This window comes from Schistocerca gregaria, chromosome 9, assembly GCF_023897955.1.
Source record: "Schistocerca gregaria isolate iqSchGreg1 chromosome 9, iqSchGreg1.2, whole genome shotgun sequence".
NCBI lineage: Eukaryota > Metazoa > Arthropoda > Insecta > Orthoptera > Acrididae > Schistocerca > Schistocerca gregaria.
The window spans coordinates 193,114,052-193,258,230 of record NC_064928.1 but is presented as its reverse complement, the minus strand read 5'-3'; positions in this window follow the sequence as shown (position 1 = coordinate 193,258,230).

The window sequence follows — 144,179 nt, the reverse complement described above, 5'->3', positions numbered from 1 at the left end:
ATTATCACTTAAATGATTTAATTCTCGTTCCGTTAACTGCAACTTGGGTACTGAGAAATTTAATCTGTTAATTACCAGAAGACCTTAAGCTCATAATCATGTGATGTGATTTTCTTAAATTATTGTATTTTATGTCATGTTATTGTTTTTCTTTAATTTGCTGATCACTGGTGTACTGTTCCAAGTATTGAAATGTTTCAGGCAGCTATAACTTGGGTGGGACGTGCGGAACCACAACGGAGAGAGTAGTTGCGTGCCTTACGTGCCCGTTCTTGGCGCGGCCTGGTGTCCGTTGTTTGCTTTGGTGCACCTGAGTTAAGTATTGTGTTGCCTCCTCCCTTGCGGACCCGTCCTGTTCTTCCCATAAAAATTTCTTTCAAGGCATTTTAGTTAATTTTATGCTAGCATTTATTTTATTTCTTACATTGGTAAAATTGTTCGCCCTTCATTATGCACACTGTTTGTCATATCAGAGTTTATGTGCCATTGTAATTTATTAAACTCCATTGTGTTCCCTTTGTGATGCATATTGTCTATTGATTGAATATGGCAATTATAATGTCTCATATATCATGTTGTGCGTGTGTAATGGTGCAATAAATGGATGGTTGTTATTTCTGTTTTGACGCCTTCATGCCTCCTTTCTTGTCCCTATTGGTACGCTATCCTTGTACTTGTGTTGGTAGACCACATCAGTGGTAGCAGAGCGTGGTCTGAAAGTTGGTGGAGAGATACCAGTCTGTTCTTCCTCAGGAGCCAAAACAAGAGAAGCTAGTAATGGTGGACGCTGGGGTCTGGAGCACAGTCTACATTCTCATCCCAGAGGTCTTCCCTCGCGTTTTGGCCAGGACTTTGGGCAAACCAGTACACTTCAGGAATTTCGTTGTCCATAAAACATTGCCTCACAAATATCCCTTCACAACACCGTGCATTGTGTGCTGATACAAACAAATCATCTCTGAACTGTTCCTCTTTGTTAAAGTGAGTGATGGCAACCAAGTAAGCTATTGTAAGTGCAATGACGTCAGCTGCACTCACGTGTCTGCCCCCTTGGGTAAGCAAAGATCGTGATGTGCACCTCCCTCTCCAGCCAACTGCTCTAACTCAGGATGCGGTTGCACATGTATCTTCGCTGCTGAGCATTGCATGTGGAGGACCGAGTGTTACAGCGAGCACATATCCATCATGCTGCAAAAGTACGAGGGTGGTTGACAAGTGTGGTAAAAATGCAAAAAAAAAAAATGTTTGTTTCGTAAACATCTCACCTTACTTCTCAACTAAGTGGCTCTGAGCACTATGGGACTTAACATCTGTGGTCGTCAGTCCCCTAGAACTTAGAACTACTTAAACCTAACTAACCTAAGGACATCACACACATCCATGCCCGAGGCAAGATTCGGACCTGCGACCGTAGCAGTCGCGCGGTTCCGGACTGAGCGCCTAGAACCGCTAGACCACCGCGGCCGGCCTCAACTAAGTGTCGAGGGATATACAGTTCAGCGATCCTTCAGGTTTTTCATCCCATTGGAAAAATAGGTTCAGTCAAAGTCTACAAAACACTCGTTGACTGCAGCTATCACTTCCTCATTTGATGGAAGTTTCTCCCCAGCAGGCCAAAGTTTTAACAGGAAGAAGTCACTTGGGGCAAAGTCTGGTGAATAGGATGATGAAGAACCGTTTTGAAGTCAAGCTAATCATTGTTATCATTGATGTGTGGGATGGTGCATTGTCCTAGTGATTTTTTTTTTTTTTTTTTTTTTGTAGTGTGCAATCCCTGGTCTATATACAGCAGTCTCTTTCAGCCAATGCAAGTTTCAAACGATTCAGCAACGAAGCACAATAGGATCCGGTTATGGTTCCACCTTTATCCAAGTAATTTATGAGGATTATTCCTTGGGGAACCCCAAAAACAGTGGCCATCACCTTATCAGCTGACGAAATGATGTTTGGCTTCTTTGGCGCACTTTAAGCAGCCTTTGTCCATTTTTTTGACTGTGGCCTGACTCTTGTGTGTAATGATAGATCCAGGTTACATCAACAGCTTGTGGATTGCGATTAAAGATCGCCAGACAATGAAATGTTGCGGCGGGTGCGCTTTTCGTCCACAGCTTCTTCACTGACAATTAACGGTACATGATTTATTGCACTCGCAAAGTGGAGATGCCTGCAGTTGGTTGGTCGCTCGATTTGCGGGGGGGGGGGGGGGGGGGGGGGACCAAACAGCGAGGACCTCGGCCCCATCGCATTAGGGAACGATGGGTAAGGAAACCGACCGTTCCCTTTCATAGGAACCATCCCGGCAATTCGCCTGAAGCGATTTGGGGAAATCATGGAAAACCTAACTCATGATGGCTGTACGCGGGCTTGAACCTAATGCGAGTCCAGTGTGCTAACCACTGCGTCACCTCGCTCGGTATGCAGGCTCACCAAACTTTTTTCGTGGGTCTTGCATTACCATATCATGGATTTTGTCAATGGTTTCCTTTGGGGTGACCTCAGTAGGTCGGCTGGAGTACGCTTCGTCTTCGGTGCTTGTCCAACCACATTTAAATTGATTAATCCAAGGCCGATGGGCTTCATTGATGGTGCAATGATTCCTGCAATAATGTTTTGCTTTATGCGCAATCCAACTCTTCAAATGAAAATGTTTAATAACAGCACGAAACTCGGTTTTCTCCATTTTCAGTTGCAGTTGACGCACTGACCAATTCGAAGGATGTACATTGTTATAATTCTTTAAACGGTGAAAGGCCTCTGTTGGATTTCTTTCATGGTAATTTCTCCAATCTGTTGTCATTTGCGGCATAAATTCCTCTTCTAAATTTACTGTGTTGTTTCTGACTATCTGGGAGGAGACTGAGCAGTGAAACGTGTTACTTTTACACATAAACAAGAACGATCTGTCACACTACTACACTTTAAAACACAGTTTATATGTAATTCGTGTCACACAGTCTCATACGGAACCTACACCCGCTTTCTTTTATATACTGTATATGATAAGATACTGTCATCCCCCTTCCCTTCTGTGTGAAAGGATGAATGAGCAAATGTATTTCTAGTTGCATGCTTGAGGGTAGCAGACAAGCCTGTCTGCTAGAGAACGGTAGGACCAACGTCGGAACAAGTAGCTAAGCTTTCTAGAAGCAAAGAGGTTTCTATTCTTAGTATGGTCCTGTCTGTCCCTTGTCATATTGGTATAGGGAGCTGCCTCTCTGGTCACTTCCGTTTTGTATACGGAAGCACGCTTGGTAGGAGCACAGGTCAGTTGGTCCGCGGTGAGCGTCTGCAGTGGTAAGATCTCCGGCTAAGCGCGTGTCTGCTAAGTCCGCAGGACAATGGATTTCTTAAGTTCAGCCTAACTGAAAATTTAATCACCTTTATTTCAGGTTTAGCTCTAAAATATCTAATGTTATCTTAAATTGCAAAGCAGTTTATTTCGAGTGTGAACTTCAGAATATTTTCCAGTAGTTGCTTTGTCACTACTTTGTGAGTGAAGTGGAACCACGTGTTGATCAGTAACTCTAACTAAGATCATCAATCTTAAAAGCGAATGTGCGTGAGGTTATAACGTCTCGCCTTAACAATATTTTTCAATATAGTAACTTTTCTTTACGTTCAACCCACGTGGGGTGTACTTTGTGAGACCAGTAACACGTGCTTATACAATGATTTGATCTATCACGTTAATAGTAAGACGATAGCAACAAGTTCGAGGTTTTTCTTTTGTAAGTTGCTTTTCGATCTAATTAATATTAATTATCAAAATTATTGTGGAGTTACACTCTTTGTGTAAACCACGTTGACCACGTGAAGCATATGGTGTAATCATCAAAGTAGCCCTCACCTATTCTTTTCGGGAAGATTTCACAGAGAGTTAGTATGAATTTAGTATACCAGTGTGTGGTAATTACGTGACGGACAGGATTGCGCTACGAACGTAACTTCTTTGGGTGAAAATTGAATCGGTTGGTTGTGGTTAATTTCCTCTCGCATACGTTTAACGTTCGTCGTGTGTTAATTTATGAATGCAGTGTTGTATGCAGTCTCCCAATCTTGGCTCCATATTTTATTTGATCCGTAAGATTACGAACTCACATTTTCACAATCCTAAATAAGGCACCAGCTTATTTATGACTCAAGTTCAATATGCTGAAATTTCAATGATCAATGTTAAAATAAATTTCCAAATATAAACTGATTTATTTCTTTTTATTTAAATTCTCTTTTTTATATATATCACCGGTTTTAGTATGACTATTAAAAGATTATAATTAATGTTAGTCTGGTTGGGAATTTGGTAAACTAGACTGGATACCTGGTGAAACAGTTGCGCAGTAATGCAAGGTTAACTTCCTCAGATGGTTCACAGCTTTTAACCCACTTTTATGCTCCTGAATAGCAGCACCGCTTACACCTCAAATTAATGCAACAATATTACAACGGTCCTTAGACTAATCAAGCTTACCAGCACGAAGATGCAACAAAAATGCTGTATTCTTTCATGAAAACTTACCAGACTTATCAAACACCCCTCAAAAATGGTTCAAATGGCTCTAAGCACTATGGAACTTAACCTAACTATGGAAGTTAATCTAACTAACCTAAAGACATCACACACATCCATGCACGATGCAGGATTTAAATCTGCGACCGTAGGAGCCGCGTGGTTCCGGACTGAAGCGCCTAGAACCGCTCTGCCACCGGGGCGGGACAAACAACCCTCATAGATATACATTATACAGAGTATAATTTATCCAACAAATTTGTAGATTTTTTAATGTGGTTTATGTTCACTGGTGTAAAAGAAACTGTTCCAATTCCTGCTTGATCTTCTTACGGGATATCTTTTGGTTTCTATTCTTACTTTATAAAGCAGCCTATATCTTTCTTCGGGATTCAAGTTATTTCCCTACCAAATTTCATTGAATCCTATTCAGCGATTAGTCGTGAAAACGTAACAGACAGAGTTTCTTTCGTACTTTCTAATATTAGCATGGAAGTATGGGTTAAGCACGCCGAGGAGTGTATAGGCATTGCATTCACTGCGTTGAATTATATTACTTAGAACATTTTAATCAATAAAAGCATTTCATATATATGATAAAGTTCAAAAGAAAAGCAGCAAAAATCGTTTTCAAAAAGTAAATACGTTTCCGTAATTCACGTTATTTTCTTCAGATCATTAAATATCTTGTACTGAATACGTTCTGAAATAGCCTATGCTCTTAATCAGGATTAACGCTATCTCCATACCAAATTTCATCAACATCGGTTCAGCACCGTAGTTGTGAAAAGGTAACATGCAAACACATCTTCACATTTACAATATTAGTATGGATTCTGCAATTGAAGAAAGTCATTTCATGTCTTCAGCTTGAAACACTCGTGAAGAACATGCTCAGTAACTACAGTTTTTAAGTGACTCGTTGGATGGACGTTAATAAGTCATTTATGATCAGGAATGAGCTGCCCCAAAGTTCAATTCTGCAGTCAGTAATATTCTATCTCTACGCTAGCAATACGCCGTACACAGTTAGTAAAAAATTCGGATACGCTTTTGATTTGGCCACATCGGAGCAAAGTCTGACTGATGAACCTGAGACTCCTAACAAATACTACAGAAAAAGGCGAGTCCATCCTATAGGGAAGTTTGTGCTTTTCGCCACAACTATAACGTCGCCAACAAACAGCTGAAGGTGTTACACTCCTGGAAATGGAAAAAAGGACACATTGACACCGGTGTGTCAGACCCACCATACTTGCTCCGGACACTGCGAGAGGGCTGTACAAGCACGGCACAGCGGACACACCAGGAACCGTGGTGTTGGCCGTCGAATGGCGCTAACTGCGCAGCATTTGTGCACCACCGCCGTCAGTGTCAGCCAGTTTGCCGTGGCATACGGAGCTCCATCGCAGTCTTTAACACTGGTAGCATGCCGCGACAGCGTGGACGTGAACCGTACGTGCAGTTGACGGACTTTGAGCGAGGGCGTCTAGTGGGCATGCGGGAGGCCGGGTAGACGTACCGTCGAATTGCTCAACACGTGGGGCGTGAGGTCTCCACAGTACATCGATGTTGTCGCCAGTGGTCGGCGGGAGGTGCACGTGCCCGTCGACCTGGGACCGGACCGCAGCGACTCACGAATGCACGCCAAGACCGTAGGATCCTACGCAGTGCCGTAGGGGACCACACCGCCACTTCCCAGCAAATTAGGGACACTGTTGCTCCTGGGGTATCGGCGAGGACCATTCGCATCCGTCTCCATGAAGCTGGGCTACGGTCCCGCACACCGTTAGGCCGTCTTCCGCTCACGCCCCAACATCGTGCAGCCCACCTGCAGTGGTGTGGCGACAGGCGTGAATGGAGGGACGAATGGAGACGTGTCGTCTTCAGCGATGAGAGTCGCTTCTGCCTTGGTGCCAATGATGGTCGTATGCGTGTTTGGCGCCGTGCAGATGAGCGCCACAATCAGGACTTCATACGACCGAGGCACACAGGGCCAACACCCGGCATCATGGTGTGGGGAGCGATCTCCTACACTGGCCGTACACCTCTGGTGATCGTCGAGGGGACACTGAATAGTGCACGGTACATCAAAACCGTCATCGAACCCATCGTTCTACCATTCCTAGACCGGCAAGGGAACTTGCTGTTCCAACAGGACAATGCACGTCCGCATGTATCCCGTGCCACCCAACGTGCTCTAGAAGGTGTAAGTCAACTACCCTGGCCAGTAAGATCTCCGGATCTGTCCCCCATTGAGTATGTTTGGGACTGGATGAAGCGTCGTCTCACGCGGTCTGCACGTCCAGCACGAACGCTGGTCCAACTGAGGCGCCAGGTGGAAATGGCATGGCAAGCCGTTCCACAGGACTACATCCAGCATCTCTACGATCGTCTCCATGGGAGAATAGCAGCCTGCATTGCTGCAAAAGGTGGATATACACTGTACTAGTGCCGACATTGTGCATGCTCTGTTGCCTGTGTCTATGTGCCTGTGGTTCTGTCAGTGTGATCATGTGATGTATCTGACCCCAGGAATGTGTCAATAAAGTTTCCCCTTCCTGGGACAATGAATTCACGGTGTTCTTATTTCAATTTCCAGGAGTGTATTTAACCACCGAAGAGTGAAACATAACTTCCTCCATAAATATCTGCGTCTTCCTTTGGACTGGTCCTTAGCCTATAATGTACAACTTAAAAATGTTAGTCACAAACCGAAGACACGGAATATTATTATTAAAAATATTCTCGTAGTTTTTGGGGTGCACCTACACTACGAGCAGAAACAGTTGTTTCGTTGAATGGTTCGCTCGCTGACACTTGTTGAATCTCCAGCATTGAAATCTACAGCAATTTGAGGAAGGGTTACACTTCTGTCACGTTGAACGATTCTCTTCAGTCGTAGGTGGTCCCGTTCATGCAGGATCTTTTTCCAGTTGCAGCGATGTCGGAGATTTGATGTTTCACCGAATTCCTGATGTTCACGGTACACTCGTGAAATGGTCGTAGGGGAAAATCCCCACTTCATCGTTACCTCGGAGGTGCTGTGTCCCAAAGCTCGTGTGCCGACAATAACCCACGATGAAACTCACTTAAATCTTGGTAACCTGCCATTGTAGCAGCAGTAACCGATGTGACAACTGCGCCAGACACTTGCTGTCTTATTTAGGCGTTGCCGACCACAGTGCCGTATTCTGCCTGTTTACATATCTCTGTATTTGAATACACATGCCTATTGTAGTGTAACGGCGTAAGTTTTGTATAAATGATTTTCCTTTGACATATGACCATGTGCAGACTTCGTCACCAACGTCAGTTACAAAACACTTCGGAATTATTTAAACTTTTTTTATAAGTGTTCGCTGAATGGTTCTTGAGAGTCGTATGCGCAGAATTACGTCACTCAGTCGAATTGGTCTGCGCAGACTTTTTTCAATTTAGTTGTCGTTTGTTTCTTCTCAGAAATTATATTAATGCAAGTTATCTGCTTTAATAAATATTAGAACCACATTGAATAAACTTTCAAGATTCAAAGTCGCGATGAACGTTGTCAAAAATCAATAATCTTGTAAAATAAATTAGTAATACCTCTTCCTTAACATTATTCTTCATAAATAAATTCTCGGAACACGTATTTAAACTTTTGTAGTATACACTAGTTTATTATCTTCCTATACACTACATATAGACGTGAACCTGAGCCTAGACAAGATAGGACTGAACATTTACAACATGATTAAACTTTCTATGACGTCACTGTTGTAGAAACATTACAAATTCTTATTTTTTCAGGTTTTAGAAGCACGACGCAACAACTCGGTTTCAGGATCTTCTGTTGCCGTTTGGCTGTCGACCCGCGACTTATAGTGGCCAGCAAGTTTCTCTCTGGTCCCGGCAGCGAAGATGCTGTCTCCGTTCGTTGCGCCGCCCTCTCCGTACATGAAACATAAAAATAAATACAAAAACTTTCGATAATTCACAACAATTATAAATATTACAAAACACTAAATCATTCACCTGCAAACTGGGCTGACACTGGTGGATGGGTGACGCTTCAATTTCACGTCCCACCACACTATGTCAGTTTCTTTGTCACTTCAGTGGATGTTTATATTTTTCCCCAAGTTTCCCTTTGCCTTGTATTAGTTTTTTGCCTAGTAACAAAGCGATGGATCTTAATGAACCCTAGCATTATCATAATTACAAATTCCTAAGATCTGACAGAAAGGCGAAGGTGTAGCAGTCCTAAAGCCTTCCCACTAGTTTCTCTTATTTGCCAACTGTGAAAAGTCTTCAAAGAAGATAATTATCACCACATCTGAAACCATGCTGATACAGTCCTTATAAATGATCAGTCAGGTTTCCGCCCAGGAAAGTCAAGCTGTGGTCAATCCTTAATCCAACTCAGTAAGTAGAAGATGGATATGAAACAGTCCAAGTAACAGAAGTGGCATTCACAGATCTGTGAGAAGCATATAGCAACGAGAGCATAGGAAGTTGTTTAGAAAACTTTATCCGGTCACAAAAATTACCGTTTAACATAGTTTAACCTATGTTTGCTGCGAAACAGGAGGCCTTTTCTCACTTTGCGTAGTAAGAGGAGCCGATTAAGCTCTTCGAAGAACTCCCTCAAGTTATTAGTGTACTGGCGCTCGTGTTGCACAACATATACCGAAACGATCAAACAATCAACCCTGGAACAAGAACATTTATTGATGCAACTGACGCAGTAAATGCAACTCATGGCAAAACCTTTGAAGAAGTGGAGATAAAGCTGACATCAGCCCTAAAAGATTTCGGCGAGTATTATGATGACAACCAACAAAAACCAAAGCCTGAAATACGGGTGTCTGCGCCTTTCATCTGAGAAACCGGAAATGCTGGAGGAAGTTACATATTACCTGGAGACGGAAACAACTGTGTCTCTACGATAGTCCAAAGTACCTGCGTGTAACGACGCTGGAACGTATTTTCACATTCAAAGATCATTTCCAAGAAAGAAAGCTAAAAGTATCTTCCCGGAACAACGTCATTCGTAAATTTACTGGCTTCTGCTGGAGCTCACAGCCAAACCTGCTCCGCACATCTGCTCTGGCACTACGCTCCTCTGTAGGAGAATACGCGTACCAGTTTCGCGAAATTCCACATATGCCAAACACGTGGATGTACTCATTGTGACTCGCTACCTACGACCAGCTCCTGTCACCAAAATTTGTCAAATCATGGTTATAGCGCCACAAGATCAGTTGCAGAAATGGAAAAAAAGAAGCAGGAAATCGATCCGGTACAATTCTTCTTCGTATAAGAACCACGAAGGTTGACGTAAAGGTGGTGCTTCATGCGCAAAACATGAGCAATTGCGTCAGCACCTCGAACCCGCTGAACAGAGCTGGGGCGAAATTCATTAACCTAAAGGGTTGGGGAGAATATCAAGGAGGAACCTGCTGTGGACTCTCATATGGCGTATTTGACATGGAAGGCAGTACACCGACTAATGACAGGGATGGAACGATGCCAGGAGAAAGTCAGGAAGTGCAGCTTTAAAGGTTTCTTGAAATTACTGCAACCAGTCGGCTTCTGCTTTGTTCTTCTGTTTTTCTTTTTTTAAAATTCCGTTACCGGTTTCGAACCGATTACCGATTCATCATCAGGTGGTACATATACAAATTGTCTGCAGCTCTGTGGAAGTCGTGTAGTTGTGGAAAAATGTATAAACGAAACAAGTAAGCACTGAGTGTGGCGAGGATTATTGACATTATGAGATAGAATTTGGTGCTTTAGTTACAGTGATTAGTATCTGTTGGTTGGATGTTGGTGTATACAGTATTCTGGAAGACATACTGAATGTTTCCAGTGACGTTAATAGTACCGCACCTTACACATTTAGCCACAGTTAAGATTAATTATTCATTCCAGTTAGATTAATTATTCATTCCATAGACACATAAAAGAAGGAATACTCCTGGGTGTGAAACATGTCAGATACACACTTCAGCAAAAAGGTAATTAGAAAAATTTGAGTTTCATTAATTTTAATGATCCTCAGTCAATAAACAGTGAAATTATGTACAATAATTGAATTTAAACTTCTAATATTTACAGGTTTAATACTTACATCTGCTTTCATTAAATCCATCATTGAGACATTTGCTAGTTTCTTGGCTATTACAACCAAGTAATGTCAAAAATTCAAGTAACTTATTCATTTCTGTGGTCCTCACTTAAGAACAGTCAGATTATGTACAAGATTTAAAAATAAACTTCTACTATTTACAGATTTAAGACTTACATCTGCTTTCCATACATCCATCATTCACACAGTAGGTGGTTATTTGGCTGTTACAACCAAGTATTGTCAAAAATTAAAGTTGGAGCAAGGCGATGATGGAACCACATGGCGAAACCTGGTGTTGTGCTATGTGAGGGAAAGGAACAGACTTTTGAGTGCATTCACAGACAGTTGCCAGTGCTTTGACCATGCTATCCAATTCCTTTTGTACCTTCCTTAATTGTGGTACTAAGAGATGCCAATTTGAATTAAATGTTTCATAATGTAAACTTTCAATTGCTTCATATGATCTGTATATTGATTTTCACATTTACTCTTATTCTTGTTGTTAAATTTAAGGGAACCAAATTTTACTTGTTGTACAATTCCTACTAAAACCCTTTCTATTTACATATTCTCTTTATTAGAGATAGACAAATCATTTCGTATGAGAGCATTTGTGTATACACTTTGTTCAAACTATTTTCTATAATCAAATTTTATACTTATGTTGAGTCCATATGACTGAACAACGTAGTAAAATTTTAAGAAAGCCGAGTAGCGGCATATGTAATTATGTAATAGGCGTATTTAAACTGTTTTAGCATGTAATTATCTGAACTGTTTCTTATTTAAATTGTTTTGTTAATTAAATTGCATTGTGTATTATTGAGAAAGAGCGGGAAACCGCGCATAGATACATTTTGAGAAAGAGCGGGAAACAGCGCGCAGTAAAACATCTGTAATGGTAGCAGGGATTGTCTGCACCAAAAACCATTGTTGGCGGCGAGACCGCACTTTTGTAGCATTGAGCGTTGGAAGCGAGCAGTTGCGAGTAAGATGTGAGACGAGGCAGTCGTAGCTAGCGAGACATGAGAGGAGGTCGCTGTAAGCGAGGTATGAATTAACACTTTGAAAGAAGCGGTGTGCTCGCCAGCCACTCGCTATATGTAGCGCAATGCTAGTTTTTAAGAATTTTTGTAAAGAACTATGCCCCTTGTAATTGTTTGTCAAGATCGTTCTCAGAATATAGTTATGTAATTTTGATGGAAAATTAGGTATGTAGCGCAACGCTACTTTTTAAGAATTTTTGTAAAGAACTATACCCCTTGTAATTGTTTGTCAAGATCGTTCTCAGAATATAGTTAACTTCTACCAGATTAAATGCATTAAGAATTTTCTATCCCAAAATCATTCACGTAAATGCTTTACGGAATTTATTGTTATCTTAAAAGAAAAGTCTAAACTGAGCTTCAGCTTTTATCAAATCTAAATTAACTTCAACCTAAAGAATTCCAGTCACAAAGTATTATGAAACTCCACCAGCAGCTTATAATTATGTCAAAGAGAAGTAAGTATATTCATTCCACAGTTTGCTGTAGCAGTCAGATGGCGATCCAGTATAAATAATTAAAGGTAAGAATCAGTCTTAATAATTTCAGGTAATGACTGAGGGCCACGGCGACAACACATTTTATGTTTCGTCGTAATAATCAGCAGGTAGTCTTGACAGAGCAGCAGTTAAAAGATTTTAAGAGACGCAGCGTTCAGTCAGCAAGCAAACGTTCATCCAATATTAGACGGGAAGGTTTCAAAGTATAATAAATTTTTCATTAAAATGGTCTACTGCGCTTGTTGAGAAACTCATGGATGCAATAGAAGGAGTTGGCCACAAAAAGTTCTTTTAAATTATGTTTAAATTGTGCCTTGTCTGAAACTAAACTCTTAACTCTTAACGTTGTACATGCTTTACAAAACGTAAATAAGCCAAAAACTACGTCAAAAATTCGGTGTTAGGACAGCATGTCTCTTTCTTCAGCTCTTTTAATACACACTGGCGTCAGTAAGTGTGTATCTATTGCTCTATTGTAAAATAACATGTAGTAATATGGCGAAATTGACATGTGCTATTTATAAAATCTACTAAACAATCAGTTTAGAAGATAATACAACTGCAATTTTATCATTGCAACTTCGATTTACATTTCATTTGCCTTTTGTTTAACTAGCATTGGTCATCACTTATGAAATTAATAGTGAACATCACAGCATATATATACTCACCATCTGTATGATCGTCTGGATGGCTGCACTGCCGCTGCAGAAGCTACACAACATACTAACAAGGGTGTTTAAGGGTGTTTTAGCATGAGTCACTATCTGGTACCTTAGAACCGTTGTGCTACTCATCTCTAAATGTAATCATTTGATGTACTCGCTATGCTCTGTTGCAATAATACATCTTGAGTGAATTGGAAGTCTCTAACAGGGTGTAGTTTTTTTTTTTCAGGCAGTGTGTTAGAGACTCACAAAAACTAACCTCAGTCTAGAATAAATGATGAGACACTTTACACTTCAACTCACTGTAGTCTTAAATTGCGTAACAATTACATTTATTTTATTTCTCTGAGAAAATAGACAGGGCTGTGGAAGTAATAATGGACTAGTTGCTGTTGAGCTGTGGCCGACTCTCGTTAATGCCTTTTTTTTTTACTTTTGGGCGTTTTGTCACAATCGAGTGGCGTCTCATTCCTCCCTCAGTTACTATCCGAACGAGTCACTCACTTGCCACCGTCAGTGGCAGCAACAGCGTTTATCGATACTGGTACTGCTGTAACTTCTTTGGTGTGGCAGCGATATTTCCGTGTCATGGTGTGTGTGGGGCAGCTGGTCGGTTGCGGCGGAGCAACGAGGAAGTCTCTGAGGTGTGTGATCAGTCTGGGGCCGCTGGCGGCGTGCACACGCGGTCGGAGTTGTGTGGCACCGGCTGCGAGAGGTGCTGAGTTCGTCGCCCACCGCACCTGCATACTGGAGTTGAGTAACCAGTGCACCTGTCATCAAAGCTCGACCGTCGTGGCATCTCTTCATTGATTGCCGGTTGTTGCATCCTGGGCTGTCCCTGCAAGCAGCAGCGTGATGCTGTGTTGCCAAAATTTTGCCGCCATCTCCCTGTAAGGGGTTTAACCTTTGAAATGATTATAATTTATTAGTGAAGTGCGCCACCTTCTGCTTACCTGCCCTGGTCGCTAGCGTAATTTCGCGGTAGAGTGGGGAGATTAGAGGAGGAGATTAGTGTTTATCGTCCCGTCGACAACGAAGTCATTAGAGACGGAGCGCAAGCTCGGGTGAGGGAAGTATGGGGAAGGAAATCGGCCGTGCCCTTTCAAAGGAACCGTCCCGGCATTTGCCTGAAGCGATTTAGGGAAATCACGGAAAACCTAATTCAGGATGGCAGGAGACGGGATTGAACCGTCGTCCTCCCGAATGCCAGTCTAGTATGCTAACCACTGCGCCACCTCGCTCGGTTTCGCGGCAGAGTGCTTTCCTCCCCGTGTTGATGCTGTCTGGCGCGTGTGTCGTTTGTGAGCTTGATGTTCTCTTTCTCTCTTTGTTTATTCTGATTTGACTGTGTTCATACGCCAATTATTAAGACATAATCGTGATGCGTCTTTGCGGGTACCTTTGGTTGTCGTGCTGTTGGTCGGGTGGAAGGGAACTGACGAAGCAATTGGTTGGTTCGTCAGACGTCTGTAGGCCGTGTTGCAACACGATTGTTTAGTGTTACGGTTGGCTGCCTGTCTCACCTAAGCTGTGGTTACAGTTCCCTCTCCAGGACTACCCTTGGAACACTTCGGAACACCACTGTTTGTTGTTTGTGATGGTCATTTTATTTGGTCGCAGGTACTGTGTCAGGCCTTCAGCCATATGTTAATATTGTCTGTTTTATGTCTAGTATGTGGCCTTCAGCCGAATTTTATAACAGTTTTAAGATTAGGCCTTCAGCCGTGTTTCATTTACAATTCTTGTTGCTCTGTATTTAGGCCTCCAGACGTATTGTTTCGTGATCTGTGGCTTTAATATGTAAATCCTTGTCTGTAAGGTTTCTCTTTATTTTGAATACTTGAAATGGCCTTCAGCTATGTTCCGTAAATGTTTACCTTAAGGTTGTCTTTAGTTATTCTTGAGTAACTGCGTGGGCCTTCAGCTGACAAGATACTTCAAGTTTTCTTAAGATGTTTTTCTGTTGTACTGTAAAAAGGCACATTCTTAACGTCTCTCTTTTATTATGTAAAGAAAACTTTTTAAATTTTTCCTTAAAATGGCCTTTAGCCGGAAGTTATTGTAATTTTACTTAAGTAATGCCTTCAGCCGTTACTCTAAATCCTGGTGTTTTAAAAGAAATCATTTAAACTTATTCTGAAGAAGTTACATGGGCCCCAAGCCGTGAATTGATCTTTGTTGTTTTAAAGAGAAAACTGTGCATTGGTTTAAGGAATAAAGTTGTGTGTGTTCTTGAATAACTAACAGTAACTGACCTTGGCCCCATTCCACAACATGATCCTGCGAAACCAGATTTCAGCTATCACATTAATATATCATCAAACAAATTTTATATGCAGAAGAAAAACTCTTTTAAGCCAATACAAACTTAAATTCAGATGCGCTAGTCATCAGGCAGCATAATTCTATTTTTAAGTTCATGTTTATAGTTCGTTATGCTGACATAATATCCCTTAAATTGATGGGGTAACGGATGTCTAGAAACAGATGTTAGGGAGACGCCAAACAGGAGTTCAGAGTCATGTGATGTGGTGGCAGGTCGTGTACACCTGCAGTGCTTTTCGTGGTGTCATCGTGACACACCACTTGTGCACTGGCTGTCAAAAGCCGACCAGCGCGCCCGGCGGTATTTGAGGTGGCGTCAGCGTGGCAGTATACGCCAATCAGGAGCCACGCCTCCCCTCTGCAGGAAGATTACACGACACCAACACCCTCTGCTGCGCTCGCGTAAAGGTCGCCAACGACAGCGCCTGGGAAACAATTCGCCGTCGCAGGCCCTCTTCTCGGTTCAACAGCTCGGCTCCACGGGACAGTGACTGCCGACATCAGGGTTGGTAACGTCTGCAACAACCAGGTCCTAAAATGTTCAGATGTGTGTGAAATCTTATGGGACTTAACTGCTAAAATCATCAGTCCCTAAGCTTACACACTACTTAAGCTAAATTATTCTAAGAACACACCTATGGACGAGGGAGGACTCGAACCTCTGCCGGGACCAGATGCACAGTCCACGACTGCAGCGCCTTAGACTGCTCGGTAAATCCCGCGCGGCAACCAGGTTGAGATAGACAGTTTACTGTTGACAAAAGACTTTATTCAGAGATTGGAACTGCTTCTTATGTTGCACATGACTGCTTCTCAGACGTAAGTAAGTGTGTTTCATTATTTTATTACGGCACTTTCATATTCTGCATTTTTCTGCCCATTTCGTGCAGTCACTAGCAGTGGCCACTTCACGTCCAGTCACTTTTCTCCTTCCCAAGCTGCGACATCGTCGCGAAAAAACACAGTGACCCGTATATGTAATAAGTTTCCTTTAACTTACGTCTATGGTCACAATCTTTCCCGTTTAACAGATTACCGGTTTCAATCTTTAATGACCATCATCAGATCTGTCTCATAAAAACAAACTCCTAATGTACTGCAGACATAGTGGCATCGTCAAGTGTTAAATGCGAAATCCACACCAGCATCGTCAAATACATATAAATCACATCACATGCAAGAGTCAAGTTGTCAGTTGAGTAGTATTAGGAGTTTGTTTTTATGAGACAGATGTGACGATGGTCATTAAAGATCGAAACCGGTAATCTGTTAAACAGGAAAGATTGTGACCATAGATGTAAGTTAAAGAAACTTTTCTCCTTGACCATACAGTTGGCGTATTACTGCACCCCCCGTCTGTCCTTCTACCGTCGGAGAGTGGCACGGAACTTAAAGTTCCACCGCCACTCCTTCAAACTTCGGCTGTTATTCAGCCGTTGCTCTTGTTGTTGTTGTTGTTGTTGTTGTGGTCTTCAGTCCTGAGACTGGTTTGATGCAGCTCTCCATGCTACTCGATCCTGTGCACGCTTCTTCATCTCCCAGTACCTACTGCAACCTACATCCTTCTAAATCTGCTTGGTGTAGTCATCTCTTTGTCTCCCTCTACGATTTTTACCCTCCACGCTGCCCTCAAATACGAAATTGGTGAACCTTTGATGACTCAGAACATGTCCTAGCAACCGATCCCTTCTTCTGGTCACGTTGTGCCACAAACTTCTCTTCTCCCCAATCCGATTCATTACTTACTCATTAGTTATGTGATATACCCATCTAATCTTCAGCATTCTTCTGTAGCACCACATTTCGAAAGCTTCTATTCTCTTCTTGACCAAACTATTTATCGTCCATGATTCACTTCCATACATGGCTACACTCCATATAAATACTTTCAGAAATGACTGCCTGACACTTAAATCTACACTCGATGTTAACAAACTTCTCTTCTTCAGAAACGCTTTCCTTGCCATTGCCAGTCTACATTTTATATCCTTTCTACTTCGACCATTATCAGTTTTTTTCCCCAAATAGCAAAACTAGTTTACTACTTTAAGTGTCTCACTTCCTAATCTAATTCCCTCAGCATCACCCGACTTAATTCGACTACATTCCATTATCCTCGTTTTGCTTTTGTTGATGATCATCTTATATCGTCCTTTCAAGACACTATCCATTCCGTTCAACTGCTCTTCCAAGTCCTTTGCTGTCTCTGACAGAATTACAATGTCATCGGCGAACCTCAAAGTTTTTATTTCTTCTCCATCGACTTTAATACCAACTCCGAATTTTTCTTTTGTTTCCTTCACTGCTTGCTCAATATACGGATTGAATAACATCGAGGAGAGACTACAGCCCTGTCTCACTCCCTTCCCAACCACTGCTTCCCTTTCATGTCCCTCGACTCTTATAACTGCCATCTGGTTTCTGTACAAATTGTACATAGCCTTTCGCTCCCTGTATTTTACCCCTGCCACCTTCAGAATTTGAAAGAGAGTATTTCAGTCAACATTGTCAAAAGCTTTCTCTAAGTCTACAAATGCTAGAAACGTAGGTTTGCCCTTCCTTAATCTAGCTTCTAAGATAAGTCTTAGGGTCAGTATTGCCTCACGTGTTCCAACATTTCTACGGAACCCAAACTGATCTTCCCCGAGGTCGGCTTCTACTAGTTTTTCCATTCGTCTGTAAAGAATTCGGGTTAGTATTTTGCAGCTGTGACTGATTAAACTGATAGTTCGGTAATTTTCACATCTTTCAACACCTGCTTTCTTTGGGATTGGAATTATTGTATTCTTCTTGAAGTCTGAGGGAATTTCACCTGTCTCATACATCTTGCTCACCAGATGGTAGAGTATTGTCAGGACTGGCTCTCCCAAGGCCGTCAGTAGTTCCAATGGAATGTTGTCTACTCCGGGGGCCTTGTTTCGACTCAGGTCTTTCAGTGCTCTGTCAAACTCTTCACGCAGTATCGTATCTCCCATTACATCTTCATCTACATCCACTTCCATTTCCATAATATTGTCCTCAAATACATCGCCCTTGTATAGACCCTCTATATACGCCTTCCACCTTTCTGCTTTCCCTTCTTTGCTTAGAACTGGGTTTCCATCTGAGCTCTTAATATTCATACAAGTGGTCCTCTTTTCTCCAAAGGTCTCTTTCATTTTCCTGTAGGCAGTATCTATCTTACCCCTAGTGAGATAAGCCTCTACATCCTTACATTTGTCCTCTAGCCATCCCTGCTTAGCCATTTTGCACTTCCTGTCGATGTTATTTTTGAGACGTTTGTATTCCTTTTTGCCTGCTTCATTTACTGCATTTTTATATATTGTCCTTTCATCAATTAAATTCAATATTTCTTCCGTTACCCAAGGATTTCTACTAGCCCTCGTCTTTTTACCTACTTGATCCTCTGCTGCCTTCACTACTTCATCCCTCAAAGCTACCCATTCTTCTTCTACCGTATTTCTTTCCCCTATTCCTGTCAATTGTTCCCTTATGCTCTCTCTGAAACTCTGTACAACCTCTGGTTCTTTTAGTTTATCCAGGTCCCATCTTCTTAAATTCGCACCTTTTTGCAATTTCTTTAGTTTTAATCTACAGGTCATAACCAATAGATTGTGGTCAAAGTCCACATCTCCCCCTGCTATGGGTAATATATATAGCGCTATGAAGACATGTTTCGCGTGGCTCATAGAAAAAGCTGATAAAATAAAGAAATGAGGACCAGAAGGCTGGAATGTCTGCGCAGCCACTGCAATTTATCACACTCATGAAATCCACAAGTTGAATATGTGGCACGGCTGATGGATGCTAGGAAATTTTTTTTATAGACCCCTAGCATATAAAACACCGCAGACAGGACGTTGAATTTTTCGTAAAGTCACACATACAGACAGATCGGTATTTACGTAAGAATGCTGGCCATAATCTGCGGCTAAACAGGGGTGTCTTTGAAAGTCTTACCGCCAGAACGGAAAGAATTTGCACAGCGGAATACCTGCAAGACGAAATCAAACAACTGAAGCAGAAAAATACCTATTCAGTACGTTTTTGCAACCAAATAGCATTATCCCGGAGGACACGAAAGAAAAACAACAATGGAACAATACAGTTATTCCACCTTTTATTAAAACTGTATCTCATCAAGATGATAAAAATTTTACATGTACATAATTTCAGGACGGTTCTTGGACCAACAAAGACTATGCTACTCCTCCGATCTCTAAAACATAAACGCCCTTCTGCGTGGTCATGCGGGTATTCACTGATCGGCCAGAACATCATGACCGCCAACCTGATAACCAGTGTGTCAACCTTTGCCAAAGATGACAGCGGCGACTCGTCGTAGCATGGAGGCAGTGAGGCATTGGCAGGACGCTTGAGGGAGTTGGTGCCTCATCTGCACACACAAGTCACAAAATTCCGGCTAATACCGGGGATGGGGGCGATGAGCTCTGACGTCACGTTGAATCACAGCCCAGATGTGTCCGACCCGGTTCAGATCTGGCGAGCTGGTGGGCCAGCACATAAATTGGAACTCGCCATTCCTTAAACTACTCCGTCAAACTCCTGCCCTTGTGATATGGCAAAAAATGGCTCTGAGCACTATGGGACTCAACTGCTGTGGTCATCAGTCCCCTAGAACTTAGAACTACTTAAACCCAACTAACCTAAGGACATCACACACATCCATGCCCGCGGCAGGATTCGAACCTGCGACCGTAGCAGTCGCGCGGTTCCGGACTGCGCGCCTAGAACCGCGAGACCACCGCGGCCGGCCCATGTGATATGGCACATTAACTTGTTGGAAATGCCACTGCCGTCGGGAAACATGATGGGCTGTCCGTAGTCTGCAGCCAGTGTGCGATACACCTTGGCCGTCATGGCGTCTTGCACGACCTCCACTCGACCCATGGATGCCCACGTGAATGTTCCCCAAAACATAATGGAGCCATGGCCAGCTTGTCTCCATCCCGCAGTACAACGGTCAAGGAGCTGTTCCCCTTGGAAGACGATGGAGTTGCGCCCTCCCATCGACATGATGAAGAAGGTATCGGGATTCATCAGACCATGCAATGCTCTGCCACTGCGTCAACGTTCAGTGCCGATGGTCACGTGCCCATTTCAATCGTAGTTGACGATGTGGTGGTGTGAACATTGGAACACTCATAGGTCGTCGGCTGTGGGCAAAAATTGTTAAAAGTGTTCCGTGCTCTGTATGTTCAGACACACTTACAATCTGCCCAGCATTAAAGTCAGATGTTAGTTCCGCCACAGTTTCTGCGCCTGTCCTGCCCATCCTACGACGTCCGACGGCAGGAATGAGAGGTGGCTGCCCTATCCCACGGCGTCTGCTTTCACTTAAGCCGTCGGCACACGGACCGTGTATCCGAACGTTGAGCGTTAAGCGTGTCCAGTTTCTGACGTCATAGCGTGGAACGTGCAGAGCAATATTTGGCATGACAGATATTCTGAGCGTGCGTCTGAGCGTTGACCAATGAGATGGCGCAACGCCACCTACGTCACACGCACGCCGTCTCCCTTCAGCACAGATTTGTGAAGCGCCATACTGGCATTCATTTCGAGCCTATACGTATATATGCCGCTTCTGAGCAGCAGCAAGTTGAGAATCACTGGAAACCCCGTTGTTAACTGTGTGATTCGTTCCAATGAACATCATATTCGTGGCAAAAGAATTATTGTAACTTGCGTATTATGAGAGTATGTCATTTGAAAGCAGCGACAAACTGAAGATCCGCTCAAAACGCATTGTTCTTGGTAAAATTTGTTATAATTAAATTTCAATTAATAACGTCTACCTTTAATGTTTTCAGCAAGTGGTAACATGCTATCATTGGACAGAACGACTGTGTTGCTGGTTTAGCGTTGCCGGCACGGTATATCAGCATGTTCGGTCAGAGAGCTGGTTGGCCTCTGTAATAAAAAAAACCGGGTGGAAGGATCAACAAACAAACGAACTTTAACGGATGTCATGTGACGTCCACACCGATCAACAACGAAAAAAAAAAAAAGCGCAATGGGTTGTGTGCCTGATGTGTATTAAGTTGAATGTTAGGGTGGTGGTTCGCGACTCGGCACTTCCAAATTTTTCTTTTCTAACCTTTGCGTTTTTATTAGGTTCTGATGCTTTATTATTAGTTTAATATAAGTGTATACTATACTATTTGACGTTATGTAAATATACACTCCTGGAAATAGAAATAAGAACACAGTGAATTCATTGTCCCAGGAAGGGGAAACTTTATAGACACATTCCTGGGGTCAGATACATCACATGATCACACTGACAGAACCACAGGCACATAGACACAGGCAACAGAGCATGCACAATGTCGGCACTAGTACAGTGTATATCCACCTTTCGCAGCAATGCAGGCTGCTATTCTCCCATGGAGACGATCGTAGAGATGCTGGATGTAGTCCTGTGGAACGGCTTGCCATGCCATTTCCACCTGGTGCCTCAGTTGGACCAGCGTTCGTGCTGGACGTGCAGACCGCGTGAGACGACGCTTCATCCAGTCCCAAACATGCTCAATGGGGGACAGATCCGGAGATCTTGCTGGCCTTGGTAGTTGACTTACACCTTCTAGAGCACGTTGGGTGGCACGGGATACATGCGGACGTGCATTGTCCTGTTGGAACAGCAAGTTCCCTTGCCGGTCTAGGAATGGTAGAACGATGGGTTCGATGACGGTTTGGATGTACCGTGCACTATTCAGTGTCCCCTCGACGATCACCAGAGGTGTACGGCCAGTGTAGGAGATCGCTCCCCACACCATGATGCCGGGTGTTGGCCCTGTGTGCCTCGGTCGTATGCAGTCCTGATTGTGGCGCTCACCTGCACGGCGCCAAACACGCATACGACCATCATTGGCACCAAGGCAGAAGCGACTCTCATCGCTGAAGACGACACGTCTCCATTCGTCCCTCCATTCACGCCTGTCGCGACACCACTGGAGGCGGGCTGTACGATGTTGGGGCGTGAGCGGAAGACGGCCTGACGGTGTGCGGGACTGTAGCCCAGCTTCATGGAGACGGTTGAGAATGGTCCTCGCCGATACCCCAGGAGCAACAGTGTCCCTAATTTGCTGGGAAGTGGCGGTGCGGTCCCCTACGGCACTGCGTAGGATCCTACGGTCTTGGCGTGCATCCGTGCGTCGCTGCGGTCCGGTCCCAGGTCGACGGGCACGTGCACCTTCCGCCGACCACTGGCGACAGCATCGATGTACTGTGGAGACCTCACGCCCCACGTGTTGAGCAATTCGGCGGTACGTCCACCCGGCCTCCCGCGTGCCCACTATACGCCCTCGCTCAAAGTCCGTCAACTGCACATACGGTTCACGTCCACGCTGTCGCGGCATGCTACCAGTGTTAAAGACTGCGATGGAGCTCCGTATGCCACGGCAAACTGGCTGACACTGACGGCGGCGGTGCACAAATGCTGCGCAGCTAACGCCATTCGACGGCCAACACCGCGGTTCCTGGTGTGTCCGCTGTGCCGTGCGTGTGATCATTGCTTGTACAGCCCTCTCGCAGTGTCCGGAGCAAGTATGGTGGGTCTGACACACCGGTGTCAATGTGTTCTTTTTTCCATTTCCAGGAGTGTAAGTTCATCTTCTTTGAGGGGTGACTGTTTGATTGGCTTAATCTACAGGACAGCTTGCGCTACTTGTATGAAGATATTTGGCTCTTTTTTCTTTTAAGTTTCGTAATTCACATGTTACAGAGATTCTGCCACTGGATAGGAACAGTGATCAAGTAAGACTGACCTTGGGGTTTTACTAAAATGTGGGAATGATGAAATAATGTTTATCTTATGTGGATAACTTTTGCAAATTTGTATCGCACTGTTTGTAATGGAACTTTTATAAGCCTGTGTCCTTACTGATTGGACATGGTACTTTGCTTTTCGTGGACGATGGAGGAAACGTGCGTTTTAGCAGACCTAACGTGCGAATTTTACGCTCGCCCATTTAGTAAACAGTGTGATTTACGAACTAGAAACATCCCGTAATTGCCGCTGAAGTGCGTTGCGATCGCGTACACCACGTTGGGGCCCACGTACCGTCTGCACGAGTCGCATCATTTCTGAGCGTTCACCAGCACCTTGAACTTAGCACGCTCAAGGTTGATGTTCGACAGCAAGGCCTGTGTGCCGACGGCTTTAGGTTTCGCCATGTGTTGAAGTCACCCACCACAGCGCTCCTGGAACACCCAACAAGTCGTGCAGTTTCCGAAATGCTCGTACTTAGCCTCCGGGCCATCACAATCTGCCCTCGGTGAAACACAGACAGATCGCGCGCCTTCCCCATCCTACACACGGACAGCACCCTCTCTCATACTAAACGCACAGTGCGTGAGTCTGACTAACAGTCATTCCTCGCCAGGTGACGCTGCTATTTCCTGGACGGGCTGATACTCCTTGGCTGATCAGTGTACAAGATCTCATGTACCTGTGGCAAGGCCTACATTGGAACTTCAAAGAGAAGACGTGACTGAAAAAACAAAAGTCTTTGGCGATTAGGGAAAGCAGAAGATATGAGCTGCAGCAGGGCATGCTCCACAATCAACTAAATATGATGGATAGGCCCAATAATATTTGTGAACCAGGCTACTTACAAGAAAAACTAAATCATTTACGAATGGCTTTTGCGAAAAATGGTTATACGAAAAACGAGGTTAACCGAGCACTTCATCCAAGTAGAAAAATGCCTAAAAATAGGAGACAGCAACAACCATCAGCTGGAAAAGTATTTCTTCCCTTCATCCATAACATCACGGATCGCATTGGGAAAGCACTAGCCAAGTTTCAGGTGGAGACTATTTTCAGACCTACTAAGAAAATTAGTGAATGCCTAAGATCAACAAAAGATGCTCTTCACCCCCTAGCCACCCAAGGGGGTATATAAAATTCCGTGTAGTTGTGGCAGGGTTTACATGGGAACTACAAAAAGAAGCATCAATACACGTTTGACGGAGCACAAAAGAAACTGTCGCTTGGAACGTATCGACAAATCGGCAGTAGCGGAACATGTTTTTAAGGATGGAGATCACGAAATAAAATTCGGTGAGACAAGCGTGCTAGCGAGGACGTCACATTATTATACACATTTGTATAGAGAGGCCAAGAGAACTCTACTAATATCAAATACCGGCCTTAATTTGAGGAAGAAATTTCTGAGGATGTACGTCTGGAGTACAGCATTGTATGGTAATGAAACATGGACTGTGGGAATACCGGAACAGAAGAGAATCGAAGCATTTGAGATGTGGTGCTATAGACGAATGTTGAAAATTAGGTGGACTGATAAGGTAAGGAATGAGGAGGTTCTACGCAGAATCGGAGAGGAAAGGAATATGTGGAAAACACTGATAAGGAGAAGGGACAGGATGATAGGACATCTGCTAAGACATGAGGGAATGACTTCCATGGTACTAGAGGGAGCTGTAGAGGGCAAAAACTGTAGAGGAAGACAGAGATTGGAATACATCCAGCAAATAATTGAGGACGTAGGTTGCAAGTGCTACTCTGAGGTGAAGAGGTTAGCACAGGAAGGAATTCGTGGCGGGCCGCCTCAAACCAGTCAGTAGAATGATGACAAAAAAAAAAGAAGAGGCAATTGAAATCCACAAACATCAATACAATTTTAACGGTAAAGAAGAAGGATTAAAATTGGACAAAATATGCGGTCGACGTTGCATCAATCACGTGACAATCGATTGCCTGCAATCGAGAGAACAGACGATAGCCAGAGATAGCTACACATCGACGCCACGTGACGTGCGGTGGCGCCCTCTACGATCTCCATATAAGCGGCGGCCCCAGCTCCTAGCAGGCAGTCGTCGACTCACCTCGGAAGATGTTCTCCGTAGTTGAGAACGAAACGGCAGGGAGAAGAAGTTCTACAGATCGACCACGGCAATTTAGCCCGGAAGTGTTTACTAATGATAAATATGAAGTATTTTATTTGATACAAGTAGCCTTCTTCTTTCTAGGAATGCCCTTTTTGCCAGTATAGTCAGCTTCTTAAGCCCACCTTGCTTCGTGCATCATAGATTATTTGGCTTCCGAGGCAGCAGATTTCCTTTACTTCGTCTGCTTCGTTATCACAAATTTTGATGCTATTCATTACCGCTACTTCTTATTACGCTTGATTTTCTCCGATTTACTCTCAATCAGTACTCTGTACTCAGTAGACTATTAATTCCTTTTAACAGATCCTGTAATTCTTAATCGCTTTCACCGAGGATGGCTACGTCATCAGCGAATCTGATCATTGATATTCTTTCACAGTGAATTTTAATCCCACTCGTGAACGTTTCTTTTATTTCCGTCATAGCTTCCTCGATGTACAGATTGAACAGTAGGGGCGGAAAACTACATCCCTTTCTCACATGATTTCTAATCCGGGCACTACGTCCTCCGGTCTTATTATTTCCTGTCGGCCCACATACGTATTGTTTATTATCCGTCGTTCCCTACAGCTTGCTAAACTTTTTCGCAGAATTTCTGACATCTTGCAACATTTTAATTGCCGAACGCTTTTTTCAGGTCGACAAATCCTATGAACGTGTGTTGATTTTCCTTCAGTCTTGCTCCAGTTACCAACGTCAGGACTGCGTCTCTGATGCCTACCTTTCCTGAAGCCACACTGATCGTGATATAACATTTCTTTGATTTTCTTTTGTATTTTTCTGTATGTGCTCGTAATTTCGTCTGCAACTTGGATGCTTGAGCTTTTAAGCTGATTTTGTGATAGGTCTTGCACTTATAAGCTCTTGTCGTCTTCCGAATTGTGTGGATGACGTTTTTCCGGAAGTCTGATGGTACTTTGCCAGTGTCGTAGATTCCACACATCAATTTCAATAATCGTTTGGTTGCCCCTTTCCCAATTGATCTTAGAATATCCCATAGAACTTTGTCCATCCTTTCTGTCTCTTGAGTCATCCGAAGCTCTTTTAAATTCTGACTCCAGTTTCTTCCTCTTAATTCCTCCTCATAAAGGCCTTGAATGTTCTGGTTCCACCTACCCGCTGTCTCCTCTCCGTTTAACAGTAATATTTTCATTGCATTCTTAATATTTAATTTCGCCGAAGTCTGTTTCGACTTTTCCATATGCTGAGTCAGCCCTTCCTACAGTCATTTCTCTTTCGATTTTTTCATATTTTTCCTGAGCCATTTCACCATAGTTTCCCTGGGTTCCCTAATGTTTCATTCTTAAGTGATTTACATTGCGGTACTGCTGCCTTTCTGTGCCGATCAGTCGAAGTATTTATTCTATTACCCAAGGTTTCTTCGCAGTTATATTTCTAGTAACTATCTTGTCTTTCAAAGATCGTTTTTAGAGAAATCCATGTCTTTCCACCTCAACTGCCCACTGTGGTATTCATTATCGCAGCACTCACATCATTAGCGAACATCAAACGCGTCTCATCCATCCTCAGTACTCAGGTATGCCACTTTCTTCCATTCTACATATTCTGCACCATTATCTTAAGTCCCAGTCTACTCTTCATCGTTTTAAATTGTCGCCCTAGCTAATCCTTATAATTTCGGAATCTCTGCCTGACAATGACGTAACCCAGCTGGAATCTTCTCCGGTCTCTGGGCTGTCTCCATGTAATATTCTCTCCTCTTCTGATTCCTAAACAGATTCAAAGTTGTTAATAGCTGACATGTATTACACAACTCAGTTAGTCTTCTTACTAACAAGCCGATATTCTCTTGCAAACTATTGTTCTACTTCTTTTCCAACAACCGCATTTTAATCCCCCATGACTATTAGATTCCCATCTCATTTTACATACTGAATTACCTTTTCAGTATCGTCACATACTTTCTGTCTTTGCTTTTGCTTGCTACGTCGGCCTGTATACCTCAACTATTTTTGTCGGCGTTGGTTTGCTGCCGGTTTTGATGAGTACCGCCCTGGTCGTTATAGCTCAGTCTGTGTCCTATCTTCCTATTCATAACGAATCCTACTTCCGTTGTGCTAGTTTCTGTTGTTGATGTTACCCTACATTCATACATCCAGATATTGTTATCTTCTTTTCATTTCGCTCCACCGAGCCTCACCGTCTCTAGAGTGGGCCATAGCACTTTAATTTTCCCCACGACATTCAAGGTTCTGACATTCCACACTCCGACTCATAGAACGCTGCTTATTGCATCTTTTTCTTATGGTCAACTCGTCTCGACAATCCCCTTCCGAGATCAGAATGGGAGACTAGTTCGGAACCTTTTGCCAATGCAGACATCAGCATGACAGGTTTCTAACTATAGACTACAACTCCCACGGATACGCGTTATGTGTCTTTAATACAGTGGTTTCCACTGCCTCCTCCCTCCTCTTGCTGTTGATCATTGCTGTTTCCTCTCCCTCACAAGGGCAGTTTCGTACCACAAGAGAAAACCACTGTCTGTTTCCCCGTCCACATTGACAAGGGCTTCAGCAGGACGGGAGTGACTTCTCATGTAGAAAGTCCTTGGCCGGTATTGCTGATGATTCCTAGTAAACATTTAAGCAGTGGCTAGGTTCGAAACTGGGACGCAGCTTGTTTTGATTAATTGTCAAAGACCCTACCGCTTTCTCGTTTCCTTTATGTGTTTTTTGTGGATATTGATTTTCTTTTTTTGGCCTTTTGTACGTGCTACAGCAACATACAGAAACTAGAGGTGCCATTCAACACATTGAAACGTGAAAACAGCTCCTAACGCCTTTTAGATTTAAAGACTTCACTAAAGAAAAAAATAAAAGAAAACGGGACCCTGCAACGGCCCTATCGGAGTGCATCTAGGTCGGCTTCTCGCCAACTTAAAAACGATGTACAGTCCCCAAACTACATCCAGCATGAATGTTAGTTCCCGAGCGTTGAGCTACACAACTGCCCATTAAAATTGCTAGACCAAGAAGAAATGCAGATGATAAACGGGTATTCATTGGACAAATATATTATACTAGAACCGACATGTGATTACATTTTCACGCAACTTGGGCGCATACATCCTGAGAAATCAGTACCCAGAACAACCACCTCTGGCTGTAGTAACGGCCTTCATACGCCTGGGAATTGAGTCAAACAGAGCTTGGATGGCGTGAACAGGTACAGCTGTCCATGCAGCTTCAACACGATACCACAGTTCATCAAGAGTAGTGACTGGGGTATTGTGACGAGCCAGTTGCTCGGCCACCACTGACCAGACGTTTTCATTTGGTGAGAGATCTGGAGAATGTGCTGGCCATTCCAGCAGTCGAACATTTTCTGTATCCAGAGAGAAACGTATAGGCCCTGCAACATGCGGTCGTGCATTATCCTGCCGAACTGTAGGGTTTCGCAGGGATGGAAAGAAGGGTAGAGCCACGGGTTGTAACACATCTGAAATGTAACGTCCACTGTTCAAAGTGCCGTCAATGCGAACAAGAGGTGACCGAGACTTGGCATCCCATATCACCATCACGCCGGGTGATACGTCAGTATGGCGATGACGAATACACGCTTCCAATGTGCGTTCACCGCGGTGTCACCAAACACGGATGCGACCATCATGATGCTGTATGCAGAACCTGGATTCATCCGAATAAATGACGTTTTGCCATTCGTGCATCCAGGTTCGTCGTCGAGTACACCATCGCAGGCGCTCCTGTCTGTGATGCAGCGTCAAGGTTAACCGCAGCCATGGTCTCCGAGCTGATAGTCCTTGCTGCTGCAAACGTCGTCGAACTGTTCGTGCAGATGGTTGTTGTCTTGTAAACGTCCCCGTATGTTGACTCAGGGATCGAGACGTGGCTGCACGATCCATTACATCCATGCGGATAAGATGCCTCTCATCTGGACTGCTAGTGATACGAGGCCATTGGGATCCAGCACGCCGTTCCGTATTACCCTCCTGAAACCACCTATTCCCTATTCTGCTAACATTTATTGGATCTCGACCAACGCGATCAGCAATGTCGCGATACGATAAACGGCAATCGCGATAGGATACAATCCGACCTTTATCAAAGTCGGAAACGTGATGGTGCGCATTTCTCCTGCTTACACGAGGCATCACAACAACGTTTCACCAGGCAACGCCAGTCAACTGCTGTTTGTGTATGAGAAATCGGTTGAAAACTCTCCTCGTGTCAGCACGTTATAGGTGTCGCCTCCGTTGCCAACCTTGTGTGAATGCTCTGAAAAGCTAATCATCTGCGTATCACAGCATCTTCTTCCTGTCGGTTATATTTGGCTTCTGTAGCACGTCATCTTCGTGGTGTAGCAATTTTAATGGCCAGTAGTGTAGATAAAATTCTGTAATAGGATATGACCTAAGAGCCAAGAAACGGTAGTAGTATTTCGAAGTAATAGTTAGTTAAAATTTTACAAAGAGTAGATATTCGAAATAGAGGAACGCAAAGTAGTACGAAGGGAATCGAAGGAAGACATAACAGAGCTGCGTTTTGCTTTGAATGTGATACATAAACCACTGCGCAGCATTGTTAGGTCTCTTGAGTTTTTGTTTTCAGCGGTGGCGAGTGAGTTCGCAGTACTTCCGTGGTAATCGGGATTTTGGGATTAGAAGCCTAATTAAATTGCATTCTTAGAACTGGATTAGACATTGGAGTAGTGGAGAATAGATTATTTTCGGGATAAATTCAGAGACGGAGTCAATTAGAGGTGATTGGGTGTATGAACAGTGACATTAAAGTGAATGGTGACTGTACGTGTTAAACGAAACGCTACGATCTTATACTTACGATTGTGAAAAGGGTTATTGATTCCCTGTATGCGGATTATTAAAGAGTATTGGAACCGAAAATACACTCCTGGAAATTGAAATAAGAACACCGTGAATTCATTGTCCCAGGAAGGGGAAACTTTATTGACACATTCCTGGGGTCAGATACATCACATGATCACACTAACAGAACCACAGGCACATAGACACAGGCAACAGAGCCTGCACAATGTCGGCACTAGTACAGTGTATATCCACCTTTCGCAGCAATGCAGGCTGCTATTCTCCCATGGAGACGATCGTAGAGATGCTGGATGTAGTCCTGTGGAACGGCTTGCCATGCCATTTCCACCTGGTGCCTCAGTTGGACCAGCGTTCGTGCTGGACGTGCAGACCGCGTGAGACGACGCTTCATCCAGTCCCAAACATGCTCAATGGGGGACAGATCCGGAGATCTTGCTGGCCTGGGTAGTTGACTTACACCTTCTAGATCACGTTGGGTGGCACGGGATACATGCGGACGTGCATTGTCCTGTTGGAACAGCAAGTTCCCTTGCCGGTCTAGGAATGGTAGAACGATGGGTTCGATGACGGTTTGGATGTACCGTGCACTATTCAGTCTCCCCTCGACGATCACCAGAGGTGTACGGCCAGTGTAGGAGATCGCTCCCCACACCATGATGCCGGGTGTTGGCCCTGTGTGCCTCGGTCGTATGCAGTCCTGATTGTGGCGCTCACCTGCACGGCGCCAAACACGCATACGACCATCATTGACACCAAGGCAGAAGCGACTCTCATCGCTGAAGACGACACGTCTCCATTCGCCCTTCCATTCACGCCTGTCGCGACACCACTGGAGGCGGGCTGCACGATGTTGGGGCGTGAGCGGAAGACGGCCTAACGGTGTGCGGGACCGTAGCCCAGCTTCATGGAGACGGTTGCGGATGGTCCTAGCCGCTACCCCAGGAGCAACAGTGTCCCTAATTTGCTGGGAAGTGGTGGTGCGGTCCCCTACGGCACTGCATAGGATCCTACGGTCTTGGCGTGCATCCGTACGTCGCTGCGGTCCGGTCCCAGGTGGACGGGCACGTGCACCTTCCGCCGACCACTGGCGACAACATCGATGTACTGTGGAGACCTCACGCCCCACGTGTTGAGCAATTCGGCGGTACGTCCACCCGGCCTCCCGCATGCCCACAATACACCCTCGCTCAAAGTCCGTCAACTGCACATACGGTTCACGTCCACGCTGTCGCGGCATGCTACCAGTGTTAAAGACTGCGATGGAGCTCCGTATGCCACGGCAAACTGGCTGACACTGACGGCGGCGGTGCACAAATGCTGCGCAGCTAGCGCCATTCGACGGCCAACACCGCGGTTCGTGGTGTGTCCGCTGTGCCGTGTGTGTGATCATTGCTTGTACTGCCCTCTCGCAGTGTCCGGAGCAAGTATGGTGGGTCTGGCACACCGGTGTCAATGTGTTCTTTTTTCCATTTCCAGGAGTGTAGTTTGTACCTTATCACACTAGTATCTTTTCCGGTCGTTGTCAATATGATTTCGCTAATAAACGAGAAGTGAAAAATAGTGCCCGTTAAAAGACTAAACTTGTGTTGAACAGACATTGAAACGATTCGAACCCATATTTAATATCATGTCGTGACAAGTGAGAAGCTTAGACACTGTAAGGGCAGAGACATATTTTTAATTTTTCGGACATTGATGGCAAAGGACAGTTTCATGGGAAAGCATATCTTTGGTGATAGGTACACGAAGGAATGTAGTACTGACTGACTGTTATCATACCGAAACAGTGTGCAGTAGCATCATTTCTCCCTTCATTGATCCCCCGGTGCCATTTCTCATTAATTCAAGAACTTAATTGTGTCAATAAAACAGAAATATACAAGACATCCCCAGTGTTTACTAAATTCCGTAATCAGCTTGTACATAGACAATAATATCTGTGAACATTCAAAGGTTAGCTTATAAACCTTTTTGCAAACAGATTTAATAGGATTCAACGAATGCATAGAGACTGCTAAGGTAACTAAATCAAATTACTCAGGGACACAAATTAGTAAAAATAGACTCGAACTCAATTGATATCTTACTCCAAAGTAATAAAAATAACTGTCTTTGGATCCGTCGTGGTTGAAAGTGTATGAAATATCTCTGGAAAAACGCGATCAATATTCAATTGCTAGTTCACACGACTAGATTCACATGATTTAAAGATGTTTTATGCCCGACCCACACGGCAGGGAATGGTTCTTGACTAGCCGAGACAATACATACACAAACTTTTGAGATCAGCTCCGCTGCCGGAGGGGGGGGGGGGGGGGGGGGGAGACGGCGAAGCGATATCTGTATATCTGTGCAGTTGTGCAGTCGCGACGACGGTGGGTGCGCGGGCGTACGTACTATCCCGAAAGACCTCTGAAGATGTTCCACGCAGCTCTGGACGAAACGTCATGAACGAAAAAGTCTCTTGGACGACGACCATACGAACCGGAAGATTCGCCAGCAAGTAAATACCGTGAGTGTTCGTCTTGTAATGCCACGGTCGACTACGTCACCCCACCTTGACAGATTCTAGACGAAGCAACTCTCTGCGCCAGTGTGTGCTGTGCAAGGCTCTCTATCGTTGCGAAACTACTGCTAGCGACGTTAATCTCAAGCTACATGCTGTAGTCAACACTTGTCCCCTCTCAAATATTTCTTCCATTGTTCCCCTATCACGGAATAGGCGATGCTTTGATAGTTGAGGATGTGTCCTACAAACCGGTCACTTCTTGCAGTCAAATCATCCCATAAATTTCTTTTCTCCCAGATTTGGCTGCATATTGGAATGTATTAAAAAATACAGTAAACAAAATCAGGGGAATTTATAAGTCATTGAGCAAAGTAGCAACAAGACACTACTAATCACATTGGTTTGAGACTAGCGACATATCATCAAACTTTCGGAAAAACATCGTCCACACAATTCCGACGATTGCAAGACCTGACAAGTGCGTGAGTCATGGGACAATCAACTCAACAACTCGTACATCCAAGTTGCTGTCAAGGATAATTTACAGAAAATGGAAAAGAAAACTGAGGATCTATTAGATGATGATCACTTTGGCGTTAGGAAAGGTAAAGGCACAAGAGACGCTGATAACGGAAACAAGACAAGAAAAATCAAGGTACAATAATAGGATTTGTCGACCTGGAAAAAGCGTTGGACAATGTAAAATGGTGCAAGGTGTTACAAATTCTGAAAAAAATAGGGTACGCTGTAGGGAAATACAGGTAATATACAAATATTCAGGGACCAAGAGGAACAGTAAGTGTGAAAGACCAAGAAAGAAGCTCTCAGATTAAGAACGGTGAAAGAGAGGGATGTAGTCTTTCGCTCTTATTGTACAATCTATACATCGAAGAAGCAATGACAGAAATAAAAGAAAACTATAAGAGTGGGATTAAAAGTCAAGGAGAAAGGATATCAATAATAAGATTCGCTATCCCCAGTGAAGGTCAAGAAGAAATACATGATCTGTTGATGAACAGTTTAATCAGTACGGAATATGGACTGAGAGTAAATCGAAGAACGACTAAAGCAATGAGAAGCAGCAGAAAAGGGATCAGCGAGAAACTTAACATCAGAATTGGCGATCATGAATTAGACAAAGTTATGGATATCTGCCAACTATGTAGCAAAATAACCTATTACAGAAGGAGCAATAAGGACGTAATAAGCAGACTAGCACTAGCAAAAAGGGCATTCCTGGCCATGATAAGTCTATTGGTACCAAGTATAAGCGTGAGTTTGAGGATGAAATTTCTCAGAGTGTACCTTAGGACCACAGAATTGTATGCTAGCGAAACACCGACTGTGGAAAAACTGGAACAGAAGAAAATCGAATAATTTGTGACGTGGTGCTACAGATAAAAATGGAAAATATGATGGATTGATTAAGTAATAAATGAGAAGGTTTTCCGAAGAATCGGCGAAGAGAGGAATATATGGAAAACAACAACAACAAGGGACAGAACGATGCGACATCTGTTAAGACATCGGTGAATAACTGCAAAGGTAGTAGAGGGAAGTGCGGAGGGTAATAAACTGTAGAGGAAGAAAGAAATTGAATACATCCACGAGATAATTGAGGACGGAGGTTGCAAGTGCTCCTCTGAGATGAAGAGGTTGGTTCAAGAGAAGAATCTGTGGCGGGCCGCATCAAAGAAATAAGGAGACTGACTAAAAATAGAAAGTAAACGAAATCATTGGGTTGATAGGAAATTTACCCATCCTTCAATTAATCCAAATTTATAATTTTTACGAAAATTATTCAGAACATAGGAATCTATATGAAATTTTCAAGAAATAGTCGTATTCCGAAAAGTATCTTTAAAAATATATATTATTTTAATGGTAACTGGTTTCAATTTTAATTATCATCGTCAAGCCATTACATGTGTCCTCGGATGGTGTGCAGGAACGCCAGGTGGAGAATGCACATATATCAAGAGACACAGTCGTCGAAAGTTGCAGAAAACTTGAACGTAGCGCACATATTCTTTTTACTGTAGAAAACGAAATTTAATGCCTCTTAAATTACCTAGATTTAACCCTTAAGGGAAGTCAGAATGCCTTGGCTTCCCTGTATTTCAGGAACCACTGTAGCTATTGACTTGAAACTTTTACAGGACATTAAACTGTATGTTCTGAGTCTACTGAACTACAATAATTGCATTTCACCCACTGCTTTCGAAAATACAATTTTTTTTAATTACACAGTTAAAATTTTTTGTACTTTTTGTGCGTTATCCTAAATAATTTTAATTACAAATAACATTACGTTCATGTTTTAGTTCAGTAGACGCAGGATATGTATGTCATTACTGAATAAAAAATTTAATACTCTACTCGAAGTGGTTTCTGAGATTTAGGGAAAAATGCAACAGAAAACGTAAATTGTCAGGAACGGCTTCTGAAGTGTCAAAAGAGTAACTCACTTAATATAAGTTTATTTTTTTATTTTTAATCACTCAGCAGCACCCTGCGCCTTACTGTATATCGTCCTCTTGATTTTTATCAGGTTTTTCTTTCTTTCCTTCTTTCTGGACTCCTTAGTGGCCAACTATGCTGCATACTCTGCTTTATCAATGCGAACCTTGTCCATCCATTCACGTTCTCTGATGCAGTTTGCTCCAGGATTAATTCCCATATGCTGTAGCACTTTCACCCTACCAATGTCGCCATCATTAAAAGCAATAACAGCATTACTGCCCACCCCCTTCAACTTTAGTGTCTTCATTACAACAAAAACTTTTTTTTGGTAAGCGAGTCCATATAAGATTATTGAATGACTCATTGGGATTTTGAGTCTTACCATGCAGACACTTCTTCAGTCATTCAGGATTTGCCAGGTCTCTGTAAATAGGTTTTATGATATCCACGGCTACTGCTGGGATGGAATGTTTATAGCTGCACGAATGTTTGAGTACTGGGCTTTGCAGTAATTGCACCATGAATCTCGTCCAGGAGGGCAAAGGTGGTGTACTGGTTTTTCATCAGTTGCCAGTTTCTGGAAGAAGTTTGCCCTTATTGCCTGCTTCATTTTCAACAAATCCCCAGTATTATTTCTAATGGCCATCCCATAACTCTGCTGTAGTTCGTCAAGCATTTTGTCTGTCAGCCTGACTCTTATGGTTTCACCATCAGAAAGTTTCTTGTCTCTAAAACTTTTTCAACTTGTGTAGATTACATTTAAAAAATAAAATATTTATCATATGAGTTTATAAGTGATATATATATATATATATATATATATATATATATATATATATATATGTTGTTGTCTTCAGTCCTGAGACTGGTTTGATGCAGCTCTCCATGCTACTCTATCCTGTGCAAGCTTCTTCAACTCCCAGTACCTAATGCAACCTACATCCTTCTGAATCTGCTTAGTGTATTCATCTCTTGGTCTCCCTCTACGATTTTTACCCTCCACGCTGCCCTCCAATGCTAAATTTGTGATCCCTTGATGCCTCAAAACATGTCCTACCAACCGATCCCTTCTTCTAGTCAAGTTGTGCCACAAACTTCTCTTCTCCCCAATCCTATTCAATACCTCCTCATTAGTTATGTGATCTACCCATCTAATCTTCAGCATTCTTCTGTAGCACCACATTTCGAAAGCTTCTATTCTCTTCTTGTCCAAACTAGTTATCATCCATGTTTCACTTCCATACATGGCTACACTCCAAACAAATACTTTCAGAAACGACTTCCTGATACATAAATCTATATTCGATGTTAACAAATTTCTCTTCTTGAGAAACGCATTCCTTGCCATTGCCAGTCTACATTTTATATCCTCTCTACTTCGACCATCATCAGTTATTTTACTTCCTAAATAGCAAAACTCCTTTACGACTTTAAGTGTCTCATTTCCTAATCTAATTCCCTCAGCATCACCCGATTTAATTTGACTACATTCCATTATCCTCGTTTTGCTTTTGTTGATGTTCATCTTATATCCTCTTTTCAAGACACTGTCCATTCCGTTCAACTGCTCTTCCTAGTCCTTTGCCGTCTCTGACAGAATTACAATGTCATCGGCGAACCTCAAAGTTTTTATTTCTTCTCCACGAATTTTAATACCTACTCCAAATTTTTCTTTTGTTTCCTTTACTGCTTGCTCAATATACAGATTGAATAACATCGGGGGGAGGCTACAACCCTGTCTCACTCCTTTCCCAACCACTGCTTCCCTTTCATGCCCCTCGACTCTTATGACTGCCATCTGGTTTCAGTACAAATTGTAAATAGCCTTTCGCTCACTGTATTTTACCCCTGCCACCTTCAGAATTTCAAAGAGAATATTCCAGTCAACATTGTCAAAAGCTTTCTCTAAGTCTACAAATGCTAGAAACGTTGCTTTGCCTTTTCTTAATCTTTCTTCTAAGATAAGTCGTAAGGTCAGTATTACCTCGCCTGTTCCAACATTCCTACGGAATCCAAACTGATCCTCCCCTAGGTCCACATCTACCAGATTTTCCATTCGTCTGTAAAGAATTCGCGTTAGTATTTTGCAGCTGTGACTTATCAAACTGATAGCTCGGTAATTTTCACATCTGTCAGCACCTGCTTTCTTTGGGATTGGAATTATTATATTCTTCTTGAAGTCTGAAGGTATTTCACCTGTCTCATACATCTTGCTCACCAGCTGGTAGAGTTTTGTCATGACTGGCTCTCCCAAGGCCGTCAGTAGTTCTAATGGAATGTTGTCTACTCCGGGGGCCTTGTTTCGACTCAGGTCTTTCAGTGCTCTGTCAAACTCTTCACGCAGTATCTTACCTCCCATTTCGTCTTCATCTACATCCTCTTCCATTTCCATAATATTGTCCACAAGTACATCGCCCTTGTATAAACTTTCTATATACTCCTTCCACCTTTCTGCCTTCCCTTCTTTGCTTAGAACTGGGTTGCCATCTGAGCTCTTTATATTCATACACGTGGTTCTCTTCTCTCCAAAGGTCTCTTTAATTTTCCTGTAAGCAGTATCTATCTTACCCGTAGTGAGATAAGCTTCTACATCCTTACATTTGTCCTCTGGCCATCCCTGCTTAGCCATTTTGCACTTCCTGTCGATCTCATTTTTGAGACGTTTGTATTCCTTTTTGCCTGCTTCATTTACTGCATTTTTATATTTTCTCCTTTCATCAATTAAATTCAATATTTCTTCTGTTACCCAAGGATTTCTAGCAGCCCTCGTCTTTGTACCTACTTTATCCTCTACTGCCTTCACTACTTCACTACTTCTTCAACTGTGTTTCTTTCCCCAATTGCTGCCAATTGTTCCCTTATGCTCTCCTTGAAACTCTGTACAACCTCTGGTTCTTTCAGCTTATCTAGATCCCATCTCCTTAAATTCCCACTTTTTTGCAGTTTCTTCAGTTTTAACCTACAGGTCATAACCAATGGATTGTGGCCCCTGGAAATGTCCTACAATTTAAAACCTGATTCCTAAATCTCTGTCCTACCATTACATAATCCTTCTGATACCTTTTAGTATCTCCAGGATTCTTCCATGTCTACAACCTTCTTTTATGATTCTTGAACCAAGTGTTAGCTATGATTAAGTTATGCTCTGTGCAAAATTCTACCAGGCGGCTTCCTCTTTCATTTCTTAGCCCCAATCCATAATCACCTACTATGTTTCCTTCTCTCCCTTGTCCTACTGACGAATTCCAGTCACCCATGACTATTAAATTTTCGTCTCCCTTCACTACCTGAATAATTTCATTTATCTCATCTTACATTTCATCCATTTCTTCATCATCTGCAGAGCTAGTTGGCATATAAACTTGTACTTCTGTAGTAGGCATGGGCTTTGTGTCTATCTTGGCCACAATAATGCGTTCACTATGCTGTTTGTAGTAGCTTACCCGCATTCCTATTTTCCTATTCATTATTAAACCTACTCCTGCATTACCCCTATTTGATTTTGTATTTATAACCCTGTATTCACCTGACCAAAAGTCTTGTTCCTCCTGCCACCGAACTTCACTAATTCCCACTATATCTAACTTTAACCTATCCATTTCCCTTTTTAAATTTTCTAACCTACCTACCCGATTAAGGGATCTGACATTCCACGCTCCGATCCGTAGAACGCCAGTTTTCTTTCTCCTGATAACGACGTCCTCCTGAGTAGTCCCCGCCCGGAGATCCGAATGGGGGACTATTTTACCTCCGGAATATTTTACCCAAGAGGACGTCATCATCATTTAATCATACAGTAAAGCTGCATGTCCTCGGGATAAATTACGGCTGTAGTTTCCCCTTGCTTTCAGCCGTTCGCAGTACCAGCACAGCAAGGCCGTTTTGGTTAATGTTGCAAGGCCAGATCAATCAATCATCCAGACTGTTGCCCCTGCAACTACTGAAAAGGCTGCTGCCCCTCTTCAGGAACCACATGTTTGTCTGGCCTCTCAACAGATACCCCTCCGTTGTGGTTGCACCTACGGTACGGCCATCTGTATCGCTGAGGCACGCAAGCCTCCCCACCAACGGCAAGGTCCATGGTTCATGGGGATATATATATATATATATATATATATATATATATATATATATATATATATTCGGAAAATTGCAAATTGTTTAATGAGATAAAGATGCGAAAATGTTAAAAAACATTTTTTCCATTCTAAGAGAGCCACATAGAACTTGCCTTTCAGTACATTTATAGAACCCATGTAGACCGATACAATTACTACAGCTGATTCTCTTTAGCCATGGAACCCAAAATGGACCTTCTTTCAGTCATGTTGCACAGGTTAGAAACATTTTTCCCAAGTGTACAACACACAGAAGGTGAACTGAATGTTTTGGAGCAGGTAACTAAATCAAATGGACATAAGGGAAAGAATGTGAGATATTTGTATAAAATACGTAGGTAGAAAGAATTTCAGATACCGGAGAATAGACGGAAGGTAAGTGCTACGCTGACGTATAATGGGTGATTTATTAAGAGGGTGGTGAATCAGTTTAAGGGAGTGGGGATTGAGGTGGGTTACGGTACATGTGGAGCACTCTGATGATGTAAGACAGTGCAATGACTGAGAACATCATAAAGTGGAAGAGATTGGGAGAACGTTCAATGAAAAATCTTTTACACTTTGTGTAAGGCACGTAAAGGATATTTCCAAAATATTCTGGAATATTTTGGTTTAATTGTATTGATGGCAAAGTATTTTTTACAGAATTACCGGTTAAGGCGATAAAGTAGCCACTTTCAGGATCTACAAGAAACTAAAATAAAAACATTGCTACATACTGCAGCAAGAGTTTAAAAACAAATGCAATATGAACACGATATATCTATCATTCCGCTGCACAGCTATAAGTATAACCATGCCAAAAAGAGTATGCTTCTAAACTGCCATGCATACTTCAACCGAATGTATATAGAGGATTCAAAGCTATGCTAAAGATCGTTGAGTCATGCGTAATGTACAGATAATTATACAAAGAAATTAAAAGAAGGTCCATTTAAAGGTTCAGGTCTTTAAGTTAATCTCTTTTTAAATAAGCAAAAACATTTTTTTTTATATTTATCCATTTGAAACATCTGTTTGTCTTCCGACCGTTTACAGCTGGTCAGAATTTAACAAAACGTTCAAAAATAAAAATTGATGAGAGAGATCACTCTAACATTGAATACATCGTAATAAAAATTGATTGCAGAAATGATTCTAAAACTGAAGGAATTGTATTCAATTTTAGAACGATCACTGTAATAAGTTTTTATTTTTGAACGTTTTCCAAAATTCTGGGCAGCATTAAACGGTCAGAAGACAAATAGATTTTATATCACTACATACAAACAAAGTTTTTGTTGATTTAAATAAACTGGGAATACTTTAAATAACCGTACTTTAAAATGAACCTTCCCTTACTTTGTAAAACTATTTGTGCATTAGGCGTCGCATCAGCGACTGCTAGGAGAGCTTTGCTTCCTATACGTATCCAGCTGAAGCATGCATGATAGTTTGATATTATTTTTACTTGTCATAACTTGCTGCTGTGCAGCAGTCTGAGATATATGGTGTTCATATTCCATTTTCTACTCTTTTTTTTTAATCTCTTACTGTTAGTAACGATTCTCTTTTGCTCCTACTGCAGATTCTAGAGGTGGCTATTGTAGTCAAAACCGAGTATTCTGTTCAAAAAAATTTCGCTATCACAGCAATTTTAAAAAAAAAATTACGTTCATCATACACTTTAGGCAAAAAAACTAGTACACCTGACAAGATGATGTCGATTTTAATCCGATGACTTCATGTGATAGAAATTGAGATAACCGATCGCGGAATTGAAAAGTAGATACAATCGCTTAGTAGTGGAAAGGTTTCAGGACCAGATGAGATACCTTTAAGATTGTATAAAGATTATGCGAAAGAACTTGCTCCCTTTCTAGCAGTTATTTATCGTAGATCGCTTGAGCACGAAAGGCACCTAACGACTGGAAAAAAGCACAGGTCATTCCCCTTTTTTAAGAAAGGCCGTAAGACAGATACACACAATTATAGAGCTATATTGTTGACGACAATCTGTTGTAGAATTATGGAACATGTTTTATGGTGAAGAATTATGACGTTTTTGGAATATGAACAGCTCCTATGTAAGAATCAAAATGGATTCCGCAAACAGAGATCCTGCGAAACTCAGGTCGCTCTGTTCCTACGTGAGATCCACAGCGCAGTGGACAACGGCGCTCAGGCTGATGCCGCGTTCCTCGATTTCAGTAAGGCACTTGACACCGTCCCACATTGCCGTTTAATGAAAAAAATACGAGCTTACGGTGTATCGCAGCACATCTACGAATGGATATAAGACTTTCTTACAGATAGAACTCAACACACCGCTCTTAACGGAACTAAATCGACAAAGGTAATAACTGGAGTACCGCAGGGAAGTGAGATAGGACCGTTGCTATTCCCAATATGTAAATGCTTTTGTAGAGAGCGTCGGATGCTCTTTAATTCTATTCGCAGATGATGCAGTTATTTATACCAAAGTAGCAACGCCAGAAGATAGAATTAACAGAACGATCTGCAGAGAATTGGTGAATGGTGCAGACTTTGGAAGTTTACCCTGAACGGAAATAAAAGTAACATACATAGGAAAAGAAATCCACTGCTGCACAGCTACACTCATCATCATCATTTAAGACTGATTATGCCTTTCAGCGTTCAGTCTGGAGCATAGCCCCATTATAAAATTCCTCCATGATCCCCTATTCAGTGCTAACATTGGTGCCTCTTCTGATGTTAAGCCTATTACTTCAAAATCATTCTTAACCGAAACCAGGTACCTTCTCCTTGGTCTTCCCCGACTCCTCCTACCCTCTACTGCTGAACCCATGAGTCTCTTGGGTAACCTTGCTTCTCCCATGCATGTAACATGACCCCACCATCTAAGCCTGTTCGCCCCGACTGCTACATCTATAGAGTTCATTCCCAGTTTTTCTTTTGATTTCCTCATTGTGGACACCCTCCTGCTATTGTTCCCATGTACTAGTACCTGCAATCATCCTAGCTACTTTCATATCTGTAACCTCAACCTTGTTGATAAGGTAACTTGAATCCACCCAGCTTTCGCTCCCATACAACAAAGTTGGTCGAAAGATTGAACGGTGCACAGATAACTTAGTCTTGGTACTGACTTCCTTCTTGCAGAATAGAGTAGATCGTAGCTGAGCGCTCACTGCATTAGCTTTGCTACACCTCGCTTCCAGTTCTTTCACTATGTTGCCATCCTGTGAGAATATGCATCCTAAGTACTTGAAACCGTCCACCTGTTCTAGCTTTGTCCATCCTATTTGGCACTCAATCCGTTTACATCTCTTTCCCACTGACATTTCTTTCGTTTTGGAGATGCTAATCTTCATACCATAGTCCTTACATTTCTGATCTAGCTCTGAAATATTACTGTGCAAACTTTCAATCGAATCTGCCATCACAACTAAGTCATCCGCATATGCAAGAGTGCTCATTTTGTGTTCGCATATCTTAATCTCACCCAGCCAGTCTATTGTTTACAACATATGATCCATAAATAATATGAACAACAGTGGAGACAGGTTGCAGCCTTGTCTTACCCTTGAAACTACTCTGAACCATGAACTCAATATACCGTCAACTCTAACTGCTGCCTGACTATCCATGTAAAGACCTTTAATTGCTTGCAAAAGTTTGCCTCCTATTCCATAATCTCGTAGACAATAACCTCCTCCTAGGAACCCGGTCATATGCCTTTTCTAGATCTATAAATCATAGATACAATTCCCTGTTCCACTCATAACACTTCTCCATTATTTGCCGAAAGCTAAAGATCTGGTCCTGACAACCTCTAAGAGGCCTAAACCCACACTGGTTTTCATCCAATTGGTCCTCAACTAATACTCGCACTTTCCTTTCAACAATACCTGAGAAGATTTTACCCACAACGCTGATTAAAGAGATACCTCTGTAGTTGTTACAAACTTTTCTGTTTCCATGTTTAAAGTTTGGTGTGATTACTGCTATTTTCCAGTCTGATGGAACCTGTCCCGACTCCCAGGCCATTTCAATTATCCTGTTTAGCCATTTAAGACCTGACATTCCACTGTATTTTATGAGTTCCGACTTAATTTCATCCACCCCAGATGCTTTATTGCACTGCAATCTATTGACCATTTTCTCCACTTCCTCAAATGTGATCCTATTTCCATCATCATTCCTATCCCATTCTACCTCGAAATCTGAAACATTACTGATCGTATTTTCACCTACATTGAGCAACTCTTCAAAATATTCCCTCCATCTGCCCAAGGCATCCACAGGATTCACCAGGAGTTTTCCTGACCTGTCCAAAATACTTGTCATTTCCTTCTTACCTCCCTTTCGAAGACTGCTAATTACACTCCAAAATGGTTTTCCAGCAGCTTGACCCATATTCTACAACCTGTTTCCAAAGTCTTCCCAAGATTTCTTCTTGGATGCTGCAGGTATCTGTTTGGCTTTGTTTCTTTCTTCAACATAAATTTCTCTGTCTACCTGAGTTCTAGTATGTAGCCATTTTTGATACCTCTTCTTTTTCCTTTTACAGGCTTCCTTGACTGTGTCATTCCACCAAGCTGTTTGCTTCATCCTACTTTTACACACTACCGTTCCAAGACATTCTTTAGCCACTTCTAGTACTGTGTCCCTGTACCTTGTCCATTCCTTTTCCAATGACTGTAATCTATCTGGGATCTCTATTAGGCAGGCCATAGAGAAGATAGGGAATGGTTCAAATGGCTCTGAGCACCATGGGACTTAAAGCTCCTAGAACTTAGAACTACTTAAACCTAACTAACCTAAGGACAACACACAACACCCAGCCATCACGAGGCAGAGAAAATCCATGTCCCCGCCGGGAATCGAACCCGGCAACGGAGATTGGGATGATCCAACGAAGAGCGGCGCGTTTCGTCACAGGATTGTTTAGCTGGAGAGAGCGTTACGGAGATTCTAAACAGCCCCACTGGCAGACGTTACAAGAGAGGCGTTGTGCATCACGGAGAGATTTACCACTGAAATTTCGGGACAGCACCTTCCGAAGGAGTCGGACAACATATAGCCGGTCGCTGTGGTCGAGCAGTTCTAGGCGCTTCAGTCCGGAAACGCGCTGCTGCTACGGTCACAGGTTCGAATCCTACCTCGGGCATAGATGTGTGTGATGTCCTTAGGTTAGTTAGGTTTAAGTAGTTCCAAGCCTAGGGGACTGATGACCTCAGATGTTGAGTCCCATAGTGCTCAGAGCCATTTGAAGCATTTGATATCATATTACTTTCCCCCACATACATCTCACGTATTGACCACGAGGAGAAAATTGGGCTGTTGGAGGTGAGCCGCCAGCAATGGTGGATGTGAGGAGAGAGATGGCAGAGTTTTGAGAGGTTGCTATAAGCGGACGATCTGGACGTCTACCTGCCAGAAAAAGTTTATCTGTAAAGATGGAGGTCATATATTGAACGTTATTAAGGTAAATACATTGTCTGTTGTCTCTCAAAAATCTTTCATTTGCTAACTATGCCTATCAGTATTTAGTTCCTTCCGTAGTTAGAATCCTTTATTTAGCTGGCAGTATTGGCTCTCGCTGTATTTCAGTAGTTCGAATAACGAAGATTGTTGTGAGGTAAGTGATTCATGGAAGGTATAGGTTATTGTTAGTCAGGGCCCTTCTTTTGCAGGGATTATTGAACGTCAGATTGTTTTGCGCTAAAAATATTGTGTGTCAGTTTAGTGATGATCAGAATAAGTAAAGAGAGAAATGTCTGAGTCAGTTTTGCTCAGCTGTTTGAAAATCAAATAACATAAGAGGTTTTCGAGCATTGTCATTCATAATTTTTTGTAGGGGGACGTTTCAAGGATAGTAGGTGTACTGATAATAATTTCAGCGTTGTCCGGCAAGAGAAACCGTCATGGCATAGCCAGCACAGCGTCATCTATGTCTAACCTTTAATAGAGAATCTTCACAGCCAGAAGGCTCAGTATGGAGCAAACGTGTGGTGTAAGCAGGCGACTATGCCACTGAGACGCACTCATGCTTCCTACACTCAACTGAACGAAGAGGTCAAACTGTGGCGTTTCGACTGGCGGGATAGTCCTTTCAGAGAACTGCCACTCAAGTTGCTCGTGCTGCGTCCGTTGTGCAACGATCCTGGTATTGGTATCACACGCGTGTACGAGGTTCTGAACGTCAACACAGCACGGACGCCCACCACGATCGTCGTATTGTAAGAGCAGTAGTGGCAGATGGTACAGCTACCACACCAAAGATAAGAGGCCTTGTAAGACATCTGTTTAGCAACAGTAATAGGAGGCAGATTTCAGACTACCCAACAGATCAAAACGAAAATTTCTGTTCCGACGCAGACAATGTTCAGTGTTTATGGGAAAAGTTCAAGGCAATCGTAAAATGCGTTTTAGACAGGTACGTGCCGAGTAAAACTGTAAGGGACGGGAAAAACCCACCGTGGTTCAACAACAAAGTTAGGAAACTACTGCGAAAGCAAAGCGAGTTTCACTGCAAGTTTAAATTCAGCCAAAACCTCTCAGACAAAAAGAAACTAAACGGTGTCAAAGTAAGCGCAAGGGGGCTATGCGTGATGCGTTCATTGACTTCGAAAGTAAAATTCTATGTATCGACTTGACAAAAAATCATAGGAAGTTATGGTCCTACGTTAAATCAGTAAGTGGCTCGAAACAGCATATCCAGACACTCTGGGATGATGATGGCATTGAAATAGAGGACGACACGCTTAAAGCTGAAATACTAAACACCTTTTTCCAAAGCTGTTTCACAGAGGAAGAGGGCACTGCAGTTCCTTCTCTAAATCCTCACACAAACTAAAAAATGGCTGACATCGAAATAAGTGTCCAAGGAATAGAAAAGCAACTGAAATCACTCAACAGAGGAAAGTCCACTGGACCTGACGGGATATCAATTCGGTTCTACAGAGAGTACGCGAAAGAATTTGGCCGTGTACCGCAAGTCTCTAGAGGAACGGAAGGTTCCAAATGATTGGATAAGAGCACTGGTAGTCCCAGTCCTCAAGAAGGGTCGTCGAGCAGATACGCAAAACTATAGACCTATACCTCTGACGTCGCTCTGTTGTAGAATTTTAGGACAAGTTTTTTGCTCGCGTATCATGTCGTTTCTGGAAACCCAGAATCTGCTCTGTAGGAATCAACATGGATTCCGGAAACAGCGATCGTGTGAGATCCAACTCGCTTTATTTGTTCATAAGACCCAGAAAATATTAGATACAAGTTCCCAGGCAGATCCTATTTTCCTTGACTTCCGGAAGGCGTTCGATACAGTTCCGCACTGTCGCCTGATTAAGTAAGAGCCTACGCAATATCAGACCAGCTATGTGGCTGGGTTGAAGAGTTTTTAGCAAAAAGAACACAGCATGTTGTTCTCAATGGAGAGACGTCTAGAGACGTTAAAGTAACCTCTGGCGTGCCACAGGGTAGTGCTATGGGACCATTGCTTTTCACAATATATATGAATGACCTAGTAGATAGTGTCGGAAGTTCCATGCGGCTTTTCCCGGATGATGCTGTAGTATACAGAGAAGTTGCAGCATTAGAAAGTTGTAGCGAAATGCAGGAAGATCTGCAGCGGATAGGCACTTAGTGCAGGGAATGGCAACTCACCCTTAACATAGACAAATTTAATGTATTGCGAATACATAGAAAGAAGGATCCTTTATTGTATGATTATATGATAGCGGAACAAACACTGGTAGCAGTTACATCTGTAAAATATCTGTGAGTATGCGTTCGGAACGATTTGAAGTGGAATGATCATATAAAATTAATTGTTGGTAAGGAGGGTACCAGGTTGAGATTCCTTGGGAGAGTCTTTAGAAAATGTAGTCCATCACCAAAGGAGGTAGCTTAGTAAACACTCGTTCGACCTATACTTGAGTATTGCTCATCAGTGTGGGATCCGTACCAGGTCGGGTTGACAGAGGAGATAGAGATGATCCAAACAAGAGTGGTGCGTTTCGTCACAGGGTTATTTGGTAAGGTAATAGTGTTACGGAGACGTTTGTCAGACTCTGCAAGAGAGGCGCTCTGCATCGCAGTGTAGCTTGCTGTCCGAGTTTCGAGAGGGTGCGTTTCTGGATGAGGTAACGAATATATTGCTTCCCCCTACTGATACCTCCCGAGGAGATCACGAATGTAAAATTAGAGAGATTCGAGCGCGCACGGAGGCTTTCCGGCAGTCGCTCTTCCCGCGAACTATACGCGACTGGAACCGAAAAGGGAGATAATGAGAGTGGCACGTAAAGTGCCCTCTGCCACACACCGTTGGGTGGCTTGCGGAGTATAAATGCAGATGTAGACGTGTCAACACGAACTGTTGCGGACTGGTTATTAGCAATGGGAACACGGGCACGCACACATCTAGCCGTGTTCCTCTCACTCCACAGCATCAACGTGAAAGATCCGGTTGGTGCCATCATAGGATCACGGAATAGCGCGCCACGGTATTCAGCGATGGAAGCAGATTCTGCTTGCATGTAAGTGATGGTCGTTCGAGCATACGACGTACACCTGTTTAGCACTGCCTTGTGGAGTGAATTCGTCCAAGTCACACTAACCCCACACCAGGCCTATTCCTTTGCCGTTCTCGCAAGGTGATGTGTTGTTCCAACAGGATAACGCTCGCCCACACACTGCCCGTGAATCTCAATGTGCAAGGCGAGCAGTGTTACAGAACTACGTGAACAGGTTGAGCGGGTGTCGCATAACGTATAGCAGTATTAGCCATCTGTGCTATCGACTGGATGCCCGCATTGCCGCTTTGAAGGCTACACCACTTACTATTACGGGTGTTTCAGCTCGGGTCGACACCCGGTGCCTCAAGATCTGTCAATGTAATCATTTCACATACTCCATATGCACTGTTGCAACAATAAATATTGAGAGAACTGGAAACCTGAGGTACTAATTTTATTGAACGCCAGTGCATGGTCACTCTCCAAACTGCCATTTTATGGCAAATTCTATTCTTCTGAATATTTATCTACATCTACATCCATACTCCACAAGCCACCTGACGATGTGTGGCGGAGGGCACCTTGAGTACCTCTATCGGTTCTCCCTTCTATTCTAGTTTCGTATTGTTCGTGGAAAGAAGAATTGTCAGTAATCCTCTGTGTGGGCTCTAATCTCTCTGATTTTATCCCCATGGGCTCTTCGCGAGATATACGTAGGAGGGAGCAATATACTGCTTGACTCTTCGGCGAAGGTATGTTGTTGTTGTTGTGGTCTTCAGTCCAGAGACTGGTTTGATGCAGCTCTCCATGCTACTCTATCCTGTGCAAGGTTCTTAATCTCCCAGTACCTACTGCAACCTACATCGTTCTGAATGTGTTTAGTGTATTCATCTCTTGGTCTCCCTCTGCGATTTTTACGCTCCACGCTGCCCTCCAATACTAAAATTGGTGAGTCCTTGATGCCTCAGAATATGTGCTACCAACCGATCCCTTCTTCTAGTCAAGTTGTGCCACAAATTTCTCTTCTATCCTATTCAATAGCTCCTCATTAGTTATGTGATCTACGCATCTAATCTTCAGCATTCTTCTGTAGGACCACATTTCGAAAGCTTCTATTCTCTTCTTGTCTAAAATATTTATCGTCCATGTTTCACTTCCATACATCGCTACACTCCATACAAATACTTTCAGAAACGTCTTCCTGACGCTTAAATCTATACTCGCGAATATTTATAACGAGAAGAAAAATTCCATCGCTATGCTGAATGAACAATTAGATTTCAGCAGAAATTGTGTTTTCGATCTCTCCGTTGACCACCTACGAACGTTTGACGTTTAGTTTTCATGGTGTGTATAGGCTGGTGCTACCACTAGAGGGTGGTGTAGTTTGTGACCCACACAAGTTAGTTTTTAACTTGTGTAGAGTGTGGTTCCTTGAGTAAAGGGTTCTAAGCAGTATGGGACCCAACATCTGAGGTCGTCAGTCCCCTAGAACTTAGAACTACTTAAACCTAACTAACCTAAGGACATCACACACATCCATGCCCGAAGCAGGATTCGAACCTGCGACCGTAGCAGCAGCGCGGTTTCGGACTAAAGAGCCTAGGACCGCTCGGTCACGGCGGCCGGCTCCATGAATAATACGTGGCTACATGTCCATCTTCGCGAGGCTTCTACTTGCGGTTTCTGTGTGAACTTCTGGCTTTTAAGGCAGATTCTCGAGATGAGGTCACTGCTCGGTATGTCTGCCGGAAAGACAGCGACCAACTGATGATAAAGAACGAAATCGTTGGGCCGTGCGACCTATTCATAACAATAGCTGGTCTCTGATCCTGTTCTCACCACTCACGTTAAGCTTTAGCATCGTTTCTCAGGCCGCTATTACTGTTATTACCATCACTGTATGCTGCGGTAGTGTTATTTCTCCTTTACGAATAGCCAGTTTCCTGAGCGATTAAAGAACTCATTGGAAATAGAAATGCCGTGTGGCTAGGGCCTCCTGTCGGGTAGACCGTTCGCCTGGTGCAAGTCTTTCGAGATGACGCCACTTCGGTGACTTGCGTGTCGATGGGAATGAAATGATGACGAATAGGACAACACAACACCCAGTTCCTGAGCGGAGAAAAAATCTCCGACACAGCCGGGAATCGAACCCGGACCGTATGACATTCCGCCGCGCTGGCCAGTTTTTTTTAACTCCTTATCTTTTTTTATGTCATTTTGTTCGTTTTCGTTCGTTTCATCTGCTCGGTGCGGACGACGCAAGACATCCGTTTCAGTTCCTTAGGTGATCTATTAACTCAGTTTTTTTTTATTACAGAGGGTAGCTAGCCCTCTGGCCGAACACACTGAGTTACCGTGCCGGCACACCACTCAGCTACAAGGAGTGGCCAAGAACTCAGTAGTATAACTGCTTTATAATAGAGGAGGAAGGGCTAACGTACATACTTCTACGCCATCAGTGTCTGCAGAAGTTAGTGAAAAGGCTTTTTATATATGGGTAATCGATCATTTCAGTTCACATAATTTTCTGTCAAAACATACAGTTTGCTTTCAGAAGGGACCTTACAGCTGAAAATACTATATTCTCTTTTCTCGGTGAGGAACTGGACGGACTGAACAAAATTTTGCGAACACCAGGCATTTTCTTTGCCTTCGTTAAGGCGTTTGATTGTGTTGAAAACAAAATATTGCTGCTGAAGTAGGACCATTATGGTCTAAGAGGAGTAACTAGCAATTATTTCTTCTCGTACTTCAAGGACAAATAGCAGAAGGACATTCTCCACAGTAATGGAAATGGCCATGAGGTAGCATCTGACTAGGGCATGGTTAAGTGGGGTGGTTTGTGAGTGCCTCAGGGCTCAGTGCTAGGACCGCTGCTTGTCCTTATACAGAGTGTAAGTAGGCTGTTTAGGTTTTTTTTAATGGTAACGCCACGTAGGGCTCTGTATGAAAATCACTGGCTCTGCTGTGTGCAGTCAGTGGCTAGTTTGCATTGTTGTCTGCCATTGTAGTGTTTGGCACTTGGCTGTTAACAGCGCATAGCGTTGGTCAGTTGGAGGTGAGCCGCCAGCAGTGATGGATGTGGGGGAAAGAAATGGCGGAGTTTTGAAATTTGTTCGAGTATAATGTCATTTCTGGAGACTAGAAATCTACTCTGTAGGAATCAGCATGGGTTTCGAAAAAGACGGTCGTGTGAAACCCAGCTCACGCTATTCGTCCACGAGACTCAGAGGGCCTTAGACACGGGTTCACAGGTAGATGCCGTGTTTCTTGACTTCCGCAAGGCATTTGACACTGTTCCCCACAGTCGTTTAATGAACAAAGTAAGAGCGTACGGGCTATCAGATCAAATTGTGTGATTGGATTGAGGAGTTCCTAGATAACAGAACGCAGTATGTCATTCTCAATGGAGAGAAGTCTTCCGAAGTAAGAGTGACTTCAGGTGTGCCGCAGGGGAGTGTCATAGGACCGTTGCTATTCACAATATACATAAATGACCTGGTGGATGACATCGGAAGTTCACTGAGGCTTTTTGCAGATGATGCTGTGGTGTATCGAGAGGTTGCAACAATGGAAAATTGTACTGAAATGCAGGAGAATCTGCAGCGAATTGACGCATGGTGCACGGAATGGCAATTGAATCTCAATGTAGACAAGTGTAATGTGATGCAAATACAGAGAAAGATAGGTCTCTTATCATTTAGCTACAAAATAGCAGGTCAGCAACTGGAAGCAGTTAATTCCATAAATTATCTGGGAGCACGCATTAGGAGTGATTTAAAATGGAATGATCATATAAAATTGATCGTCGATAAAGCAGATGCCAGACTGAGATTCATTGGAAGAATCCTAAGGAAATGCAATCCGACAACAAAGGAAGTAGGTTACAGTACGCTTGTTCGCACACTGCTTGAATACTGCTCAGCAGTGTGGGATCCGCACCAGATAGGGTTGATAGAAGAGATAGTGAAGATGCAACGGAGAGTATCGCGCTTCGTTACAGGATCATTTAGTAATCGCGAAAGCGTTACGGAGATGATAGATAAACTCCAGTGGAAGACTCTGCAGGAGAGACGCTCAGTAGCTCGGTACGGGCTTTTGTTAAAGTTTCGAGAACATACCTTCACCGAAGAGTCAAGCAGTATATTGCTCCCTCCTACGTATATCTCGCGAAGAGACAATGAGGATAAAATCAGAGAGATTAGAGCCCACACAGAAGGATACCGACAATCCTTGTTTCCACGTACAATACGAGACTGGAATAGAAGGGAGAACCGATAGAGGTACTCAGGGTACCCTCGGCCACACACCGTCAGGTGGCTTGCGGAGTATGGATGTAGATGTAAGACTGGATGTCATGAACTGTTATATATATTATGACTATTAAGGTAAATCTATTGGTTGTTCTCTATCAGTAGTTAGTGCCTTCAGTAGTTTGAATCTTCTATTTAGCTGGCAGTAGTGGCGCTCGCTGTATTGCAGTAGTTCGAGTAACCAAAATTTTTGGTGAGGTAAGTGATTTGTGGAACGTATAGGTTAATGTTAGTCAGGACCACTCTTTTGTAGGGATTTATGAAAGTCAGATTGCGTTGCGCTAAAAAATATTGTGTGTCAGTTTAAGCACAGTCGTCTATAATTTTTCTAAGGGGACGTTTCATATGGCTATCTTTATGTGTTTAGCTAATAACATTTATGTTGTAGAATTTTTCAAATAGTACTTTATTTTCTTTGTAAAGATGATCAGACATTATTTATTCTGTTCTGTTTTAATGCTCATGCGTGAAGTTGATGTTTCAAAAGTTATTCTGATCTTTTATGTATTTACTTATGTCATAATTCCTGTAACACTGATGTATATGTTTATTTCTATTCTTCTGTAAAGCCTGTTTTACTACAATTGTTATCTGTATTGTTATGTTCTTTAATGATGTATTTTGTACCTTTGTTATTGTATTCTTATGTAATAAAATTGTAATTGACACCAGTTCATCAAATTAAGTAACTTGTAAGTTACATTTCACTGCACACGTTTCTGTTGGTCATAGAATATGGACAATATGTGAGAAGTAGGGACTGATAGTGTTTGTACATGTGTTAACAATTCAGCAAGGGACTGGTCAACAGCATTGCTGGTTCTAAGGATAATTAGAAAAAAACTTCGTGAGTGCACAAGTGGTGGTTCATGGACTTGCTATATTTTCCGCAAGACTCTTCGATGGTGATTGTGCACCTGCACAGTCGCAACAGATGGCTGCTGGCCTCTCTACATGGACTACAGTGGGTCTGCATCTTTGATGGTCCACCAATACCATTATTTCTACAAGGACTACAGTGGGTCTGCATCTTTGATGGCCCACCAGTACCATTATCTCTACAAGGACTGCACTGGGTCTGCACCTCTGGTGGCCCACCAATACCGTAATCTCTACCGGGACTACAGTTGGTCTGCTCTGTGATGACCTACCTACCAATATTCTTCAAAACTTCGACTGACTCTACTGCGGGTTTGCTCTGCTGTGGCCCGTTACCTGTCTGCATGTCAAGAGTAAGCACTGTCTTTCCGTTGGAGGGACAACACTACTTCTTCAAGACTGCATGAAATCCACTACTTCCGTGTGCATTTTCTTTTACTGCTCAGACTTTGAGAAAAACACTGAAATTTTACTGTGATGAACGATCAGGACTGTCTTTATGGACTGTGAGAAAATTTTAGCTTTCGACCAACATTGTATCGATAAGTGTGTGCATTTCATTTATTTGTTATTGATTTTATGAAAATTTTTTTCAAATCTGTGTTGGCCACTGCCCAAAACAATTTGTAAATTTTTTTGTGGGGAGCATGGGAGCTATGTAAGTAGGCTGTTTAGGTTTTTTTATTGGTAACGCGACGTAGTGCTCTGTATGAAAATCACTGGCTCTGCTGTGTGCAGTCAGTGGCTTGTTTGCATTGTTGTCTGCCATTGTAGTGTTTGGCAGTTGGCTGTTAACAGCGCATAGCGTTGCGCAGTTGGAGGTGAGCCACCAGCAGTGGTGGATGTGGGGGAGAGAAATGGCGGAGTTTTGAAACTTGTAAGACTGGATGTGCTATATATATATATATATATATATATATATATATATATATATATATATATATATATATATATATATATTATGACTATTAAGTTAAATCTATTGTTTGTTCTCTATTAAAATACTTCATTTGTTAACTATCCCTATCAGTAGTTAGTGCATTCCGTAGTTTGAATCTTTTATTTAGGTGGCAGTAGTGTTGCTCGCTGTATTGCAGCCAAGTTCGAGTAACCAAGATTTTTGTGAGGTAAGTGATTTGTAGGGATTTTTGGAAGTCAGATTGCGTTGCGCTAAAAAATATTGTGTGTCAGTTTAAGCACAGTCTTGTATAATTTTTCTAAGAGGACGTTTCAAGAGTAACCTCTTTACAACGTTCCTCCATGTCATGTTTTCCTCTATGTTTGCCCGTCTTTCCTGTACTGACCAAAATTCCATATGCACACTGCTAAAGTTTCCTGTTTTTAACATTTCCTTTATGCGACAAGTTTCTCCACGTAACGCTCGTATTTTTGGAATCGTAGCCAATTATTTGCCTCTTTATAGCGCTTAGGCCGCTATTGTAGACTCTTCGTCTTCAGTTCTGTGGATTTCCACTGGCTCAGCGTGATTCACACGTCAGCGTCAGTGGCCGAGTCACGTGATATGTGACGCACATCGTGCCTGTCGCTGTCTCGTTGGCGCTATTCTTTTTTTTCCGCGTGAGCAAATGATGTACACTCTGCTCTAACATTGTATCCCTATTACACGATACACCTGAGGTGCGCTGGGCTTGATATTTTATGTTCGAAGCTTAATATTTTACTATCTATGAATTTGATGGTGTATTCATGAAGGGAAGTGAGTGCTGAAATTATCAGAAAATGTTTCAAGAGCAGGATTCCATGAAACCGAAAGGGTTGCTCCAGTGGAAGAAGTTGCATGTGAATTGCAGGAATTCCATGAATTAGTAGGCAACAACTCTGTTACTTTCGAGGAGTCTGTGGCCATAGATTATAATGTGGGAATCACAGGAGTGCTGAGTGTTGAGGAACTGAGTGCTGAGAGAAGAATGGAAAATGTAAGCGAAAGTGAAAGTGAGTGTGAGGTGGTAAATGAACATGTGCCCCCATATACAAAGACATCTGAAATATCTGAAACATTCAGAAGGTTAAAACAGTCCGTAAACTTGATGACACAACAAGAGCACAACTTTCTCATTTGGAGCAGGAAATGATGCTGATAATATCCAGAAGAAACTGGAAGCAAACATGGTTGCTTGACCACTTCGAAAAATCCTAGGTATATGATGTTCAACTTGTGCCAATTCATAGATTTTTTGTGAAAATTTGCTGAGGTTTTATTTTGCGCCCGGGTTCCCGGGTTCGATTTCCGGCGGGGTCAGAGATTTTCTCTGCCTCGTGATGACTGGATGTTGTGTGGTGTCCTTAGGTTAGTTAGGTTTAAGTAGTTCTAAGTTCTAGGGGATTGATGACCATAGATGTTAAGTCAGCTCAGATCCATTTGAATCACCTTTTTTTTTTATTTTGCAAGTTCATTATTAACGTATGTTCGTAGCTACTTCTTTTTTAATTTTTTCCATCAATTGTGTTGTTCTGTATTGTATCCTTAGTAAAATTTGAGTAGACTTTTGTAATTATCAGTTGGATGTCTTCCTCTTTATAGTATTTTCCTCCATACAGAGTTCATAATTCGTGGACCCTTAAACGTGAAGATTAGATGGGTAGATCACATAACTAATGAGGAGGTATTGAATAAAATTGGGGAGAAGAAGAGTTTGCGGCACAACTTGACAAGAAGAAGGGACCGGTTGGTAGGACATGTTCTGAGGCATCAAGGGATCACCAATTTAGCACTGGAGGGCAGTGTGGAGGGTAAAAATCATAGAGGGAGACAAAGAGATGAATACACTAAGCAGATTCAGAAGGATCTAGGTTGTAGTTGGTACTGCGAGATGAAGCTTGCACAGGGTAGAGTAGCATGGAGAGCTGCATCAAACCAGTCTCTGGACTGAAGACCACAACAACAACATAAACGTTATATATAGTTTTCACTCTATACCTTTTATTATGACAAGCGAATCTAAAATATTTCTGTTTGCTGATGAAACTAGCTTGGGAGTGAAGGATATTGAGTACAACGTAGGCAATTGCAGTTCAACACATAAGGTCATGGCTTGCAGGAAATTAACTGGTGTTAAACTACAGCAAGACTCAGTATTTTACTGCTTCTAACACGCAATCAGCTAAAAATCGACTTTGTGTTTACACAGGTTGGTCGTATAATTAGTGAATCTGAACAATTCAAATTTCTAGGTGTTATTAAGCTAGCAAACTGTGATGAAGAGCCCACGTTCAGAACATTGTTCGAAAACTGAAAGTTCCTACAGTTTTCATTAGGACAGTATCTGCAACTAGTGAGGGTCCAGTATGAAATTAGTCATTCTACTTTGCTTAATTTCATTAGCGTGTGACAAAGGTCATTACTTCCTGGGATAACATTTCCCATGAACAAAGGTTATTTTAGGATCAGATATGGGTAGTTCGACACATATAAGATGGAAGTTCGCGGACATCTTGTCGCCCTCTCTTCAGGAGTCTGGGAATTCTGACATTTGACTCTGATATCTACTCTGTTTGGCGTCATTTGTTGTTAACAATACGAGCTTATCCCCAAGAAATAGCAGCTGTCATTCAGTTAAGACTAGGCAGTAATCCTTTCTACACCTGAATCGCACATCCTGGAACGGTCTGCAGGAAGGTGCTACGTCCATTTTCAGTAAGATACCACAATGATTAAAAAATCTTAGCATTAATTCTCGCACATTCAAGACTATACTGGAGAATTTCCTCATACATCACTCCTATTCTGTCCGGAAGTTCCTGGAAAAATTCAGGTAATTCCTGTGTTATTTGTTGATTACGGAAATATACAGGGTGAGTCAACAGGAAAAATATATGGTTGGGGGGGGGGGGGGGCTTACAATGTTAGTGATTCTGAACAAAGAACGTCATATGAACACACGTCCTGTTCTTAACATTTCCCGGGTAAACTGATGAGAACGGTTGGGAGCAGGGCAGATGCAGGTTATTATACATAAAAGAATTTGATCTAATGTTCCGTTTAATTGTGTACATATCTCCACAAAATATGTTCAAAGAATCTACCGTCAACTGCAATGTCTTTTTGCAGCTGTTGTGTTGGTGATGTAAGCTACTCGTAAGGTGTTCTACCTGAGGACTCGCACTTCAAACAGTAGACAGAAGTTCCTCCTTTGTGGCCGCTCTGCAATTGTAGACTTCTCTCGTAAGCTGACCCCACAAACGGTAATCTAGCGGAGTAAATGTACGGAATGTTCTTGAGCACTTATGACGTCTTGTTGCCAAAGGAATATCTTGCAAGTATTCTGGTAACACATTTCGAAGGAAATCAAGATACCACACTCCATTAACATGGTTATCTAAAACAAATGGACCAATGAGTTTGTCATCAGTAACACTGCCCACACGTTCGCTCAGAACCATCGTTTGTTTTCACTGTTGCTTGCAGGTTTTCATCTGTGCACGCGTGAGAGTTGAAGGTGTTATTGATGCCGTCGCGAGTAAATGTTGACTCATCAGTGAACAAATACGAGGAATGGAGCGTTCATTGGCAATGGTACATTGACGGAATTCCTTTCGTTTGGCATCATTTCCTACATGCAGACGTTGCAAACTCTGCCGATGATGTGCATATAGACCCTGACTATGAACTGCGCAAATCATTCGCGTTTGTGCAGCAATTCTTCTAGAGCTGATGGTTTGGGTGCGTTCTGCCTGTTAGTAGTCACGAACAGCGGCTCTGAAATTCCCACTGCAGAACTCCTACGCAAATATCATGTCACCATATTCCGCGCGTGTGCGAAGACCTGTGGCATTTTCACTAACTAGTAAGAAAGCTTTTGACAATGTTGACTGGAATACTCTCTATCAAATTCTGAAAGTGGCAGGGGTAAAATACACGGAGCGAAAGGCTATTTACAATTTTTACAGAACCCAGATGGCAGCTATAAGAGTCGAGAGACATGAAAGGGAAGCAGTGGTTGGGGAGTGAGTCAGGGTTGTAGCCTATCCCCGATGTTATTCAATCTGTATATTGAGCAAGCAGTAAAGCAAACGAAAGAAAAATTCGGAGTAGGAATTAAAATCCATGGAGAAGCAATAAAAACTTTGAGGTTCGCCGATGACATTGTAATTCTGTCAGAGACACCAAAGGACCTGGAAGAGTAGTTGAACGGAATGGACAGTGTCTTGAAAGGAGGATGTAAGATGAACATTAACAGAAGCAAAAGGAGGATAATGGAATGTAGTCGAATTAAATCAGGTGATTCTGCGGGAATTAGATTAGTAAATGAGACACTTAAAGTATTAAAGGAGTTTTGCTATTTGGGGAGCAAAATAACTTGTGATGGTCGATGTAGAGAGGATATAAAATGTAGACTGGCAATGGCAAGGAAAGCGTTTCTGAAGAAGATAAATTTGTTGACATCGCGTATAGATTTAAGTATCAGGAAGTCGTTTCTGGAAGTATTTGTGTGGAGTGTAGCAGTGTATGGAAGTGAAAAGTCGACGGTAAATAGTTTGGTCAAGAAGACAATAGAAGCTTTCGAAATGTGGTGCTATTGAAGAATGCTCAAGATTAGATGGGTAGATCACATAACTAATGAGGAGGCATTGAATAGGACAGGGGAGAAGAGAGGTTTGTGGAACACCTTGACTAGAAGAAGGGGTCGGTTGGTAAGACATATTCTGAGGCATCAAGGGATCACCAATTTAGTATTGGAGGGCAGCGTGGAGGTTAAAAATCGTAGAGGGAGTCCAAGAGATGAATACACTAAACAGATTCAGAAGGATGTAGGTTGCAGTAGGTACTGGGAGATGAAGAAGCTTGCACAGAATAGAGTAGCATGCAGAGCTGCATCAAACCAGTCTCAGGACTGAAGACCACAATAACAACAAGGAAACAAAAGCATCTTCAGGGCGATTTTATTTTTCCACCGTGTACAAATTCTGGTATTGATCGGCGAGAGAATATGGAACAAGAAAGAATTAATGAACTTTCTTCCGTAAGTGCATGGTTTCATGCTAGAGACTATTAATTCAATCGTACGTTGGTACAGAGACTGCGGGCTAATGAGCGTTCTACCATGCAGCCACAGTTACAGTATACGATGAAAACTGTATCCAAGTGCCTCAAAATGTGCGCATACGTACCGCAGCATGTCCTGTCTCACGCGTTCACATCAGTCAGGCTGTATCCGAATAGTGTCAACGGTACTTCAGCGTCTCCACATCTGAAATGGGCTCTGTGTACACGATACTTTTGAGATGGCCCCAACCGGAAATCTCAGGGGTTGGATCCGGTGAACGAGCAGGCCACGCAACTGGACCCCCCCATCCGATCCATCAACCTGCGAGGACAAGACTGAGATGCGTACGGACGTTAACGGCTAAGTGGGCTGGAGCACCATCACGTAACAGCCTTCGAATCATGAATGGCACTTTTCCTAGCATGGGAGGCAAAGCCATCCGCAAGAAACGCCGATAGTTCCGGCCTGTGGAAGGAAAACTGGTCTCAAAATACCGTCGCCACTTAATCCGGCGCACACATTACGCCTGCACCGATGCTGATGATTCGCTGTCACTGTACCGTGAGGATCCTGCATATTATCCCACAGATGAATGTTATGAAAGTTGACGGTACCAGTCCGCGTAAAGGTCGCCTAATCTGTGAGTAGGTTAGCTGATACAAATCCCGGAATCGTGTCAGCCTGGTGAAGAACCCGGTGACTAAACTGCTCTCAATGCGGAATGTCTGTCGCTGCACACGCTGTTAATGATGAGGGTAGCCCGCATCCCGCGGTCGTGCAGTAGCGTTCTCGCTTCCCGCGCCTGGGTTCCCGGGTTCGATTCCCGGCGGGGTCAGGGATTTTCTCTGCCTCGTGATGGCTAGGTGTTGTGTGGTGTCCTTAGGTTAGTTAGGTTTAAGTAGTCCTAACTTCTAGGGGACTGATGACCATAGATGTTAAGGCCCATAGTGCTCAGAGCGATTTGAACCATTTTTGATGAGGGTGCCAACGACTGTAGTCTGGCTTACCTTGAACTGGAGGGCCAACTGCCTGGTACTGACAAGGCGGTCGCCTTCCTCAGTGTTAACGACATTTTCCTCCAAGTCTGGTGTCGCAACATTTCGGGTGCGTCCTTCATGATTTCCTGATTCTTGAAACGACCCTGCCCGAGAGAAACGGAGAAATTGCAAACACTGAATGCTGTGGTTGTTGTTGGCGGGAATAGGTATCCTGATACAACCTTGCTGCCCGCCGCCTGTTGCCATTTGCCCTTCCGTAAGTAAACACCATGTCGGCAAGTTCTCGATTCGAATACGGAACCATTGTGCACAACGCTGTATCACAAGCAAGAGAAGCGAACTGGACACGACATCAAATGGTTCAAATGGCTCTGAGCACTATGGGACTCAACTGCTGTGGTCATCAGTCCCCTAGAACTTAGAACTACTTAAACCTAACTAACCTAAGGACATCACACACATCCATGCCCGAGGCAGGATTCGAACCTGCGACCGTAGCAGTCGCACGGTTCCGGACTGCGCGCCTAGAATCGCGAGACCACCGCGGCCGGCGACACGACATCACCAATGACTATGGCAGGAGAAGGCGCTAGGGTATGACATATGAGAAACAGTGCCACCTCCTAGGAGAAAACCATGCATACTGTGACTGTGGCTGGACGGTACAGCGCGCATTAGACCGCAGTCTCTGCAACAAAATATGATTAAATAAATGGTCTCTAGCATGGAAACTATGCATTTCAGGACATAACTTCACTAGACCTCTTTGTTTCGTATCCTCTCATGGATCAATCTCTAGCGTTTGTCCACGGTGGAAAAAATCATCCTGCAGGAAGGGAAGCGCAGAACATTCTTTTTTCAAAAGCTTTCTCCTCGCTTAGATGTGTGTTTTAGAAATCGTATTCAGCTGCTGAGCAACACTGATTGTTGCTTGGGACCTGTGCTGCGCATCCGAACACTATAGTGAAACAAAACTTTAAGTGAAATGCCTAATTTGAAATAATGAAGCCAGCCGCGGTGGCCGAGCGGTTCTAGGCGCTTCAGTGCGGAACCGCGAGACTGCTACGGTCGCATGTTTGAATCCTGCCTGGGGCATAGATGTGTGTGATGTCCTTAGGTTAGTTAGGTTTAAGTAGTTCTAAGTTCTAGGGGGCTGGTAACTTCAGATGTAGCCATTTGAACCTTTTTTTGACACAATGAAACTATATGTAATTAAATCCCAAAAGAAACTAATAGTATACTTAGATAAAACCATTTAACTATAATTCAATACTGAAGTACGTTATGAAAGTTGCGTAATATGAAATACCAAGTTTCACTTGAAATATCTATGAAATAAAATACGCCTTACCTCGATATAAAATAACCGTCTAATATTACCTACACAGTTCACTGTAATTTAACCTGCTCAAAAAAAAAGAACAACACCTGAAAATTCTGACTCTGTGCAGTTTGCTGACAAGAACGCAAGGTGAGATGTGACTTGAAATAAAAGTAACTTACCCCATGCTGAGCATGCTGTTTTGCCTGATTTGGACTGACGTTCCCGGAAGCAAACTGAAAGCGGCAAATGCAGCAGCTAAACAAAAATAATCTGCTCTCCACACACAAAAAAATATTCAAAATTTTAGTAAGAATGACGCAGGCGGATTTTACTTTGAAGGAAGTCGTTCTTGAAAATTTAAACTCTGATTGTTGTCAAAAAGACTGTACAACATAAGAAGAACGTAACCATTATGAAATACTCTCAATACAAAAATTACAGAAATTCCAAAGAGTTGTGTTAATTGTTTCATAATGAAACCAAAGAGATCAGTTAGCACTAATCGTGAACGTTATTAGTTATCTGAGTGACAATGATTTCTTTCAATAAATAGTTCTGATAAACAAAGACTTCGTTTCTGTGCATGCACTGGTTACCTTGAAAACTTCCTCCAAAAAAATGTTCTCCGCCAGTAGAATGAGCAACATATGTTTACAAACGAGTTCTCATCTCCATAAAAAAGTATTCCAGATAATTTCTATCATGAAACTTCATGGTAGATTAAAACTATGTGCCCGACCGAGATTCGAACTCGGGCGCATAGTTTTAATCTGCCATGAAGTTTCATAGCAGCGCACACCCCGCTGCAGAGTGAAAATCTCGTTCTGGAATTTCTGTCATATTCATGGGTATCAAATCCCCTTCTCTAAAACATCAACGGGTCGCCACTGCCCCTCAACATACGGGTGTCTCGTCGCTGCACAACGGACAGGCGAAAAAGCGAACCACAGACAAACTTAGCGATTTTGACAGTGACAAGTGCAGTGTTCTTCTTCTACACGCCATTCCAGAGGTGTGCACATGAACAGCTAAGTGAAAAATCCATGCAACACACTTTTATTTACGTATAAAAGCCAACTTCGGAATTTTCCTTTGTGTGAGGCCACGTGTGAAAGATTTGTATGTGCCAATTTGAAGTCCTATACGCGCATATTTTACTGTTCGCGTCGCTTGTGCATAATCTTTCACTGATTGTATCAATACCCGATTCTAGTGTGAGATTCTGTGAAATTTCGAACTTTCACGAGTACCGCGATGAACTATATAAAACCAAAAAAAGTTTTCCATCACCCCGGTTCCCAGAACTCCTGAGGACAGACGTTGACTGTGGATATTGTGTCACAGACACAGTCCCTATGACTGTTCAGAGATGTCACTAAACCCGTCCAAAGATGTAAACAATCATGTATGAGCAGCACCTATTAGACGAAGGGGTCCGACAGCCGATCAGTTGCAGTCATTCCACCAGGAAGGAGGTACACGGCTCGTGTTGTCTGTAGTTCAACCATGCCTAGAGGGCCAATACCGCGGTTCGATCTCGTCCGCATTGTTACTTTGTGCCAGGAAGGGCTCTCAACAAGGGAACTGTCCCGGCGTCTTGGAGTGAAACAAAGCGATGCTGTTCGGACATGGAGGAGGTACAGAGAGACCGGAACTGTAGATGACGTGCCTCGCCGCAGTGCATCACTGCTACCTACGGATTGTGGCTCGGAGAAACCCTGACATCTGCGCCACCATGTTGAATAATACTTTTCGTGCGGCCACAGACGTCGTGTTACGACTCAAACTGTGTGCAATAGCCTGCATGATGCGCAACTTCACTCCCGACATCCATGACGAGATCCATCTTCGCAACCACGACACCATGCAGCTCGATACATGTGGGCCCAACAACATGCAGAATGAACCGCTCAGGATTGGCATCACGTTCTCTTCGCAGATGAGTGTCGCATTTGCCTTCAACCACACATCGTCGGTGTTTGGAGGCAACCCGGTCAAGCTGAGTACTATACTCTCCTGTGCACCCTGTTTCCTCTGCAGGAAGTACAGGATATGAAACTTCCTGGCAGATTAAAACTGTGTGCCGGACCGACTCTCGAACTCGGGACCTTACTCGCGGATTTAAAGCTGTGAGGAGGTATCGTGAGTCGTGCTTGGGTAGCTCAGTCGGTAGAGCACTTGGCCGCGAAAGGTAAAGGTCCCGATTTCGAGTCTCGGTCCGGCACACAGTTTTAATCTGCCAGGAAGTTTCATATCAGCACTCTCTTCGCTACAGAGTGAAAATTTCATTCAGGGGTACAGTATCTGTCATTACTCGTCCACTTGACTGCGAGTAGCGTGTCAATGGTAGATGTAGGTGTGGTGTCACCGCCAGACACCACACTTGCTAGGTGGTAGCCTTTAAATCGGCCGTGGTCCGTTAGTATACGTCGGACCCGCGAGTCGCCACTATCAGTGATTGCAGACCGAGCGCCGCCACACGGCAGGTCTAGTCTAGACTCCCTAGCACTCGCCCTAGTGGTACAGCCGACTTTGCTAGCGATGGTTCACTGACTACAAACGCTCTCATTTACAGAGACGACAGTTTAGCATAGCCTTCAGCTACGTCATTTGCTACGACCTAGCAAGGCACCATATTCGGTTACTATGTCTTCTGAACAGATAATATTGTGAATCATGTACCGTCAAGAGCGACGTTCATCATTAATGGATTAAAGTTAAGTATCAAACTAGCTACATCCGCTTTCTGAATTCTAATTCCATGTCATGTTCCAGACCTCACGTCAGTATAATTCTTCCCTCCTCACGCCAGCCTGCGTGCATTTCGGCCTCCTCTAGTAACACGGTGTTGGCTGTTCTGCCAACACAACAATAGGCGTCCTGCCAGGGTTGACAGGGTCCGGGGAGGAGACAGGATGTTGTACCGATCCCCCAACCAACAAGTTTGGGGTGCTGTCTCTCACTGAAACTGAGTCAGTGGGACTCACTTCACCTGTTTTGGGGAAAACTGTTTTGTTCGGTGTCAGACTCAGTGTGTAGGAGTGTGTGTGTGGGGGGTGGGTGGGTGGGGGGGGTGACCTCATTCGACATGTTGAAGAGGGTGTTCCAGCAGTGCCGGCCGCGGAGGTCTAGCGGTTCTAGGCGCTCAGTCCGGAACCGCGCGACTGCTACGGTCGCAGGTTCGAATCCTGCCTCGGGCATGGATGTGTGTGATGTCCTTAGGTTAGTTAGTTTTATGTAGTTCTAAGTTCTAGGGGACTGATGACCTCAGATGTTAAGTCCCATAGTGCTCAGAGCCATTTGAACCATTTGAACAAGATTCAGTGTCAGGGGTGGGCGAAAAATGATTTTTCGATCCTTCTATCCGCCACCAGGCTCATTTCCTGACCTAACCTAAAACTTTATTGTAAACCACAGTTCACTTGTACGTAAGTTCCCCAATAATACTACAATCATTGGTGGAGACATTAATCATCCAGTTACTAATTGGAAAAATTACTTTGTTAGTGGTGGCCGTGATAAGACATCCTGTGAAACATTACTCGATGCCGTCTCTGGAAACTACCTAGAACAGGTAGTTAGGAAACCCACTCATGATACAAATATGTTGGACCTATTGGCAACGAACATACCTGACCTCTTTGTGGATGTCCACATCGAAACTGGTATCAGTGGCCAGGATCCGGTTGTGGCAACAATAATTATCAAAAGTACAAAGGACAACTGAAACAAGTAGAAAGATATATATATAAATGATGACTAACTGAAACCCTCAGCTGTCGACAGGTGTTGTTGGAGGAGGAGGAGATTAGTGTTTAACGTCCAATCGACAACGAGGTCATTAGAGACGGAGCGCAAACTCGGGTGAGGGAAGTATGGGGAAGGAAATCGGCCGTGCCCTTTCAAAGGAACCATCCCGGCATTTGCCTGAAGCGATTTAGGGAAATCAGGGAAAACCTAAATCAGGATGTCCGGAGACGGGATTGAACCGTCGTCCTCCCGAATGCGAGTCCAGTGTGCTAACCACTGCGCCACCTCGCTCGGTTAGGTGTTGTTGATATACCTCGATGGGGACAGCTGAAAATTTGTGCCCCGACCGGGACTCGAACCCGGGACCTCCTGCTTACATGGCAGAAGCTCTATCCATTTTTTTTTTTTTCCAATCTCATTTTGGTCGTTTTTGTTCGTTGCATCTGCTCGGGGCGGACGTCGTAAGACACACATTCATGTTCGTGGTTGATCGATTGACTCAGTTCTTTTATTACAGAGGGCACGTTACCCTCTGACCGAACACGCTGAGCTACCGTGTCGGCGCCCATCTGACCCACGGAGGACACAGATAAATAGCGCGGCTGCAGAGACTTATCCCTTGCACGCTGCCATAGCAGAATACAGTCAAATGATATTTCACAAAATCCGAAGAAATTGTGATCGTATGGAAAAGCTCTTAATGGCGCCAAATTGATTGTTCATTCAACAGCGAATGAGGGAGAAAATGAAATTGAAGGTAACAAAGCAAAAGCTGAAATGCTTACCGCCCTTTTCAAATGTTCCATAACAAACAAAAACCGAGTAGAATCGCTCCAGTTTAATGCCCGTACCACTGAAAAGATGAATCAAATAAATATTAGTGTCAGTGGTGTTGGGAAACTCTTGAAATCGTGAAAAACAAAGCTCCTGAGCGCGATGCAAACCCTGTCACTGAATTTGCGGCTGAGTTAGTCTCTCTTCTATTATCTACCGTAAATCCCTCGAACAAAAAACCGTCTCCAGTTCTTGGAAAAAGGTAGAGGTCGCACCTGTCTACAAGAAGGATGGCAGGAATGGTCCAGAAAACTACCGTCAAATATCCTTGACATCGATTTATTGTAGAACATATTCGAGTGCTGTCGACAAGGGATCTCAGATCGATTCCATATTCCTAGATTTCCAGAAGGCTTTTGACGCCGTTCCTCACAAGCGACTTCTAATCAAGCTGCGGGCCTATGGGTTATCGTCTCTGTTGTGTGACTGGATTCGTGATTTCCTCTCAGAGAGGTCACAGTTCGTAGTAATAGACGGAAAGTCATCGAGTAGAACAGAAGTGGTATCTGGCCTTCCGCAAGGTAGTGTCATAGATCCTCTTCCTGATTTACATAAATGATCTAGGTGACAATCTGAGCAGTCCCCTTAGATTGTTTGCAGATGACGCTGTGATTTACCGTCTAGTAAAATCATCAGACGATCATTTCCAATTACAAAATGATCTAGAGAGAATTTCTGTATGCTGCGGAAAGTGGCAATTTGCACTAAACAAAGAAAAATGCGAGGTGATCCACATGGTTACTAAAAGGAAACCGATAAATTTTGAGTACACGATAAATCGCACTAATCTAAGGGCTGTCATTTCTACTAAATACCTAGGAATTACAATTATGAGTAACTCCAATTGGAAAGACCACATAGTTAATATTGTGCGGAAGTCGAAACAAAGACGGCGCTTTGTTGGCAGAGCACTTAGAGGATGCGACAAACCCACTAAAGAGACAGCCTACATTACACTTGTTCGTCCTCTGCTGGAATATTGTTGCGCGGTGTGGGATCCTTACCAGGTAGGGTTGATGGAGGACATCGAAAATGTGGAAAGAATGGCAGCCCGTTTCGTGTTATCGCGCAATTGGGATGAGAGTGTCACTGATTTGGTACACCAGTTGAGGTGGCATTCACTGAAACAAAGGCAGTTTACTTTGCGGCGAGATCTATTTACAAAATTTCAATCACCAACTTTATCTTCCGAATACGTAAATATTTCGTTGACATCCACCTACGTAGGGAGAAATGATCGTCATAATAACAGAAATCAGAACTCGAACGGAAAGATTTAGGTGTTCCATTTTCCCACGCGCCATTCGAGAGTGGAATGGTAGAGAAGTAGTATGAAAATGGTTGGATGAACCCTCTGCCAGGCACTTAAGTGTGAATTGCAGAGTAACCATGTAGATGTAGATGCAGATAATGAGGTATCTTGAACAGAATGAGCATCTGAGTACCAACCAGCAGGATTCCAAAAACGTCGATCAGTGTAAACCAGCCCGCATCTCGTGGTCGCGCGGTAGCGTTCTCACTTCCCGCGCCCGGGTTCCCGGGTTCGATTCCCGGCGGGGTCAGGGATTTTCTCTGCCTCGTGATGGCTGGGTGTTGTGTTAGGTTTAAGTAGTTCTAAGTTCTAGGGGACTGATGACCATAGATGTTAAGTCCCATACTGCTCAGAGCCATTTGAACCAAGTGAAAACCAACTTGTATTTTTCTTCCATGACATACTGAACGCTTGGGATCAAGCCAATCAGGTAGTTGCTGTATTTTATGATTTCCGAAAAGCATTCGACTCGGCACCACACCTAAACTTATTGGCAAAAGTACTATAACATGGCGTGCCACGTGAAATTTGTGACTGGACTGAGGAATTTTTGGTAGGGAAGACGCAGCATGGTATCTTCGATGCAGAGTCACCGTCAGATCTAGAAGTAACTTCGGAGGTACCCCAGGCAAGTGTGTTGAGACCCTTGCTGTTTATGCTGAATATTAATGATCCTGTGGACAGTATTAATAATAAGCTCAGGCTTTTTGCAGGTGACGTAGTTATATTCAGTCAGAGCTTGGTAAGATTTGCAAGTGGTGCAAAGATTGGCAACTTGCTATAAATGTTCAGAAATGTAAAATTGTGCACCTCGCAAAACAAAAATCTTAGTATCCTGTGTATAACATGACTGTTGGATTTGGTCAACTCACACAAAAATCTGGATTAACACTTCGTAACGGTATGGAATAACATTATCACTTAGGTTCAGTCGAGGGTAAAGCAAGTGGTGGACTTTCGTTTATTGGGAGAGTACTGGAAAAGTGCAATCAGTCCAAGTAGGAGGCTGCTTACAAATCATTCTTTCGACCCGTCCTAGAATATTGCTCAAGTGTGTGGAACCTGTACCAAATGGGACTAACACGAGATACTGAACGTATGCAGAAAACGCCGGCAGGAATGGTCACAGGTTTGTTTGGTCCGTGGAAGAGTGTCACAGACATACTGAAGGAACTGAACTGGAAGGCTCTGTAAGTAGGCTGTTTAGGTTTTTATGTTGGTAACGTCACGTAGCGCTCTGTATGAAAATCGCTGACTGCGCTGTGTGCAGTCTGTGGCTGGTTGGACTCATTGTTGGAATATTCGCTTGTGTAGTGTTTGGCAGTTGGATGAGAACAGCGCATAGCGTTGGGCAGTTGGAGTTTATATATATATGGGTTGCAGTAAGTACTGGGAGATGAAGAAGCTTGCACAGGATAGAGCAGCATGGAGAGCTGCATCAAACGAGTCTCAGGACTGAAGACCACAACAACAACAACAACACCCGCCACTGCTGGCGGCTCACCTCCAACTGCCCAACGATACGCGCTGATATTCAGTAACTACTACAGAAGAATGGCCCTGACTAACAATAACCTATACCTTTCACGAATCACTTACCTCACAACAATCTTCGTTCCTCAAACTACTGCAATACAGCGAGCGCCAATACAGCCAGCTAAATAAAAGACTAACTACTGAAGTCACTTTTGAACACCATTAAGGTAAATACACTGTTTGTTCTCTATCAAAATCTTTCATTTACTAACTATGCCTATCAGTAGTTAGTGCCTTCTCGCGTTCCATACCCGAATGGAAAATTTGTAAATTTACGGTAATGTCTCATGGGACCAAACTCCTGAGGTCATCGGTCCCTACAGTTACACACTACTTAATGTAACTTAAACTAGTTTACGTTAAGAACAACATACAGACCCATGCACGAGGGAGGACTGGAACTTCCTACGGGTGGAGCCGAGCGAACCGTGATAGGGTGACCTACACCGCGCGGTTACCCCGCGCGGCCCATGAGCGAATGGAATGGGAGGAAACTCTATTAGCTGGTACAATGGGACGTAACCTCTTTCATGCGTCCAACTTCTGTTTGCAGAGTACAGACGTAGATGCAGACGTAGAAACAAAGGGTCAAGGATCTTATTCACTACTTCTATAGCTCGTACATTCATCTTTGTCCCAGTAGAGTACAGCTGTAACCTTATCCACTGACCCCTATTGTTTTAACTGATCACGTAAAAACACTGTAGCACCACTTTAGTACTAAGAAGTTACGTAAACAACGCTTACAGTTGGAGGACTCATCGTCCCTCCATGAGCAAGTGATGTGTGCATCGAAATGGTGAGCAAAGACAATACTGAGTAGCCTAATGTCGCCCTGGTTGTGTTCGCACGTGGGTACTGCTCAAGAAGGACATGCGATTGGCGCTCGTGATTTTCAAACACTTGCACACCGACGAGCCAACGTTATAACTACATACTTAATAGCGTGTTGTTCCACATTTCAGTCACAGTACAGCAGCAATTCTGCTTGTCATCGATTCTACACTCCTGGAAATGGAAAAAAGAACACATTGACACCGGTGTGTCAGACCCACCATACTTGCTCCGGACACTGCGAGAGGGCTGTACAAGCAATGATCACACGCACGGCACAGCGGACACACCAGGAACCGCTGTGTTGGCCGTCGAATGGCGCTAGCTGCGCAGCATTTGTGCACCGCCGCCGTCAGTGTCAGCCAGTTTGCCGTGGCATACGGAGCTCCATCGCAGTCTTTAACACTGGAAGCATGCCGCGACAGCGCGGACGTGAACCGTATGTGCAGTTGACGGACTTTGAGCGAGGGCGTATAGTGGGCATGCGGGAGGCCGGGTGGACGTACCGCCGAATTGCTCAACACGTGGGGCGTGAGGTCTCCACAGTACATCGATGTTGTCGCCAGTGGTCGGCGGAAGGTGCACGTGCCCGTCGACCTGGGACCGGACCGCAGCGGCGCACGGATGCACGCCAAGACCGTAGGATCCTACGCAGTGCCGTAGGGGACCGCACCGCCACTTCACAGCAAATTAGGGACACTGTTGCTCCTGGGGTATCGGCGAGGACCATTCGCAACCGTCTCCATGAAGCTGGGCTACGGTCCCGCACACCGTTAGGCCGTCTTCCGCTCACGCCCCAACATCGTGCAGCCCGCCTCCTGTGGTGTCGCGACAGGCGTGAATGGAGGGACGAATGGAGACGTGTCGTCTTCAGCGATGAGAGTCGCTTCTGCCTTGGTGCCAATGATAGTCGTATGCGTGTTTGGCGCCGTGCAGGTGAGCGCCACAATCAGGACTGCATACAACCGAGGCACACAGGGCCAACACCCGGCATCATGGTGTGGGGAGCGATCTCCTACACTGGCCGTACACCTCTGGTGATCGTCGAAGGGACACTGATTAGTGCACGGTACATCCAAACCGTCATCGAACCCATCGTTCTACCATTCCTAGACCGGCAAGGGAACTTGCTGTTCCAACAGGACAATGCACGTCCGCATGTATCCCGTGCCACCCAACGTGCTCTAGAAGGTGTAAGTCAACTACCCTGGCCAGCAAGATCTCCGGATCTGTCCCCCATTGAGCATGTTTGGGACTGGATGAAGCGTCATCTCACGCGGTCTGCACGTCCAGCACGAACGCTGGTCCAACTGAGGCGCCAGGTGGAAATGGCATGGTAAGCCGTTCCACAGGACTACATCCAGCATAGCTACGATCGTCTCCATGGGATAATAGCAGCCTGCATTGCTGCGAAAGGTGGATATACACTGTACTAGTGCAGACATTGTGCATGCTCTGTTGCCTGTGTCTATGTGCCTGTGGTTCTGTCAGTGTGATCATGTGATGTATCTGACCCCAGGAATGTGTCAATAAAGTTTCCCCTTCCTGGGACAATGAATTCATGGTGTTCTTCTTTCAATTTCCAGGAGTGTATAAATCCTTGACCGGATTCCAGAAGTATCCGGCTCCAGATGTCTACGTACAGGTCCAGCAATTCCCGCAAATATCGATGATGTTTCGTTGAATGATTCGCACGCTCACATTTGTTGATGGCCCAGCATTGAAATCTGCAGCAATTTGCGGAAGGGTTGCACTTGTATCGCACTTAACTCTTCTCTTCAGTCGTCTTTGGTCCCGTTCTCGCAGTAACCTTCTCCGTTCACAGCGATGACGGAAATTCGATGTTTTACCGGATTTCTGATATTCATGGCACACTCGTGAAATGGTCGTACTGCAAAATCATCACTTCATCGCTGCCTCGGAGATGCTGTGTCCCACCGCTTGTGCGCCGACTATAACACCACGTTCAGACTCTCTTAAATCTTGATAACCTGCCATTGTAGCAGCAGTAACCGATCTAACAATTGCGCCAGACACTTTTGTCTTACATAGGCGTCGAAGACCGCAGCGCCGTATTCCGCCTGCTTACACATCTCTGTATTTGAATACGCACGCCTGTACCAGTTTCTGTGGCGCTTCAGTGTACATACAGGGTGTTTCAAAAATGACCGGTATATTTGAAACGGCAATACAAACTAAACGAGCAGCGATAGAAATACACCGATTGTTGCAATATGCTTGGGACAACAGTACATTTTCAGGCGGACAAACTTTCGAAATTACAGTAGTTACAATTGTCAACAACAGGTGGCGCTGCGGTCTGGGAAACTCTATAGTACGATATTTTCCACATATCCACCATGCGTAGCAATAATATGGCGTAGTCTCTGAATGAAATTACCCGAAACCTTTGACAACGTGTCTGGCGGAATGGCTTCACATGCAGATGAGATGTACTGCTTCAGCTGTTCAATTGTTTCTGGATTCTGGCGGTACACCTGGTCTTCCAAGTGTCCCCACAGAAAGAAGTCACAGGGGTTCAATGTCTGGCGAATAGGGAGGCCAATCCACGCCGCCTCCTGTATGTTTCGGATAGCCCAAAGCAATCACATGATCATCGAAATATTCATTCAGGAAATTAAAGACGTCGGCCGTGCGATGTGGCCGGGCACCATCTTGTATAAACCACGAGGTGTTCGCAGTGTCGTCTAAGGCAGTTTGTACCTCCACAAATTCACGAAGAATGTCCAGATAGCGTGATGCAGTAATCGTTTCGGATCTTAAAAATGGGCCAATGATTCCTTTGGAAGAAATGGCGGCCCAGACCAGTACTTTTTGAGGATGCAGGGACGATGGGACTGCAACATGGGGCTTTTCGGTTCCCCATATGCGCCAGTTCTGTTTATTGAAGAAGCCGTCCAGGTAAAAATAAGCTTCGTCAGTGAACCAAATGCTGCCCACATGCATATCGCCGTCATCAATCCTGTGAACTATATCGTTAGCGAATGTCTCTCGTGCAGCAATGGTAGCGGCGCTGAGGGGTTGCAGCGTTTGAATTTTGTATGGATAGAGGTGTAAACTCTGACGCATGAGACGACACGTGGACGTTGGCGTCATTTGGACCGCAGCTGCAACACGGCGAACGGAAACCCGAGGCCGCTGTTGGATCACCTGCTGCACTCACTAGCTGCGCGTTGCCCTCTGTGGTTGCCGTACGCGGTCGCCCTACCTTTCCAGCACGTTCATCCGTCTCGTGCCCAGTCCGTTGAAATTTTTCAAACAGATCCTTTATTGTATCGCTTTTCGGTCCTTTGGTTACATTAAACGTCCGTTGAAAACTTCGTCTTGTTGCAACAACACTGTGTTCTAGGCGGTGGAAATCCAACACCAGAAAAATCCTCTGTTCTAAGGAATAAACCATGTTGTCCACAGCACACTTGCACGTTGTGAACAGCACACGCTTACAGCAGAAAGACGACGTACAGAATGGCGCACCCACAGACTGCGTTGTCTTCTATATCTTTCACATCACTTGCAGCGCTATCTGTTGTTGAAAATTGTAAGTACTGTAATTTCGAAAGTTTGTCCACCTGAAAATGTACTGTTGTCCCAAGCATATTGTAACAAACAGTGTAGTTCTATCGCTGCTCGTTTAGTCTTTATTGCCGTTTCAAATATACCGGTCATTTTTGAAACACCCTGTAGTTACTGCACACATAGTTACTGCACTTCAGTTCCTGAGTGAGACGACAGACAGTGTGTAAATTGATATTATGGTTGGAACAGCGGAGAGATCCATAAACAAAGGTGCAGCAAATGTAGCACTCGCCCAAGCAGCTTTATCTATACCCCAACTTGCGGAAGTTGGATTGCAGTACACCTTTCACCGCTAGATAGTAATAAGGACATAACCATGACCCGGACGACCACGTAAAACAACTAAAAGTGATGAGAAATTCATCGGAATTGTTAGTAAGAGAACTAAGTTCGACGACAACAGTGCGAATTCACGCAGGATTGGTGGAAACGAATAGGAAAATCTTGCTGTTGCAACAGTAAAAAGGAGACTGATGCCAACTTGAAGAGACACGCGACAGCGAGGAATTCGCTTCTAAGGCTCATAAATAAAAAGAAGAGAATTGAATGGAGCAGGGAAAATAGTAAATGCACACCACGATTGTGGAAGACAGTGTTACTCGCGGGTGAATTGGAATTACAGATTTTTTTGGTCTTGGGATGAGAACATTTGTTCCGCGATGTGACGGAGGTAGTATGGCCGAGTAGTTCATTGTACCTACAGTCAAACACGGTGAGGGTTCTGTTGTGGGCTGGGGGGCGGGGGGGGGGGGATGCTTTTCAGATGATAGAGCGGGCAACAATGTGAAAATAGAATGGTATGTGGAGCAGAAGCACTACCACTACCATCGCATACTTCGGTATCATCGATTACATGTGAAGCGCTCTTAATAGGGAAAACATCGGTGTGAGTTCTGTAAAAAGTACATTGCATCAAAGAAAAAAACAGAAACTAATGAAAGATATACTGTGGCAGTCCCAACGTTCTGACGTCCTATCAAAATGGCCTCCGAAGAAGATATCCGGAAATTTGATATAACAAGCAACGAACGTATCTGGAGTGTCGCTAAGGATATATGAAATCATGTAGACACACAATACTCGTAATACCTACACTAACTTGTTGGCCACATCCCTCTAGTTTGTGAAACGCTCACTAAATCTAAGGAAGGATACTTTTATAGAGTAAAATACAATTTTTCTATTTGTACCTATAATCAAATTTTTGGGGAAATAAAGTTTTGTTTGTGTTCACATTTCGTATTTATGTATCAAATGACAAGTAGACGTAGAGATGAGTGGAGAAAACACAAAAGCGACAATTTTGGTACGATGAAGTCTTAGATGTGTTGCAGTGTGTGTGTGTATACATCTACATTTACAATATCGCCTGGTGATCATGTGTGCACAATGTGCTATAAAACGGCGCAGACCAAAAAGCTGACACATCTTTTATTGAAATTTCGATACTAATTATTGGATGCCTGATAACAAGTCCTGTTAATAAATTGTACTGCATGTCAAGCACTGCTCCACAATACACGCGTCGGAAACTAGCCACAAACCCCGAAAGGCGCAGGAAACTGAAGGTAATGAGTTACACCCACTGCATCGACAATCTCCACAGAGCCCTAGGCTAAAGTCGAGGAACAACGTTTTGTAGCAAACATCTACACTAAATACATCAGTCAAGGAAGTCAGAGAAAGACTGTAGGCAGCAAAAGTAGGCCAAACACACGTAGAGACAGAACAATCTTACGAATTGGATCCAACTTCGACTGGACCATACGGAGATCGCTGAACAGGGTAGCAAACGCATGTTGGCAAAACTTAGGACAATCTAACGAAATGGGAGACCTACGAGGGCGAACACTGCGTGAATGAGGAGAAGTACAGGCAACGAAAAACGACCTGTCCGTGTTTGCATTGGTCTGATTCTTGCAACGGGTGGAGGCGTTCTAGGCACAAGAAAATGCTGTAGTGGTTGTTCTTTTGTAGGCAAAGACTGCTTGATTCCAATTTTGTATGTGGGCATAGCTATAAGTACGTCCTGTTTCCTTATCCGAAATTGTAAATTTACAGAATCCTGTACGTATGCACCAGATTCGAGTGAATAAATAAACCAACATACTCCGATCGGCCAGTACATTATGACAACCGATCGACTATCAGTTCGCAGCTCGTGGTCTCGCGGTCGCGTTCTCGATTCCCGAGCACGGGGTCCGGGTTCGATTCTAGGCGGGGTCAGATATTTTCACCTGCCTGGAGATGACTGAGTGTTTGTGTTGTCCTCATCATTTCATCGTCATTCATGAAAGTGGAGAGTTTGGACTGAGCAAAGATTGGGACATTGTACGGGCGCTCATAACCGAGCAGATGAGCGCCCCACAAGCCAAACATCACCATCATCATCACCTACAATCAGTAGGTCCAGAGGATGGCATAGCCACCGGGCGAGGAATTGCTACTAGACAGACACACGCACGGTGCTTGTAGCATCAGTGAGAGTGCTGTCCCTGTGTAGAACGTGGCGGGAGTGAGAATTTGACTGAGGGCTGATTGTGATCGCGCGCAGACTCGGCACAAGTATTTCAGTAACTGTCGTCGGGTGTTTGACGAGTGCTGCGGTGAGTGTGTTCAACGCATTGCGAAACCAAGACGAACCCACGTCCAGACGTCGTGGGGCTGGGTGACCATTCCTCATTACTGATGCCGGACATCAGACGCCGGTCAGACCTGAAAAACGAGACAGGCGGTGAACTGTGGCGGAATTAACATCAGATTTTAATGCTGCGCGCTCCTAACGACGACCCGTGCATTTGCCAATGTTAACACCACGACATCGGCAATACGAATGAATGGCACATTACCTTGCTGAAAAATGCCACTGCCGACGGGAAACATGATCGTTATGAAGGGGTGCAAGTGATCTGCAATCAGCGTACCTCCTTGACCGTCATGGCGCTTTGCACGAGCTCCACTGGATCCATGGATGCCCATGTGAATGTTCCCCAGGGCATAATGGAGCAGCCACCACCTTGTCTCCGTCGCACAGAACAGGGTTCAAGAAGCTGTTCCACAAGAACGTGACGGATTCGCGCCCTACCATCGGCATGATGAAGAAGGTGTGGCGAGTCATCAGACAGCGCAATGCTCTGCCACTGGCTGTGGAACAGCTACTTGAACCCTGTTCTGTGGGGCGGAGACAAGGTGGTGGCTGCTCCATTATGCTCTGAGAACATTCACATGGGCATCCATGGATCCAGTGGAGCTCGTGCAAAGCGCCATGACGGTCAAGGAGGTACGCTGATTGCAGACCACTTGCACCCCTTCATAACGATCATGTTTCCCGTCGGCAGTGGCATTTTTCAGCAAGATAATGCGCCATGTGACAAGGCCAGGAGTGTGATGGAGTGGTTCTAGCAACACAGTGACGAGTTCCAGTTGATGTGCTGATCCCCCAACTCTCCAGATCTGAACCGATGGAACACATGTGGGATATGATTGAATGTGGCATCAGAGCTCATCCCCACGTCTTCCCCCCCCCCCCCCCCTCCGTGCTATGTAGGGGAATCAGGTGACTTGTGTGTGCAGATGTAGCGTCAACTCTCTCCAGCGACCTACCAAGGCCCCACTGACTCCATGCCATGACGCATCGCCAGAGTTGTCCGTACCCATGGTGCAGATACCGGCTTTTAGATGTTGTTGTTGTTGTTGTGGTCTTCAGTCCTGAGACTGCTTTGATGCAGCTCTCCATGCTACACTATCCTGTGCAAGCTTCTTCATCTCCCAGTACCTACTGCAACCTACGTCCTTCTGAATCTTCTTAGTGTAGTCATCTCTTGGTCTCCCTCTACGATTTTTACCCTCCACGCTGCCCTCCAATACTAAATTGGTGATCCCTTGATGCCTCAGAACATGCCCTACCAACCGATCCCTTCTTCTGGTCAAGTTGTGCCACAAACTTCTCTTCTCCCCAATCCCATTCAGTACTTCCTCATTAGATATATGTGATCTATCAATCTAATCTTCATTTGATCATTTGACATTTGATCATACATTTCTTCAATTTCTTCGTCATCTGCAGAGCTAGTTGGCTTTTAGATAGGTGGTCATAATTCTGCGGCCGATCAATGTGTGTACTCCTCAGACCAGTGTACGGTGCATGGTGGAAGGTAGACTCCACCAATGTTACCGATTTTCTTTCCTGTGAAGGCCAAAAAACACGTTAACGACAGGGAGATCAGTGTGCTGAGAGCATTCCCATGCGCCCCACTTCTCATGCGCCGTTAACACGGCGGTCTGTCGGGCCCAACTGCCCCGGAACTTGTTTCTTGTTCGATTTACGAATAGGGAGGGTGTGGTGTAAATATGTGACTTTATGGCTCTGTAACCGCCATCAGTCTGGGAGAAAGTGGCATACTCAATCACTGGAGATCGATGAGAAGCTACTGCGATAGGGAGTACCAGAGTAGGCAGTTCAGATGAAGAAGAGCTGACATCTCTAAAAAGGCCAGTTACAGAAGTCGGACAGACAAACATAACTACAACGAAGGAAACTGCAAATAAGCTTTGGATAACAGACGAAACACTACAACTTATCGACGAAAGAAGGAAGTACAAAAACGTTCAGGGAAACACAGGTATACCGTAGCATAAATCAGCTGTTGTCGTTGTTGTTGTTGTATTTGTTGTTGCGAGCTTCAGTCCGAAGACTAATTTGATGCACCTCTCCTCGCTACTCTATCCTCTGCACGCATCTCCCAATAATTACTGCAACTCTCATCCTTCTGATTCTCCTTGCCGTATTCATCGGCTGGTCTCCCTCTACGATTTTTACCTCCCACTCTTCCCTCCAATAGTAAACTGGTGATCTCTTAATGTCTCAGACTAAGTCCTATCAACAGACCCCCCCCCCCCTCTTTCGATCAAGTTGTGCTACAAATTTCTTGTCTCCTCAGTTCTGTTCAGTACCACCTCATTAGTTACGTGATCGACCAATCCAATCCTCAACATTCTTCTGTACCACCACATTCCAAAAGCTTCTATTATCTTTGTGTCTAAACCGTTTATCGTCCATGTTTCACTTCCATAGAAGGGTACACTCCAGACAAACACCTTCAGAAAAGACTTACTAACATTTAAATCTACATCCGATGCTGGCAAATTTCTCTTCTTCAGAAATGTTTTTCCTGCCACTGCCAGTCTATATTTTATATCATCTCTACTTGGGCTTTCGTCAGTTATTTTGCTGCCAAAATAGCAAAACTCACCTACTGCTTTAAGGGTCTCTTCTTCTAATTTAATTCTCTCAACGTCACCTGGTTTTTTTTTCGATTAATTTCCATTATCCTTGTTTTACTTTTGTTTATGTTCATCTTATATCCTCCTTTCAAGACACTGTCCATTCCGTTCGACTGCTCTTCCAAGTCCTTGCATATCTCTTAGGAATGAAATAAATAGTAACAGCAAGGCAGCCAAGGCGAAATGGATCCTGGGAAGATGTGCAGATTTCGGAAAAGAAATGATCATTGGGAGGGCTGATTCAGCATATAAAAAAAGTCGAAACAACCCTCGGTGAAGTTAAAGGCAATGGTGGTAACATTACGGGTGCTGTGGGAATTCCAGTGTCAAACGAAGAGGAGAGAGCTAAGAGATGAAAACAATACGGAGAACACCTTTATGAGGGGCGAATTTGTCTGATGACGTGAGATACTGAGAAATTGCTGTCGGTATGGTAGAGAAGGTGCATACAGTATTACATACAGAATTTAAATGAGCTCTCTAAGACTTGAATATGGCAGAAGGGGTAGATAACACTGCATCGAAATTTTTGAATCATTGGAGGAGGTGGTTCAAATGGTTCAAATGGCTCTGAGCACTATCGAACTTAACATCTATGGTCATCAGTCCCCTAGAACTTAGAACTACTTAAACCTAACTAACCTAAGGACAGCACACAACACCCAGCCATCACGAGGCAGAGAAAATCCCTGACCCCGCCGGGAATCGATCCCGGGGAGGTGGTAATCAAACAACTATTGAAGTTGGCTGCAGGGTCTACGAGACTGGTGGCGTCGAGACAACTCCGCAGATATCGAAGGAAGGTGAGTGGGAGTATCATAGTACAATCAGCTTAACAGCACATGCATCGAAGATGCTGACAAGAATAATATACAGAAGAATGGGCAAGAAAATTGATGATCATTTTTGCTTTAGGAAAGATAAAGGCACCAGAGAGGAATTTCTGACGCAATGATTGATAATGTAAGCAAGACTGAAGAAAAATGAAGATACGCTTATAGGATTTGCCGATCTAGGAAAAGTATCCGAGAGTGTAAAACGGTGCAAGATGTTAGAAACTCTGAAAAAAATAGGGGTAAGCTATAGTGAGGGACGGGTAATATACAATGTGTACAAGAGGGAATAACAAGAGTGTTTTATGTAAGTCTGCAGGCTTTCGTGGCCGTTGTCACTGAAGTTAAAATATTCTGGGTTATTAGGCCGCGTCATGTTTCTTCTAAAATGTTCGATGTTTCGACCCCTCTGCTGGGATTTTCTTCAGGACCTTTTGGTGTCCACTACTGCTAGAAGTAGTGGACACCAAAAGATCCTGAATAAGATCCACTACTGCTAGAAGTAGTGGACACCAAAAGATCCTGAAGAAGATCCCAGCAGAGGGGTCGAAACGCCAAACACTTTAGAAGAAACATGACGCAGCCTAATAACCCAGAAGATTTTAACTTCAATAACAAGAGTGGTCGAACAAGAACGAAGTGCGCGGATTAAAAATGGTGTAAGACACGGATGTAGCATTTCGCTCCTACTTTTCAATCTGTACATCGAAAAAGCAATGATGGAAATTAAAGAAAGACTTAGGAAGGGAATTAAAATACAGGTTGAAAGGGTATCAATGATACTATTCGCTGATGACATTGGTATACTGAGTGAAAGTGAACAAGAATTACATGATATGCTGGATGGAATGAATAATCTAATGAGTACAGAGTGTGGATTGAGAGTAAATAGAAGAAAGACCAAAGCAATGAGAAATAGCATAAATGAAAACCGCGAGAAACTAAACATCAGAATTGAGGATCACGAAGCAGACGAAGTTAAGGAATACAACTACTTAGGCAGGATAATAACTTATTACAGACAGAGAAAGGGGGACATACAAACCAAACTAGCACTGGAAGAAGAGGAATTCCTGGGCGAGAGAAGTGTGTTAGTATCAAACGTAAGCCTTAATATGCGAAAGAACTTTCTGAGAACGTACCTTTGGATCACGACATTGGATGGTAGTGAAATATGGCTGTAGGAAAAACAGAAGAGAGTGGAGGCATTGGAGATGTTGTGCTATAGAAGAACGTCGAAAATTAGGTGGACTGATTAGGTAAGGAATGAGGAGGTTCTGCGCAAAATCGGTGAGGAAAGGAATGTGTGAGAAACACTGATAAGGAGAAGGGACAGGACGATAGGACATCTGTTCAGACATTATGGAATAATTCCCACGGTAATAGAGGGAGCTGTGGAGGGTAAATATTGTAGAGACACTCAGAGATTAGAATACACCAAGCAAATGACTAAGGACTTGGGTTGCAAATGGTACTCTGAGATGAACAGCGTAGCAGTGGTGAAGAATTGGTGGCGGGCCGCGTTGGAAAAAAAAAAAACCAGAAAGCCTTATTTTGATGCCTCTGATAAGACTGAATCAAAAATTTCAGACACTATTGGATTCTTTCTGTTTGTTGCAGGTATTATTAGCCAACGCTTATCCACATTTCACAAGAGCTGCCACTCACTACAGGTAGCAGAAATTTTGTCCCTGTCGCGCTGCAGTTCCTTTACGATAGTTCAATGACGATACTATCGTTCACACAGCAGCAGCAGCAGCCAGTAGTCTTATATTGCAGCCGATGCTGCCCCTAAATCGTTTAATTGAAAACGTTAGAGGTTACTTTCTTTTCTGTGCAACATACGCTGTCCAGTATACTCACTGAATACGATGTATATAATTTAAATTGGAGACCAGCCGCAAGCATAGTTTTTAACAGTACAAAATACGAGATATTTTTAGTTCGTGGAAACATACTTGAAATGGCGTTCACACTAATAAAGCATGACATGTGGCGATGGCTTCCTACAAAACGCATTGGACTGAATGTCACTCAGTGTACGCCAGGAAATGAGGTTTCAGCATCAAGGTCCACCATCTCAGTTCTCACGTGTGGTAAAGCCGCTTCAAGACGATGTTGTGAAACATGGATAGGATGAGGTGATCCAATAGCGTGGCTTCCGCGATTTAACTTCTGTGGGCTATTTTTGTGGGGTTATATGAAAAGTTTAATTTACGACACTGCTGTAGGGACAGAGGAAGATCTGCTGCAACGTGTTCTGAACTCTGCGCTAGAAACTGAGACACGCGAACCAGGTACGATTGAGAGTGCATACCAGAACATATTTCAAATGTTGAAATGTGTGTGAGTTCCTAAAGCAATCGATCCCTAGACTTACATACTACTTAAACCAACTTAAACTAACTTACACTAAGAACAACACACACACCCATGCCAGAGGGAGGACTCGAACCTCCGGCGGGAGGGGCCGCGCAGTCCGTGACATGACGCCTCAAACCGCGCGTCCTCTCCGCTCGGCGAACATGGCTCTGAGATCTATGGGACTTACCATCTCAGGTCATCAGTCCCATAGAACTTAGAACTACTTAAACCAAACTAAGCTAAAGACACCACACACATCCATGCCTGAAGCAGGATTCGAACCTGCGACCGTAAGCAGTCTTGTGGTCCCAGACCGAGTCACCGTAATGTTCATCAAGCTTCTCTTTAAAAGTCTCCTGAGGCGTTTTGCCTTTCGCAAAGTCACCACACGAAATTATTTTTCGTCCGTTTTTTGACAGTCACTCGATGTCCTTGATTCACACGAATGCCAAAGACACAGAAATAGACCAATGTGGCTGAAACTTGGTGTGCATTCTCTCCAAAGATGCTGCTCACTAGACATGAGCTCGATACGCACCGGTGGTGCCGTCTCGCGGACTTTGCACGGACTTTCCAAACGTCCATCGTAAATAACAGATTCGGTGACAAATGGATAGGTAGAACTGCCTGGCCTCCACACTCTCTGGACCTAATGGACTTTTATTTGGGGGGGGGGGGGGGCGAGGGAGAGGGGGGGCGGCATTTGAAAGCTCTGAACGGGAATCACAGAACGAGGTGTTCAGCACCTTTGTGCCCGTATTATGGAAGGCTGCGAAACCACACGCAACACTCCAGGGATACGTCAGCACACTTGATATTCACGATGACGACAGGTTGATGTGTGTACCAATGCCCACAGAGGGCACAGTCAACATCTCCTGTGAAAATGATCTGCATGTGGTATGCTGGTGTGTTCTGTTCGTCTGTGTTTCCCATAGTTAATGAGTTGGAGAAAATGAGTTGTAACATAGAAACGAAGCGTTTGCGGACCCATGTTCATACAACATAATTCCTTCGTCTACGTGTGACGAATGCGTCGCGCAATTCGTGCTGAACATTTCTTGTTACACCCTTTATGTGCAACACACTCGCATGGCAAAATGGTATAGTAATGGTCTATTTAAATATATTTGACAAAACTATCACAAGCTGTGAATACTGTAAAATAACGAAGACAAGAAACAGGTCAGGGGTGTGCCTAAACTGCAGGGTGTATCAAAAAGAATCATTCGATTTGGCACGTCTATATTTCTGAACTAATAAACAAATACAATGAATTTTTGACGAACGACAAACTCAGAAAGTTTTTTTTTTCGTATATTTTCTGAGGCGTTCGATATGCCACCCTTGAGACGTACGGCCCATGTCTATCCGGTATTCAGATTGTTCCCACACTGCAGCGAGCATGTCGTGAGTTACAGCTGCCGCAGCAGCTGTTATTCGGTGTCTCAGTTCATTCATTTTTGTTGGTAACGGAGACACATGAACAGAGTCTTTTATAAACCCCCACAAGAAATAATCACGTACAGTCAGGTCCGTTGACCTTAGAGGCCAGTAATGTAAGGCTGAATCATTTGGTCCAATACGACCGATCCATCGTTCAGTAACCCTTTGATTTAAAAATTCCCGCACTTGCAGATGCCAGTATGGTGGTGCTCCATCCTGCTGGTAAATGCGTGTTCGAATCAGTCTCCACATGTGGGAAAATAAAGTCTAAAAGAATATTGAGACATGTGCTTCCACTACGGTCGCAGGTTCGAATCCTGCCTCGGGCATGGATGTGTGTGATGTCCTTAGGTTAGTTAAGTTTAATTAGTTCTAGGGGACTGATGATCTCAGAAGTTAAGTCCCATAGCGCTCAGAGCCATTTGAACCATTTGAACTGCTAAGGTCATCAGTCCCTAAGCTTACACACTACTTTACCTAAATTATCCTAAGGACAAACACACACACCCATGCCCGAGGGAGGACTCGAACCTGTGCCGCGACCAGCCGCACAGTCCATGACTGTAGCGCCCAAGACCGCTCGGGTAATCCCGCGCGGCCGTAATGTTTTAGTGTTAATGCAAACAAGTGAGCTTAGGGCGATAGATGGATGTTTCGTTACCTTTCCTTTCGAATTGTTACCTACTGATTCTACTGCATCGCAGCTAGTTCACTTCCTCAAGCAGAAGTCGACGAATTAGACATCTGAACCGAAACCGTCGCAGAAAGGAAACGGTACGTTTCCAGACTTGGGTACCTACACGTAATATTATGTACTCTGCAAGTCGTAGAAGACTATAACTGGAATAACGAACACCCTGAGTATTTTCTTACGTTCTGTGAGGTAACAGACGCTGAAGATGACCATAAGAGCGCTCCTTTTTGAGCGAACACGCCTGGCTGTATGGTGCGGCGTAAGGCGATGTTGGAGCTGTTTACGTACGGCCTTCGGGTAAGCGGCAAGGCGCGAGGGACACCGAACACACGATGGATTTCCCTGTCGACAAAATACGCCACATTCGCAAGGATGGAGCAGGAGCGTCAAGGCGACAAACCGGCTGAAGTAATGTCCACGTGAACAACTTGGATATATAGTTTCAGATGATCCAGTAACGCTACACTGATTCAAAAGCTAGCAACGAGATGGAATCGATGTGACGAGTCCATTGCCGCTTCGAATGTTTTTATAGAGCGAAACTTACGCACGTTACAGCAATATTAATAATCGCTGTTTACCCAAATTTCTAAACACATTACTTGTAGGAGAACGTGTGGTGTTACGTAGTCGCCGGCCAGAGTGGCCGAGCCGTTCTACGCGTTAGTCTGGAGCCGAGCAACCGCTACGGTCGCAGGTTCGAATCCTGACTCGGGCATGGATGTGTGTGATGCCCTTAGGTTAGTTAGGTTTAAGTGGTTCTAAGTTCTAGGGGACTGATGACCTCAGAAGTGCTCAGAGCCATTTGAACCATTTGTTACGTAGTCAAACAACGAGGCAAATGATCTACTCGTTTATGTTGTAAGCTGTGACCTCCATCATTTGATACCCTTACAAGCAATTAATAATTTTCCAGCTAAATAAATTAAAATCAGTATACGCTGCTCTCTATAGCAATATGTATTATATGGTCAACAAAAAAGTTGTATCAAAAAGAATCATCCGATTTTTAAAAAATGGTAACTATTATGTTATTTGAGATATGCGGGAAACAACAAACTGTTGAAAAGAGCAAACTCTCAAGTTTTACATGGTTCCCGCTAGGTAGCAGCAGTGTGTGCCCACTTCAGTGCTAGGAAGAACGGTTCAAATGGCTCTGAGCACTATGGGACTTAACATCTGAGGTCATCAGTCCCCTAGAACTTAGAACTGTACCTAACTAAACTAAAGACATGACACACATAGATGCCCGGGGCAGGATTCGAACCTGCGATCGTAGCAGTCGCGCGGTTCCGGACTGAAGCGCCTAGAACCCCTCGGCCACTCCGGCAGGTGTATAAAAATAGTGTCGAGACAACACAAAAGGTTTTGTGTTCTATGTTTTGAGCAGTTACTTTCGTACTAGGTATGGTGTGGATCCACCTACACCACAGAGCTCGTTTTGTATTATCACGTTATAGGGGAGAGAGTGTGGCAGATATGATACACGAGTTGGGATGGAAGTCATTAGAACATAGACGTTTTTCGTCGCGGCGAGACCTTTTTACGAAATTTCAGTCACCAACTTTCTCTTCCGAATGCGAAAATATTTTGTTGAGCCCAACCTACATAGGTAGGAATGATCATCAAAATAAAATAAGAGAAATCAGAGCTCGAACAGAAAGGTTTAGGTGTTCGTTTTTACCGCTCGCTGTTTGGGAGTGGAATAGTAGAGAGATAGTATGATTGTGGTTCGATGAACCCTCTGCCAAGCACTTAAATGTGAATTGCAGAGTAGTCATGTAGATGTAGATGTAGATGTAGACGGTGGCACAAACATTTGCGAGTAACAGGTTGTTTGTGTAAAGGCAAACCGCCGGGCCGTCGCCGAGTGTCTGACACAGACGTCGAAAGCATCCGCCACCGTTAACAAGAAGCACATGTCTCGATATACTTTTAGACTCACTTTTCCCACATTTGAAGACCGGTTCGAACGTTTTCATTTACCAACGGGATGGGCAGCGCCATCGCCATCTGGAAGTGCGGGAATTTTTAAATCATAGGATTACTGAACCATAAACCGGTCGCAGTGGACCAAATTATTCAACCTCACATTCATTACTGGACTACAGCCGTACCTGACTGATGTGACTACTTCTTGTAGGGGATTATAAAAGACTCTTGTTTATGTGCCTCCGTCACCAACAAGAATGAATGAACTGAGACATCGCATAACAGCAGCTGTGGAAGCTGTGACTCAAAGAAATGCTCGCAGCAGTGTGCGAACAATTTGAATACCGCACTGACATATGCCGTACGTCTCAAGGGTGGCATATAGAAAACCTAAGAAGGATATGAAAAAACCTTTTTGCGTTTCCCGTTCGTCAAAAAATAAAATTCACCGTATATGTTTATTCGTTTCAGAAATATACAGGGTGTTTCAAAAATTACCGGTATATTTGAAACGGCAATACAAACTAAACGAGCAGCGATAGAAATACACCGTTTGTTGCAATATGCTTGGGACAACAGTACATTTTCAGGCAGACAAACTTTCCAAATTACAGTAGTTACAATTGTCCACAACAGATGGCGCTGCGGTCTGGGAAACTCTATAGTACGACATTTTCCACATATCCACCATGCGTAGCAATAATATGGCGTAGTCTCTGAATGAAATTACCCGAAACCTTTGACAACGTGTCTGGCGGAATGGCTTCACATGCAGATGAGATGTACTGCTTCAGCTGTTCAATTGTTTCTGGATTCTGGCGGTACACCTGGTCTTTCAAGTGTCCCCACAGAAAGAAGACACAGTGGTTCATGTCTGGCGAATAGGGAGGCCAATCCACGCCGCATCCTGTATGTTTCGGATAGCCCAAAGCAATCACACGATCATCGAAATATTCATTCAGGAAATTAAAGACGTCGGCCGTGCGATGTGGCCGGCCACCATCTTGCATAAACTACGAGGTGTTCGCAGTGTCGTCTAAGGCAGTTTGTACCGCCACAACTTCACGAAGAATGTCCAGATAGCGTGATGCAGTAATCGTTTCGGATCTGAAAAATGGGCCAATGATTCCTTTGGAAGAAATGGCGGCCCAGACCAGTACTTTTTGAGGATGCAGGGACGATGGGACTGCAACATGGGGCTTTTCGGTTCCCCTATGCGCCAGTTCTGTTTATTGACGAAGCCGTCCAGGTAAAAATAAGCTTCGTCAGTAAACCAAATGCTGCCCACATGCATATCGCCGTCATCAATCCTGTGCACTATATCGTTAGCGAATGTCTCTCGTGCAGCAATGGTAGCGGCGCTGAGGGGTTGCAGCGTTTGAATTTTGTATGGATAGAGGTGTAAACTCTGACGCATGAGACGATACGTGGACGTTGGCGTCATTTGGATCGCAGCTGTAACACGGCGAACGGAAACCCGAGGCCGCTGTTGGATCACCTGCTGCACTAGCTGCGCGTTGCCTTCTGTGGTTGCCGTACGTGGTCGCCCTACCTTTCCAGCACGTTCATCCGTCAGGTTCCCAGTCCGTTGAAATTTTTCAAACAGATCCTTTATTGTATCGCTTTTCGGTCCTTTGGTTACATTAAACGTCCGTTGAAAACTTCGTCTTGTTGCAACAACACTGTGTTCTAGGCGGTGGAATTCCAACACCAGAAAAATCCTCTGTTCTAAGGTATAAACCATGTTGTCCACAGCACACTTGCACGTTGTGAACAGCACACGCTTACAGCAGAAAGACGACGTACAGAATGGCGCACCCACAGACTGCGTTGTCTTCTATATCTTTCACATCACTTGCAGCGCCATCTGTTGTTGAAAATTGTAAGTACTGTAATTTCGAAAGTTTGTCCGCCTGAAAATGTACTGTTGTCCCAAGCATATTGCAACAAACGGTGTATTTCTATCGCTGCTCGTTTGGTTTTTATTGCCGTTTCAAATATACCGGTCATTTTTGAAACACCCTGTACATGTGCCAAGAGCGAATGATTCTTTTTGATACACCCTGTAGTGTAGTCACAACCCCTTACCTGTTTCTTGTGTTAGTTATTTTACAGTATCGCCAGTTTTTGATAGTTTTGTTAAATATATCTAAATCAACCATTAGTAAAGGATTTTGCCATGCGAGTATGGTGCATATACGGGATGTAACAAAAATGTACAGCACGAATTGCGCGGCGCATTCCTCACACGTAGACGAAGAAATTATGTTGTATGAACTTGGGTCCGCAAACGCTTCGTTTCTATGTTACAACTCATTTTCTCCAACTCATTAATTATGGGAAACACAGACGAACAGAACACACCAGCATACCAAATGCAAACCACTCTCACAGGAGATCTTCAGTATGCCCTCCTGGGCATTGGTACAAGCATCAACCTGTCGTCATAGTGAATATCAAGTGTGCTGACGTATCCCTGGAGTACTGCGTGTGGTTTCGCAGCCTTCCATAATACGGGAACGGAGACGGTGAACACCTCGTTTGTGGTTCCCGACCAAGAGCCTTCAAATGCCCCCCCCCCCCCCCCACCACTTCCCTTCACAAATAAAAGTCGTTTGGACTTAGGTCCGGAGAGCGTGGAGGCCGGGCAGTTGGCCGTCTCTACCTATGCATTTGTCACCGTATCTGTTATTTAGAAGCCGACGGACATTAACACTCCATTGTGCATCAACTACGTATTTTGTCGCACAGCTAAAGGCACCTCTGCTAATAGATCAGGTAGAACATTATCTACTAAATTACGATAACTGTGCTCGGCCTGAGTGGCCGTGCGGTTCTAGGCGCTACAGTCTGGAACCGAGCGACCGCTACGGCATCAGGTTCGAATCCTGCCGCAGGCGTGGATGTGTGTAATGTCCTTAGGTTAGTTAGGTTTAATTAGTTCTACGTTCTAGGCGACTGATGACCTCAGAAGTTAAGTCGCGTACTGCTCAGAGCCACTTGAACCATTTTTGAACGATAACTTTGTCCGTTAAGCCTGGGCGGAAAAAGTGATGCTCTGCCAGACAGCCCAAACACTGGCAGAGGATCTTTGTTGATGACTCACTTCAACAGTTGCATGCGGATTGACGTCTGCTGATACGTGCCAATGGTGAAAATTTACAATCTGATCTCATTGAAGCTCGCTGGAGAAAATGAGTTGCAACATGGGAACAAAGCTTTTCCAGATCCATGTGCATGCAACATCATTTCTTCGTCTACGTGTGATGACTGTGCAATTTATGCAGTACATTTTGGTTACAACCTGTATACACCACGTATGCTGTCACGGCATTTCATGTATTAGCCTTAAGATCATTTCTCGTATGTTTCACGAAGTAAAAAAAAAAAAAAAAAAAAAAAAAAGAAAAAAGATGAGAAATGCTGTCGTAAGCTTTACGCGTTTATCCCACAAAACCCGTGACGACTACAAAACCAGACGCAAATAGAAAAGCAAGAAAGTCTGTAACACCATTCTTAAGATGGAATCGTAAGAAATTCGAAACCTCTAACGTCTGATATTAAAAAAAAAAAAAAGAAAGAAAGAATACAGGCAAAAATTAATCATGGTACGCAGAAAAGTTTAAAATCCTCTATGGATGAAGAGAACGTATACTAGCTTTTGTGTCAAGCATTAACAAAATGGGACTGACCTACCAACTGATTAAAGCCATCTAGAAGAGATCGAAATCCTTGACGGCAAAATTAGATAAACACTACTAAACTGTTATTTGACCGGAGCTTACATTGAACAGGAAAGGACTAATGTGAGAAACATGAGCCGAAAGAATGAAAGCTTTTGAGGAAAATCCTGGGTTCCATCAAAGAATACAGCGAGTAGATACAGAAGGCGTCACAACCACGAAATAAGCAAGCCCGTAGAGAAGACAGTGGCACGAATCGGAAAATTATGATTGCCTTCGGTCACCACGTGACACGAATGAGGTCAGGAAATACATCTAAACGGAATGAACCTGCTTTTAGGATAAGAAAACATCTGTATGATTACTCTACATCATACAAGATTACTCCACAGTTCAGTAACGTGCTTGGCAGAGGATACAGCGAACCACCGCTTAGCTATTTCTCTACCGTTCCACCCTTGAACAGCGCCCGCTGAGTCATAATCTTAACGCATCCGTACGAGCTCTGATTTATTTTCTCCCTATGCAGGTGGATGCCAACAAAATATCTTCGCATTCAGAGGATAAATTTGGTGATTAGCGTCCATAATGTCGTTGTGGCTTCTATATCAGTGGAGGTTGTAAAAAAAAAAAAAATAAAAAATAAAAAAACAAAAAAAAAACAAAGAAACAGCGTAGAATTTTCTTGTTTGGGAAAACAGATAAAAGTGTCTTTAATGAATATGTTCATAGTCTGCTGCAGGCATTCGCTGCGGGACACAAAGATACTGAGCATCTTTGGTCGGAATTTAAAGATATTGTCCACCACGTGCTAGAGAAATATGTGTCTAGCAACAATATACGGGAGGCAAAGGATCTACATTGGTTCAATAAACATATTAGGAAGTTGCTGAGAAAGCAGAGAATTTTGCACAGCCGTTTTAAACGTAGTCACTGCCCCTCTGACAAACAGAAATTATGCGAAATGAAAGCAGCTGTCAGAAGGACAATAAGAGATTCTGTTAACGAATTTGATAGCAATGTTTTTTTCTGCAAATTCTAAAATTAACCCCAATAATTTTGGTGGTACGTAAAATCTATGAACACCACAAAAAATTGCTGACAGTAAGGGTAATGTAACGATTGATGACAAATGTTGTTGTTGTTGTGGTCTTCAGTCCAGAGACTGGTTTGATGAAGCTCTCCATGCTACTCTATCCTGTGCAAGCTTCTTCATCACCCAGTACCTACTGCAACCTACATCCTTCTGAATCTGCTTAGTGCATTCATCTCTTGGTCTCCGTCTACGATTTTTACCCTCCACACTGCCCTCCAATACTAATTTGGTGATCCCCTGATGCCTCAGAACATGTCCTACCAACCATCTCTCGATCTCCCTCTACGATTTTTACCCTCCACGCTGCCCTCCAATACTAAATTGGTGATCCCTTGATGCCTCAGAACATGTCCTACCAACCGATCCCTTCTTCTGGTCAACTTGTGCCACAAACTTCTCTTCTCCCCAACCCTATTCAAAACTTCCTCATTAGTTATGTGATCTAACCATCTAATCTTCAGCATTCTTCTGTATCACCACATTTCGAAAGCTTCTATTCTCTTCTTGTCCAAAATATTTATCGTCCACGTTTCACTTCCATACATGGCTACACTCCATACAAATATTTTCAGAAATGACTTCCTGATACTTAAATCTATACTCCATGTTAACAAATTTCTCTTTTTCAGATACGCTTTCCTTGCCATTGCCAGTCTACATTTTATATCCTCTCTACTTCGACCATCATCAGTTATTTTGCTCCCCAAATAGCAAAACTCCTTTACTACTTCAAGAGTCTCATTTCCTAATCTAATTCCCTCAGCATCACCCAACTTAATTCGACTACATTCCATTATCCTCGTTTTGCTTTTGTTGATGTTCATGTTATATCCTTTCAAGACACTGTCCATTCCATTCAACTGCTCTTCCAAGTCCTTTGCTGTCTCTGACAGAATTACAATGTCATCGGCGAACCTCAAAGTTTTTATTTCTTCTCCATGGATTTTAATACCTACTCCGAATTTTTCTTTTGTTTCCTTCACTGCTTGCTCAATATACAGATTGAATAACATCGGGGAGAGGCTACAACCCTGTCTTACTCCCTTACCAACCACTGCTTCTCTTTCATGTCCCTCGACTCGTATAACTGCCATCTGGTTTCTGTACAAAATGTAAATAGCTTTTCGCTCCCTGTATTTTAACCCTACTACCTTTAGAATTTGAAAGAGAGTATTCCAGTCAACATTATCAAAAGCTTTCTCTAAGTCTACAAATGCTAGGAACGTAGGTTTGCCTTTCCTTAATCTTTCCTCTGAGATAAGTCGTAAGGTCAGTATTGCCTCACGTGTTCCAGTATTTCTACGGAATCCAGACAAATAGAAAGCCAAAATTCTAAACCTAACTTTCAAAAACTCGTTTACGATAGAGGACTGCACCACCATACCCCCTTTCAACTATCGAACAAACGAAAGGATGGCTGACAGTGTTTAGTGTATCTGGGATTGTAAAACAGTTAAGATCCTTAGACGCCAGGAAGGCATCTGGCCCAGACACTATCTCCGTAAGATTTTATGGTGACTACGCTACAAATATAGCACCATTCTTATCCATCATCTATCAGAGATCATTGGAACGGCGGATTGTCCCACGGGACTGGAAGAAGACCCAGGTCATAGCAGGCTATAAAAGGGGTAGAAAATCGGATGCACGTAATTACCGGACAATTTCACTGACGTCGATTTGTTGTAGAATCATGGATCATATTTTGTGTTCAGACATAAAGACCTTTCTAGACTCTGAGAATCTCATCTGCAGCAACCAGCACGGTTTTAGGAAACAGCGGTCATGCGAGACACAACTGGCCCTCTTTGTGCACGATATACAACGGGCTCTAGATACCGGCTCCCAGGTTGATGCCGTATTTCTCGACTTTCGAAAGGCGTTCGACTCAGTTCCGCACTGTCGCTTGCTCCACAAAGAGCGCGCTTACGGTCTGTCCGATGACATATGCGGTTGGATAGAAAGTTTTCTAACAGCCAGCGAGCAGTATGCCGTCCTGAACGGGGTGACTTCAACAGAAACAAGCGTGACTTCAGGTGTGCCACAGGGCAGCGTAATAGGTCCGCTGCTCTTTACGATTTACACCGAGCGAGGTGGCGCAGTGGTTAGCACACTGGACTCGCATTCGGGAGGACGACGGTTCAATCCCGTCTCCGGCCATCCTGATTTAGGTTTTCCGTGATTTCCCTAAATCGTTTCAGGCAAATGCCGGGATGGTTCCTTTGAAAGGGCACGGCCGCTTTCCTTCCCAATGCTTCCCTAACCCGAGCTTGCGCTCCGTCTCTAATGACCTCGTTGGCGAAAGAGACGTTAAACACTAACCACCACCACCACTTACGATTCACATAAACAATCTGGTTGATGGTATTCACAGCGGCATTAGACTGTTCGCCGATGATGCTGTAGTCTACAGGAAAGTAGTATCACACGAAAGCTGTGAACAAATCAAAGAGGATTTGCAGAAAATAAATGCGTGGTGTAATGACTGACAGCTATCTCTCAATATTAGTAGGTGTAACCTAATGCGTATAACAAGGGAAAATCCCCATTAATGTACGAGTACAAAATAAATGTCCAGTCTTGGGAAGCGGTAACATCCGTCAAGTATCTGGATGTGACTATTCGAAATGATCTCAAATGGAATGAAAAGATTACAGAAGTAATGGGTAAGGCGAACTCTAGATTGCGATTTATTGGTAGAGTCCTGAAGCGATGCAGTCCTAGACACATGTTTCTCTAGCACATGGTGGACAATATCTTTAAATTCCGCATCTCGTGGTCGCGCGGTAGCGTTCTCGCTTCCCGCTCCCGGGTTCCCGGGTTCGATTCCCGGCGGGGTCAGGGATTTTCTCTGCCTCGTGATGACTGGGTGTTGTGTGATGTCCTTTGGTTTATTTGGTTTAAGTAGTTCTAAGTTCTAGGGGACTGATGACCATAGATGTTAAGTTTCATAGTGCTCAGAGCCATTTGAACCTTCAACTAAGGATATTGCTTACAATACTTCAGTTCGTCCAGTTTTATTGTTCGTCTGCTTGAGACCTTTACCAGTTGGGTCTGATTCAAGAGATTGAGAACGTCCGAAGAAGAGCGGCAAGATTCGTGACTGATACATTTAGCCATCGCGAGAGCTTTACAAATCTCATAGGAAGCTTGAAGTGGGACACACTTGCATATAGATGACGCGCTAAGGGGCTGCTCATTAAATTCCGAAATCTGATCTTCGCCGAGGGACGTAGAGCATATATTATTACCACAAACTTTCAAATCGCGTAATGATCACCATTCAAAGATAACGGAAATTAGAGCTCGTACTGAGGCGTTCAGTCAGTCGTTTTTCCCTCTCGCGATCCGCGAGTGGAACAGACAGGGGGAAATATGACTTTGGCGCGAATAGTGCCCTCCGCCACACACCGCTTGGTGGCTGTAGATTGAAATTTTGCGAGAAGATCCTGCCGCAACCAAAAACTCCTTTGTTTTAACCACTACTACCGCAATTCGTGTATATGTCTGCATTCTCTCCCCTATTTCACAATGATGCAAAACGAACTGCCTTTCTATGAAATGTTTCGATGTCCTCCGTCAATCCTAAGCGGATCCCACAGCAGCAGAAGAGGACGGACAAGCGTAGTCTTTCAGTCTGTTTTAGCATACTACTGCATTTTCCAAGAGTTCTTTTGTTCGCTTTCCCCACAACACTACCTCTGTCGCGTTCCAGTTTAAGTTATTCGTAATTGTAACCCCTAAGTATTTGGTTGAATTCACATCTTTTAAATCCGTGTGATTTATCGTATAAGCGAAATTTAGCGGTTTCCTCTTAGTACTCATGTGCACGACTTCACACTTTTCGTCATTTGGAGTCAACTGCTACTTCTCTTATCCAAATCATTTTGCAATTGGTTTCGATCATTTGATGACTTTACAAGATATTAAATGACACAATTGTATGTAAGCACCAGCTCAGATTGTGTTCTAAATCATTTATAAAGATTAGGTCGAGCAGAGGGCCTATAACATTTCGTTGGGGAACGCTAGATATTACTTCTGTTTTACTGCATTACCTTCCGTCATCGAACTGTGGCCTTTCTGATAGGAAATCACGAATCTAGTCGCACCAATGAGATGATACTCCACTGGCACACAATTTTATTTGTAGTCGCTAGTGAAGAACTGTTTCAGATACCTTCTGGAAATCGAAAAATGTGGAATGCGTTGGACAGCACTCATTACTTCGTGAGAATAAAGAGCTAATTGTGCTACGCAAGAACGATATTTTCTGAATCTGTGGTCGCTATTTCTGAATAAATCGTTTTCTTCGACGTAATTCGTGATGTTCGAACACAGTAAATGTTCCAAAATCCTGCTGTAAATCGTCGTTAGTGATATCGGTCTGTAATTCAGCGGATTACTCCTCTTTCCTTGCTTGGGTACTGGGTCACGTGTGCAGTTTTTCCAGTCTTCAGGTAAGAGTCTTTCGGCGATCAAGCGGTCGTATTATGATTACTAAGGATGTAGCTATTGTATCAGCACGCTCTGAAAGCAGACTGGCAGACCTATACAATATGGCCATGGTTCACAATGGCACGGTTCACAGAAGCTCAAAACAGATTTACGGTAGTCGGAAATTTCTCCAGGAGCGTGATACGCTTAAGGAAAAACTATGAACACACAATGCCGAAGCTGATGACAGGAAAGAACTACGGCGGAAACGAATGTATAAGCATTAGGCGACAGATAAAGTTCGCTAAAGGAGACATTTGAATTTATATGGTCCCTAGCTGGCTGTAACGCAGAATGAGGAAACCTTAACGCTGTTCTCAGATTAAAATTCTAAAACTTACAACTACTCTACAGTCACTGATTTCGTAATGCCTGCGTTCGACAAAATTGCGAGATTGTGGTGGGTTCTGTTAGTCAAATACTCCCGAGACAATCACATATTTGTGCTGCTGACGAAGCACGTTAGTGCCTGTTCCCGCCGCGCCATTCGAGTGGCAGCACCAGTCGGCCCCGCTCCGTTTCGCAAGCTGCGCGCGTGCCTTTCTCGTTTCCTTTCCGCCTCTTGGCTCACGCGGCCGGCGCGGCAAGGTCTACAGGCACGGGCAGGAAAGCGGCGTTGCCGCGCTGCCGCTGCGCCACACGTGGCAATGACGCCGCGGCGCTGGCCTAGACGCGCGCGCATGCGCGGAAGGGCGCGTGCGTGTAGGGGAGGAGAAAGCGCGGCGCGCATGCGCTGCGCGGTGGCGGCGCTGCGAACTACTCGCGGGCGTCTCGGCAGCCATAGCGTGAGGGTGCGCCTGTCGCGTCAGCGCCACGTGAGCCGCTCCGGGCGACCAATCAGAGCGCCGGGTTTGCCTCGTGACGCAGCGCTAACGGCTTCCGTCTTCGCGGCTTTCGAAGCCTTCTCGCAGCATATTGCAAGCGTATCTACAGCCTATTTCAATCACGTCAGTAAAACTGTGCCTGTTTGAGAGCTATATTCCTTTATATTTTGTCAGTTTTAACACAGCTTCGATCATGGTATCTTTAAAATTAAGAATAAGGAAACAGTTTGTAACCAGTAACAGCCGTAGTAAGAACTGATCATACCCGACGAGTTAATAAGCTTATGTTCCCGTACGGGACTCGAACTCAGGATATGTCTCTCTGATCGCTGTTCTATTCTTCTCTTTTTTGTTATGAGTATGCCAAAAATTACTCATGTCAGGACAAAAATAGCTTACTCATGTACAAAATCTCTGCGAACCATGTGAAGTGCATGGCAGAGGGTACGTCCCACTCTACAAACTACTAGAACTTTTTCCCTTTGCATTCACGTATAGAGAACGGAAGGAAACACTGTTTGAATGCTCGGTGTGTGCCGTAATTCAGCTAATCTTGTCCTCACGATCCCTATGGGAGCAAGACGTAGGGTTACTGTATTCCTAAAGTCACCATTTAAAGACGGCTCTTGAAACTTCATAAGCAGCCTATGTCGAGACAGTTTAGGTCTGGCAGTTCAGCTTCTACAGCATCTCCGTCACACTCATCCACTGGTCAAACAAATCTGTGACAGTTCGTGCTGCCCTTCTCTGTATCCGTTCAATATCGCCTGTGAGTCCTGTCTGTTAGGGGTTCCATACAATTGAGCGATATTTTGGACGGCTCGCATTATTGTCTTGCGTATAGTCGGCTGCGTAGATCGATTACACTTTCCAAGTATTTTATCAATGAATAGCACTCTGCCGCACGCTTAACTTACGACCGTGTCAAAATGCCTATCCCTACAAATTGTTGCACTCAGATAATTGCACGAGTGACCATGAGGCTGCTGTGGCAACGATATTTGCAAAAGTACAAAGGGCAACTAAAATAAGTAGAAGGATTTGTGTTTCAACAAACTGGATGAAGAGGCAGTAGTGTCTGAAAAATGCGTTTCTTGGATACTGAGATTTTTCAGTGAATAATTTCTCAGCAAGGGGCTATACAAAATACTGAGAATGATATAAACTTCCGATAAGTAACATGTCAAGGTCTTTTTAAATTACCGCTACCAGAAGCAGTAATTTACAAGAAAACCTTTACATATTTCTTGAGACACTCACGGTTGAAAAATAGTCAAAATGGCTATAAGGATGCACGTTCCAATGATGATGGGCAAAATTATTTTGACGCAAGTACTGTGCAGTGCATCTAGGTTGACAATCCTGCAAAAACATTAACATTTAAATATACCAGCGTCAGAGAAATATAAGTGTGACCGCATCAGGTGAGTGAGTAATGCCGGGTGACGTCATGGTTCAGTGATGCGTGACCTATTAGTTTAGGAGAGTTCTTACGCATAAAAATGCGTCAGCTAAAGTAACCGATCGGCAAGTTAATCTCAAGAGGGTTCCATCTTAAATTAAAGATGAATTAATGATAGAACCCCAACAGCGTTCGGTTGTGCTCTACCACTTGCCCGCGGAAGGCAAAGGTCCCGAGTTCGAATCTCGGTCCGGCACGCAGTTTTAATCTGCCAGAAAGTTTCATATCAGCGCACACTCCGCTGTAGAGTGAAAATCTGATTCTGGAATGAAGATTATGTTCATAACAAGAGAAATGAAGAAGGTAATTGATACCGAAGTAATTGAACACTGTAACAAATAGGTCAATTATTGCCAGCAAACAGGAATCAATATAGTTCCATCTAGTGTCTGTGAACGCATACAGGAGGAATGCGCAAAAGCATTTACAAAATCGTTGAAGTTATATACACTCGTTTGTCATAAACACCACATGGTAGAAACTTGGTTTAGTTAAATTATTAACGCTTCGTGTAGTGTCTTATAGAGGCACTAGAAACATTTAGCTGCAGACAGGAGCACATAGAAGAACTGTGTCTCAGAGTTAGGGCAATTGTTGACCACACACTTTATACTACACGTATCTAATACAACAGTTCATACTTGAAGATAGGACGGACACTCCATGATACACGGTCACTGTAAAGAAACATCTAAAGAAACAAAGACTACTGTATAATAGGAGTAAAACAGGATTGAGCTATGAATACGAAACGCTGAATGCAACGCGTTTGGTTGTCAAGAGGGCAACGACTAACGTAGCAGAATATTGTTGAAGAATCTCTGAGAAAACACAAAGAAATTCTTGGTATCTATAAAGACTGTTAGTGGTATCAGACACTCATGGACGAGTAGATTTCCGAAAAGCACTCTACACGGTAACCCATTGCACGAAGGTACAAGCATACGCAATAAGTTCACAGATATGTGAGTGGCTCGAAAACTTCTTAAGTAATAGAATCCAGTGTGTTGTCCTCGATGGCGAGTGTTCCCTGGAGAGAAGGGAACCATGAGGGGTGACAGGACATGACCGCTGCTATATACGGGGTGGTCCATTGAACGTGACCGGGCCAAATACCTCACGAAATAAGCATCAAACGAAAAAAATATTACTGCCAGTGATGTTGAGAAGAAGCTGGAATACTAAAATTAAAAGAAGCTTCAGAGCCCGCTACAATCCGTCTCGGATTCTGTGCTGAATTTACGGCTAAGTTTGCTCTGCTTGAACACACAATCTACCGTCGACGCTTTTAACGAAAATGTTGCCAAGAGCGAGTAAGACTAGCGCAATTAATGTTCGATTATTTTTTTTTTCGTTATTTTTTGAATCATTAGTCTTCTGGCTGGTTCGATGCGGTTCACTACGAATTTCTGTCCTGTGCCAGCAACCTCTTCATATGACAGTAGCATATACATTCCCTGTTATTTCGTGTATGCAACCCCATTCGCTCTTCACCTACAGTTCTCTCTAGTGCGGTCGAAGTCATTTCCTGATGAATGAGATTTTCACTCTTCAGCGGAGAGTGCGCTGATATGAAACTTCCTGGAAGACTAAAACTGTGTACCGGACCGAGACTCGAACTCGGGACCTTTGCCTTTCGCTGGCATGTGCTCCATTCTTTTAGGACTGCAAGTTCTGCAAGGTTCGCAGGAGAGCTTCTGTAAAGTTTGGAAAGTAGGAGACGAGGTACTGGCAGAAGTAAAGGTGTGAGGACGGGACGTGATTCGTGCTTGGGTAGCTCAGTTGGTAGCGCACTTGCCCGCGAAAGGCAAAGGGCCCGAATTCGAGTCTCGCTCCGCCACACACTTTTAATCTGCCAGGAAGTTTCATTTCCTGATGTCTTAACAGATGTCCTGTCATGGTGTCCCATTTTCTTGTCGGTGTCTTCCACATATTCCTTCCCTTTCCAATTCTGCACAGAACTTCCTCATTCCTTACTTTATCAGTCCAACTAATTTTCAGCATTCTTCTCTAGCACCACACCTCCAGTGCTTCGATTCTCTTCTGTTCCGGTTTTCCCACACTCCATATTCCACCGCCGTTCAATGCTGTGCTAAAAAATGGTTCAAATGGCTCTGAGCAGTATGGGGCTCAATATCTATGGTCATCAGTCCCCTAGAACGTAGAACTACTTAAAGCTAACTAATCTAAGGACGTCACACAACACCTAGTCATCACGAGGCAGAGAAAATCCCTGACCCCGCCGGGAATCGAACCCGGGAACCCGGGCGTGGGAAGCGAGAACGACACCGCTCAATGCTGTACTCCAAACGTTCATTCTCAGAAATTTCTTCCTCAAATTAAGGCCTATGTTTGATACTAGGGTTCTCATGGCCAGGAATGCTCTTTTTGCCAATGCTAGCCTGTTTTTCATGTCTGCCTTGCTCCGTCCATCATGGGTTATTCTACTGCCTAGGTAGCAGAATTCCTTATCTACTTCGTGAGCATCAATCCTGATGTTAAGTTTCTCGCTGTTCTCATTCCTGCTCTTCTCTTTACCTTCGTCTTTCTTCGATTTACTTTCAATCCATGTTCCGTACTCATTAGACTGTTCATTCCATTCAGCATATAATGTAATTCTTCTTGAGAATAGCAATGTCATCAGCGAATCGTATAATTAATATCTTTTCACCTTGAATGTTAATCCCATTCTTGAACCTTTCTCTTACTTCCGACGTTGCTTTTTCAGCATGTAGACTCAAAAGTACGGACGAAAGACTACACCCCTGTCTTACACCCTTTTTAATCCTATCCCTCCGTTTTTGGTCTTCAACTCGTTTTACACTTTCATCTTTCATTCCGTACAAAATTATACATATATGTAGTTCATCACTCCTGGGAATGGAGAATCTCACAGATTTTTGCTTATTATCGAGATCGTTACTGGCAAGATATTGGTCCTGGGAATACCAAGGATGTATCACGCGCGTGTCGCCAAAGAGGCGCCAAATCGAAAGACTTGCACCCGGCGAACGGTCTTCGCGACGGAAGGCCCTAGTCACACGACATTTTTGTTTATCAAAATCTCTACAGCACTTTCTCAGACTAGCTCGGACATAAAAAAGTAGCGAGCAGAAATCTTTAAATATGAAGGGCTTATTTCAATAGTGGTACAAGTCCATTACCTCCACTTTACTGCCTATAGTGCTTCTGAAATTAATGAGCCAAACAAACAGAAAGAAAGTTTCATCTCTAGCAAAAAGCCATATGCTTGAATATTTCTGGTATCTCAACTGCAAATTTTTCAGCGCTCATTTAACTTCAGGAGTCTCTATCTCAGAATGAACACTATTGAAATAAGCCCTCCATTCCTACAGAGAGAGAGAGAGAGAGAGAGAGAGAGAGAGAGAGAGAGAGAGAAAAGATTTAACAAAATTCCTTTTAATTGTATTCCAAAACAATGACCACAACTTACATTTAATGCTTGCATGCTGTAATATTTTTCTCTTATGGTTTTGACGGATGATGAGAGCAATCAAGGTTACAATGGCAAAAAAATATTGTTATGTGATATAATTACAATTTAACAAGTTCCAGATATTTTACTGTACTTGTACTGTGAAACCTTGCTCCTTGCAAAATTTTATGATTCTAAGTCAACGGGAAGCACACTATAAGTTTTAATGCTTGAGTTTTAGAGTATCAAAATATGTGACTTAAATGGTGTTATCTTTCGGTTTTCACGCCGCCAAGAGACCATAGATCTTAGTATGCGACGAAAATTTGAACTTTATACTTCAACCTGTTCCAAAGGAAAAAGTTCTTAGCAGACGGACAGACAAACAGATATGTTGTTGTTGTTGTTGTGGTCTTCAGTCCAGAGACTGGTTTGATACAGCTCTCCATGCCACTCTATCCTGTGCAAGCTTCTTCATCTTCCAGGAACTAATGCAACCTACATCCTTCTGAATCTGCTTAGTGTATTCATCTCTTGGTCTCCCCTCTACGATTTTTACCCCCCACGCTGCCCTCCAATACTAAACTGGTGATCGCTTGATGCCTCAGAACATGTCCTACCAACCGATCCCTTCTTCTGGTCAAGTTGTGCCACAAACTTCTCTTCTCCCCAACCCTATTCAACACTTCCTCATTAGTTATGTGATCAACCCATCTAATCTTCAGCATTCTTCTGTAGCACCACATTTCGAAAGCTTCTATTCTCTTCTTGTCCAAACTATTTATCGTCCATGTTTCACTTCCATACATGGCTACACTCCATACAAATACTTTCAGAAATAACTTCCTGACACTTAAATCTATACTCGATGATAACAAATTTCTCTTCTTCAGAAACTCTTTCCTTGCCATTGCCAGTCTCCATTTTATATCCTCTCTACTTCGACCATCATCAGTTATTTTGCTCCCCAAATAGAAAAACAGATAGACGTATGAAAAATGACAAAAAAAACATATTTTCGTAATATATATTAGAAAAGTAACAATTTTCTGCTATTTTTCTTTACTTGTACTGTCAAATCTTGCTTCTTGCTGAACAGACAGACAAAATAAAACGACAAAAAAGTTTTTCGTGTAATGAAATTCAAATTTAACAATTTTTGGACCTTTTTCTTCTCTTGCTTCTTGTGAAATTTCATGATTCTGCGCCAACAAGGAACAACCTATAGGTTCTGATGAGTCAGTGTTCGGGTATCCACATACAAGACATAAATGGCCGTGTCTTTTGACTGAAGTGACTCAGTAGCTTACAATTGTTACACATGCAAGGGACCATAGACCTTGATATGTGGCATGAATTTGAGCTTGATACGCCTACATTTCCTTGAGAAAAATGGGTCTTAAAGGTGCGACAGACAGCCAGACATAGGGGTGGAATGGCAACGAAACCATCCTGTAAGGATTCCGTTTTGAAGAGTGAGGCACAGAACCCTAGAAACGGTGCCCAGTAGTGGCAAGAATGCACGGCTTACACCGGTCTATAAAGAGGGTACTAGCAGTGATCCGCAAAACTACTGTACAGTATCCTTCACAACAATTTCTTGTATCGTCTTAAAGAATATTCTGAGCTCCAATGTAATGAGGTATCTTGAGCATGCCAGACCGGCGAACATGTGAAATCCAACTCTCAATTTCCTCACATGAGATTCTGAAAGCCATGGATCAAGACGTATCCACACACACACACACACACACACACACACACACACACACACACACATGCAAATATCCACTCATTTAAAGAATAGCACATTCACACATTTAAAAAAAAATAACAAAAAAGTCCATCACGACGAAATACACATTCACACATAACAAAATACACACACACACACACACAGGAACCGTCACTGCATTTGCCTGAAGCGATTCAGGAAAATCACTGAAAACCTAAATCGGGATGACCGGCCGCGGGTTTGAACCGCCTTCCTTCCGAATGGGAGTCCAGTGTGCCTTGTTTTATTATTACGATCATTTCTCCCTGTGTAGGTCGGCGTCAACAAAATATTTTCGCATTCGAAAGAGAAAGCTGTTGATTGACATTTCGTGAGTAGATCCCGCCGAAGCGAGAAACGCCTTTGTTTTAATTATGTCCGCCTCAAATCCTGTATCATGTCAGTCACTCCCCTATTTCGCGATAATACAAAACGTACTGCTCTTTTTTTTTTTTTTGAACATTTTCGATGAACTCCGTCAGTCCTATCTGGTAAGGATCCCACACCGCGCAGCAGTATTCTAAAAGAGGACGGACAAGCGTACTGTAGGCCGTCTCCTTTGTAGGTCTGTTACATTTTCTAAGTGTCCTGCCAACAAAACGCAGTCGTCGGTTAGCCTTCCCCACAACATTGTTCAAGTGTTCTTTCCAAGTTATCCGTAATTGTAATTCCTAGATTTTAGTTGAATTTACGGCCTCTATATTTGACTGATTTACCGTGTAACCGAAGTTTAGCGGATTCCTTTTAGCACTCATGTGGACCACCTCGCACTTTTCGTTATTTAGGGTCAACTGTCAAATTCCGCACCATACAGATATCTTTTCTAAATAGTTTTGCACTTTGTTTTGATCTTCTGATGACTTTACTAGAAGATAAACGACAGCATCATCTGCCAACAACCTGAGACGGCTGCTAAGATTGTCTCCTAAAGTCGGCCGTTGTGGCCGAGCGGTTCTAGGCGCTTCAGTCTGGAACCGCGCGACCGCTGCGGCCGCAGGTTCGATTCCTGCCTCGGGCATGGACGCGTGTGATGTCCTTAGGTTAGATAGGTTTAAGTAGCTCTAAGCTCTAGGTGACTGATGACATCAGATGTTAAGTCCCACTATGCTCAGAGCCATTTGAACCATTTGTCTCCTAAATCGTTTGCATAGATAAGGGACAGCGGAGAGCCTACCTTAGGGAACGCCAAAAGTCACTTCTGATTTACTCGATGACTATTCGTCAATTACTACCAACTGTGACCTCTCTGATGGCTAATCACGAATCCAGTCGACTAACTGAGGCGATATTCCATAAGCGCTCAATTTCGCCACAAGCCGCTTGTGAGGTATTGAGTCAAAAGCCTTCTGGAGGTACGGAATCAAATGGTTCAGATGGCTCTGAGCACTATGGGACTTAACATTTACGGTCATCAGTCCCCTGGAATTTAGAACTACTTAAACCTAACTAACCTAAGGACATCACACAACACCCAGTCATCACGAGGCAGAGATAATCCCTGACCCCGCCGGGAATCGAACCCGGGAACCCGAGCGTGGGAAGCGAGAACACTACCGCACGACCACGTGCTGCGGACGAAGTACGGAATCAATTTGAGATCTCTTGTCAACAGCACTCATGAGGAAAGGGCCAGTTCTGTTTCACAAGAACGATGTTTTTTAAATCCGTATTTAGCGTGAGCCAATAGACCGTTGTCTTCAACGTAACTGATAATGTTCGAACAGAATATATGCTGCAGAATCCTACTGCATATCGACGTTAATGATATGGGCCTATAATTTAGTGGATTACTCCTACAAGTTTTCTTCAATATTGGTGTGATCTGTTCAACTTTCCAGTCTTTGGGTACGGATATTTTGTCGAGCGTGCGGTTGTATATGATTGTTAACTATGGAACTATTGCATTGTCATAGTCTGAAAGGAACCTACTTAGTATACAGTCTAGTCTTAAGTGATTTAAGTTGCTTGACTACTTCGAGGTAATCTACTTCTAAGTTACTTACGTTGGCAGCTGTTCTTGATTCGAATTATGGAATATTTGCTTCGTCCTCTTTGGTGAAAGAATTCCGGAAGACTGTATTTAGTAACTCTGCTTTAGCAGCACTGTCATTGATAGTGTTTCTATTGCCAATGCGCAGAACAGGCATTGATTGTGTCTTGTCGCTAGCGTATTTTACATACGACCACAATCTATTTAGATTTTCTGCCAGGCTTCGAAACAGACGAACAAAGTTCCGTTGTGGAAACTATGACCAGCATCTCGCACTGAAGCCCGCGCCAAATTTCGAGCTTCTGTACAAGATTGCCGATATTGGGAATTTCGCGTTCGTTTAATTTTGGTGTGCTTTTTGCATTGTTTCTGCAACAATGTTCGGCCCCGTTTTGTGTGCCAAGACGTATCAGCTCCGTCGTTTGTTAATTTGTTTGGTATGATTCTCTCAATTGCTGGCGCTACTATTTCTTTGAATTCAAGCCACATCTGGTCTACACGTTGTTAAGGGGAGGTTTACGATCAATTGGTTCAAAAAATGTATTTTTTAAAATTGCATTTTTGGATCTATAAATTGTTTAGAATCCACCCCTCAAACGGTTTTTCCAAATACGGAACGTAAATGTTTGTTATTCGCGGTTGAACAAAGAAATGCACCTGCCTGAAGTCGGCCTTTTTCACGCAGCAGTTTGTTTCTTTCGGGGTGAGTTATTGTACCGGTGCTTGGGAGGAAACACACAAAATGGAGATGAATGTTTGAACGCGTGTGTTTGGAAGTTAGCCCCCAAGCATTCTGGTGCGAGGACCGTGGAGATTGCGACTTTTTTGGCAGTGAGCAGCTTCAACGAAGGGTATTCAGCAATTCTGAAGATCATGACGACGATGGACATTATCCTGGGACTCTATTCGACGCAGTTCGCCAAGCATTCGGACGACCATCGAATTCAAGCGGCCGAAAACCGCTTATCACCGGTCTTACGAGCGGCTCTGGAGCAGCGCAGGATGGCCCATATCGAGCAGAACGCCCTCTGTGAGGAAGATGAAGGACTAGTTTATGGACCCGGAATAGCAGGCTGAACGTACGTCGCATAATATTGCATTTATATGTAGTCAAAACTTCAAACGCGTTTTTTTCCGAAATAACTTTTTTTATCACGCGGTATGGTAACTTCAAATCTACTGAAGCGATTGGCATGATTCTTTGTTTCCGACGAAGCTAACTACATTGCCTAGGAGTTGGACCACTTTTATTCCGATCCATCAAGTATAAATATTCTTACTTGCCCGACGAAGTCGAAAAATCGATAAAAGAAACCGTATTTTTTCCAAATGGCCGCCATTTTGGTCCTATGGTCCAAATAACTTAAGGAAGGTAACACTCCTAAATAATCTTGTATACTTTGCTAACGTTAACTCAATCTTGATTTCAGACGAGCCGGCTGACCTGTGACATATCGCGCGTGGAGGTCTACATCGAAATTTTGTTTCGTTCCGACGGCACTTCCGCTTTTGCTCTTCGACATTTCCGGTAGAAAAAAATCCAGTTTGTATAGGAAACATCAATAAACATGTTGACCAAATTTGACATTGGTATCTATAACACATCCCGATAAAAAGATTCTTAAAGAACATTCTTTTTTCGGGCCATAGATAGTAAACCTCCCCTTAATATGAATGAATTGCAGATTGTCTCTCAGGAAGGCGGTAAGCGAATTTGTATCTGATTTCTTGAATAGGTATATTTTTCGTCAATGTTCGGAGGATTTGGGCACAGCGGCAGTGAATGTGCGTGTTTCAGAGAGCACCAGGATGGGTTCTCCTTACTCCCCCGCTACCAAACTCCTCGGATTTTCACCGCATCGGGAATCTTTGTTTCTCATCTCTGTCAGTACCTTCCAGTACTTCACTCACTCTCTTCCTGCACGTCTCGTACCGGTGCACGGTGCAAAAGGTGGCTTTTCGGGCTTTTGAGAGGTGATCACGCTAATGTGACCATAAAGCGTAATAACTCTTCCGCAAATCAAAGACATCTTTGGTTCATCTTCCCCACAACTTTCTTTGTGGTTCCACACCATACGCACTCAACTGCATATCTTCTTTCAGTACAGACTTGATGGTCTTGAAGTTTCAGATCAGTCTGAAACCCAGGATAAGTTATCGTCTCTTTCCTCGGTGAACAGGACTTGAAATCCGGAGCCATTCAGAATGTAGTAGTCTTGTTGTTGTGATCTTCAGCCCTGAGATTGGTTTGATGCAGCTCTCCGTGCTACTCTATCCTGTGCAAGCTTCTTCATCTCCCAGTACCTACTGCAGCCTACATCCTTCTGAATCTGCTTACTGTATTCATCTCTTGGTCTGCCTCTACGATTTTTACCCTCCACGCTGCCCTCCAATACTAAATTGGTGATCCCTTGATGCCTCAGAACCGATCCCTTCTTCTAGTCAAGTTGTGCCACAAATTTCTCTTCTCCCCAATTCTATTCCGTATCTCCTCATTAGCTACGTGATCTATCCTTCAAATTTTCATCATTCTCTTCTGTAGCACCACATTTCGAAGGCTTCTATTCCCCTCATGTCTAAGCTATTTATCGTCCATGTTCCACTTCCATTCATGGCTACACCCGATACAAATACTTTCAGAAACGACTCCCAGACACTTGAAACTATACTCGATGTTAACTCTACATGTTACATGCTCTCCGAACATCATCAGTTATTTCACTCCCCAAATAGCAAAACTCATATACTATTTTAAGTGTCTCATTTCCTCAGCATCACTCGATTTTATGCGACTACATTTCATTATCTTCGTTTTGCTTTTGTTGATTTTCATCTTATGTCCTCCTTTCAAGACACTGTCCATTCCGTTCAGCTGCTCTTCCAGGTCCTTTGCTGTCACCAGCAATCCTAAAAGTTTTTATTTATTCACCATGGATTTTAATTCCTACTTCGAATTTTTCTTTTGTTTCCTTTACTGCTTGCTCAATATACAGATTGAACAACATCGGAGATAGGCTACAACCCTGTCTCACTCCCTTCCCAACCAGTGCTTCGCTTTCATGCCTCTCGACTCTTACAACTGCCATCTGGTTTCTGTACAAATTGTAAATAGCCTTTTGCTCCCTATATTTTTTCACTGCCACCTTTGCTGTCTAAAAAAAATTTAAATGTTAGGAATTTTTTTCTGAAAGTATGTGGGCTCTGCGGAAAGTAAGGTTCGATCGTTTTATTTGCAAGAGTGATGCACATTCCAGCTACTTCTCCATATAGTCGCCGCTCCGACTTAGACATACCGAACGAGGTGGCGTAGTGGTTACCACACTGGACTCGCATTCGGGAGGACGACGGTTCAAGCCCTCGTCCGGCCATCCTGATATAGGTTTTCCGTGATTTCCCTAAATCGCTTCACGTGATTGCCGGAATGGTTCCTGTGAAAGGCCAGGGCCAGCTTCCTTCCCCATCCTGCACTAATACGATGAGACCGATGACCTCGCTCTTCGGTCCCTCTCCCCCCCCCCCCCCCCCCCCCTCTTCCCCCATGTCAACCAACCAGCAAACCGACTCTTAGACATTTGTCGTAGCATAGCATCAACTTTCCGAAACCCTCGTTATAGAAGGCAGCCGCCCCTACTTTCTACCAAATTCTCTATGCTGCTCTGCAGCTTGTTGTTGTGCCAGAATGTTGTTTTCATAGCTCACGATTCATCAGAGAAGAGATGAAATATAGTGGGAGCCAATTACAGGCTGTATGGTGAGCGATCAAACACTTCCCATCGAAAACGCTGCAGGATTATCTTCATTGCCCTCTCAAGGTGCAGCCGAGAACTGTCATGAAGAAGAAAATGCATAACAGTTACGTTGTGTGGGCTGCGTCAAATCAGACTCTCATACCTGGCGCGAGACACTTTGTTCTTGGTACCTTTACGTGCTCACTGTATTCTCAGAGCTGAAAATAGCATATCACAATTGCGAACAACCTAAATTGGAAGGAACGAATAGAAAATGTTGTGGGGAAGACTAACCAAAGACTGCGTTTTATTGGCAGGACACTTAGAAAATGCAACCGACCTACTAAGGAGATTGCCTACACTACTCTTGTCCGTCCTCTTTTAGAATACTGCTGCGCGGTGTGGGATCCTTACCAGATAGGACTAACGGAGTACATCGAAAAAGTTCAAACAAAGGCACCACGTTTTGTTTTATCGCGAAATATGGGAGAGAAGGTCACAGAAATGATACAGCATTTGCGCTGGACATCATTAAAAGAAAGGCGGTTTCCGTTGCGACGGAATCTTCTCACGAAATTCCAATCACCAACTTTCTCCTTCGAATGCGAAAATGTTTTGTTGTCACCTACATAGGGATGAACGGTCACCACGATAAAATAAGGGAAATCAGAGCTCGTACGGAAAGATATAGGTGTTCGTTTTTTCCGCGCGCTATACGAGATTGAAGTAATAGATAATTGTGAAGGTAGTTCGATGAACCCTCTGCCAGACACTTAAATGTGATTTGCAGAGTATCCATGTAGATGTAGATCGACGGGCATATTGGAGACACTGGCGAACACAGCTGTGCAAAGCTTCACAAGATTTTCACTGTGATTTAGTGGTCCATTGGGCCTTAGTTTACGAATAGCCATTTTATTTTTCTGGAGTGTAGTTTTTTACGGAAATGAAACTTGGCCGATAACCACTTCGGACAAGAAGAGAATACATAAGCTTTTCAAATACAGCGGGGTACAGGAAAATGTAGACAATCTTTGATACTTAATATCTTTGGAACAAAATGTCATATCTTTGCAATTTTGAGCGGTAGCATAGTCCATTGTTTTCTCAACAAATATGGGCGCGCGTTTTCCACCAGACGATAGACCAGCAATGAATGACTTAACATTGTTGTTTGAGTAACTCAAGGCCATACTAAAGTGGTAATGAAAGTACGGAAACGTCACGGATGAACAACGCTGTGGCGTGATGTGTACGGTACTGCGCTACCAACACTAGCAACAATTTATCGTACGGTTCATGGCGTGCATAAGGAAAGTCTGACCGACCAAAAACATTAACGAGTCCAGCTACCAGCGATGCTGTGCTGCAAGCACTTGACTAGGTCACTCCAAAAATCTGTGAGCCAGGTTGCACGTGAAAGTTGGATAATCCGATCAATCATACGACGCATTCTGAAGGCTGCAAAGTGGTAAGCGCACGTGCCAAGATCGCTGCACGCTACGAACGAAGACGACGCGGTTCGAAGGACGAAATACTGCGATGGTTTGAAATCGTACTTGGCGAGAATGAACGGTTTGCAGGGATGGTTATTTGGCCTGACGAGACGCAGTTCAAACAGGACGGTGGTACAAATCGCGCCACAACTTGCAGTGGGCCCTTATAAATCCTCACGTTCACGTGGTCAAACTTAGTTAATCTGCCGGTTGTTGATGTGAGCTGCGGTTAGCCATCGCGCGATTTGATTGGCCCATTCTCCTTTGAAGGAACCGTAACATCTTCATACATTGCGAATATCGATTTTATCTGGCATCCGAGAAGTGTTTGGAAATGAAAGATTTTTACCTATTATGGCTCCGCCTTACTACCACAGAGATGTTGGGTATAAATCTACCTAGACAATAGATAGGACGAAGAGGAGTTGCTGAGTACCCCACCACAGTCTCCAGACCTTACGCCTCTTGCCTTCTACCTATGGTGAGGGGAGTGGTGGCGGGGGGAGGACGATGATGAAAAATGAAGTTTATCAACAGAAGCCAGCTACACTGAACGAGCGATGAGCATGCATCGAGGCGCCCCGAGCGGCTATCACACTGACCGTAGTTCTACATCTACATCCATAATCCGCAAGCTACCTGACGGTGTGTTGCGGAGGGTACCCTGAATACCTCTATCGGTTCTCCCTTCTGTTCCAGTCTCGTATTGTTCGTGGAAAGAAAGATTTTCGGTATGCCTCTGTGTGGGCTCTAATCTCTCTGATTTTATCCTCATGGTCTCTACTATCCTGGGATCCTTACCAGATAGGACTGACGGAGTACTTCGAAAAAGTTGAAAGAAAGGCAGCACGTTTTGTATTATCTCGAAATATGGGAGAGAGTGTCACTGAAATGATACACGATTTAGGCTAGAAATCGTTAAAAGAAAGGCGTTTTCCGTTCCGGCGGAATCTTCTCATGACAGTCCAATCACCAACTTTCTCGTCCGAGTGCGAAAATATTTTGTTGACGCCAGCCTACATAGGGAGGAACGGTCACCACGATAAAATAAGGGAAATCAGAATCGTACGGAAAGATATAGGTGTTCATTCTTTCCGCGCGGTATACGAGATTGGAATAATAGAGAATTGTGAAGGTGGTTCCATGAACCCTCTGCCAGGCACTTAAATGTGATTTTCAGAGTATCCATATAGACGTACATGTAGATGTAGACAGTAGGGGGCAACTTTGACGAGATAAAATAACTTTCCCCCAGTGCAAGAACTGTAACGGTGCGTCATTTTCTTCCTTTAATGTTGGCTATCAAAGAGTGTCCACATTTTTCTGGACCCCTCTGTATGCTGTCACAGAAGAGTGCTGGAGATTAGTTGGGTGGATAGAGCAATTATTGAAGAGCTAGTGAAATAAATTTGGGGAAAAATAAATTTATGGCGCAACCTGTTTAAAAGTAGGGCGAGATTGATAGGACACATCCTGAGACAACACGGAATCAACATCTTTTTCATGGAGGGAACAGTGGGGTGGTAAAAATTGTGTAGGGAACCAAGGTTGGAAGACAATAAGAAGGTTCAAATGCATACAGGCTGCAGCAATTTTTGCAGAGATATGGAGGCTTGCACAACATAGTTTACTGTGGAGAGCTGCGTCAGACTAGTCTTCGAACCGAGACACAACGAGAACAACAGCCGGGAAATAGTCAACAAGATTCTTCTGGTTTTGTGAACGTATTGTCAATATGTAAAATTACCGGCGTTTCGGTCACTGTTGAAAGTGACCTTCTTCTGGATGTTCTCATTTACTGTAAGACTACCAACGTTCCGGTCACTGTCGCAACTAGCCTTCTTCAGTGTGTTTTTGTTTACAGTAAACAAAAGTACACTAAACAATGTCACTTGCAACAATGACCTAAACATCGGTAGTTTTACATATTGACAAAGTGGTCACGAACCGAGAAAAATATATTGGTCGCGGAAACTTACGTTTATATTTAGCCCAAAAGTACTTGAATGCAACAGCTTCCTTTGACCCATCATGACAACGGGAAATATATAGTTGAGATAAGAGTTAGGGAAGGAAATCTCGTGCAACCAAAACTATTTCCAGAATTTCTAGATGAAGTTGTCAGATCCGTAAATTCGGTAAAAGAGAAAGGAGAGTGTGTTCAATAGAACATGTCTTTATCGTATTCTTATTGCTTATCATACTGTACTGTTTGCATACAGGGCAGCCAAATTTCAACAACTTTACACAGATGGGTCTAAACATAAAGACGGAGCAGGAAGTGCGTTTGTAGTCGCCAAGTCTAAGCAAGGGAGCAAATTCAAGCTCTCTGAAGTACGTCCATAGTCTCTGCAGAACTTACAACTATTTTAGAGGGACCCAAATATGCGAAGGGAGTTCAAGAAGAAACAGTCATCATTTTATGAGCTTTTCTCGCCGATGACACTACAATTCTGTCAGAGACAGCAAGGGACTTGGAAGAGCAGTTGAACGGAATGGACAGTGTCTTGAAAGGAGGATATAAGATGAACATCAACAATAGCAAAACGAGGATAATGGAATGTAGTCGAATTAAATCGGTGATGCTGAGGGAATTAGATTAAGAAATGAGACACTTAAAGTAGTAAAGGAGTTTTGCTATTTGGGGAGCAAAATAACTGATAATGGTCGAAGTAGAGAGGATATAAAATGTAGACTGGCAATGGCAGGAACAGCGTTTCTGAGGAAGAGAAATTTGTTAACATCGAGTATAGATGTAAGTGTCAGGAAGCCGTTTCTGAAAGTATATGTATGGAATGTAGCCATGTATGGAAGTGAAATGTGGACGATAAATAGTTTAGACAAGAAGAGAATGTGGTGCTACAGATGAATGCTGAAGATTAGCTGGGTAGATCACATAACTAATGAGGAGGTATTGAATAGAATTGGGGAGAAGAGGAGTTTGTGGCGCATCTCTACTAGAAGAAGGGACCGGTTGGTAGGACATGTTCTGAGGCATCAAGGGATCACCCATTTAGTATTGGAGGGCAGCGTGGAGGGTAAAAATCGTAGAGGGAGACCAAGAGAGGAATACACTAAGCAGATTCAGAAGGATGTAGGTTGCAGTAGGTACTGGGAGATGAAGAAACTTGCACAGGATAGAGTAGCATGGAGAGCTCCATCAAACCAGTCTCTGGACTGAAGACCACAACAACAACGCTTAGCATTTATACTGCTAAAATTTTGCGGTCTCATTAATATCAAAAAATTATGTTATGACTCACACTAAACAAGCACTTCAGGAGCTTTGCCATCTACACTCCTAGAAATGGAAAAAAAGAACACATTGACACCGGTGTGTCAGACCCACCATACTTGCTCCGGACACTGCGAGAGGGCTGTACAAGCAATGATCACACGCACAGCACAGCGGACACACCAGGAACCGCGGTGTTGGCCGTCGAATGGCGCTAGCTGCGCAGCATTTGTGCACCGCCGCCGTCAGTGTCAGCCAGTTTGCCGTGGCATACGGAGCTCCATCGCAGTCTTTAACACTGGTAGCTTGCCGCGTCAGCGTGGACGTGAACGGTATGTGCAGTTGACGGACTTTGAGCGAGGGCGTATAGTGGGAATGCGGGAGGCCGGGTGGACGTACCGCCGAATTGCTCAACACGTGGGGCGTGAGGTCTCCACAGTACATCGATGTTGTCGCCAGAGGTCGGCGGAAGGTGCACGTGCCCGTCGACTTGGGACCGGACAACAGCGACGCACGGATGCACGCCAAGACCGTAGGATCCTACGCAGTGCCATAGGGGACCGCACCGCCACTTCCCAGCAAATTAGGGACACTGTTGCTCCTGGGGTATCGGCGAGGACCATTCGCAACCGTCTCCATGAAGCTGGGCTACGGTCCCGCACACCGTTAGGCCGTCTTGCGCTCACGCCCCAACATCGTGCAGCCCGCCTCCAGTGGTGTGAATGGAGGGACGAATGGAGACGTGTCGTCTTCAGCGATGAGAGTCGCTTCTGCCTTGGTGCCAATGATGGTCGTATGCGTGTTTGGCGCCGTGCAGGTGAGCGCCACAATCAGGACTGCATACGACCGAGGCACACAGGGCCAACACCCGGCATCATGGTGTGGGGAGCGATCTCCTACACTGGCCGTACACCTCTGGTGATCGTCGAGGGGACACTGAATAGTGCACGGTACATCCAAACCGTCATCGAACCCATCGTTCTACCATTCCTAGACCGGCAAGGGAACTTGCTGTTCGAACAGGACAATGCACGTCCGCATGTATCCCGTGCCACCCAACGTTCTCTAGAAGGTGTAAGTCAACTACCGTGGCCAGCTAGATCTCCGGATCTGTCCCCCATTGAGCATGTTTGGGACTGGATGAAGCGTCGTCTCACGCGGTCTGCACGTCCAGCACGAACGCTGGTCCAACTGAGGCGCCAGGTGGAAGTGGCATGGCAAGCCGTTCCACAGGACTACATCCAGCATCTCTACGATCGTCTCCATGGGAGAATAGCAGCCTGCATTGCTGCGAAAGGTGGATATACACTGTACTAGTGCCGACATTGTGCATGCTCTGTTGCCTGTGTCTATGTGCCTGTGGTTCTGTCAGTGTGATCATGTGATGTATCTGACCCCAGGAATGTGTCAATAAAGTTTCCCCTTCCTGGGAAAATGAATTCACGGTGTTCTTATGTCAAAATCCAGGAGTGTGTATAAGACTACCGTTATGGTCTGGAAGTAGGTGCACAGTAGTTGAAATGAGGGAGCAGGCACCTTGGCCAAGCAAGCTGTCTGCACTGGTCTAGCGAAATATCCTTCATACCACAAAACCTCGACGGAACGAAAACCAGCACAAGTCTTACAAATTAAAGGGCGGAATTAAGTAGTAATTGTTCCACTTCAGGGCCCCACTACCAAAATTACAAATACGGCAACAACTTTATACACTCTAGGAGGAAAAAGAATAAAAAAAATAATAAGACGCACCACGAAAGAAACAAACAAATGGGACAGAAGGCGGTAGATGTGATGTACGTGTACAGGCAAACAAATCATTAGTATTTAGAAAAATTGCAGATTTATTGAATAGAAAGAGCTTCACGAAGTGAGCAAGTCAATAGCGCGCTGATCCATCTTTGAGCCTTATGCAAGCAGTTATTCGGCCTGTCACTGATTGACGGAGCTGTTTGATGACCTCCTGATGGATCTCATGCCAAATTCTGTTCTGTCCAACTAGCGCGTTACATCTTCAAAATACCGAGTCGCTAGGAGGGACCAGCCCATAATGCACCAAACGTTCTCAACTGGAGAGAAATCCGGCGACCTTGCTGGTTAAGGTAAGGTGTGGCAAGCACGAAGACTTGCAGTAGTAACTCTCGCCGTGTGCGGATGGCCATTATCTTGCTGAAATGTAATCCCAGGATGGCTTGCCATAAAGGGCAACAAAACTGGTCGTACAATGTCGATGACGAACCGCTCTGCTCTTAGAGTACCGCAGTTGACAACCAAAGGGGTCCTGCTATGGAAAGAATTGGCACCCCAGACCACCACTCTTAATTGCCTGGTGTTATATCCACTACTATATTTGATTCAGGACAATATTCACGACAGCACTGTGTGAGGAATTTGAGCGGCATAATAAATGGTTCAAATGGCTCTGAGCACTATGGGACTCAACTGCTGTGGTCATCAGTCCCCTAGAACTTAGAACTACTTAAACCTAACTAACCTAAGGATGTCACACACATCCATGCCAGTGGCAGGATTCGAACCTGCGACCGTAGCAGTCGCACGGTTCCGGACTGCGCGCCTAGAACCGCGAGACCACCGCGGCCGGCTTGAGCGGCATACTAATAAAAAAGGACTTCATCCATACTAAAATACACTACTGTCCATTAAAATATCTACATTATGAAGATGACGTGCTACAGACGCGAAATTGGACCGACAGGAAGAAGGTGCCGTGATATGCGAATGATGAGCTTTTCAGAGCATTCACACAAGGTTGGCGCCGGTGGCGACACCTGCAACGTGCTGAGGAAAGGTTCCAGCCGATTTCTCATACACAAACAGCAGTTGACCGGCGTTGCCTGGTGAAAAATTGTTGTGATGTCTCGAGTAAGGAGGAGAAATGCGTACCGTCAAGTTTCCGACTTTGGTAAAGGTCGGATTGTAACCTATGGCGATTGCGGTGTATCGTATCGCGACACTGCTGCTCGCGTTGGTCGAGATACAATTACTGTTAACACAATATGGAATCGGTGGGTTCAGGAGGGTAATACGGAACGCCGTGCTGGATCCCAACAGCCTCGTATCACTAGCAGTCGATACGACAGGCATCTTATCCTCATGGCTGTAACGGATCGTGCACCCACGTCTCGATCCCTGAGTCAACAGGTGGGGACGCTTGCAAGACAACAACCATCTGCACGAACAGTTCGACGACGTTTGCAGCTCGGAGACCATGGCTGCGGTTACCCTTGACGCTGCATCACAGACAGGAGCGCATGCGATGGTGTACTCAACGACGAACCTGGGTGCACGAATGGCAAAACGTCATTTTTTCGGATGAATCCTGGTTCTATTTACAGCATCATAATGGTCGCATCCGTGTTTGGCGACATCGCGGTGGACGCACATCGGAAGCGTGTATTCGTCATCGCCATACTGGCGTATCACCTGGCGTGATGGTATGGGGTGCCATTGGTTACATGTCTTGTTCGTATTGACTTCACTTTGAACAGTGGATGTTACATTTTGTATCGTGTTGAAGCTGCATGGGCAGCTGTACCTGTACACGCCATCCAAGCTCTGTTTGACTCAATGCCCAGGCGTATCAAGGACGTTATTACGGCCAGAGGTGGTTGTTCTGGGTACTGATTTCTCAAGATCTTTGGATCCATACTGCGTGAAAATGTAATCACATGTTAGTTGTAGTATAATATATTTGTCCAATGAATGCTCGTTTATCATCTGCATTTCTTCTTGGTGTAGCAATTTTAATGGCCAGTAGTGTAATAATAAAAAATTATTATTAATGACGTAATTTAATTTACTGTGAAAATGATATCTCGGACAATACACATGAAAAAAATGGAAATCTGCATTTTTTGTTATCTGTGATTCTTATAGAATAATCCTTCTCCTTGTTCGAACTGTTGTAAGGATCAGACGTGGCTGATGTCTGGTAACGCTGGGGTCTGTAAAAAAAACTGCATTATGTTGTTAATTAATATTTGAAAAATAGAGCTTCTGTGTGATTGACATGAATCTTCTTTATTTGAACTTTTATTTCATTGTAAATCTCGTAAAATATAAATGTTGTCTGATCAGCTACCAAGGAGCGCAGCCATTAGGGCTACTGTTTTACAGCGCGGTTTATTGGTAAATGCTCAATAATAAGCGATTAATATCGAGAAATATTATCAAATGTTAATGCATATGGTGAAGGTAGAAAAAGATTTAATACATATTATTTGTTAGTAGTAAAACAAGGCCTGAAGCAGAACCGATAAGTGATTGTCTTATGTTAGCCGCCATCTTAATGAAATATTGCAGCGGCAGTTTTAAATTCATTTTCTATACGTTGTCGGTCATAATTGCGATAATAACCGTGTATCGGTGGGCCAAAACCCACTTTGCGGAAGTAAATTCGACTTAGATTGTGAATAATTTTTAAATATAGTGCAAATAGCATCCTGCGTGATATAAATTCTTATATGCTGATGTATGAAGCCTGCTTATTTCGTAACAACTTTTGTGAAATATGCTGACGGGAAAAATACATTAGTGTTGTGCTCGTGTAGTATTGTGTAACAGAATTGTTCATTTTGTATAAAGAAAATGCTGCCACGTCGAATGACAGTAGCGTTAAATTCGATAAACGATCTGCAACTTAGTGCCGTTTACACTGATTGACAGACAATATTGCTACAGAATGAGATTTTCACTCTGCAGCGGAGTGTGCGCTGATATGAAACTTCCTGGCAGATTAAAACTGTGTGCCCGACCGAGACTCGAACTCGGGACCTTTGCCTTTCGCGGGCAAGTGCTCTACCAACTGAGCTACCGAAGCACGACTGACGCCCGGTACTCACAGCTTTACTTCTGCCAGTATCCGTCTCCTACCTTCCAAGGTTCGCAGTAGAGCTTCTGTAAAGTTTGGGAGGTAGGAGACGAGGTACTGACAGAAGTAAAGCTGTGAGTCCCGGGCGTGAGTCGTGCTTCGGTAGCTCAGTTGGAGCCAGTTTGCCGCCGGCAGTGCTGCGAGGCGGTCACGCACCAGAGCGCTACGGGCGAGGCGCGCACGGTGTGTTTGTGTTTACTTCGGCCGCTGTAAGTGCCGTTTTCCCTTCTAGACCACCATGGCGCACAACTATCGGAAGAAGACATTACGTTTCAACTTTTGTTCCGACTTTGCCCGACCCAAGGCCCTGGAGGTAGAACGATTTATTCGCGATGAAGTTAAGATACCACCAACGTATCTAACTGGTATCCACTTGTCGGTAGTTAGCAGTACCGTCTACGTCAAAATGATCAACGATGCGGCGTGCGACAAGGTGCTTCAAGAGGCAAAACGTGGACTGCGCTTCTGTCATTCCGACGGCAACGTCGGACCCGTTACCGTCGATCACGCAGGTCTCGGCACACGGACGATAAGGATCTTCGAACTGCCGTTCGAACTACCTGCAGACGTCGTCATCGAGGCGCTCCGTCCCTATGGCAACGTTCTGGAACATGTTGCCGAACGATGGGTACAATTTCAGACCTATCCCGTTTTAAACGGTGTTAGACAGGTCCGCATCGAGTTGCAGAAACACGTGCCTTCTTATCTACGTATCGGAGGCTGCCGTGCCATTATAATGTACGACGGCCAACCTCGAACCTGTTCCGGTTGCGGGAAAGAAGGTCACCTACGGTCTGAATGCATTCAACGACGTGTCGCGCGGCTCCCGTTGCCGGAAGCGTCCGTCACACCCACAATGTAACGATCGGTGCGCCGGTTGAGACGCCTGTCTCTCTCACCATGACGCAATTCCCACGTACATTGGACGGACCCACGGCACAGGAGCATGGACTGACGAGATTGAGGAAGAGACGGCCCCTCCTCCGGATGAGTTGCCTCCGCCGGACAAGGCTGCCTGTTAACATCAAAAGCGAGGCCCTGCAGCTGATGGGACGGCACTTCCTGTCGGTGCCCTCCTCTTACTTGCCTTGGTGATGGTAGATGCGCGTCCACCACCACTGAAACAAACGTATCGGTTTGCCACGCTGAACATCAACATGATCGGCACTGTACCCAAGCTGCAACTCCTATGTGACATGCTTCGGGCCTCTGACGTCGACCTTCTTCAGGAAGTACGCGTTGCCACACTACCACCAGTCTACGGCTACGACTCATACACGTCCACATGTGATCAATCAGGGCGTGGAGTGGCTTTCTACATACGAGAAGGAATCCCACTCAAGGACACGACAATCCTTCCCTGTGGAAGAGGCATGGCTATTACCATCTTCGACACGCGCGTCATCAACATCTACGCTCCGTCTGGCTCCACGAACCGTCGGCAGCGGTCCACTTTCTTCGGACATGACGTGGCGCCCCTGTTTTCTGGACGCTATGATCGCCTTATCATGGGAGGTGATTTCAACTGTGTCCTCCATCCGCAGGACCAAATGCCTGGTTATTCGCCATGCCCGGCGCTTCTCACCTTAATCGAAGATTTTCACCTAGTGGACGTTTGGGAGAAAATTCATGGCAATACCCCCGGTTTCACCCATTATACAGCACATTCTGCGAGCAGACTGGACCGGTTATATGTCTCTGCCCACCTTGGCAATGACGTCGCCCAAGCTGAACGGTGGCCCCTTGCATTCCCGGACCACTGCGCCGTCATTTGCTCCCTGGCTCTGCCACCTCAGTCAGTGTGGCGCAGCAGTGGTTACTGGAAGCTTAATACCTCCCTCCTTAATGATCCACACTGCCGACAATGTATTGCCACTACGTGGGCGTCTTGCGAAAGACGCCTTCCGCAGTACACATCCACGTTCCATTGGTGGCTCAAATGTGCCAAACCTGCGATCAGAAAGGCCTTCATACAATGTGGCAAGGAAGCAGCAGCATGGCATCGAGACACCACAAATTTTTACTACGCCGTCCTCCGTGAGCTCGATGCACTCCCTCCATCACCTGACACCCATAGGGAACGACAACGTACCAAAGCTCGTCTCCTCTCTCTTCAACGTGCACGACTGCACGGTGTCGTGGTGCGTTCCAGACGACAAGACCTGCTCCACGACGAAACCCCAACCACAATCCATGCTGCAACCGACCATAGTCGTCGACGTCGACTTTTCGTCTCCAACATCACGACCTCCGATGGTGTTCACCACACAACACAGGCGGCGGTGGTGTCTGCCTTTGCTGAACATTATCGCCAATTTTATGATGATGAACAGATGGCGACGCCCATTCCTGATGATCTCCGTCCTTCCTCTGACCGGACCCTCACCGTAGCGGAGTCAACGTCCATGGTGTCTGCAATCACCGCAGAAGAGGTGGTAGATGCGATCAACAAAGGGGCCAAGAACAAATCACCCGGACCAGATGGTCTCCCAGTGGAGTTTTACCGGGCGTTCACCACGTTAATGCTTCCTCGCTGGACGGAAATGATTCAGGAACTCTTTACTCCGTCCTTCCCAATTCCACCTGAATTCGTCACTGGCATTCTTCTACCTGTGCCTAAACCGAAGGGAGGGCCTCATGTCTCCGCATATCGCCCCCTTACACTCCTGAATGCAGACTATAAAATCTATGCACGCCTCTTAGCAGCGCGCATGCGCACCGTCTTACCTACGGTACTTTCACCTGAGCATACTGCACGTGGTTGTGGGGCCACCTTACAAACAGCCCTCGGAGAATGCCGTGACCTCATTGCACTGGCGTCGGTTTGTCGCCTTCGTGCAGCACTGGTATCCGTCGATTTCACGAGTGCCTTTGATCGCGTTCGACACCCATTCCTCCTCATGGTGGCGACACGTATGGGGTTCCCATTACTTTTTGTCGATGCCATTCGCCGGTTACTACTTCCCGCCGTCTCGATGGTACAAGTCAATGAGAGGCTTGTAGGACCGATTCCTATACGCCGCTCTGTGTGTCAAGGATGCCCTATGTCTACTTTACTATATGCCATTGCACTTGAGCCCCTCATCACTGGTCTTACCTCTAGACTGCAGGGCTTCACTTTGCGTGACTACACCTTTCACTGTAGGGCTTATGCGGACGATCTCCTCTTTCTCACCTGCTCCTCCATGGACCTCAATGACGCCATCCAATGGATCCACCAGTATCGACGTCTTTCTGGTAGCATTCTTAATGTCCGTAAATCGACTATGATGCACATTGGGCGCGGCCTCCCAGTCAGTACCACCCTTCGTTACTTGGGTATCGAATTTACGAGCTCCACACACCGCACAGTGGCCCTGGCATACCGGCGGCTTTTGCAGTCGATTCGGCACCATGTCCGCGGTCAAGTGCACCGTAACTTAAACCAACTCCAACGTGTGTCCTATGTCAACATGTATGTAGCCCCTAAACTGGTACACGTCGCCCAGATCCTCCCAATGCCGTTACTCCTTGGCCGCCGCATCCAATCAGCCTTTGGATATTTCGTGTCAGCAGGGGCACTTTTCAAAGTCCGCTACAGCACTTTGACATTGCCTCCTGCAAAAGGTGGCCTCGGACTCGTCAACGTGCGGGCACGATCTTCTGCACTCTTTGTCCACACTCTGTTGCGGCACTGGCAGGGGACGGTTCCGTCCTTAACACGCAGTCTCTTAGATATCCTCCGACCAGCTTCTCTCGATCCACCGATCAATGTGGCACCTATTTCTCCATTATTGTACCACGTCGCCAATTGTTTCATAGAACTCAGCTACGTTCGGGCCGATCTTCCAGTCACCCTCCCCGTACAAAAGATTATTATCGTTTGTTTATGCTGTCCAACCATTGCGACCCCATGGTGCTACGGCATCCTGACATTAACCGGCGCACGGTTTGGGGGTGTGTGCATGCACCCTTTTTACCGTCGTCTGTGTCTGCACTCTGGTATGTTTTAGTTTATGGAAAGTTCCCGACTAACAGTCGATTTCATCGCATAGGACTGGCCACCTCCCCACTCTGCCCTGACTGTCAGCTCGAAGACACCGACGAGCACCGTCTTACGTGCCCCCTGAAACATAACGTATGGCTCCTCATCCAACGAATCGTGGGCTTTTACCTCCGTGCCCCGCCAACGACGGTAACCCAGGATTTCCTGTTGTTGCCCCAGACATTTCACTACCCTCTTGCTAAGCACCATACCCTCATCTGGTTTCGAGGACTGGCTTTAGAATACCTCTTTCAAAATGGTCCGCATACAGTCCTTGACTTCTGGTACAAAGTTGTGACCTCGCATAGCACCCTCACCCGAAAACCATCTTACCGACACACTTTTGCCGGTTATCTCCGCAGCGTCTTCCTTGACCCCCCCTGAAAGCTGGGGTGTACCATGCATACCTGTCACATGATGCAACACCCTTATCCACGTTCCCATGCATCGACAAAAAAATAAAAATAAATAAATAAATAAATAAAATAAAAATGAAAAAAATAAAAAAGCAAGAAGCCAGAATATGTTATATTTTGTTGTATTTAGTGTTTTTCTTTTTAATGTATTTATTTATTTATTTTTTGCTTAACTAACAGTCATTTGTATATGTTTAAATGGAATGGTACCTTGAAGAACTCTTGCATAGTGAATATATATGTACTTTTAGTTTCTTCAATACAAATTATTACAAAAAAAAGTAAAAAAAAAGTTGGTAGAGCACTTACCCGCGAAAGGCAAAGGTCCCGAGTTCGAGTCTCGGTCGGGCACACAGTTCGAATCTGCCAGGAAGTTTCAATTTTGCTACACGTTCCCAGGTGGAAAACGGCTGGCGGGAGAAGCGCTGAAAGGATGCGGAAGCTTCAAAGTAGGAGGACGTCTCATCAACACTATCAAGTATGCTCGCCAAAATTCAGAGACAGCTGCAACACATGATGAACAATTTTGTGGGAACGGGAAGAAAATACGGCGTGGAAATCAACATCGAAAAATCAAAAGTGATGCGTATATCAAAACGTGAAAAACACTTGAAAATAACTGTTGACATTGGGGAACTGGAAAATGTGAATCAGTGCAAGTACCTGGGAAGTTTTACCACAAATGATGCCCACTGCACCAACGAAATAGGAGCAAGAATCGCCATGGGCAAAGCTGCTTTCAACAAGAAGACGACTCTGCTTACCAGCTGGTTGAGTTTGGCACTGAGGAAAAAAACTGATAAAGTGCTACATTTGGGGCATTGCACTGTATGGAGCAGAGACATGGACCGTGAGAGAGAAGGAGAAAAAAATACTTAGAGAGCTTTGAAATGTGGTGCTGGAGGACGATGGAAACGGTCAAGTGGACAGATCGCAATAAAAAATGACGATGTACTGCGAAGAGTAGGAGAGAAGAGAAGCATTCTGCGTACAATTCTTCAGAGAAAGGCCAACTGGATTGGACATGTACACGAGGGACTCATACATAATGTCACGGAAGGGAAACTCAGAGGAAATGCAGGACGAGGAAGAAGAAGAATTCAACATCTAGGTGACATGAAAGATGGAAGAAGGTACAACAGACAGGAGGAAGAAACTGAAGACAGGGAACAGTGGAATCAGAAATTGTCCGTACGAAGACATGGGCCAGCCAGTAGGCAGAATACTACATAACAATAATAATACATTGATACTAAGTAACTAGTCTTATTGTAATCTTGCTGAAGTTGTACAACGCGCAATCAAACCACAATACCTCGCACGCCACATTGGCGCCCAACGTGCGGCCACGACATTTATTACAATATTGTAATTCCTTACAGGTGTAGCGAACCATAACAAAAGATTAATATTTATGTTATTTTCTTTTCACGTATCATTGACAATCCGACACGGGACAAATTACGGTACGTATTTATCTTACGGCTTGTGGCGGACGCAATTAGGTTGGTATCCCACCACTATCTGAGACCTCTCCAGACACGTCTTCCAGCTGGAATCTCATTGAATGGAGTGGAAATGTCGCCTGTGATGAGTCCCAATTGGAACTGACACCTGATGATCGGCGAAGATATCCTTCCATGCAGATAGGACAGATGACCGACCTTGGCACTGATGAAGGAATCATCCTGACATTTGCCTGAAGTAATGTAGACAACGACTGGAAACCCAAATTTGAATGGCCAGATAAAGCAAACACCATGTTCCCGAGTTTGAGATCAGTGTGTTAATAACTGTCTTGCCTTATTTACCTGACCCTTATTGTACTACACGCTTTGTTTTACTCTTCATTTGCTCCACTTAACTTGTAATATAACACAGAGTTTACGCTACACAGCACACACTTAGGAAACACATCGGGTCACTCCTGGGCCCGAAAATGCTGTTATGCTCTTTGCGGTAACTCCAGTGTGTTTGGAAAACTCACTCTTCATGTCAACTTGATAAAGTGAGTGAGCACCCCTTATTCGAAGAGGAGCGAGAAGTTGAGATCAGGTGAATAACAGCACATGACTACCGTGAACTACAGATATTTGCACATGATTTTCTTGTAATAGCGTTGCATTGTGTTGTTTTCTATTAGTGATTGTATAACAATTCATTTTGGCAGGAATCCAAGGAATGTATTTTAATGTGACATGTTGTTGGAATTGTCCCCTTTTACTACTGACCTCTACCCTGAGCCCTCCCTAGCACGAAGTACAAACTGTAGTCCAAAACAGTTTGTTTTGGATAGTAGCAATGCTGGAAAGGTCACTCTAGCATATGTTTTTATTTATATATATTTGACGATGCTGGCGCTGCTTTTGTGTTTAACATTTGATGATACCACTATCGCCCCTGTACATTAGGACATGTTTCTATAAAACAGATCTTAATATGGTCATTATAAACTGATGACAAAAAATTGCGACCATGAATGTAAAGTAAATAACATTTAAACAAGAAAAAATTTTTATTCTACTGCAGAAATGTGTAGATTTTACTCAAAATTCGCTAGTCATGATGCTTCTCTCAAACCTACGAATGGTTAACAAACTGAACGAAAATAAATCGCTATTTTTGCAGTGTAATTCCTTTTAGATACTAACCAAAGCAGAGGTGACAGTAGATCTTTCTAAGTGGTCAGCACGCAAGTGTGGGCGTGGAGGCGCTCCACTTAATATTTGCAACAAATGTAAGCTTCCATTTAGAACAGCACTTCCCCTCCAGCACTCGGCATTTCCCCTACAGCGCCTGTCCGTAACCCCCACCACTACCACTCTTCCCATGCGTACCCTGCCGATTGCGCATCTACTGGCTGTGGTATTTCGTGCACACTCTACAACTGGGACCTGCAGAATAGCGAAAGGCATTGTGCAAATGGTTGACAAATTTATGTACGTAGAAGGCTATATGGCCTGAGAATCAGGAGCGAGAAAGCAGTAATGGACAGGAGGAAACCATCTTCTGTATGGCCGGAGGTAGAGTTTTGGACTGAACTGTGGAAGCACGGCTAGAAACGCACGCTCGAAGGAAAATGCAGGCGCTGCCCAAGCCATCTGATTGCGCTGTTATATTTGACCTGGAACAGCACCTGTGCAAATTCCTCAGTACGCTGCAAATGTCAGCCGCAGTCACAACAGTGTTCTGTGCAGTTCTGAGTGTATTATGTCGGAAATCAGTGAATACGAACGTTTGGGCAGACTGTTGGTGCTTGTATCGTGGTTTCTACTGTAATCATGAGTGCCAAATGTCTGGTATTTCAAGACCCACCATATCGAATATTTATAGGATAAATGGTAATACTTCATTCCTTAAGTCACTGTACGTTCAGTGATCGTGACAGTAGGTTGCTGAAGAGGTCTGTGACGACAAACAAGAGTACGACAGCTGCAAAAGTGACTCTAGAACTGAATGTAGCACTCGCGACCCCTGTCAGCAGCAAATCACCACAAGGATGGCTCGATCAGCTGGAATGGTCTGGAATTCCAAAACCACTCATCAGCGATGCAAATGCCCTTTACAAGATAGCGTCCTACCAAAAGCCATAAAACCTATATCCTGCAGTCATTTGTTCGGATGAGTCTCCTTTCACACTTTTTCCAAATCCATGCTGAGTATGCGTCCCAAGGAGAAAATATGGTGAGGGTTGGGTTGTTTTGGGGAAGGAGACCAGACAGCGAGGTCATCGGTCTCATCGGATTAGGGAAGGACGGGAAGGAAGTCGGCCGTGCCCTTTGAAACGAACCATCCCGGCATTTGCCTGGAACGATTTAGGGAAATCACGGAAAACCTAAATCAGGATGGCCGGACGCGGGTTTGAACCGTTGTCCTCCCGAATGCAAATATGGTGAGCTGGTAATTATTTGGCCAGTCATATTCCACTGGAACCATGATTCCTCTACAGTGTCGCCTTTCTGCTAAAGATTATCTGATCATTTAGGCTGGTCAGGTGCACTCCGCGGTGCCGTGTTTGCTCCCCACTGATGATGCTGTATTCCAAGATGACACGGCGTCTGTTCACACAGCTCGCGTCCTCCAGAACTGGATTAGTGAGCTGGAGGATGAATTTTCGTCTCTCCCTTGGCCATCACTTTCACAAGGTCTCAATATTACTGTTTGTGGTCAGCTTTAGAAAGAAGATTACGTGATCGGTATGCACCTTCATCATCGTGTCCTCAACATGTCACTATTTTGCAGAAAGGATGGCATAACATTCCCTTTAAAATTATACAGAACCGGTTTTTGTGCATTTCGAGACGAGTGAAAGCTGTGTTGCATATATGAAGATGGTATCTGTTCTTTCGGACATGTCCGTAAGAACAGGAAGGGGAAACTTTATTAACACATTCCTGGGGTCAGGTACATCACATGATCACACTGACAGAACCACAGGCACATAGACACAGGCAACAGAGCATGCACAATGTCGGCACTAGTACAGTGTATATCCACCTTTAGCAGCAATGCAGGCTGCTACTCTCCCATGGAGACGATCGTAGAGATGCTGGATGTAGTCCTGTGGAACGGCTTTCCATGCCATTTTCACCTGTCGCCTCAGTTGGACCAGCGTTCGTGCTGGACGTGCAGACCGCGTGAGACGACGCTTCATCCAGTCCCAAACATGCTCAATGGGGGACAGATCCGGAGATCTTGCTGGCCAGGGTAGTTGACTTACACCTTCTAGAGCACGTTGGGTGGCACGGGATACATGCGGACGTGCATTATCCTGTTGGAAGAGCAAGCTGCTTTGCCGGCCTAGGAATGGTAGAACAATGGGTTCGATGACGGTTTGGATGTACCGTGCACTACTCAGTGTCCTCTCGACGATCACCAGAGGTGTACGGCCAGTGTAGGAGATCGCTCCCCACACCATGATGCCGGGTGTTGGCCCTGTGTGCCTCGGTCGTATGCAGTCCTGATTGTGGCGCTCACCTGCACGGCGCCAAACACGCATACAACCATCATTGGCACCAAGGCAGAAGCGACTCTCATCGCTGAAGACTACACGTCTCCATTCGTCCCTCCATTCACGCCTGTCGCGACACCACTGGAGGCGGGCTGCACGATGTTGGGGCGTGAGTGCAAGACGGCCTAACGGTGTGCGGGACCGTAGCCCAGCTTCATGGACACGGTTGCGAAAGGTCCTCGCCGATACCCCAGGAGCAACAATGTCCCAAATTTGCTGGGAATTGGCAGTGCGGTCCCCTACGGCACTGTGTAGGATCCTACGGTCTTGGCGTGCATCCGTGCGTCGCTGCGGTCCGGTCCCAGGTCGACGGGCACGTGCACCTTCCGCCGACCACTGGCGACAACATCGATGTACTGTGGAGACCTCACGCCCCACGTGTTGAGCAATTCGGCGGTACGTCCACCCGGCCTCCCGCATGCCCACTATACGCCCTCGCTCAAAGTCCGTCAACTGCACATACGGTTCACGTCCACGCTGTCGCGGCATGCTACCAGTGTTAAAGACTGCGATGGAGCTCCGTATGCCACGGCAAACTGGCTGACACTGACGGCGGCGGTGCACAAATGCTGCGCAGCTAGCGCCATTCGACGGCCAACACCGCGGTTCCTGGTGTGTCCGCTGTGCCGTGCGTGTGGTCATTGCTTGTACAGCCCTGTCGCAGTGTCCGGAGCAAGTATGGTGGGTCTGACACACCGGTGTTAATGTGTTCTTTTTTCCATTCCAGGAGTGTATATGTATAGTTAAGACTCACCGGCCATTTGACCATCTTCTGTGCGGATGCACAAACAGTGCCCGAACTCTTACTGGAATCGGATCGTAAAGCCGCGAGTAATGCATATGATGGGCAGGGGCACTCTGTATACAGTGCGAGACAATAAGTTGGGAATGTGGGTCTCACGGGAGGCGTGCAAAAGGATAAGTCCCTGCAGTTGCACAATCCTTTGTGTCCTCGGGGGCTCAGATGGACGCCGGCACGATAGCTCAGCGTGTTCGGTCAGATGGTTAGCTGCCCTCTGCTCCGAGCAGATGCAACGAACAAAAGCGAATAAAATGAGATTAAAGAAAAAAATGGATATAGCGTCTGCCATACAGGAGATCCCCGGTTTGAGTCCCGGCCGGGCACACATTTTCAACTGTCCCCGTTGACTTATATCCACGCCTGTATGTAGTTAATGGTATTCAGTGCATAGTACATTCAGTTTTGAATAGCAATGGATTTCTTGTACCTTATTAGACATGATAATGTGATTTTGGTGGTGTGATATTTTTGTTCATCCCCCCCCCCCCTGCACAATCGGTGACAGAAATGGCGACGCCGCTCGCCTTATCGTTATGCTAAACTGCACAGTTTTACTGTTTGTTAGACAGCATTAACAGGCGAGCAGACATTGTCAACCAACATACTGTCATTTCACAAGTGTCGCTAGTGACCTTACAGGAAACAAAAAGACGTGGTGCCAAGTGGACCAAAATAACCAGTTAATATAAAACGAAATTTAAGCAAGGACGCTTTAGTAAAAATCGTCCATTTTCTTCAACCGCAAAACTTGGAAGCAAAATACACTCCTGGAAATGGAAAAAAGAACACATTGACCCGGTGTGTCAGACCCACCATACTTGCTCCGGACACTGCAAGAGGGCTGTACAAGCAATGATCACACGCACGGCACAGCGGACACACCAGGAACCGCGGTGTTGGCCGTCGAATGGCGCTAGCTGCGCAGCATTTGTGCACCGCCGCCGTCAGTGTCAGCCAGTTTGCCGTGGCATACGGAGCTCCATCGCAGCATGCCGCGACAGCGTGGACGTGAACCGTATGTGCAGTTGGCGGACTTTGAGCGAGGGCGTATAGTGGGCATGCGGGAGGCCGGGTGGACGTACCCCCGAATTGCTCAACACGTGGGGCGTGAGGTCTCCACAGTACATCGATGTTGTCGCCAGTGGTCGGCGGAAGGTGCACGTGCCCGTCGACCTGGGACCGGACCGCAGCGACGCATGGATGCACGCCAAGACCATACGATCCTACGCAGTGCCGTAGGGGACCGCACCGCCACTTCCCAGCAAATTAGGGACACTGTTGCTCCTGGGATATCGGCGAGGACCATTCGCAACCGTCTCCATGAAGCTGGGCTACGGTCCCGCACACCGTTAGGCTGTCTTCCGCTCACGCCCCAACATGGTGCAGCCCGCCTCCAGTGGTGTCGCGACAGGCGTGAATGGAGGGACGAATGGAGACGTGTCTTCTTCAGCGATGAGAGTCGCTTCTGCCTTGGTGCCAATGATGGTCGTATGCGTGTATGGCGCCGTGCAGGTGAGCGCCACAATCAGGACTGCATACGACCGAGGCACACAGGGCCAACACCCGGCATCACGGTGTGACGAGCGATCTCCTACACTGGCCGTACACCTCTGGTGATCGTCGAGGGGACACTGAATAGTGCACGGTACATCCAAACCGTCATCGAACCCATCGTTCTACCATTCCTAGACCGGCAAGGGAACTTGCTGTTCCAACAGGACAATGCATGTCCGCATGTATCCCGTGCCACCCAACGTGCTCTAGAAGGTGTAAGTCAACTACCCTGGCCAGCAAGATCTCCTGATCTGTCCCCCATTGAGCATGTTTGGGACTGGATGAAGCGTCATCTCACGCGGTCTGCACGTCCAGCACGAACGCTGGTCCAACTGAGGCGCCAGGTGGAAATGGCATGGCAAGCCGTTCCACAGGACTACATCCAGCATGTCTCCATGGGAGAATAGCAGCCTGCATTGCTGCGAAAGGTGGATATACAATGTACTAGTGTCGACATTGTGCATGCTCTGTTGCCTGTGTCTATGTGCCTGTGGTTCTGTCAGTATGATCATGTGATGTATCTGACCCCAGGAATGTGTCAATAAAGTTTCCCCTTCCTGGGACAATGAATTCACGGTGTTCTTATTTCAATTTCCAGGAGTGTAGTTGTGTACAGTCGCTGAAAGTAATTGCGAGACCTCTGGTGTATTTAGCTAAATCTACAAACTTTAAATTTTTGTGATTTTAGTTGTAACAGAAAGTTAACGACATTTTTTAGGAATTCACATTTTTTTATAGTTCAGAGTCAGTTTCCACTTTTCGCACCATTACTTTACGAGATGATAGCATCGATTGCAAAGACTGTAAAGGTGTTTCTCAAATTGTCTCATAAACCGTTCATATATATTAAAAACAGAGGGCCTGCAATAACACTTCCTGGCTCTAAACCCAGACATAACACGGGTCTGACTTATGAGTTCCCTCTCAAGTATTACGAACTTTGACCTAACTGACAGGCAAACACGAATCCAGACAGCACAGTTGAGACAACACTCCGTAGGCTGAACTGTACAGCTTTACTGTCTTCTAACACCCCATAACATGGGTGGAGACGAAGTGCTACCGACATATTGTCTACAGTCGTGAAGTCGAAAAACTGAAAATTGACAGACTATTTTAGATACTGTGGCACTCTGTACAGCTGTCGATTAATCTATCTCTTATGGTTATCTGCACTAGTTAGTACACACTGTACTAATACAAATTAATTACAACTTATCATGATAAAATTACGAAAAAAGTCTGCTTTGATAAAACAAAATATCCCAATTTGTCACGAATTAGTTGGATAATTCGCACCCACGGCTTCGAAATCGTCTGTCTCTACGTTCAGTCCACAGTCATATTGAAGTACCGTTACAGGACTATCACGAAAGTACGCATATATAGCAGTAGGGGGTAGTTGCAGAACAAAATACAGTTAATAAAATGTTCAGTACCGCTATTAAGTCATTGCAATTGACATAGGCAGAAAAAGTAGGCACCAACAAGTGTGCAGCTCAGTAGGGTTTTCATCTTTGCACGTACAGGGTACTGAATAACGATACCGATACAATTTAAGAGGGTGAAATTGTCTTAGGATTTCCTTAATGAGTGTCAAACTGCCCATAAGTGGCCCTTTCAAGGAAGGAGTGGGAATCTTGTCTCAAGTACGATTAGAACCGAAATCTAACGAGGTCTTCTGCTTGAAGAGCGAACACTTTGCATGCAACTGCATCAGACTGTTCTCCTTTGTTGTGCTAATTATGGCTAACACAGAGATTTCGCAACATAAAAGCCGAGGTGAGGCGCAGTTTCTGTTTCAACGAGCCTCCTAGATTCAGAACCATAAATCTGCAACCTCTATAAGATCACATAAGCGAGAATAATTCAGAATATTTAATCTAAATGGCACGGAAATATCGAGTGAAATTACCAAGATAATTGTAAACCAATGCATGAAGTAAATCCACGCTCATATGGTTGCCAAATGGATTCTGCAATGTTGCCAGTTCTTCATTAGACTGGAGCTCAATGGCACGATTGAGGTTCGCCCTTCGAAGATGCAATGTCGTCAGCAGCTCCTGCACTGACTGGGAGCAGAAATACTCATTATAGGCCAGTGGGTTTATTCAATTGTTCTTTAAGTATCATTTGGCTCTAAAGCAAAGTTGCGAATAATATCCAGATGCAGCGACTGAACTCTAACATCATAAATAAAGAGCAGGGAAAATTATTTCGGCAGTTCTTCTCCTCCATAGCTGTCAGCGTATTTTTGTTTTCCTTCCTTACACGAACTGCAGACTGAATAAGTCATTAACCGAAAGCAATTCGATATTCTAGCATCACCAGACGCTGTCCATATCATGAGTAAATAACATTTATTTTAATATTACATACATGGAAACAGTTTTCCTTATAGATGATTGCATTGTCACCACTTCTAATACATAGTAACACAAATGAAAAGCCGGCCGCGGTGGTCTCGCGGTTCTAGGCGCTCAGTCCGGAACCGCGTGACTGCTATGGTCGCAGGTTCGAATCCTGCCTCGGGCATGGATGTGTGTGATGTCCTTAGGTTAGTTAGGTTTAAGTAGTTCTAAGTTCTAGGGGACTAATGACCACAGCAGTTGAGTCCCATAGTGCTCAGAGCCATTTGAACCATTTGAACAAATGAAAAGACAACATGGCACTGTTAGTGGACGTTTGCTAATCAAATTTCGTATGCTTGAAAGTAACACGTAGCTGCATATCAGAAAAGCAAAATGTGTAAATGTATTTTTTACGTTGGCGGAAAGTGGAACTAAAAAGTCGCTAAGATAATGAAACAAAAGCATCATTACAGTGCAATTTTTTCGTCATTTCTTTCTCGGTTGTTTTATACTAACGACCCTCTTAGCTACCACAACATTCGTATGTTAGTTATTGAGGTATAATTGTTAAAACAGATAGCTATTTTAAATATTACAGCACTTGTGGCTGGATCTGACTTAGTGGAAAACGCTACTTGTAATTTTATTTCATGTTTGAGACTACTGGATTATTAGTGGAATAATTTGAGAAAGTTAAGCATTGGTAAGGCAACGAATTTAGATGAAACGACGTTGATTAAATAAATTAAACACTTCGAGACAAACCTAAATCACTTCTTCCGTAAGTATTTTCGTTCTGAAATACAGTGCGTAAAGGGAGATGAAAATCTAATAGTCATGGGGGACTGGAATGGAGTTTTAGGGGAAGGAATAGAAGGAAAGGTTACAGGAGAATATGGCTTGGGACAAGAAATGAGAGAAGAGAAAGACTAATTGAGTTCTGTAATAAAAGTCAGCTATTAATAGCGAATACTCTGTTCAAAAATAACAAGAGGTGGAGGTATACTTGGAAAAGGCCGGGTGATACGGGAAGATTTCAGTTAGATTACATGATGGTCAGACAGAGATTCCAAAATCAGATACTGGATTGTAAGGCGTATCCACGAGCAGATACCCAAAAATGGCTCTGAGCACTATGGGACTTAACTTTTGAGGTCATCAGTCGCCTAGAACTTAGAACTACTTAAACCTAACTAACCTAAGATCATCACACACATCCATGGGCGAGGCAGAATTCGAAGCTGCGATCGTAGCAGTCGCGCGGTTCCAGATTGTAGCGCCTAGAACCGCTCGGCCACTTCGGCCGGCAGCAAATAATCAGTTCACAATATAGTAGAATCGAAGTGTGGGCTGAAGTTTAAGACATTAGCCAGGACGAATCAATAGGCAAAAAAGTTTGATATGTACTAAGGGATGACTAGATTCGCCTGGAGCTGAAGGCTATAGACACAGCAATAAGAGATAGATCAGTAGGCAGTAAGTTGAAAAGGATATACACCTCTAAAAAGGGCAATCACAGAAGTTGGAAAGCAAATCATAGGTACAAAAAAGAAAATTGCGAAGAAACCATGGGTAACAGAAGAAATACATCAACTGATCAATGGAAAGACGAAGTACAAAAATGTTCCCGAAAACTCAGAAATACAGATATACAAGTCTCTGAGGAATGAAATAAACAGGAAGTGCAGGCGAGCTAAAACGAAAATGCTGCATGAAAAATGTGAGGAGATTGAAAAGAAATGATTGTCTGAAGGACAGACTCAGCACACAGGTAAGTCAAAACAACCTCTGGATAAATTAAAAGCAACGGCGGTAACATTAAGAGCGCACAGGGAATTTCACTCCTAAATGCAGAGGAGAGAGCGTATAGGTGGAAAGAATACACTGAAAGCCTCTTTGAGGGGGAAGATTTGTCTGATGTGATACGTTATGTGATAAAAAGTATCCGGACACCCAGAAAAACATACATTTTTCATATTAGGTGCATTGCGGTGCCACCTACTGCCAGGTAATCCATATCAGCAACCTCATTAGTCATTAGTCATTGTGAGAGAGCAGAATGAAGCGCTCCGCGGAACTCACGGACTTCGAACGTGGTCAGGTGATTGGCTGTCAATTGTCTCAAACGTCTGTACGCGAGATTTCCACACTCCTAAACATCTGTAGGTCCACTGTTTCCGATGCGATAGTGAAGCGAAAACGTGAAGGGACACGTACAGCACAAAAGCGTACAGGCCAACCTCGTCTGCCGTTCGGTGTCAGGCGCTGCAGTCATGGACTGTTCGGCTGGTCTCGGCGGAGGTTCGAGTCCTGTCTCGGGCATGGGTGTGTGTGTTTGTCCTAGGGATAATATAGGTGAAGTAGTGTGTAAGCTTAGGGACTGATGACCTTAGTAGTTAAGTCCCATAAGATTTCACACACATTTTTTTCGACCTTGTTTGTTGACTGACAGAGACTGCCGACAGTTGAAGAGGGTCGTAATGTGTAATAGGCAGACATCTATCCAGACCATCACACAGGAATTCCAAACTGTATCAGGATCCACTGCAAGTACCATTACAGTTGGGCGGGAGGTGAGAAAACTTGGATTTGACGGTAGAGCGGCCACACATCGCGCCGGTAAATGCCAAACAACGCCTCGTTTGGTGTAAGGAGCGTAAACATTGGACGATTGAACAGTGGAAAAACGTTGTGTGGAGTGACGAATCACGGTACACAACGTGGCGATGCGATGGCAGGGTGTGGGTATGGCGAAAGCCCGGTGAACGTCATGTGCCAGGGTGTGTAGTGCCAACAGTAAAATTCGGAGGCGGTGGTCGTGTTTTTCAAGGAGGGGGCTTGCACCCCTTGTTGTTTGGCGTGGCATCCAGCATTGGAATCAGGATGCAAAAGAACTTGGGATGACTCGATGAAATAATGCAGAACGGATAGATAACATCCCATCAGAATTTCTAAAATTATTCGGGGAAGTGGCAACAAAACGACTATTCACGTTGGTGCGTAGAATGTATGAGTCTGGCGACATACCGTCTGACTTTCAGAAAAATATCATCTACATTTCCGAAGGCTGCAAGAGATGACAAGCCCGAGAATTATCGCACAATCAGTTTAAAAGCTAATGCATCCGAGTTGCTGACAAGAATAATATACAGAAGAATGGAAAAGAAAATTGAGGGTGTGCTAGATGACGATCAGTTTGGCTTTAGGGAAGGTAAAGGCACGAGTGAGGCATTTCTGACGTTGCGGTTAATAATGGAAGCAAGACTAAAGAAAAATCAAGACACGTTCATAGGATTTGTCGACCAGGAAAAGCGTTCGACAATGTAAAATGGTGCAAGATGTTTGAAGTTCTGAGAAAAATAGTAGTAAGCTATAGGGCGAGACAGGTAATATACAATATGTACAAGAGCCAAGAGGGAATAATAAGAGTGGACGACGAAGAACGAAGTGCTCGGATTCAAAAGTGTGTAAGACAAGGATGTAGTCTTTCGCCCCTACTATTCAGTCTGTACATCGAAAAAGCAATGATGCAAATAAAGGAAGGCTCAGGTGTGGAATTAAAATTCAAGGTGAAAGGGTGTCAATAACATTATTTGCTAAAGACATTGCTATCCTGAGTGAAAATGAAGGAAAATTACATGATCTGCTGAATGGAATGTACAATCTGATGGCTACAGAATATGAATTGAGAGTGAATCGAAGAAATATGAAAGTAATGAGAATTAGCAGAAATGAGAACAGAATGAGGAGGTTCTGCACAGAGTCGGAGAGGAACGGGATATTTGGAAAGCACAGATAACTAGGAACAGGATGATAGGACATGGTACTAGGGGGATCTGTAGAGGAGAAAAACTGTATAGGAAGACAAAGATTGGAATACATCCACTCTGAGATGAAGAGGTTGGCACAAAGGAGGAGTTCATGGTTGGCCGCATGAAACCAGTTAAAAGACTGAGGGGAAAAAAAGTGCTTCCCCAGGACATCAATCACTCCCTGCCACGATGCGGTTGAGCTCCGTTTTGCGTGAACCACATCTTGTAGAAATCGGGGTCACTCGATAACGGGGATTACATCATCTTCCAAAACCTTGACGTACCGTTCGGTAGTCACCGTGCCATCAAGGAATATCGCACCGATTATTCCGTGACTGGACATTGCACACTATACAGTCACCCGTTGAGGGTGAAGAGACTTCTCGATCGCAGATCGCGGATTCCTAGTCTCCCAAATGTGCCAATTCTTCTTATTGACGAACGCATCCAAATGGAATTGGGCTTTGCCGCTAAACCAGATCATACTAACTGTACTAATTCCCAAGATGCCCCGCGGCCAACCGTGCAGTTTGAATGTCTTAACGCAAACCGTTAAGAAATTATGACGATTTTATTTCATGTAGTTTAACAACTGTCTCCGTGTACATATGTCAGAGAAAAGATATTCGTGACTGACAGTAGTCGATGAGTGGTGAGCACCCCACTGTTGGGGGGGGGGGGGGGGGGGGGTGTTTTAAATCGTAGGCGCCGATACCAGAGCTAACGATCCGGTCACTATACGGAAGTCAGACGACACAACCGCTGAGGCGGAGACAGGAGTTTCACGGAGAAAGAGCTCCATGAAATCTAAGAACGAGAAGGCTTTCGACACCGTTCCTCACAAGCGTCTTCTAACCACACTGCGTGCCTACGGAGTATCGCCTCAGACGTGAATTCCTGTCAGAAACGTCACAGTTCGTAGTAATAGACGGAACGTCATCGAGTAAAACAGAAGTAATATCCGGCGTTCCCCAAGGAAGCGTTATAGGCCCTCTATTGTTCCTGATCTATATTAACGACATAGGAGACAATCTGAGTAGCCGTCTTAGATTGTTTCCAGATGATGCTGTCATTTACCGCCTTGTAAAGTCATCAGATGATCAAAACGACTTGCAAAATGATTTAGATAAGATATCTGTATGGTGCGAAAAGTGGCAGTTGACCCTGAATAAAGAAAAGTGTGAAGTTATTCACATGAGTACTGAAGGAAATCAGCTATATTTCAATTACGCGATAAGTCACACAAATCTGAAGGCTGTAAATTCAACTAAATACTTAGGGATTACAAGTACAAATAACCTAAATTGGAAGGATCACATAAATAATATTGTGGGTAGAGTAAACTAAAGACTGAGATTGATTGGCAAAACACTTAGGTGGTGCAACAGGCCTACTAAAGAGACTGCTTACACCACGCTTGTCTGCCCTATTCTGGAGTATTGCTGTGCGGTGTGGGATCCGCATCAGGTGGGACTGACGGATGACATCAAAAAAGTACAAAGAAGGGCAGCTCGTTTTGTATTATCACGAAATAGGGGAGGTAGTGCCACAGACATGATACGTGAATTAGAGTGGCAGTCATTAAAACAAAGGCGTTTTTCGTTGCGACGGGATCTTCTCATGAAATTTCTATTACCAGTTTTCTCCTCCGGTTGCGAAAACATTCTGTTGGCACCTACCTACATTGGGAGAAACGATCATCGCGATAAAATAAGAGAAATCAGTGCTCGCACAGAAAAATTTAAGTGCTCTTTCTTTCCGCGTGCCGTTCGAGAGTGGAACGGTAGAGAGACAGCTTGAAGGTGGTTCATTGAACCCTCTGCCGGGCACTTTATTGTGAATAGCAGAGTAATCACATAGATGTAGATGTAGAAATGTCAGAGATAATAAATGTATTATAATTGTTAATTGTCAAGTAGAATATCAGATCTGTTACATACCTGGTATAGAGAGGCAGCACTAGAGTTGGTAGCTATCCTCATTTATCATGTACTGTGAGCTGGTGTGTTTATGGCGCCAGTTTCCATCGATCGTTATTTTGATCTTTGAGTCGACTTCGGTGCTGTTTTGTCTTCTGCTCATCTTCGGCGGTGCGGATTTAACGGCAGCGCGTGCGCTCTGCTAGGGAGGTGTGTCGGGACCGGCGGTGATCGAGAGTCACGTGGGAGTGTGTACGTAGGCAGGGCGGCAAGAGGACGAGCCGGACAACAGAGGAGCGGGGCCTGCGGCTACGGCGTGTTGAGCCGTGAGGGCAGATCCACCGCCCACGGTGATTTGGTTTTCCTAGAGGTCGGAAGGATAAGCTCCTTCGAGTCTGTTATAAGCTACGCCGGCCGATTGAAGTGGAGTCACCGAGTTGCTTTGGTGGGCTGCGTGCGGCTTAATCAAATATGCCAGTGTACTAAACGTCCTTTGGATTTCTTTTAGCTGTTTATCACCTACCTCGGTGTCGTGACTAACTGTCTTGACGGCAGTTGAGGAAGTGTGGCTACGCCCAACCAACCGACATAAAGCGTGGTTAAAGATGTAGCTAGAAGTGCAACGAGTAGTAAGTCCGGCTCTGGCGTTTCAAGACACTCTGACATAGCCCTCTGTTCTGCCTTCGAGTTCATTTCGTAGTTTGGCGCGTAAATGTGCGCCGAGATAACTCTTGTCATCTTAACTTATTAATCAAAGTTATTAACCAAAGTTTAGGGGCTGGCACTGTCCAAGTAACTCACTAAGGCTAATTTGTTTCTACTCAGTTGCATTGATCACCTGTTCTCTAGATAAGATTGTGTAGTTTATGTCTCAGAACACTGTGTGCCGTTGGTGTGTGTTATGTTACAGATAAGTGGCAGCGGTCCACGCGAGCATAGTGGGAGCAGAGCACCCCGGAGGCAGAGAGATATTTAAGGCTCTGCCCTCGCCTTTACATCTTGGGTTGTGTTGTCACTGTTGCTCGATTCCATCTTTCCGGTGGAGAATTATAGTATCTGAAGTTCAATTGCAGTGTACATATAACATTTATATGTCATTTCCTGTCTCGTGGATCTCTCATATAGATTTGAATCCTTGGTCTGCTCGCGTCTATCGCTAATTCACACGCAGTACTGAAGCGACCTCATTTTAGGGGTATCGTCATATGGTCATATTCTAGTTTTAACCATTCTAAGAATATTATTGATTAATCAGCTGAGTAAGTAAATTTGAAGATTGGTTTGGTCAAAATTAAAGCACCTCCTTAATTGTTTTAGTCATTTGTTCATAGTTTTGTTTAGGAAAGTAGGCTAGCCATACCTTAGAAGATCTGTGTTCTTAACCTTATGCTGTTCCTCAGGTGACTGGAAGTAGAGTTCTGATAGGAATTCTATGGACATTTTTACTATTTAAGTAGAGCTTTACCTGAGTATATTTACCTAGTCATATTCATATTTCAAGTTTTATGGGTCTTGTTCCGGTTAAAGAAATTTATTTGTTATTTGTCCAAGTGATCTGGCCTTTTAAGTCAGTCTCATGTATTATTGTGATTTAATAATGCTTTTGATTGTAATGAAATATGTAGCAAACTACAACGGATTACTATTGTGATTTTGGTGTGTCACTACCATTACACATTTCATACTGAGTTCTAATTTTGAATATATACAATATAAGAAAGTGAACTGAATCTCACTTTTATTTGAATGAGAACGAGAAGACTAGAAGGAGACTGTTATGTAGACTAAAAGGAGACGAAGTCTGAGCCACTTTGGTGGGAGAAGGCACACGGATTCAAGGCGCAGACTAGCTGGACGCAGATTAATAGTACTCAACGGCGACAGATTTTCAGTAAGCAACATTGATTGTATATTAAATGAGAGTTCAGGTGGCTATTATCTAAGTGTTTGGTGCATGAGTTGAAGTATAACAAACCACCACGCAGTCCAAACCAACCTGAAACCCTTCAAAACAACTAAAAAAGATCACACACGTTTCATTGGAGATCCCTTCGGGTAGACTCCAGGTGGGAGGTGTCTGTTGTGGTTGTCAGGAAAGCCAACCGTATTGCTAAAGGAGGCCGAAATGCACGCGTTTTAGCTCAAGCAGGCGGGCGTGAGGTCTCGAACATGACAAGGGAATTAGAATTGAGAAGAACGGACGTAGCTGGTGGAATACTTAACTTTAATCCATTAATGACGAACGTCGCTCTTGACGATACATGGTTCACAATATCAATAGTACTGATAATGGCGCCTTGCTAGGTCGTAGCAAATGACGTAGCTGAAGGCTATGCTACACTATAGTCTCGGCAAATGAGAGCGTAGAAGTCAGTGAACCATCGCTAGCAAAGTCGGCTGTACAACTGGGGCGAGTGCTAGGAAGTCTCTCTATACCTGCCGTGTGGCGGCGCTCGGTCTGCAATCACTGATAGTGGCGACACGCGGGTCCGACGTATACTGCCGGACCGCGGCCGATTTAAAGGCTACCACCTAGCAAGTGTGGTGGCTGGCGGTGACACCACAGTGTCCGATAGCAAGCCCAATTAAATCACAGTAATCCTGGGGGTTGTAGGACACAGTGATTAATTTCGGTAGTGTATTAGTTTCTCAAGACAGGCTTTTGCGGCACGTAGGGATTGGTCGAGGTAAGTTTCTGATGCGGAAATACTGCAAGAACTCCATGTTCCACTCGCGGGCGTGGAGTAACATCAGCTGTTTCCTGAAACAATATATTACACGGAGCAGCCCCAATACGTCACCCTCTGACAGAGTCGTAACTTCGCTTGGTGGAAGAAGGGCGAAAATAAGTGGGCACTTATTTTGTCTTAGGTGACACCACTCAACAAAATGACAAGAAAATTACAGTCAAATATTTTGACAGTACCGCGTCAGTTCGTACTGGTATTACACAAAGCGTGTCGGTAGCTTAATAACTGACAATACAGTTTCGAAACTTTGCGCTCCTTGTTCAAATCCAATCTTGTGCTGCAAATTTGTTGTCACGAAAGGTTCGTGACATCAAGGAAATCAATATTTTTCTGACATCGAAAAATGCAATGCAATTGTTTACAAAATAAATAAACATTTCATTTGAAATACACTCCTGGAAATGGAAAAAAGAACACATTGACACCGGTGTGTCAGACCCACCATACTTGCTCCGGACACTGCGAGAGGGCTGTACAAGCAATGATCACACGCACGGCACAGCGGACACACCAGGAACCGCGGTGTTGGCCGTCGAATGGCGCTAGCTGCGCAGCATTTGTGCACCGCCGCCGTCAGTGTCAGCCAGTTTGCCGTGGCATACGGAGCTCCATCGCAGTCTTTAACACTGGTAGCATGCCGCGACAGCGTGGACGTGAACCGTATGTGCAGTTGACGGACTTTAAGCGAGGGCGTATAGTGGGCATGCGGGAGGCCGGGTGGACGTACCGCCGAATTGCTCAACACGTGGGGCGTGAGGTGTCCACAGTACAAATTAGGGACACTGTTGCTCCTGGGGTATCGGCGAGGACCATTCGCAACCGTCTCCATGAAGCTGGGCTATGGTCCCGCACACCGTTAGGCCGTCTTCCGCTCACGCCCCAACATCGTGCAGCCCGCCTTCAGTGGTGTCGCGACAGGCGTGAATGGAGGGACGAATGGAGACGTGTCGTCTTCAGCGATGAGAGTCGCTTCTACCTTGGTGCCAATGATGGTCGTATGCGTGTTTGGCGCCGTGCAGGTGAGCGCCACAACCAGGACTGCATACGACCGAGGTACACAGGGCCAACACCCGGCATCATGGTGTGGGGAGCGATCTCCTACACTGGCCGTAAACCTCTGGTGATCGTCGAGGGGACACTGAATAGTACACGGTGCATCCAAACCGTCATCGAACCCATCGTTCTACCATTCCTAGACCGGCAAGGGAACTTGCTGTTCCAACAGGACAATGCACGTCCGCATGTATCCCGTGCCACCCAACGTGCTCTAGAAGGTGTAAGTCAACTACCCTGGCCAGCAAGATCTCCGGATCTGTCCCCCATTGAGCATGTTTGGGACAGGATGAAGCGTCGTCTCACGCGGTCTGCACGTCCAGCACGAACGCTGGTCCAACTGAGGCGCCAGGTGGAAATGGCATGGCAAGCCGTTCCACAGGACTACATCCAGCATCTCTACGATCGTCTCCATGGGAGAATAGCAGCCTGCATTGCTGCGAAAGGTGGATATACACTGTACTAGTGCCGACATTGTGCATGCTCTGTTGCCTGTGTCTATGTGCCTGTGGTTCTGTCAGTGTGATCATGTGATGTATCTGACCCCAGGAATGTGTCAATAAAGTTTCCCCTTCCTGGGACAATGAATTCACGGTGTTCTTATTTCAATTTCCAGGAGTGTATTATTAAAATTAGCTTTCATCATCCGAATAAAAAAATCGAAGCCCCACCAGTAACATGCGAAGCAACGTATTTCACAGTGGCAGAACTTCAAGGCTTTTTTTTTCTAGTATGATACGGTCCGCCACGAATTCGATCCTTTTCATCGAAGGGGTAGCACCTACGACCTACGACCTCAGTTATTTGCTGGTGTATTCCAATCTCTGCCTTTAACTGCAGTTTTTGCTGTCTACATCTCCGTCTCTTACCGTGGAAGTTGTCCGCATCTCGTGGTCGTGCGGTAGCGTTCTCGCTTCCCGCGCCCGGTTTCCCGGGTTCGATTCCCGGCGGCGTGAGGGATTTTCTCTGCCTCGTGATGGCTGGGTGTTGTGTGATGTCCTTAGGTTAGTTACGTTTAAGCAGTTCTAAGTTCTAGGGGACTGATGACCATAGATGTTAAGTCCCATAGTGCTTAGAGCCATTTGAACCATTTTACCGTGGAAGTTAATCCGTTAACAGGTGTCCTATCATCCTGTTCCTTCTTCTTGATAGTGTTTCTCACATTTCCTTTCCTCTCCAATTATACACAGAGCCTCCTCATTCTTTACGTTATCAGTCCACCTAATTTTCAATATTCGCCTACTTACATACGTTCTCAGAAATTTCTTTCTTAAATTTAGGTCTATGTTGAGTGCTCGTTGACTTCACTCGGCCGGGTATGCTCCTTGTGTCAATGTTAGTCTGCTTTTTAAGCCTTATTTGCTCCATCCACCATGGGTTATTTTGCTGCGTTAGTCCGTGATTTCCTCTTCTGAAGTCAAATTCCTCGCTGTTCTCATTTCTGCTACTTTTCATTACGTTTGTTTTTTCTGGTTTACTCTCGATACTCATTATACTGTTCCTTCCATTCAACAACTCCTGTAATCCTTCTTCACTTCATTGAGGGTAGAAATGTCATCAGCGAATCGTACCATTGATATCCTTTCATCTTGAACTGTAATTCCACTCTTAAAGCTTCCTTTTATTTCCGTCATTGCTTCTTCGACGTACAGATTGAATCCTAGGCGCGAAATACTACATCCCTGTCTGACACCATTTTCAATACAATTACATCATTCTCCGCAGGAGCCGGCCGCGGTGGTCTCGCGGTTCTAGGCGCGCAGTCCGGAACTGTGCGACTGCTACGGTCGCAGGTTCGAATCCTGCCTCGGGCATGGATGTGTGTGATGTCCTTAGGTTAGTTAGGTTCAAGTAGTTCTAAGTTCTAGGGGACTGATGACCACAGCAGTTGAGTACCATAGTGCTCAGAGCCATTTGAACCATTCTCCGCAGGACACCTAGTGGTGTATGGCGGAGGGTACTTTCGGTACCACTACCTGATCCCTCCAACCCTGTTCCACTCGCGAATAGTGCGTGGGAAGAATGATTGTCGATAAGCCTCTGTATTGGCTCTATTATTTCTCGAATTTTCTCCTCGTAGACAATACGCGAGATGTATGTATGGGGAATTAGTATGTTGTTTGACTCCTCCTGAAAAGTGCTGATCCGAAATTTCAACAGTAAATCTCTCCGTAATGGACAACGTCTCTCTTGTAACGTTGTAACGTCTGCCAGTGGAGTTTTTTTTTTTTTTTTTGCATCTCCGTAACGCTGTCTCGCCCACTAAACGATCCCGTGACGAAACGCGCCGCTCTTCGTTGGATCTTCTGTATCTCCTCTATCAGTCCTACCTGATAGGGATCCCAGGTAGATGAACAATACTCAAGAATCGGGCGAATAAGTGCCTTATAAGCCACTTCTTTCGTGGATTTACATTTCCTTAAGATTCTTCCGATGAATCTGAGTCGAGCGTCTTTTTTTCTCACTATCTGTTTTATGCTGTCATTCCACTTAAGGTCGCTCTGGATAGTTCCGCCTCGATATTTTACGGCAGACGCTGTGTCCAGTTGTTTGTCATCAATAACGTAGCTGTACAGTAGTGGATTTCTTTTCCTATGTATGCGCAATATGTTACTTTTATTTACGTTTAAGGTCAACTGCCACAGTCTGCACCATTCATCAACTCTCTGCAAGTCATTCTGCAAATTCTTACTAGTTTCTGACGTTGCTACTTTGCTATCGACATCTGCATCATCTGCGAATAGCCTTAAAGAGCATCCGATTTATGTATACTGTGAACAGCAACGGTCCTATTACACTTCCCTGTGGTACTCCGGTATTACCTTTACATCTGTCGATTTCGTTCCGTTAAGAGTGACGCGTTGAGTTCTATCTGCAAGAAAGTGTTGAATCCAATAGCAGGTCTGCTCCGATACTCCGTAAGCTCGTATTTTTTTCATTAAATGG